Here is a 144,179-nt window from a genome sequence, read left to right on the forward strand (position 1 = left end):
CCATGGTTTAGTGTTTCGTTAGCTGAAACCTATGAAGAAAACTTGTATGTTGAAAGCATTTGTTGCTGAATACAGTATTTCATTCTAACACTAGCACTTAACAATATTGCCTGTTACTACTAAACTCCCTATGATTTGTCAGTTGTGGAAATACTGTCATAAATTGTTTATTATTTATAAACTATAGGTTTTAAAATTATATTTTTAAAAACAAAGATATTTTAGAAAGTGAAAGCAATGACCTGATAACAATTATTGTTTAGACTTAATATGTTGATCAATCCTATGAACTCTTTAGAACTGTCCATATTCCTGCAATGCTGTGTGAGCTACAATGTTATAATTTAACTCCTAATAACATATGAAAAGAGACTAGTTTTTAAAAAACTACAACAAAGAATGTCTTGGGTCATTACTTTATTGAAACAGCCAATATTCACAATCTTTCTCGGAAATAAATGAAGTTTTAGTAATAGTTGGCAACTCCTTTAAGTAGCGAGAACTTCAATCAGATGTTTCATTACCTACTGATCAATCATACACATTGGCTTCAAATAATTTTGGCCTTAAAAAATTTGATAAGAGTTTGACAATTCAGTTCTAAATAGCCATCCAAAAGATTATGGCATGAATTTTCCATTATTTTATAAAGCCAATTCTGCATTACCTTAAGGATGTTTACAAATTTAATAAAGCTTTGTCCAAATAACAAAAGGTGTTTCTTTGCCAATAAAGTTTTTTTTTTATTATTTACATTTATATCCCACCCTTCTCCGAAGACTCAGGGCGGCTTACATTGTGTAAGGCAATAGTCTCATTCTATTTGTATATTTTACAAAGTCAACTTATTGGCCCCCCCAACAATCTGGGTCCTCATTTTACCTACCTTATAAAGGATGGAAGGCTGAGTCAACCTTGGGCCTGGTGGGACTCGAGCCTGCAATAATTGCAAACAGCTGTGCTTTAATAACAGGCTATCTTACAGCCTGAGCCACCACGGCACTTTTTAGGGAAAGTGCATTTCCCTAAGGATGTTTACAAATTTAATGAAGCTTTGTCCAAATAACAAAAGGTGTTTCTTTGCCAGTAAAGTGTTAAGTGTCAGACACACAATTTTGGACCTTCACCTCTATAAGATTGTTGTGTAATATCCAATACTGATGTTTAGCAAGAAATACAGTATATATTTTTCTTGTTAAGCAAATGTGCAGTAGCAAAAATGCATAATGATTTGGATATAATCTTACAAAGACAGGATTATGAAAACTTACATGTGATCAAATGTCATTATTAGATTTGCAAACCAACTTCCTGATTTCACAGGAAGATTTGTTCTCTTATATACCTCAGTACTTGATTCAATGTTTTAATAAATAATTTGAGAACACACCATGAAATAGTAAATGCTTTGTCCAATAATCTATGAGAAGGCAGAAGAAAGGCTCCAAGAAACCTAATGTAACCTGGATTCCATCATCAGATCTCATGAGTTTTGAAAACTAGAGGAATATATGTCTATTTCACTAAATGATGGTATTTTCATTCCTTCATCTCAGTCTTAAAAAAGTAACAAACGTTTACGTAGAGAAAGCATTTCCATTTTGAGGATTAATTGCTTCCTCGGGTGAGTACAAGTTTGGGAGGAATGGGCCGTACTTGGCCTTTAAATGACATACAGACAGGGACATGCAGACCCTTCAACAGGAAGGCGAGTTCAGGAAAATAAATTTCCCTGTTAATAATTTAAACAAAATAGAAATGCTTATTCCTATTGATTTAAAAAAAAAAACCCAATTCCATTAAAACTTATACATCCGCGGCAACTTTTGGAAGGACTCTGGAATCCGCGAGATTTCTGATGATGTACCTTTGATTTGGGAGCCTGCCTTCATATCTGGCAGCAAGGAGACATTTATTCTGCTTGGAAGTGGGAAAGCTAGGATATTCCCAGGTCCGTTTGATTAATCTCGATAAATCGAAGCAGCGTCCAGTTTATTTGGGTCTTTTTTTATCAAGCCCCAGGAAATTCCCCTAAATCAGCAGCGCTTCTTCCTCCTGGGAGCTGCGTTGCGCACCGTCCTCGGAGTCCGGGGGGGGGAGGGGAAACGTTCTCTCCTTCCTTCCCTTTCCCTCTGCAGGCTATAGAACCCGGCGGCTTTCCTAGATCAGAAGTCTCCAACCTTGGCAACTTTAAGCCTGGCGGACTTCAACTCCCAGAATTCCCCAGCCAGCTTTGCTGGCTAGGGGATTCTGGGAGTTGAAGTCCGCCAGGCTTAAAGTTGCCAAGGTTGGAGACCTCTGTTCTAGGTCGTACAAGACTCCTCGGAACTCGATCCTTCGGTGAATCGAACGGAGAGTAAAGGCCGAAGATAGACGCCGCAGCGCGAAAGCGCTGTGTGACTACAGAAGTTTCTTTGCCCGGCCAAGTCACGTGGCCTTTCCCGGCCAATCCTGCCCACTTTTCTCCTCCCGATTCGCTCCATAGAACGTGGCGGCGACGCTGACGTCACCGGCACCAGCAGTGGAACGGGGAACCTCCCTGAGTGCGCCCTTCCTCCTCCTCCTCCTCTTCCCCCTCCCTCCGCCCCCCACCCACCGGGGTCTTTGCTCTCCGTCTGCTGGGTCCGAGGTCGCCCATGTTGTTTCGTTTCGGGGTAATTCTTCCCGCCCGTTTGGCTGAAGGCGGGACGGTGCTTTGCGTGTCGGGGTCACGGCCTGAGCTGGGTCAATGGGATCCCAAGCGCGCGCTGGTTATGAAGCCCAGCCGGCCGTTGGCTCCCTTGCCTGCTCAAGAACCAGTCTTGTGGCTCGGCGAGGTGGCGCTGCCCGGCGAGGAAGAAGCCGCGAGCACCTTTTGGTACAAATTCCTCAGGCGGCTCGAGACAGGAGACACCGTCTGGGAAGGTAACGCAAGCCTCGCGCGCTCCCAAGGGACACGGCCGCGAGCGCGCGCCCCCGCTTGCGAGGGTGGGGGGGGGGCTAGAATCGTGACCGCGACCGCGTCCCCGCGTTACCTTCTCTTGGACCTTTCCCGCTAAGAAAAAGAACGACAACCACCTTACGTACTGCTTTTTTTTCTTTTTGCAACAGGACAGGTGCCCAAGTAAGCGATGAACGGCCGTTCTCCTCCATTCCCAGCTCCTTTAGTGCAAGCTGACAAGAAAGGGTTTATGACAGTTCACCACGGCCGACTCACCGCAGCTAACTCTCCACCGCCAACTGGCCACGGCCAACCCGCTGCAGGACAACTTGCCACGGCCATCTCGCCACAGGACAAACACGCTGCGGGACAAGAGAGTTATCCAAGAAACGGAGGAATAGGAATCACGAAAGAAAGGATGCAAAAGGAGGGACAGAATGAAATGCGAATGGCAAACAGGAAAATATTTTATTTTATTTATTTTAAATAATTAAATAGAATTTTAAATTAACCCCTAGTGAATTGTCCTGTGGCGAATTGGCTGTGGTGAGTTGGCCCCAGCAAGTTGGCCTGTGGTTAAGTTGTCCCGTTCCCGACAAGAAATAGGCAAAGGTGAATTTGGGAGTTTGGAAGTGCGCGAAAGAGAAAGCTTGCAAAAGAGAAAAAGTCTACTTCTGTCTTTTGCACAGCTTCTCGGGGGGCACTGAAGTAGGAAAAATGGAGATGACGGTGCTGCCTAGAGAAAAAAAAACACAGCTGCTTTCCTTGCTACTCGTGGCCTCTTTGAAGAAGCTGGTGGTGAGGCCCAGAGAAGTTATAATAGGAAGAGTCGCTGCTACCCTGTATTGACAGGTAGCCCCAGATTTATTTATTTATTCATCACATTTATATAACCACCTATCTCACATACATGACATATGATGCTCTCAGAAGAGGCCCAGAGATATTATCAAGCAATAATCTGAGTAGTCACTGCTGTCCTGTACTGGCAGCTGGCCCCGAATGCCCCCAGAAGTTCCACAGCGAATGTATGAGAAGCTGTTGCTGTTTTCAAACCATGAGCAGGATGTTTTGTCTTCCATGATTATTTGTTCTGTACCCTGCCTTTCTTCCAGGAACCCATGGCGGTGGATAGATTCCCATATATGGTATACTTCCAAAACAGCCCGCTGGATAGGTTGGTTGAGAGGGAGTTATTAACCCATCTTCATCCAGTTACTTTCCGTGGCTGAAGTTGAAGTTAAACTTCTGTCTCTGTGACAAACATTTTTCACCCCATGCTTGATTACTTTTCCTTCTTTTCAGAAAAGTTGTACTTATATGAATATATCCCATATTCCTCTCTGCAATACAGTGGGAAGAACTGTTCATTACAACGTGCATGCTACAATGAATAGGAGCCAGCATGGATTTGTTGTAAACACACGATTCCACATTATGTTATTTCCTTCTTTGTTGAAGTTACTAGCATAGTAAATCTGGGGAATTCTGTAGAATTGTAATTAGACTCAGCAAAGCCTTGGATGAAGTGCTGATTATATTCCCTTTCACAAAATGCTAAATTATAAACTAGATGATAGACTCGCAGTTGGGTAAATAACCACACCAGTGAATGCTCATTAATGGCTCCAACTTGGGAGAGGATTGTACATAATGGAGGGCCAGACAACTCTGCGGTTCAACATTTTTTATCAATAGCTGGGTGGGGATGTTGAAGCAATATAGATAGTCCCTAATTTACATAATGGAGTCTGTCCATCATGATCATAAGTCGTGACTTATTTTATGAACACAATGTTACTATATATTTTTTTAATAAAGTTTTAATTCCATTTTCCAACAACATATTCAATGTACAGTCTCTTATTCAACATTAATCATTAACTTTCATTTGTTACTTATTCGGGCCTGCTCTGCTACCACTTCCTTCCTTAACACAACCTTTCCTCTTCCCTTCTCTACCTTCTTCTACCTTCTCCATCCTTCCTCTCTTTCACTTTTCTACTTCCTCTCCTTCCCCACTCCTCTCTTCCCCCCTTTCTAACCCTCTCTCTTTCCCCTTTCTTCCTCTCCTTTCCCGCTCTTCTACCTTTCTCTTTTCCTACCTACTTTCTTCCTTCACTCTCTCTACTCCTCTCTCCCTTTCCATTCCCTTCTGAAATGGCAGCTGAGCAGCCCCAATTTCATTTCAAATTATTCAAATTATTGCTATTTTTTAATTACATATCTTCAATCATTCCTGTACATTAATAATCCTTCATCTTCCCCCCCCTCCCCCCCCCTTCCCCTCCCTCCCCTCCCCCCCCAAGACTTCCCAGAACCAAGTACAGGGTATAAAGTTAACAATCATAAATTAAAATACAACATAAATCATAATCCTTAGTCACTCTTCACCCTTTGTATCATCAGCTTCTCTCCCAATTAAACATATAAACTAATATAATATAATTCCTAAATTCACTCATAAGATATTTGGTACCTTTTAGTCTGATTTTTATTTTGAATATAATCAATCCACATTCTCCATTCCGATACATATTTCTCTTGTGTATAGTCTTTCAAGTACACAGAGATTTTAGCCATCTCTGCCAAATTTGATACTTTAAGTGTCCATTCTTCAATTGTAGGCAAATCTTCTTTCTTCCAATATTGTGCAATCAAAAGTCTTGTGGCTGTTATTAGATTTAAAATCAATTTAGTCTCTATCACTGTACAGCCCATGATTATTCCCAGTAGAAACAACTGTGGAGTAAACTGAATCTTCTTTTTCAAAATATTCTGCACAACCCACCATACTTTAATCCAAAATGCTTTAACTTTTTTACAAGTCCACTATATATGATAATAAGTTGCGTCGTCACAATCACATCTCCAATATTTAGTTTGCATATTTGAATACATACATGCCAACTTTTTAGGATCCAAATGCCATCTATAAAACATCTTATAAAAATTTTCTCTCAAGCTTTGTGCTTGTGTAAATTTAACATTCCTCACCCAAATTTTTTCCCATGTTTCCAACATTATAGGTGGTTGTATATTTTGTGCCCATTTTATCATACAATCCTTAACTAATTCCGTTTCTGAATCTATTTCTACCAATACATTATACAACCTCTTAATATGCTGTTGTCCTTGATCTCTGATTTGTTTTACCAAATTATCCTCATTTTGCCTAATACCCATTTTCTGGTCTATTTTCCATCTAGCTTGCAACTGCCCATCCTGGAACTATGTATAGTTTGTCCCTTCTTTCCCCATTTTATGTCTAGATTTTAATTGTAATTCCCCCTTTTCCATAAAAAGAAGTTCTTTATAAGTAATCACCTCCATTTTTTGATATATATTTATATTCTCTATCATGTCTAGGGATTGCCCATATTGGTATCTTACCATCTAACTTATATTGATATTTCTTCCACACCCTCAACAATGCATTTCTGACTATATTACTTTTAAAAGTCTTATCAGCTTTCTTATCATATAATAAATAAGCATGCCATCCATATAACAACTCATAACCTTCTATATTCAAAATTCTTTCTTCTGTTAAGTTAAACCAATCACTAATTAGTGAAAGAACAACTGCTTCATAATACAATTTCAAATTAGGCATTTTTAAACCCCCTCTTTCATGTATATCTTGCATTATTTTTAACTTTATTCTCGTTTTTTTACCCATCCAAATAAAATTACTAATCCCTTTTTGCCATTCTTACAAATTTGCATCCTTTTTAAGCATCCTATTTAAGTATTTGAAACAAAAATAAAAACCTAGGCAAAACATTCATCTTTATGGCTGCTATTCTTCCCAACAAAGGCAATTGTATCTTTTTCCAGTTCTCCATTTCTTTCCGTACTTTCTGCCACATTACCTCATAATTATTTTTATATAATTTCTTATTCAAAGATGTAATATATACTCCTAAATATTTAACTTTCTTAACTATTTCATATCCAGTTACTCTTTCTAAATCTACTTTTTGATGTACATTAATATTTTTAGTTATCATCTTTGTCTTCTGTTGATTCACTTTAAAACCAGATACTTTACCATACTGATCAATTAACTTCTTTAAATATACAGCTGAACATATTGGTTGAGATAAGGTAACAACCAAGTCATCTGCAAACGCTCTTAATCTATATTCTTGATGATTAATTTTTATTCCCTTAAGTTGATTTGAGCCACATATTTTATTTAATAATACTTCTAATACAATTACTTCTAATTATAAGTAATAAGTAATTATATTATAATTACTTAAATTTATTATATTTTATATTATATTATATTATAATTACTTAAATTATAAGTAATAAGTAGAAATACTTCTAATACAATTGTGTTGTAAATGTTGTACCTTGATGAACGTATCTTTTCTTTTATGTACACTGAGAGCATATGCACCAAGACAAATTCCTTGTGTGTCCAATCACACTTGGCCAATAAAATTCTATTCTATATATTCTAAAGTCAAAATAAACAATAATGGCGACAAAGGACATCCTTGTCTCATCCCTTTCTCAATTCTAAAAGATTTTGTTAATCTACCATTAACTATTATTTGTGCTGTTTGCCTCTGATATATTGTTTTAATAGCTTGTATAAAATAACTTCCAAATTGCATTCTTTCTATTAGTTTAAATAAGAACTGCCACTTCAATCTATCAAAGGCCTTTTCAGCATCCAGAAAAAAGAGCCCTGGCTGTTTCTTTCTAAATATTCCACAATAAGTTTGTCTCATATTATTTCTCATTTGTCTCCCCCTAATAAATCCTGATTGATCATTATGAATTATTTGACTCATAACTGGCATTAATCTATTTGCTAATATCTTAGCAAAAATCTTATAATCAGTATTTAAAAGCGATATTGGGCTATAATTTTCCGGTTTATTACAGTCTTGATCTTCCTTTGGTATTAGCGAAATAAAAGATGTCCTCCACGAAGGAGGTACTTCTCCTCCAAATTGAATTCTATTAAACAATTCCTTAAGCGGTTCCACCATCTCATTTTGTAAATTTTTATAATAAACAGCCGTTAAGCCATCTGTTCCTGGTGCTTTATCCATTTTAAGCTGTTTAATTGCTAAAATTATTTCTTCTGAAGTTATAAATTGATTCAATTCCTCCCGTTGCTCTTCTGTAATTTCTTGAATACCTTGCTCTGTAAATATCTTTCTATATCTATATCTTTGATACAATCTCTAACATATAACTTTGTATAACTTTGTATAAAATTCTAAAAAGGCTTTTTTAATCAAATTTTGTTGATATTCATCTTTACCTCTATATTCTATCGTACCAATAGTACGTAGTTTCTGTTTCTTTTTTATTAAATAGGCTAACCACCTTTCAGGCTTATTAGCATTATTAAAGGTATTATACTTAACATATTGTAAATTGGTTGCGACTTGGTCTGCCATCATCATATTGAACTGCCCTCGTAATATATTTATTCTTTTATTTTTTTATCTCCTGGATTATTTGCCAGTAACTGCTCTTTCTTTTTAATTTCCTCCTCTAACTCCATTCTCTTCTTCTGCAATTTATTTCTATATTTAATATTCATATGTATTAAAACTCCCCTCATATAGGCCTTACTAGTGTCCCAAACCATCTCTATAGATGTACCGTTCTGCATATTCATAACAAAAAATTCTTTCATTTGTTTTTTACATTCTTTTACATTTTGCTCATATTTAAACAAATTTTCATTCAATCTCCATGATCTTCTAACTCCCTTTTCCTGATCCAATTCTATCCAAACCGGATTATGATCAGATAAAATTCTTGGGCATATCTTGGACTTCTTCACCCTAGAAAGCAAATCATTAGTAATTAAAAAGAAGTCAATCCTAGAAAATGATTGATGTCTAGTGTTACTATATTTTTTGTGGCAGTCATTGAACATAACAGTTCTTAAGCAAACCCATGGTTTGCTATGGATGCGGTTTTGCAGAAAACTGGAAGTAAATGCTGGGTTTTGGCAAAACCATTGTAAAACAAAGTCACATGACTGCAGGAAGCTGCAAACAGCCATAAATGCAATCCAGTTGCCAAGCACTGGAAGTTTGGTCACATGACAATTGGGGGGGTTACCTTCAGAACTTCAAATTCAGGCCATAGCTAGCCCCAAGTTAGCTCCGTTATAATTTGATTAGTCTCAAAGCAACTGGTAGTAAGTCAAGGGTTACTTTTTTAAAAAAAAGTCTGCAGATGGGCTAAAGCTGAGTGGGATTGCTAATACTTTGGATAAAAGAGATGATTTTAAAATATCTAGACAAGCTTGAGAAGTGAGCTGAGATGAATGGGATGGAATTTAGCAGGGGAGATTATAAAGTTCTGAACTTGGGCAGGAAAAATATGAGGCCCCAGTACAAATAGTCCTCGAGTTATGACCACAATTACATTCAAAATATCTGTTACTGAGCAAGGCAGTTATTAAGTGAACTTTGCCTCATTTTATGATCTTTCTCGCCACAGTTGTTATGTGAATCAGTGCCTGATTGTATGAGTTGTCAACCAACAGAATATGAAATATTCTTTTGCTATAGTCTCGATGCTGTGGTGGCTCTTGCAGCAATCAGAGATTGAGTTAGATCAACCCAGAGCTGATCTTCTTTGATAGTGTAGTGTTCAATAAACCCCTGCCAATTCACATTTCCCCGATCATTGTTCTAATCTTTTCTCACTGGCTGATACGACAGGTTGGACTAGTTCCCCACCCCATTGCCACTGAGAATGCAAAATAAGTGATAAGATGAATTCACTGTCTTTTCCATATGCAGCATCTAGAATGTATGAGTGAGTCGGCAGGGATGGCTGCATGTATAACACTAAATAGCACCATCTACTAAATTGATCTTGTCTGAATTTAAGCTAGGGATGGGGAGATAAGAAAAAAAATACATTCTCTAACTTAAGGCAATCTGTAGCCCTTGATCTAAATGTAAAAGTCCTGTTCAATCAATCATTTGAGACATCTGGTAAGATCACTATGTTCATGTCTCTGTCTGGGGAGGTTGACTCAGAAGAAAAGACTTGTACAATACATATTTTTGGGCAGATGTGCTGGGTCACTGCTAACAAGCACCATATCTTTCCATGGTTCACACTTAGTTTTCAAAGCTTTCCCCCATTAATATTAGAGAGAAAGATGCAGTTTTACAGTAGGATGGAGAAGATAGTTTCATCTGCATCATCTGGCTCTTTACTTTGCTTGGTATATTCACCTTTTTTCCCCCTGGCGAGTAAGTTGATAAACTGCAGAAGACAATACCTTGCTTCACCTCTTAAACCTTAAAAAAGGCCTAAAGCTGGGCACTGCTTCCTGGTAAGAAACATTGCTTCCCTTATCACACTCCTTGCAAGGTGAAAGTTGAGTGAAACAGCAAATCAATGGAATAGTTTCTTTCTTTTACTTTAATACCCTGCATAGTCTTTGTAGCTTTTCTAATAGCATACAGGGTGGGATAGCAAATCAACAAGTGTGCTTCACCTGCCCAAAAAGCATCAAAATCAATTTCCTTAATAAAAAAAATTGCTTGCTTGAGCCTTTTTTAAAAAAATTTGAATTTATATCCCACCCTTCTCCGAAGACTCAGGGTGGCTTACACTGTGTTAAGCAATAGTCTTCATCCATTTGTATATTATATACAAAGTCAACTTTATTGCCCCCAGCAATCTGGGTCCTCATTCTACCTACCTTATAAAGGATGGAAGGCTGAGTCAACCTTGGGCCTGGTGGGACTTGAACTTGCAGTAATTGCAAGCAGCTGTGTTAATAACAGACTTAGTCTGCTGAGCACCAGAGGCCCTTCAGAGCCTTCACCATTACTCCCCCCAATACACACATACAAAAGAGAGGCAATTGCTCTAGCAAGTCTAAAGGGGACTCATTTCCTTTTTTCCCCCTGGGTTTGCTAATTAGTCTGTTTGCTCTTTTCTAACCTGTGGGAGGAAGGGAATGTTGCCTCATATTCATGCCTGCAAAAATAGATTATAACAGTTGGGTTGGTCAGGGTGCTTCACTTGGAATTTTACTGCTAAAAGGAGATCCCTCAAAAAGTGAGCTTCCTAAATACAGATATATTTAAAGCTATGTACGTAGAAATAGGTATTTTGTGGTTCTGTCATTGTATCTTTCTTGAATGCCCCCCTGCCTATTTTCTATTTCTCTATTTTTTTTCTTCCCTTTCCTCAAATAAGCAGTCAGCAAATAAAATTAATGTCTCCTAAATCCACTAAGTGTCACTGTTGTACCAGAATTGAAAATCTCAGTTTCTCTACAGCATAGTGGGACTAGCACTTGATCATTTTTGTAGAACATTGAAATAGTGACTGGTGAAAGATAAAGATGCTTTTTCTTTTTCTTTTGCCTCTTTCAATTATGTATAAGAAATAAATGGAAGGAATGTATTTATAATCTGTTGTATTTTTATACTGCTGTAATTCCAAGCAGCTACCAGTGGAGTCGCAAGTTAAATTGATATATAAAACAGATAAAATTAAGAATTAAAACAGTGTAGTAAACATAGTCATGACCACATTATCCTCGATGCCTTATGGAATAATTTCCTGAAAGCCAGCAGCAAGGATCCCCCACCCTTAGTGCAGGTGCTGCAACCAAGAAACATTGCCTGTGAGACCCTACCCTCAAAATCAACAGAATTTGACAAGAGTATGAAGGAGAAGAGCAGCCCTAAAGCTGCCTGAAGGGAATTATAAATTAAAATCCCATTGCACTCAGAAATCTATTGGCAGTCAGTGAAATTACTCCAAAATAGGATTTAGATGATCATAGCAACTCTGCTTCACTGATACATGGGCTGCTGCTTTTTGAACCAATTTCTGGGTGGTGCTTCAAAGGCTCAACCCACCGACAATGTATTTGGATTGAAGATTGTTTTATGTATGTTTGTTTTTTTTAAATACAAAAAAATTACAAAAAAAAGGCAGCTCCATGGACAACAGGGAAGAGACGTTATCTTCCTCACTGCTACCAACTGGGATTGCCTGGTTTGGAAAGAATGGAACCACTGGGGCATAGTGCCTGCAATTCCCAATCCTTGCAGGAAGTCCAGGATAATACAATAGTCACTCCCTCCAAATGAGACCCTTGCAACAGTCATTGAACCAAATGTCCAGTGCCGTTCCTTAGTGTCATTTCTCACTGTTCTTACTGCCACAGTGGAGGCTTGAACGTGGGCTCCCACCTAATGTTCACTCATCTTCCTCTATTTGTGTTACAGGTATCTTCTACAGCTTCATCTTCTAGAAGTTCTCGTAAACCCAAAATTAGCCCATGAATAGAAAGCAATCATGAATTTCCAAATTCCAGATACCTAGCAGAATTGCTTACCAGTTAGGGAAAATCCTCAAGTGCCTTTTGAAACTTAGATTTGTTAGGTGCCTGGGACATACCATCCAAATAAGTCCATCCACCCCACACAAGGAGTGGCCAGTGAGAAATCTCATTTAGTCCAGGAATTACAGGTAGCCCTGGAAAAAATGTAGAAAATTGTGATCACATCACAGGATGTTGGAAATAAATGTGAGTTGGTTGCCAAGCACCCAAAATGCAAGCACATGACCATGAGATATATGTGCCACTCTGGAACTCTAGAACTAGGACGGAAGTATCTTTGGGGACGGGTGGGTTGCCATAACTTTGGTCACTAAGTAACTGATCATTAAGCAAGGAGTATCTATATGTGACAATCAAAAGAAACTTAGTCTAATGTCCCCCCCCCATACTCAGATCACACATCACAACTATTCCAAAGTAAGCTCAAGGTCTAGCATGCATCCATTTTTGTGTCTCAGGCTAAATATTACATTACTAACGGTCAAAGCAAATTGGTGATAGATAAGGGTCAATGGAATTCAAGGTGGGCTGGACTTAGATCTCTTGTGGGTGCGAAGGAACTCAAGACTAATAACATGTTTGACCCCTCTCTCAGGCTTAGCCTGGTCATCTCCTACAGATAGTCATGACAGTTATGAACTCCGGGTCCCTTCCTAGAACCTGTCCCTAAGTGCAAAGACTGAATTACCCCAGTACTAGTTACGGATTTTCTTTTTACAGTGACAAATAAGAAAACCAGAGTAAGTAGTTAAACTTTACTTTTTTTTTAGCTTCACAGGAAGGAAGGAATGTTCAATTACAAATGTCAGCAGTAGTTCAGACAAGCCACTCCAGCAGTATAAATAGCTTTAAGCATTATTCATTAGCTTTATTACAATATTCTAAAGCATACATATTTCTTTGTCATTAGACCATGGACTCGTACAGACTGTATAATATACATTTGAAAAGTCCCTTGAAATGCATACTAGCTGAGCTTACTTCTTCAAACTTGTTTAGAATCTGTTAATAGTGCTTCATAGAAGTGACAGATATTAGGAATTCATCTCTAAGGTTATCTAAATAGATTACAGAATATGGCTTCTCTGGTTTCACTCTGGCTCAATTTCTAAAGACCAATCATGTGAGAAGGAAATGTAATACTGTTGTCCATGTTCTAACTATAGCCTCTACAAAGTAACTGGGGGAATTCCAGCCAAGAAACCAGGTCCAGGAACTCAGGAAGAGCTGCTGTGAGGCAGCATGGTGGCTAGAATGCAAATAAGACTCCCAACTGTGGAGAGTGAGGCAAATCTCCTGATGTACTCTGGGATCCATTTAAGTTTGTGGAACTGGAGCAACTGGATAAGATCCTCTATAGTCTGAGCATTACCATTTGTCTATTTAATTCATTTCTGTCCTGGATCCTGCAGGTTGCTAGGTAAGGGGAAGGTGTAGAGATACCCACTTTAAAGGTATATGATCACTTCCCCCTGGTTTCCAACCATTGGTGGTATTCAGCCGGTTCGGACTGGGTCAGGCGAACTGGTAATGGCGACCTGCAGGTGGGCCTGCGCCTGTCCACCTGTCCCGGCACTATGTCGTCCTATTTAGCTACATTTTCTAAGCCGCGCACATGCGTGCAAGCCGCGCACACAAGCAAAGTGCATGAGCGAAAGGCTGGGTGCATGCACGAAAGGTGAGCGTGCACGTGCTCACATTTTTGGTGCGCGGCAAATCGGTGATAAAATAATGTGAAACTGACCTCTGTCTCCAACCTCTCCTTTAGGAGCAATGCTGTTGAGTAGGTGGTAGTCCATCATCTACTATGATGGAATGTAGTCTGGACCCCCAAGAGGCAGGGAATGCATACCGGAGGAACAAGAGATAACTCAGTTTGTGTGGAAGAGAGGGTCAGGATGGCTCTTCCCTAATAATTCTCACGGTATATACTTTATGTGGCTGGCAATTTGCTTTTGGATTCTGTATATAGGTGAGGAGCAATAAAGAAATCTGCTTTGAAGAACCACAATGGGTCTTTTCTTGGTTTTGGGAGCCTGACATCTATAGAGGGTTCTAGAAAATATAGATTATATATTTGAGGTGTGTTGGCCGAGGCAACTGGGTGGTGGTGAGCTGGTGGAGGTCAGCTGGTCACATCAAGATGGCCGTGGAGTATTGTACTTGCACCTTTGTTATTCTGGCTGCCTGCTGTCTATTTGGACTAAGATCCTTCACAATTCTCCTCTATACATTCCTGCTTTATTTTCTCCCTGTGTCCACTTCTTCTTCCCCATCTTTCCCCAGCCTCCTACTGCATCCAATAAAATCTTCTCTCCTCCAACCCTTTACCCACATTTGTCCCAAAGTGGTTGTTCTGAAGCCCTTTTCTACGGTCCTTTTTCTTTATTTCTCCTCCTTTAAACACACCTACGCACTTGCCATTTCTCTTGCAAAAGCTTTTTCAAATAGACACACTCTGGCACAATAGCCATTTTTCTTGCAAGGCTCTTCCAAATGGAAAAATGATCTCCTCCTCTCTCCTACAGCTGCATAATTTCAGTGGTCTGGCAGGCCTTTTCAATCTTTTGACAGTTCAAACCCAGTAGTATCTCCTTCAACATTTCAGTATTTATTTCATAACCTCAAAATCATATGTCACATTTGTCATAAAGATAGAAAAAAAAAGAGAGATCAGGGGTTCCTTGTATATAGCATGCAGACGGAAGGAGAACTGTACTTGTTGGCTTGTTAGAATTTAAGTAAAAACATTGCAGTCTGAACTTATAAATATGGTCTTTGGAGAAGGAAAATGAATGTATGGGCAGTATTAAGAAAGTTTGAGCTAGGTTCATAAAATTTAATCACATACAAAATACATATATTTATTTAGCATATGCCACATACCAAATATAAAAGTTCAACCAATAATTAATTGCCTAGTAACATATAAATAGCTAAATTTAACTTCAAGTATTTGTGTTGATTAAAAAGTTGAGGTTTTTTTTATATTTTATGTTTGTGTGTCACGTTTCTCTGATGAGCAGCTACTGTATATAAAGATGATAAAAAAAGATACTTACATAAGACTTCTTGGGTAATCAGAAACAAACTAGACTTTATATAGGTAGGTAGGTATATATACCCTGTTTTCCCCAAAATAAGACATCCCCTGAAAATAAGCCCAATTGGGCTTTTCAGGGTTCAGAAAAATATAAGACAAGGTCTTATTTTCGGGGAAACGGTAGGTGTGTTTGTGTGTGTGTGTGTGTGTGTATGTATCTATGATAAATACATATACATAATAGTACACATATTATATAATATACATATTATATAATATACATATATTATAAAATATATGTATATTTTATGTATGCAAAGAACATTGAAAAATTAAAATATTGCAAGTGCTATATGTACTAAAATCTTTAATTAACCAGTTTATTGATACAACTTGAAATCTGTCCCCATGATTACTTGCCCTACTCACAGGGACAAAAGTGCATGTGTGTATGTCCAAATCCAATGGACAGAACAAGTTGGGAGATTAAAGGTTCCCTGCTAAGGCTGCAGCTTACAATTTTTTTTAAAGATTGCATTTAAAATGATTAGGTGAAACAGTGTAAATCAAACACTTTGATTTATTCTTTAAAAGGACTATAAATTAGTTTGAAATCACATGTTATTGTATAATCACTGATATAGATGGAGTTCTTTCATCCCACATCAGAAGAGATATAGAGCAAGAAAGAAACAAAAGATTAACTCATAAAAAACAAAGAGCCATATTTTTTATAGAAAGATAAGATACACTGGGGTAATAGTATGGAAATGTATATGATCAATACAAGAATGTTCTTGGTGACTCTAAGAAAAAAAATATCTGACTATTTAAGAGGCTGAGAGGCAAGGCACACATACTGTTTGAGAGACAACTTAGTGATTATTTTCCAAACAGTAGCTAGACAAAAGAATGGGCAGGAAAAAAAAGGTAAAAGTGAAATTTGATTTGTTAAAATGAAAAATTAATCAAATTCATCTTAAGGTGCCCTCATGACGATTGCAATGTGCTGTATGTGGGGCTGTTGAGAAACTGCCTCTCTCCAATTGATACCTGAGAAACTGCTTATTTCCAATGGTTTTTACCCACTTCATATATTTGAGCAGACTGGGTGCACTCCAAGTCTCTTCTATGAAATGTTATCATCTTATGGCACCAAGGAAGCATGCCTTCAGTGCTGTGGCCCCACCTTCTGGAACAACATCTCTGCAGACATAGGGACAGTGTCCTCTCTGAGATTCCAGAAAGCCTCAAAACCTCACTCAGACCTGGGATTAATATACTGTGGATCTTCTGTTATAAGTCTTTCTTATTATGATGGTTATTTTAGTTCAGGTATGAAGTTTATGAATGATGCCCTAATCATATTGTCATATGTTTTTTAACTGTTTCTAACATTTTTAGGTTTTGTAAGCCATCTTGAGTTTATCAGAATGGGCAGCTATAATAAATCTAAATAAATGAATGTAATACCTTATGGATTTAAAATATTCCTTTTCTGTCACGTTAAATAATTCAGTTCAGTGGAAATGTTTGGAGGATTTCTAGCAGTGCACCAAGGTTTTCAAAAACTTCAACCGTTCCTGCTTTAAAGGTTGTCTATACCTATACTCAAATGGAAACATTATTGTCCAGCTTTTTCCAGCACAGCCTTGAATCTGCGATGAGATTTTAGCAATGTTTGCTGAGAAGTTCTGTTGCTGTGCTCCCAGTCGAAAAAGAGGGTGCCAGATTGGGTGCCCAAAATACTTTCATATGGGGACCTGCTTTTTGAGTACTATTTGGTATACTAAATAGTGTCACTAAAGATACCTTGTTGACACTGATTATACCCACTTGTTACAGATGCTGTCTTTGTCAGCTGAAAAGCTTCTGAGATTTAGAAACCCTCTCAAAACAGTGTTCATATAACCCAAAAGGATCTACTAGGTGGGGAGAGGAAGTTTTAAGGTCTCCTCTTATGTGAACGTAAGCACTTGCTTTTGCAAAGGCACCATTGGATTATAAAACTGATTAGCAATAGAGCAATGCTGCTTCACATCATCCATGCTTAATTTTTGTAATTCTTCATCATCACAAGATATGGTAATAGAGTTAAGTTAAATGCTATTAACTTAAATTAAAAAGAGAATTAGACAAGTTATATGGTGGATAGTTTTCTCAATGGAATTAGCTATGATGGATAAAGAGATGCCCTTAAAAATTTGCTATGGGATGATGATTTCCTGGGAGAATAACAGGAGCAGGCTGTGCCATATTATGTCTGATTTTCTGGGAGACATACCCATAAAGAATTGGCATAATTCATCAAGATAATACCTGTATTCTTAAACAACATTTTGGAACAAAATTTCGTGAAAAAAGATAACTCTGCAAACAAGACAGGTTTATTATCACCACTATCGCCTTTAACGATATTTAAAAGCTTTCCTCCCCTCCCTTTTTAGCATTTTCCCAGATCTTCAGAAATCTTCATTTCTGTGACTTAGAATTGCCTATATAAAACGTGTAATATGATTAAGAATACATTTTTCAAGATAGCAAATGGGAGCTACTTTTGGGCTCTTTAACCAGTATAAATCAATGAGGCTTAATGCTCTAAGCTTTAATCATCATAAAAAACACTCCACCACCATTGAAAGAACTGAAAAGCAGGGACCAAAGATCAACCATACCAACAAAGCAAATTTTCTTTTAAATGCTACATGTGAGTTGTATAAGTCAAGTAGATTGATTGTCAAGTGGTCTAAACTATCTGTATTTATATTCATAGTTCTTTACTAGCAACCACTATTCAGCCATGCTTCACTTGAAATAGACACCTTTCTAAGTAATTTGAAAGTGAATTCTCAGTCAAAGTTAGACAGGTATCTATCTATAAAAGACAAATATCAGTATAGAAGACAAATATTTTGAATAGCTAAAAATAATACAAGAAACGAAAATGGGTCCTTAGTTAGCATTGTATGTCCTTTCATTATTATAATATTAGATAAGAAAAAGGGGGACACAACAAAAAATCTTGGCCTGTATCATGGCTTTGCTTTAGTGGAAAATGTTTCTCTGCTATTAAATTGGGCATCTGATCATAGTCAGTTTCCCTTACTAACCATAGTACTTCATATCATCTCTTATTTCATTCTGGAGGGCTCCCTGTTCTATAGGAGCTTTTCAGAGGAGAAAGAAATTTGACTAGGTAAGACAAACATAGAACATAAAATTACAAGGGTCAAAGAGACATGAGAGATGTTCTAGTCCCCCTGCTCCAGGTAACAGACTTTATACCATCCTGGTCAAATGCTTGTCCAGGCTATTTTTAAAACCTCCAAGATTAAAGCACCCACAACTCCAGGAGGCAAGCCATTCCACTGATTAGTAATAAAAATAGCACTTAGACATACTGTCGGAGCATAAGACTCTCCAGAGTATAAGACATACATTAGTTTTTGGAGAGGAAAACAAGAAAAAAAAATCTGCCTCTTCCTACCAGCATCTGTCGTGTCCCACTCCTCCGCTGACGGCCGGGTCAGGGAAATCCGAATCAGGCGTGCCTCTGCAGCTCTGCCAAAGTCCTAGCAAAGTTCTCAAGGCAGGCAGGAGACCAGAAAGTGACTTCAGCAAGATATGTTAGACTTTGCCTGACTCAGAGAATGCCAGAAAGCAGATCCTTTATATAGGCCATGGGGTGTGGCTCCATGACTCAGCACTTATCCAGGCCTGCCCCTCCCTTCTGTCGCCGCCGCCTTTCAATTCTTCTGAAGCGAGGGTCACTCCAGTCGGCAGTTGTTGGTAATTGACCTCCCTCAGGCTCACATGCTGTGGGGGAGGGGGAGGGGTCTAGTTGCTCCGTTTGCCTGGGCATGGAGCCAGAGCTGGGGGCTGGAGGTGCTTCCTCCTCCTCAGCCTGTCTGGGCATGGAGCCAGGGCTGGGGCCGGGAGGCATACTAGGACATTCCTCAGCGTTTGGAAGCAGATAAGAAGGCCCCGGCTGCGGTGAGAGCGGGCAAGACACAACAGCATCCATCGGTATTCATCTGGCTAGCATCCTTGCAGCAAACCGCGAACAGCCTGGCCACTTTCAGCACGTTATTGCAGCCTGATTCAGCACTGATTGGTGGTTAGATCGGCCTCCCGGAATACCACCAATCAGCTGTTCCAGGCTGCGGGGACGCCTTTGCATGTCGCGTATTTGGCCTCTGCATCGTGTTTTCAGCCTTCTAGGCTGCCAGGATTGCCATAGCACATAGCTGCCTCCACGTGTTGTGTTTTTGGCATCTGCATGCCCCATTTTTAGCCTCTGCGTGTCGTGTTTTCAGCCTGTTCCAGACAGCTGCCACTGATCCCTGCCACCTGGAACCAGCCAAAAATGCAATGCGTGGAGGCCAAAAACAAGGCGTGCAGAGGCCAAAAGCACGATGCGCGGAGGCGGCGATGTGCTGTGGCGATCACTGCAGCCTGGAAGAGGTCTAAAACGAGGTGTGCAGAGGCTGAAAATGCAACACGTGGAGGACAAAAATGGCCGAAGGGTGGGGGCCGGCGGGTGGGTGGGGTTTTAGCAAGATTCACTGTATAAGACGCACCGACATTTCCACACACTTTTGGGGGGGGAAGTGTGTCTTATACTCCAAAAAATACGGTATATACTGCTTCACAGTGCTTTACAGCTCTCTCTAAACAGTTTACTGAGTCAGCATATTGTCCCCAACAATCTGGGTCCTCATTTTACTGACCACAGAAGGATTGAAGGCTGAGTTAACCTTGAGCCCCATCAGGATCGAATTCCAGGCTGTGAGCAGAGATTGTCTGTAATACTGCGTTCTAACCAATGCATCATCAGGGCTCCTTAATTGTTTTCACTGTCAGAAAATTTCTTCTTACTTCTAGATTAGATTTCTGTTTAACAAACCTCCATAAAAGCAAAGTTTCAAGTTGAACTTGTCTTTATGGCCATATACCAAAATAAGATTCTTTTCGGATTTACCAGTCTAGCCTACAGTCCTGGGATTTCCAAGTGGTCTCCCACCCAAGTATTAAATAGGTATGTCCCTGCTTGGCTTTTCAAAATAATGAAATGGTTGGCTGGGGAGGTTTGGGTCAGCAATGATTGTGAGAAGTAAGGGAAACCAGTATTGGGTTAGATGGGTTGACAAAGTTATAGCCTTCTCAGTAAGGCTAATCATAGGTTTAGCATGGAAAGAAGCTAAATACAATCAGTTCTCGTCATTCGCAGATTCCATATTTGCAAATTTACCAGCTTGCTAAAATTTATTTCTGATTATAAAACCAATACTCATGGAGCTTTCATGATCACCACGTGTTTACTGGACCCGTGCCCCTCCTGGCTGGTGCTGGCCACTCAGGAGGTGACACGAGGCTGGCTCCAGGCGATTACGAGTGCCTCCTTGTTGGAGGGAGTCTTTCCGGCCGCCTTGAAAGAGGCGGTGGTGAGGCCCCTCCTCAAGAAGCCCTCCCTGGACCCGGCTGTCTTAGGTAATTATCGTCCGGTCTCCAACCTTCGCTTCGCGGCGAAGGTTGTAGAGAGTATGGTGGCATATCAGTTTCCCCTGCACCTGGATGAAACTGTCTATCTAGACCCGTTCCAGTCTGGTTTCCGGCCCGGCTACAGCACGGAGACGGCTTTGGTCGCGTTGGTGGATGATCTCTGGAGGGCCAGGGATAGGGGTTGTTCCTCTGTCCTGGTCCTATTAGACCTCTCAGCGGCTTTCGATACCATCGACCATGGTATCCTGCTGCGCGGTTGGAGGATTGGGAGTGGGAGGCACCGTTTATCGGTGGTTCTCCTCCTATCTCTCCGACCGGTCGCAGACGGTGTTGACAGGGGCAGAGGTCGGCCCGGGCGCCTCACTTGTGGGGTGCCGCGGGGTCGATTCTCTCGCCCTTCTGTTCAACATCTATATGAAGCCGCTGGGTGAGATCATCAGTGGCTTGTGTGAGGTACCAGCTGTACGCTGATGACACCCAGCTGTACTTCTCCACACGGGCCACCCCAATGAAGCTATCGAAGTGCTGTCCCGGTGTTTGGAAGCCGTACGGGTCTGGATGGGGAGAAACAGGCTCAAGCTCAATCCTTCCAAGACAGAGTGGCTGTGGATGCTGAGTCCTCGGCTGACTGTTGGGGGCGAGTCACTGGCCCCGATGGAGAGGGTGCGCAATCTGGGCGTTCTCCTGGATGAACGGCTGTCTTTTGAAGATCATTTGACGGCCGTCTCCAGGAGAGCTTTCCACCAGGTTCGCCTGGTGCGCCAGTTGCGCCCCTTTCTAGACCGGGATGCCTTATGCACGGTCACTCACGCCCTCGTGACGTCTCGCCTGGATTATTGCAATGCTCTCTACATGGGGCTCCCCTTGAGGGGCATCCGGAGGCTCCAGTTAGTTCAGAATGCAGCTGCGCGGGTGATAGAGGGAGCCCCTCGTGGCTCCCGTGTTACACCTATCCTGCGCAGACTGCACTGGCTACCTGTGGCCTTCCGGGTGCGCTTCAAGGTGCTGGTGACAATCTTTAAAGCGCTCCATGGCATAGGGCCGGGCTATTTACGGGACCGCCTACTGCTACCAAATACCTCTCACCGACCCGTGCGCTCTCACAGAGAGGGACTCCTCAGGGTGCCGTCAGCTAGGCAGTGCCGTCTGGCGACACCCAGGGGAAGGGCCTTCTCTGTGGGGGCTCCCACCCTCTGGAACGAACTCCCTCCAGGACTTCGCCAACTTCCGGACCTCCGAACCTTTCGTCGCGAGCTTAAAACACACTTATTTATCTGCGCGGGACTGGATTAGATTTTAAAGTTATGGGTTTTAAGGGGTTTTTATTATTTATACTATTTTAAATTTGGGGCAATAGAATAAGTTTTTTAATTGTTTTTTAATCTGTATTTATATGTATTTTAACTGCTTGTGAACCGCTCTGAGTCCTTAGGGAGATAGGGCGGTATATAAATTTGAAAAATAAATAAATAAATAAATAAATAAATCATTCACGGACATGTAGAGCAGCAGAAATTTGAGTTGCCCATTGCAAACTTCCCCAACTGAGGGTTTGTTCAATGTATGCAACTTCATAGAATGTAACTACCATGAACAACAAGAACTTACTGTATTTTACTAAGTTTATTTGACTTATTTTACACCTGACTTTATAGAGGCAAATATTATCTCTGAAGAACTGTAAGGAAATTGAAAACTGGGTTATTCTGGGACCACTGTGATATCCCATTTAGGAGAACATCATGTTCTAAAATGTCTCCTTTCCTGGCAATTCTTTTTCCTTTGGAAATCCATAGAAATTCTGGTTGAATTGTCTGGACTTTGACCCAACTAGTGTTAATAAGATTTCCTAAGGGATACATGCAGAAATGTGTTAGTAGAGGTGGAATTTACATTAATGGGACAGAATGAAAAAGAAAAAGCCCTGAAGTAAAGTGGCAGAAAGAATGTCAACTGACAGAGAGTGAAAGCAAAATCCATTAAGACAGAAGAAAAATGAAGGAGATGTGGAATATGAAAATTATAAGGAAAGAGCTGCAGAATTGGCCCCATGTGTACTGTATAATGTGATAGAACAAATGGAAGCAAGGAAAAAGTGACAATAAATTACATTTAAGGAAAAGGTATATCAGAATGTAAGGAATTTTGTAAGGAATGTATGGAATGTACCAAAAATATAAGGAAGTGTATATCAGAAAAAAAGAGAGCGAACAATGCTTTAGCAGTTAAGCTAAGTTTGTCAACTGACAAACTGACAAACTGACAGCCTGGGTTCGAGACTTGAGTGCCGCATGACAGAGTGAGCTCCTGATTTTGCCCCAGGTTCTGTCCACCTAGCAGTTCAAAAGTATGCAAATGTGAGTAGATAAATAGGTACCACTGTGGCAGGAAAATAACAATGTTCCATGTTTCACCACACACTCTGCAATGTGATGTCATGTTGGTCACATGACCACTGAAATGTCTTTGCTGCCTCCCTCAGCTAAGAAACGGAGATAAGCCATTACCGCCTAGAGTCGGACATGACTGGATACCATTACCTAAAGGGGAAACCTTTACCTTTTATATAAAGTTGTGTTATATCCTTGACTTATTTTCTTTTGACTCCCAGCCCATCTACCACCAATTTTTGAGAACTTACATTCTTTTTCTATGATAGATTTTGGCTATGTTGGTTGAGCTTTTTGATCATATCTTTCTCTCTTGATATATTCATGTCTCTTTTTCTCTCCTACTAGCTACACATTGTTTGGAGAACCCTGTTTTAATCTGCTTTGCAATAAAGCCAGTGGCTCTTTTTTGATATACCAGTTTGATCATCTTTCTTACACTTCAGCTATGACTATATGAGCAGTCCTTAGGCACTAAGAAGAGTGCTATTTGCAAAGATTGATCTGTAAAGGCAGACTTTTGTGACTTCTTTGTTCTTCAACATGTTGCCGTGCAAGCAAATGACATAGAAGAATTTTTGAACATTAGTGGAATAACAATGAAGACTTTAAAAACCAATCTCAAATGTAATGTAACTTTTGAGGAAAACCATTATTTTGCTTTCCAATGTTCGCCACATTTACTTTTATTTTGATCTTTTTAGACATAGAAATAATTCCCTGTATTTGATATCCAGGCTGATATTGGATGTTTTGTTTCAGAAATGAAATACAGATTTTTTTTTAAAGACATGGTATGCACTGGGTATATTTTAGTTTGTAGATTAATTTAATAGAAAGCCACTTCAATAGCTGAAATAGCTGGAACTTAAAATATTTATTTTTACCATAAATATTTACAGAAAGTAAATATTTTGTGGTAAGCCACTTGTTAAGGAATTGTGTGACACAAGCTGGATATGCATCTACACAACAGACAAGAGAAAAAAACCCAATGAGAGATTATAATTTGTTGAGGGATGGGCATACAATAGCAAGAAAGGAGAACACATCTATTCAATTTATATTCATTTGATAAACATTTCAGAAAGATGCAACATTAATGTTTAAACCTGAAATTTGAATTACTTGCCTGTAATTATTGTATGCTACCTAGACTTGCGTTTTTCCCAAGTTGATCAGATAGATAGATAAATAGATAGATAGATAGATAGATAGATAGATAGATAGATAGATAGATAATAAACAAACAAACAAACAAACAAATAATATAAATTTAGTTTAGATAGTTATGTCAGAATTGCCATCAGAATCACTGGACTAATAGAAACAACTGGTTTTCCAGATTCTTAATAATGGTACTTTCCCTGCTTTTCTCTGCGTTCATGAACAGCTTGGTACTATACAGAATACCCCAATTACAAGATGCTCAAAATCACTCTGCTTATATATTTCCAAGTTGCAGTAAGGGGATCATACATTTTAAATCAAGCAAGCTTTGGTCAAAATAGTTTCCCAAATCTCTAGGGAACTGAAATGGCTTTAATGGCTTCCGCGATAGAATTTAGAGGTAAGTTTCTTTTTGATCTGTAAATGTAAAGCAAAATCTCTATTTGAGCAGAGGGGAAATTAGAAAACTTTTTTTCATCTCAATACATTTTTTCACGGCCAAGCCTAAGCATGATACTTGAAAAGGAGGAGATCTTTGTGCTACCAAGCTACAAGAGTCTGTAGAAAACAGAACACTCACCAAATTCAACTGCATGATCATTGACCTTTTGAGGCTGCTTGGAGATCTTAAGAGTAGACATGGGAATGACTTACTGCCCAGGATATATATCATTCCCCCTTTAAAAAAAAATCCCCTATCAGCAAAAATGAACAAAAAAAATTACCATCACTACGTCATTGGAAGGCCTCTTACGTTCTTCCAGCTGGCAGAAGAATAAATTATTGGCCCAATCCAGAGGAAATTGCTCATCTCTGAGGTGAAACAAAGAGATCAGTCACTAAATTTTGGAGTTTGAAAGGGAACCTCAAGGTAGGTCTTAGCTACATGACTGATTTAAAGTCATCTACCTAAGCATTATAATACAGGTGGTGTTTCAAGTAGTTTAATCGTACAAACCAGGAATTTTGACCAACAGTGACAAAACCCTCCAAACTATAGATTAGATTACAGTTCCAAAAGATTTATGGAAAAACATGTTGAAAGATTTTTTAAAAGGAAAGCCTAATGAGCCCAGGCTTAATTCCTAAGTGAACATTGGGTGAGAAATGTATTCTGCAGCAAAAGAGATTATTACTGTATCATAAATGTTTCATCTGAATTTATATTCTTTTAATGGTCCTAGATATCCTTTGGGAATCATAAAAAATGTAAAGGTTATATTGGATTTCAATATGATTCCAGTCTCTTTATTCTTTATCTGTCTTTGGGTTTGTAGGGCTAATTCTTGTACAGAATTGTGGTACAGCCTGTTTTAATTGACTTTGATATTACATACGCACAAATCTAGTGCGTATAGTGAAGGCTATGATTTTCCCAGTTGCAATGTATGGCTGTGAAAGTTGAACCATAAGAAAGGCTGAGCGCCAAAGAATTGAGGCCTTTGAACTCTGGTGCTGGAGAAGACTCCTGCGAGTCCCTTGGACTGCAAGGTGATCAAACCGGTCAGTCCTAGAAGAGATCAACCCTGACTGCTCCTTAGAAGGCCAGATCCTGAAGATGAAACTCAAATATTTTGGCCTAATGAGAAGGAAGGACTCACTGGAGAAGAGCCTAATGCTGAGAAAAATTGAGGGCAAAAGAAGAATGGGACGACAGAGAATGAGGTGGCTGCATGGGTTAGCTAAAGCAGCAGGCATGAGCTTAATCATAATAACAGAGTTGGAAGGGACCTTGGAGGTCTTCTAGTCCAACCCCCTGCCCAGGCAGGAAACCCTACACCAGGGGTCTACAAACTTGGCTCTTTTAAGACTTGTGGACTTCAACTCCCAGAGTTCCTCAGCCAGCAAAGGTTTGCGGACCCCTGCCCTACACCATTTCAGACAAATGGTTATCCAACATTTTCTTAAAAATTTCTAGTGTTGGAGCATTCACAACTTCTGCAGCCAAGTTGTTCCACTTATTAATTGTTCTGTCAGGAAATTTCTCCTTAGTTCTAAGTTGCTTCTTTCCTTGATTAGTTTCCACCCATTGCTTCTTGTTCTACCCTCAGGTGCTTTGAAGAACAGCCCGACTCCCTCTTTGTGGCAGCCCCTGAGATATTGGAACACTGCTATCATGTCTCCCCTAGTCCTTCTTTTCATTAAATTAGACATACCGAGTTCCTGCAACCGTTCTTCATATGTTTAGTCTCCAGTCCCCTAATCATCTTTGTTGCTCTTCTCTGCACTCTTTCTAGAGTCTCAACATCTTTTTTACATCGTGGAGACCAAAACTGAATGCAATATTCCAAGTGTGGCCTTACCAAGACATTATAAAGTGGTATTAACACTTCACGTGATCTTGAGTCTATCCCTCTGTTTATGCAGCCCAAAACTTTGTTGGCTTTTTTGGCATCTGCTGCACACTGCTGGTTCATATCTAAATGGTTGTCCACTAGGACTCCAAGATCCCTCTCACAAGTTACTACTGTTGAGTAAGGTACCACATATATGATACCTGTGCATTTTGTTTTTTTGGCCTAAATGTAGAACCTTACTTTTTTCACTGTTGAATGTCATTTTGGTAGATAGCACCCAATGTTCACATCTGTCAAGATCCTTCTGTATCTTGAGCCTATCTTCTGGAGTGTTGGCTATTCTTGCCAGCTTGGTGTCATCTGCAAATTTGATGAGTTCCCCATCTATCCCCTTGTCCAAGTCATTGATGAAGATGTTGAAGAGTACTGACAGGAAGGCTTGAGGAAAGTTGTCCATGGGGTCGCGATGGGTTGGGCACAACTTCGCAACTAACAGCAACAACACACAAATCTACCTTTCTGATATAATTAGTCATTTTTGCTACACTGCATCTTATTTTTTTGAATCTCAGCTAGTCTGCCTGGAAGTTATACAATATGATTTGTTAGATTTCTGAATTTAAAAACAGTAGCTTCAAATAAACTGTTCCAAATCATAGCATGCACTATTTTTCATACAGCAGATGGCACTGTGAATGCTCATAAGAAAGCAAGCAAGGAGAAAATTATGCCTGTTTACTGTGTTAAAAATTCTGGGACTGAGTTAGTACCTAATAGTTGCCAAAATGCAAGTTACTTTAATTCTGAGCATAATTTACCAGTTATCTGCTCTAAATAGTTCTTCCGGCAATGGTTTTAGAATAAGAAAAATAATATTAAAAATGAGATAAAACATTGGTATCAGTTTCTAAAACATGTATAATGAATAAGTTACGTAGAATGCAATTTTTAGCTTAAACAAAAAATTATAGTTAAAAGAGATTTTGTTTTGCATCTTCTAAAGAATGTTAGATATTTATATACAAATATCTATGGTTATCATTAAGTCTTAAACAGTTTTAAGCTGGTCTGTTGTGTGCAAACCTGAAAAAAATGGCCTGCCATATACTTTTAAAAAACGCTCACAGTGTTGTGATCTGCCAGCAGCCTGTGGAGCTGGCAGCAGAGTCGGACAGTGAGGAGGATGGGGAAGGACATGGGCTAGTCCTGGAGTCTGGGGAAGGTTCGGACGAGGGCTCTGCATCGGAACACAGATGGGGCCAGGGCCATCTGGGAGTTATGCGCAGACTCCAGAGCCTCCAGAGTTGTACATCAGAGAAGCAGAGGAACAGGAGGAGCCTGTTCCTAGTGCGCACATGTGCAGAGCTGCCAGAAGGCAAGAACAGTTAAAACAAAAGGGACGACTCGGGAGTAAGGCCTGGAGATAATTGGCCTCTCCCATGAAGCTTAAAAGAGGAGCAAAGGCATGTGGGCCCTTTGCAGGAAAGCAACGTTGTTAATTCTGTTCCCAGTCAGCATCTCTGTTTGATTCTGGACTCCATGTGGCTTTGCCAAGTAGATCTTTGGCAGCGTGTCAAGGGAGATAAAGGTTGGTGATTATCCCAAAGGACTTCTCCCGAAGGAATTTTTGCAGCTAACTGGGACTCAGCTGTGAATGAAAGTAATTCACAGCTGTTGCAATAAAAGAGGTTTTTGGGACTATTCATGTGTTTTAATGACTCAGGAAGCCATGGTCCCAACACACAGGATGCGAGGGGGTTTCTGCAAGGGGTGGGAAAATTCTGTTTTTCAAATATAATTTAATTAATGGTTTATGCTGAATTGTGGTGTGTATGTTTTCTTCTTGTTTTAGGTAATGGACCCCATCATGATCGAACCAGCGTTTATAACCCATGCAATTTAGTTGATGGAGTTTACTGCCTCCCAATAGGACACTGGATTGAAGTTTCTGGGCATACAGATGAAATGAAACATACAACTGATTTCTATTTTAATATTGCTGGACATCAAGCTATTCACTGCTCCAGGTAACAAAGAAATAAAAATGTACCGCAGGGTGAATTAGATTTTAACAGGTGTGCCTTAGATGGGGACTTACATAAAAATGTGCTGAACATGTGTAGTTTCCAGCATTTCCTGCCAGAGAGTTGTTCATATTATCGATATAAATCATTCTGCAATTTATATTCCAACTTTTCTTCCATTTTGGAGGAATGAAAAAAGAAAACTTCAGATCTCTTTCTGATTGTCGTTTGGTTCACTGGTGTCATCCCTCTCTGGGGGTATAGTGTTGTGGTCTACCAGCAGCCTATAGAGCTGGCAACGGAGACGGACAGCAATGAGGCTGAGGTGTGGCCAGGTCCATCGGGGAGTGAGGTGCGGACTCCAGAGCCTCCAGAGACTGATAGTAGTGAGGCAGAGGAACAGGAGGAGCCTGTTCCTAATGCACGCATGAGAAGAGCTGCCAGAAGGCAAGAGCAGCTCAAGCAAAGAGGACAACTGGGGAGTAGGGCCAAGAGATGATTGGCCCCTCCCATAAGGCTTAAAACAGACCAGCAATGGCATTTGGGCTTTGCCGGAAAACAACGTTGGTTGCTTCGTCTTCTTCGTCTACGTCTTGCATTTATTTTTGTATCTGTGACTTCTGAATGTTTGCCAAGAAAGGCCTTTGGCAGCTTGCCTAATTGGACCAAGGTTTACGATAGGACTGAGGAATTTGTGTTGGGAGGAATTTGCTTTAATTTAGTTGAACTACGCTGGGAATGAAGTAATTCTCAGCTGTTCAAATAAAAGTTTGTTTGTTTTTTCATTGACTGAGTTTCCTATTACCTACTTGGGCTTGGGTCACAACAGATATAAGACCCATTCATTCAGCCAGCCCACCCCTGGTGATCCACAGAACTAGAGTTTCCAGAGAAAGCTTGAGGTTTTCCTCAAGTATTGGTGAAAAGTTCAACCAAGACCTTAGTCGCTGCCTGAAATGGGCAGGTGGCTGGGGTCTTGGATTGCCTCTCCATGTGTGCTAATCTTAGGAAGCACCTTGGTTTACTGATGAGTTCTAGGAGGTAGCGTGCCAGAAGAAATGCTTGGAGTATTTTGGGTGAAGGTTCAGAGTGAGTTTGACTGAGCATAGGTAATTTGAATTCTGAGGCAGGTCCAGCTGAGATGCCTAGGGTCAGATCTTGCGGTGCAATCCGGGATGAGATTGAACCAGTGACTCCTGAGGAAGTGGACACAGTTATCGGGTTGGCCACCTATTTATTAGATCAACCACCCTTCTGGACTGCGAAAGTGGCCAAGGAAGTAACCTGGTTTTGGGTTGATACTGTGGTATCAATCTCTTTGGGCAGTACTGCTGCTCAAATGGCCATCCCTGGATGCAACACTGTTAAGTACCTGTAGTCCTGTCTCCAACCTTTTCCTTTTAGAGAAAGCTGTTCAAAAGATGGTTGGTCTGCAGTTGATGGTATTCTGGGACAGGAGTTGGGGATAGGGGGCACCTTTGGGGATAGCATACATTGTTCTTTGGTAGTTCTGTTCCTTTCTCTGGTTTCAATCAGTATTTGTTTTGGGGAAAGAGGTTGTATTCTAGGCCCTTCCATTTTGGGGTACTGCAGGGCTCAACTGTGTCCCTCCTTTTATTCATATAGCTACATGAAACTGCTGCATGAGGGCATCCACTGTTTTGGCATTTGGCATCCACAGTATGTTGATCAGTTATATGTTTCAACCCCAGGCCAGCCAGGAGAAACTGTTGAGATACTATCCCAGTGCCTGAAAACTATGATATACATGGAGGTTTGAATGGGGAGGATCTGTCTTTGACTCAGCCTACCAAGACTGAGTAGCTATGGTGGTTGGGGCCATCTAGATATGGAAATATTCAACCATTGGTCTTGATTGGGATGGCACTTCCCCATTTAAGGGTGGTACACAATCTGGAGTACTCCTAAACTCACAACTCCTTCTTGATGAGCAGGTAGCAGCTATAGTTAAGAGGGCCTTTTGCACAGCTTCATCTTCCTCAGTTGCATTCTTTCCTAGATTAGAAGGCCCTTCATTCAGTCAACTACTCTCTAATAATTTCATGACCTGATTGCTGCAATGCATTACATGGGCCCTTGAAGACCACTTGGAAATTTGAACTGCTCCAGAATGCAGTGGCATAGATAGTGATGGGCGCACTTTAGTGTGCCTGTGTGATACTTATGCTTCCTAAGCTGTAATGGTTACTAGTAACTTCCAGGTGCAATTCAGAGTAATGGTTATGACTTATTAAGCCTACATAATATAGGGCCTGATTAAGCGAAGGATCATATATCTCCTGTGGCATCAGCTGGACAGTTTTATCCAACGAAGTTGGCTCCAAATTTACCCAAAGATCTCGTGTGTGTGTTTTAGATCTCAGAGATAAATATTCTAGTGTCGTGTCCCACTCCCCCTCTGACGACCGGGTCTAGGAAGTCCGTATCAAGCGTGGCCACAAAGCCTCTGCAGCTTTGCCAAATTCCTTCCAGGTTTCTCAGGGCAGGCAGGAGTTCAAGTTGTGACTTCAGCAAACTAGATGAGACTTTGCTTGACTCAAGGTTGGAATGCCACAAGCAGGTCCTTTATATAGGCTGTGGGGTGTGGCTCCATGTGTGCTAATCTTAGGAAGCACCTTGGTTTACTGATGAGTTCTAGGAGGTAGCGTGCCAGAAGAAATGCTTGGAGTATTTTGGGTGAAGGTTCAGAGTGAGTTTGACTGAGCATAGGTAATTTGAATTCTGAGGCAGGTCCAGCTGAGATGCCTAGGGTCAGATCTTGCGGTGCAATCCGGGATGAGATTGAACCAGTGACTCCTGAGGAAGTGGACACAGTTATCGGGTTGGCCACCTATTTATTAGATCAACCACCCTTCTGGACTGCGAAAGTGGCCAAGGAAGTAACCTGGTTTTGGGTTGATACTGTGGTATCAATCTCTTTGGGCAGTACTGCTGCTCAAATGGCCATCCCTGGATGCAACACTGTTAAGTACCTGTAGTCCTGTCTCCAACCTTTTCCTTTTAGAGAAAGCTGTTCAAAAGATGGTTGGTCTGCAGTTGATGGTATTCTGGGACAGGAGTTGGGGATAGGGGGCACCTTTGGGGATAGCATACATTGTTCTTTGGTAGTTCTGTTCCTTTCTCTGGTTTCAATCAGTATTTGTTTTGGGGAAAAAGGTTGTATTCTAGGCCTTTCCATTTTGGGGTACTGCAGGGCTCAACTGTGTCCCTCCTTTTATTCATATAGCTACATGAAACTGCTGCATGAGGGCATCCACTGTTTTGGCATTTGACATCCACAGTATGTTGATCAGTTATATGTTTCAACCCCAGGCCAGCCAGGAGAAACTGTTGAGGTACTATCCCAGCGCCTGAAAACTATGATATACATGGAGGTTTGAATGGGGAGGATCTGTCTTTGACTCAGCCTACCAAGACTGAGTAGCTATGGTGGTTGGGGCCATCTAGATACGGAAATATTCAACCATTGGTCTTGATTGGGATGGCACTTCCCCATTTAAGGGTGGTACACAATCTGGAGTACTCCTAAACTCACAACTCCTTCTTGATGAGCAGGTAGCAGCTATAGTTAAGAGGGCCTTTTGCACAGCTTCATCTTCCTCAGTTGCATTCTTTCCTAGATTAGAAGGCCCTTCATTCAGTCAACTACTCTCTAATAATTTCATGACCTGATTGCTGCAATGCATTACATGGGCCCTTGAAGACCACTTGGAAATTTGAACTGCTCCAGAATGCAGTGGCATAGATAGTGATGGGCGCACTTTAGTGTGCCTGTGTGACACTTATGCTTCCTAAGCTGTAATGGTTACTAGTAACTTCCAGGTGCAATTCAGAGTAATGGTTATGACTTATTAAGCCTACATAATATAGGGCCTGATTAAGCGAAGGATCATATATCTCCTGTGGCATCAGCTGGACAGTTTTATCCAACGAAGTTGGCTCCAAATTTACCCAAAGATCTCGTGTGTGTGTTTTAGATCTCAGAGATAAATATTCTAGTGTCGTGTCCCACTCCCCCTCTGACGACCGGGTCTAGGAAGTCCGTATCAAGCGTGGCCACAAAGCCTCTGCAGCTTTGCCAAATTCCTTCCAGGTTTCTCAGGGCAGGCAGGAGTTCAAGTTGTGACTTCAGCAAACTAGATGAGACTTTGCTTGACTCAAGGTTGGAATGCCACAAGCAGGTCCTTTATATAGGCTGTGGGGTGTGGCTCCATGACTCAGCATTTATCCAGGCCTGCCCCTCACTTCCTTCTGCTGGCATTGCCTCTCAGATCTCCGGAAGCGAGGATCCTCCCACTGTGAATTCTCTTCAGCTGGATCTGCTGTCGGTAATTCTAGCACGTGGCTGGCTCCCTGCTCACATGCTGTAGGAGTGAGGTTTGTTTGTTCATTCCTGACATCCTGTCCGGGCATGGGGCCAGGGCCGGGGGCTGGAGGCATGACAGGCCGTTCATCTTCATTATCAGACTCTGAGTCTGATAACAGGTCCAGGTGTAGGTGGGAGGGGCCCAGCTGAGGAGAGGAGGGAGGACGAGGCACAACATCTAGTTTACCAATACTAAAAAAAATACAGAACTCCCTTAAGTTGAATCTTGATGACACAGATAGTTTTGGGCAACAAAATGAATGTTGTCACAACTGTTTTATTCAAAAGTGTGTTTTTTCAGCTTCCCACTCTTATAGCTCCTGGTGGTCTCCATCCAAGAACTAACGAAGACTGCTTAGTTCTTTTGGAACCAACCTAGACGAGCTCAATGCCATTGGAAAGATTAATAATTGGAAAAAGTCAGTATGAAAAACTGCCAGTAATTGACATACTTTTAACAGTACCTGACATTTTGTTGAATGGTTATCTGATTAAAAACCTCAGCAATTACCTTTAATCTTGAGCACTGTCTCCTTTACTAGCACTATCAAGCAATCCTCCTTTCTGTATTTCAAAATTAAAATATTGCTTTAGTGAACAAAGTCCTCAGCAGCTTTCTACAAATATCTGTAAGTAGAAGCTGATCTCCACATTCAGCTTCTTGACTAACAGCAATAATAGCATTGAATTCTAAAGCGAATTAAGAGAGAGACAAAGATATGAGATAAGAAATTCATTGTCAAGCCGAAAGAACCAAAACAAAAAAGTAGCCACAGGAAAAGAAAAAAAGCAGTGGGTCAGAAAGCCAGGCAGTAATAGATATCAGATTAAAAGAAGTTACAGCAACCCTTGAAAATAACAAAGTTTTGTTCTCAGAAAGTGATCTGTCATGCAGCAGAGGCAGCTTGCTGCCTTGTAACCCTGATGTGACTGAAGCTGGCTAATATGGAACAAATTAGATGGAGTAATGAGAAAAGTACCTGGGTTTGCTCTTTGTATATTGTGAACTGTAGCTGTCTGTCTTCTGTCTAGCTATCTAGTAAAACAGTAGGAAAAATTTATCTGCAACTAGTCCTCACTTAGTGACTGTCTTGTATAGCAACCATTCGCACTTAAGACAGTGATGAAAAAGTAACTTTGCAGCTCACCCTCATATTTATGACATTTGCAACAGGGCTGAGTTTCAAAACCCGTCGCTACTGGTTCGCTCGTGGGCGTGCGCTCGCTTGCGCGCACGTGTACCACTTTTACACACACAGAGAAGAGGGTGTGTGGAGACTTCCGCCACTGCTGCTACCAGTTCGTCCAATCCAGTATGAACCGGTAGCAACCCACCACTGACTTGCAAGTCTGTAAAGCAAAAGGAAGCTGAATAATACCATAATAAACACAGTCACAGTTTAACTTAGCCCTTGTTTTGCTTAATGACCAAGCTTGATCCCAATTACAGTCGCTAAACAAGGACTGTTTGTACTTATTATGGAAAGGGGGGAGAAAAATGCCTTTTTTAGGAAAGTTATTTTAATTTAGAATACCTCAGTGTAAATGTAGATGGCAGCATGTGAATGAAATTCAGTCAGTTTTACCAAAAAACTGTCACCTAGCCCAACATAGTCAGGTACCTGAAACTGAATGGCAGCAGCAACCAAAAACGGATCTTATTTTATCCCAAATGCACATGCAGAACTAAGTAATAGCTTTTTGGATGCAAATCTGGACAGCATGGGACTATTTATTCATTATTTATTTATTTATTATTCAAATTTTTATACCGCCCTATCTCCCGAAGGACTCAGGCCAGTTCACAGCCTTATAAAAACATAAGAATAAATACAAGTTAAAACAACATTTAAAAAACTTATTACATTAGGCCGAATTTAAAACTATCGTTAAAATAATACAAAAACCCCATTTAAAACTAACTTTAAAACTAAACTCTAGGCCAGCCCCGCACAAATAAATAGATGTGTCTTAAGCTCGCGGTGGAAGGTTCGAAGGTCAGGAAGTTGGCGAAGTCCTGGGGGAAGCTCGTTCCAGAAGGTGGGGGCCCCCACAGAGAAAGCCTTTCCTCTGGGTGTCGCCAGTGGGCACTGCCTGGTGGACGGCACCCTAAGGAGTCCCTCTCTGTGAGAGTGTACAGGTTGGTGGGAGGCAGTCGGTGGCAGTAGGCGGTCCCGTAAATAACCCGGCCCTATGCCATGGAGCACTTTAAAGATGGTAACCTAAACCTTGAAGCGCACCCGGAAGGCCACAGGTAGCCAGTGCAGTCTGCGCAGGAGTGGTGTCACATGGGAGCCACGAGGGGCTCCCTCTATCACCCGTGCAGCTGCATTCTGAACCAACTGAAGCCTCCCGATGCTCTTCAAGGGGAGCCCCATGTAGAGAGCATTGCAGTAATCCAAGCGAGATGTGACGAGTGCATGAGTGACCGTACATAGGGCACTCCAGTCTAGGAAGGTGCGCAACTGGCGAACCAGGCAGACCTGGTAAAAAGCCCTCCTGGAGACAGCCGTCAAATGATCTTCAAAGGACAGCCGTCCATCCAGGAGAACACCCAAGTTGCACACCCTTTCCATCGGGGCCAGTAATTCGCCCCCAACAGTCAGCCGCAGCTGCAACTGACTGTACCGGGGTGCCGGCATCCACAGCCACTCCGTCTTGGAGGGATTGAGTTTGAGCCTGTTTCTCTCCATCCAGACCTGTATGGCTTCCAGACACCAGGACAGCACTTCGATAGCTTCGTTGGGGTGGCCCGGGGTGGAAAAGTACAGCTGAGTATCATCAGCGTACAGATGGTACCTCACCCCAAAGCCACTGATGATCTCACCCAGCGGCTTCATATAAATGTTGAACAGGAGGGTGAGAGAATCGACCCCTGCGGCACCCCACAAGTGAGGTGCCTTGGGGACGACCTCTGCCCTCCCGTCAACACCGTCTGCGACCGATCAGAGAGATAGGAGGAGAACCACCGATAAACGGTGCCTCCCACTCCCAATCACTCCAATTGGTGCAGCAGGATACCATGGTCAAGATCCTCAGGGAATGGCCCAAGCTCCGTCAGGAACCTCTCTGGGTCCATCACAGGAGGTCGTCCTTGGCTTATGATCAGTCTGTTAGTGACCATTTTAAGTTACAGTGGACTCTGAAACAGGGATTTATGGCCTGGATTTAAAGTTCCAACATTTGTCCTCCTGCATGGTCAAGTAACAGGATTTTGGGTGCTTGGCAACTGGCCTCCATTTGCAGCTATTTACAAGATCCTGTGGTCACATGACTGATTTACAACATTTTTCCAGTTTCTGGCAAAAATTACCCTATAATGAACAATGGGTTCATTTAACAACCACTGTGTTCACTTAATGATCACTGGAGAAAAAAAAACAGATTATAAAATCAGGTGCAGTCACATGGTGACCCACTTTATAACTGTCACAACTTATGACCGAAGTTGAAGCCTCAATTACAGTCGTAAATTGAGGACTACCTGTATAAGTACATCAAATACAGTTCTGAAAATAAATACCAAACTTAATTGAAAATGCCAATTGAAAGTAGGCAGAGGTTTTTAAACTTATTTTTAAACTACCCTATAAAAAGTTTCATGCTTGAAGTGTATTGAGTTCTTCTTCTTAGTCTGAATCAAGCCTTTAAAAGGTGAAAATCTCTTCATTGAAAGTTATGGACTATAACCTATCAGAACGATCCATTGTGGGGTGGTAGATATATTTTTTAAAAAAGCTGAGAAAGAACGCCTGAGAGAGGACTAAAACCTGGTTTCTTCACTGTTGTTTTGAAATGTGTTATTTTATGCTTAAAACCCAGAGAGTCATAAATGATATTCTCGGGAGACTGGCTGTTTCATTTTCCAACTGCTTAGGAACTGTCATTTGCTCCTTCAACATAAGTTGGGGAATAAGAAGTAATTCCAATTAGAGAGCTGTAACAGCATGCTCAGAATATATCTTCCCTCTGTGTCTTTATGGGATTAACAATATGCTTTGTTTCAAACTTTTTTCCAACCCTTGACAACAAACTGAGAAATTATGAACTCATTCTGAGTGTTATTAAAAATTCCATTACCTGGTGATATGCAAGTAAATAAAAGCAGGAAATAACATACAAATTAATAGAAGAGCCCAGTACAGTATAAAACAGGATTCGTATCAGTAAGACTGCTGCCTGTGCACAAGGAGCAATTTATTTTTGTATGTGACTTTTGTTCCTTTTGAGAAGGTTCAGACTTGAGAAGGTTCAGACTTTTGCCTCAAGGTTGAACCATTTATTAATTCAGAGATGTCAGGATGAAGGAGGCAAACCAAATGCATTATGACAACCCAAGATCCACCTTGTCCAAATAAATTTTAACAACCCAAGACCTGCTTAACAGATATAATGCTCAAAGGCATATATACCTTTCATTTGAAAGTATCAAAGTAAAGGAGGAAAGTATTTTGGATAGCCCATTAAGGCTAAAAAACTATATCCACCAAAGATGCAGGCTTTATTTAATATCTAAGTCCTAGCCAAAAGCTTCAGCTGGTGCATATTCAGTGGTGGGATTCAGCCAGTTCTTACCACTTCGGGAGAACCGGTTGTTAACTTTCTGAGCAGTTTGGCAAACTGGTTGTAGGAAGAAATCATTAGGACAGAGAACCAGTTGTTAAATTATTTGAATCCCATCACTGTGCATATTCATCGATATTATATGAGAGTCATTAAAATTTCTGGTTGCCATTAATATCTACACTGAATTATTCATTCAAAAGATAGAGGAGGGGACTAACATACTTTGTTATCGTTGCTTTTTGTTCAGTTTGAATTAAGTTCAAGTGTAACATCAAGTTAAATGTTTAAAGAAAAATGTGAAGGCTAAGTCTCTGGAATGTGTTTTTTTATTTCAAAATTATAACATGGCACTATGAAAGGGCAAAATAACAACTTTTAACTGGAGTTTTGTGAATTGTATGATAGGAGCAGAAAGCCAATGCTATGCTCTATAGTTAAAATAATCACACAGTTATTACAATTGTTGCAGGTCCTACATTGGGAACAAAATTTTGAGGCCTGGTTCTTAATCTTACACAATAAAATTATTTACCATCCCCAATAATCATTGGGATAAAAGGTGATGAGTTAGAGAACAAAAATAATTGTGGTCTAACTCATCACATTGTGTAAATATGCCTTTTTTAAAAACAGTCTGACTACTGGCCCTAATTAAAATAGGTTCAATGACTTTCTAATAATCTATTATTGTTTCTAAAACAGGCAAGTGGGATGTCCCTTTTGAAGTTGGTTGAAAATTAGCTACTGATTTCACTTGTTCAAAACTCAAATGTTCATAAATATTAGGTCTGAAGACTAAAGAGGGGTTTGTGTGTGTTTCACTTTGATAAAGGCTTTGATGCTGATCAAGGCAGCCAGCCACCACACTTTTGAGAAGTGGAGCATCTTACTTTTTCCATGCTGAGGAACTATTTCCCTCCAGCAATTAGTGTCAAAAGTCACTTCACAAAGCAAAGCAATGGCGTTTCACCCCAATAGATCAATACAATTAAACACCACATGCAAATAGATGAGCTGAAATATGCAGCCGTCTTAAGATGCTTATAGATAATTTGCAGATTGACCCAGATGTAAGAATACAAATATCTGCAGCTTTAATATTTATGTGTTTATATACATGTGTTTATAAACATACATAAACAGTCTAAACATATTTGTGCTCTCTCTCTATATATGTGTGTATGTGTGTGTGTAGGTCTTTGGTTATTCGGGTTTTCTCCTGTGTGAAATTTTACGTGGGAGAATTTTACGCGGGAGAAAACCCGAATAACCAAACACCTACATACAAACACCCGCGAAAACCTCAGAAAACAAATATATATATATATATATATATATATATATATATATATATATATATATATATATATATATATATATATATATATATATATATATATATATATATATATATAGGTCTTTAGTTGTTCAGGTTTTCTCCGTGTAAAATTGGAAGTGTCTTGGCGGCGTTTCGAAGTCTCATTCGTCATCTTCAGGCTTCAGCTTCTTACTTCTGGGAGCAATGTGTGATCGCAGCTGTTTCTTCCTTTTAACTGCTAGTGGGGGTTTGAAGTGTTCAAACACCCACTAGCAGTTAAAAGGAAGAAACAGCTGCGATCACACATTGCTCCCAGAAGCACGAAGCTGAAGATGACGAATGAGACTTCGTCGAAACGTTGCCAAGACACTTCCAATTTTACACGGGAGAAAACCTGAACAACCAAAGACCTACATACAAACACCCGTGAAAACCTCAGAAAACATACATACATACATACATACATACATACATACATACATACATATATATATATATATCAGAGATATGCAGAAAATAACATTGACAAGAGACATGAATGAGTAATAAATAAGAGTGAAAATTAAGCCAAAATCATTTTGCCTACCATCCTACATACATTTACTTCCCAAGGAGATTCTTAAATAATTGTCTTTGGTGTTTTCATATTAAGAGATATAAGTTATATAAGGGGCAGATACTAAAAGCAAGGAGTTCTTTTGCCTCACTTTAGTGAGAACCTGGATGGCACCGACTAAAATCATTTATGGCAGAAGTAATGGCAGAAGTTTCTCTCTTGCCTCTGTGTAGACATCCAGTCTGTGCTCATGGAAGGATGCCAATCTAACTTTGCATAGAAATTACAAAAAAGGGTTCATATTAATCATGCAAGCAAGAGGGAGGGAGTTCACCCTTCCCAAGTTGTGTGATCAACCTCTTTTTTTTTTTTGTCACAACATTATATACAAGAACATATATTGAAAGGAAACAATAGGACACGAACGGTAGGCACTTTTGTGCACTTATGCACGCCCCTTATAGTCCTCTTAGGAATGGGGTGAGGTCAATGGTTTTTGGTTAAAGCTTTTGGGAGTTTGAGAAGAGACTACAGAGACAGGTAGTGTGTTCCAAGCATTAACAACTCTGTTACAAAAGTCATATTTTCTGCAATCAAGATTGAAGCGGTTAACATTAAGTTTGAATCTATTGTTTGCTCTTGTATTATTGCTTTTGAAGCTGAAGTAGTCTTTAACAGGAAGGACATTGCAATAGATGATTCTGTGTGTTAAACACAGGTCTTGTCAGAGTCGGCGGAGTTCTAAATTTTCTAATCCCAGGATTTCAAGTCTGGTGGAATAAGGTATTTTGTTGTTTACAGAGGAGTGGTGAACTCGTCTTGTAAAATATTTCTGGACTTGTTCAATTGTATTAATGTCAGAGATGTGGTGAGGGTTCCAGACAGATGAGCTGTATTCAAGAATGGGTATGGCAAATGTTTTGAATGCTCTGGTTAGTAGTGTAGAGTTTTTGGAAAAGAAACTATGCAGAATTAGGTTTACAACTCTTAGAGCCTTTTTTGCTATATAGTTGCAGTGGGCTTTGGCACTTAGATGATTTGATATGAAAACTCCAAGGTCCTCAACAGGGTGGGAGTCATCTGTAAGATAATGTCCATTAAGCTTGTACTTAGTGTTAGGGTTCTTTTTCCCAATATGTAAGACTGAGCATTTGCTGGTTGAGATTTGGAGTTGCCAAGTTTTAGACCAGTCGGATACAAAATCAAGGTCTTTTTGAAGGGTAGTAGTATTGTTGGTGGTGTTAAATAGTTTGACATCGTCAGCAAAGAGAACACAATAACTTGAGATATGGTCACAGAGATAATTTATGTATAGTCTGAAGAGCATTGGTCCAAGAACGCTGCCTTGAGGAACGCCACTTTTGACAGGGACAGGATTTGATAGAGCATTGCCAATTTTATCCACTTGTTGTCTGTTTGACAGGAAAGCAGTTATCCAATTGTGAAGAAGTCCAGAAATGCCATAGGATTTTAGTTTTAGGAGAAGTTTATCATGTACTACTGAGTCAAAAGCTTTGCAGAAGTCTATGTAGATTGCATCTATTGTTTTGCCTTGATCAAGATTAGTAGTCCATATGTTTTTGCAGTGGAGAAGTTGTAAGTTACATGATAATTTTTTTCTGAAACCAGATTGTTTATTAGAGAGTAGGTTGTTTGTTTCTAAGTGGAAGGTAATGGATTGGTTGATGATAGATTCCATTACTTTGCAGGTGACGCAGCATTACAGAGAGATTGGTCTGTAATTTTCAACTAGGCTGGGATCTCCTTTTTTGAAGATAGGGATGACTGTGGCTAAAGACAAAAGTTTGGGAAGGGAACCAGTCGTGAAAGCTTTATCAAAGATTATGCTTAGGGGTTCTGCTATATTAGTGGAAAGTTTTTTTAAGAAGTATGGACATAGTCCATCAGGCCCAATAGATAAAGATGGTTTCAGTTTGCGAAGAGCTTTTTCAACGTAATCTTCTGCGAAGTCTATATGAGTTAAGTCATTGTAATCATTGTTAGTACGATTGGGGAATGTCGGATATGTGCCATCACTGTTAACAAAGACTGAGCCAAAGAATGTGTTAAAGAAGTTTGCTTTAACTGTTTCATCGTTACATTCATTGCCATTAGATTCTTTTAGTGGTGGGATGGATCTTGATTCTTTAAGTTTATTGTTAACAAAATTATAAAAAGCACGATTGGAATTTGTGCGCAGAAGATCTTCTTTTTGCTTTGTGTGGTAAATGGTGCATTCAGTTTTTATTATTAAAATAAAATAAAATAAAATTATTGTATTTATATATTAACCTCTTCAGAGGACTCCAGGCTTCCTCAATTCCTCCCCCTCTATCGTTTTTATTTGGCTTGTTTCTCTTTGTTTTTGTTTTTCCCTTCCAAATTCAGGAATTTCCTTTCCTTTCCCCAGATGGAGTCCCCACCAAGGAGATTCATCATCAAGGAAAGTCAAAGGGAATGTTAGTCCCATATCAGTATGATCAAGCAGTAATTGCCAAAGACTAATGAACTAATCTTTAAGGACCAAGCAGTCCAATTGGCCATGGGCAACACGGTCATTAAACATTGAGAAACATATGTCCTTATGCTTCTCTCCTTGTCAAGTTGACTCTTGAACTAAAGGATCAAACTCAACAGCTTTGCAGCAGCCAGCCATATATCAGACATCAATGACTTAGCAGATCATTTCAGCAGGACAGCAACTTATATGGCATGAATAAAATCTCCAACTATTGTTAAATATCTCTTCAATATTTGGAGCTAACCAAATATAGATTTCTTTGCATCTTGGAATCATGCTTCAGTTACATCCCAGAGGTGGCAAGATCCAAGAGCCCAAGGAGATGTGTTCCTTCTCAACTGGAGGGTATTTCCTTTTTATGCATTTCCACTTATTTCACTAACAGAAAATATTGTTAATGTTGTAGATGGTCCATAAACAGGACTTCTTCACCTTTAGTGGTCAAAACACTCTTGGCTTTTCTCTCTATTATTTTGATATAGTCTAGTTTTTCTCAGCATTTTCTCTGCATCCATGCCAGTCCAGTTCTCAGTAGTTTTATTCATATTATTATATTCTCAGCGTCTTGAAGTTCTTTCTTGGAAAATTTTCATAGGGAGTATGAGCTAATACTTAAAAACAGTGTCATTGTCTGCTACAGCAAAGCATATTTCTGGGTATCTTAGATTTTTTTTTCAAAGTTTCTGTTATCAATTAGTCAATTAACTTTTACTGGCTCCTAATAGGCATTTCTAGGTGCTGGTTGTCACTTTTAAAACTGTACATGGGGCCAGGATGTCTTTTCCCATATATTTTCTGACCATTCCATTAGATCTACCAGAGTGAGCATTCAGAGTCACTTGAAGGGTTCCATCTCTGACATGGTGCCTCTTCCTAGAGATGGCCCTAACTCTAGTGATCTTTCAGAAGGCCGTAAAGATCTGGCTTTTGCTTCAGGCATTGCAGCTTAGATGCTAATTATAGAAGCTCTTTGTTTGCCATCCAGGGTTTGGATAGATACTGTAGATCAGGGGTGAAATCCAGCAGGTTCTGGAGAACTGGTAATGGAAATTTTGAGCAGTTCTGAGAACCGGCAAATACCACCTCTGGCTGGCCCCAGAGTGGGATGGGAATGGAGATTTTACAATATCCTTCCCCCAGGAGTGGGGAGGGAATGGGGATTTTGCAGTATCCTTCCCCTGGAGTGGGGTGGGAATGGAGATTTTGCAGTATCCTTCCCCTGCCACGACCATCAAGTCACACCCAGCAAGGCACACCAAGCCCACCAAGCCATGCCCACAGAACCAGTAGTAAAAAAAATTGGATTTCACCACTGCTGTAAATGGATGAATAACAGAAACTATCTTCCTTTCCTTTTTATCACTTGTATGGGCGTTATATGTTACTAGCTCTTCAGATACTACCACAGGGCAGATCTATGCAGTATATCTAAGCCTATTGGGATCCATGTTGTACAAGATCAGACTTTAGACGTGCAATCAAACTAGTTTTCTACAACTGTTTTACCCTCTAGGTGTGTTAGGATTACAATTATCTGATTTCTCAGCCACCTGGAAATTGTGGTAGATGTAGCCCTAATATTTCTAGACAATCAGGAAAGGTAGTAATAATGAGCCTGACAATCATGAAGTGTTTTGTGAAATTGAATCAGAACACTTAATGGGCAAGTACAGTGAACTATAAATCTTGTAAGTATAGTGGAGTTTAAATAGATAATAAAAATAGGAGTCAGTGCTGGATTTAAGAAGAGAATGCACAGGTACCAATAGAAGTAAAACCAGCACTATAAGTTAATGGCCAGTAAAGTAACTTAATTTTGGCAAGTATTTGCTTTAATCATAAGGAACAACCATAGAAAGCTGCATTATAAATAAACAAGTTAAAGTCATCTCTTCATTATAGATAAATAAATTTACTGAAATCTGCTCACAGAGGCTTGCTTTTACACGGCTTCTTGACTTTTTTTTTAGTTTTATTTTTATTTGTCACAACATTATATACAAGCACATACAATGAAAGAAAACAATAGGACACGAACGGTAGGCACTTTTGTGCACTTATGCACGCCCCTTATAGTCCTCTTAGGAATGGGGTCCTCTTAGGAATGAGGTCAATGGTAGACAGTTTTTGGTTAAAACTTTTGGGAGTTTGAGAAGAGACCACAGAGTCAGGTAGTGTATTCCAAGCATTAACAACTCTGTTACAAAAGTCATATTTTCTGCAATCAAGATTGAAGCGGTTAACATTAAGTTTGAATCTATTGTTTGCTCTTGTATTATTGCGATTGAAGCTGAATTGCTTGTGAAACTACAAGATGGTACAAGGCTGGTAATTTTCTAATGCTTCACAGTGCAAAATGGTGTCAGAACAGCAGTGACATTTTACAACCGCAGTCTTGTAATGTCTCCATAAGAAAAAAACTTTGTTCTAGTTTCATCTGCATTCAAAGTGATTTGTCAAATTTAATTAAGAATGTGCAGACTTGGGAAGGAAACCATCCATTCATTCATCCTATGCATTGATATTGTTAAAATAATTTAATGTCTTGTGACAGAATAGTAATTGTAAAAGTGCTTTTATAAAACCCCATGTTTTCTTAATATCTGTTTACTGCATTGAACATTTTCAGAACCAGCCTCAATTCCTTTGGTGTTGTTACATTGTGTCGAAAGTAAAGAAGATGATCTTGATGGAGATATGTATAATTCATTGCTAGGGTGTTGAGAAATGAAAAATATTTCATTTCCACAGCAAAGAGGTAATGTTTGTAAGCAACTCAGATAGACACCTCTTTCATAGGGCAAAGGAAGTAATAGCCGTTAGATTTATTTACTGCTTCACAGTGCTTTATAGCCCTCTCTAAGTGATTTACAGAGTTAGCATATTGCCTCCAACAATTTGGGTCCTTATTTTACCGAACTCGGAAGGATGGAAGGCTAAGTCAACTGGTCAGGATTGAACTCCTGGCTGCGGGCAGAGCTAGCCTACAATACTGCATTCTAACCACTATGCCACCACAGTTCTAATGAAGATAAGTCTTCATTGGAAAGTGTGTACTGTAATTTGTTCTCAGATCCCTCATCTGAGGATATTTAATTGAAGAGTCTTACATGTTACACTTCATGGCACCCAAGACTGAATGGTTATAGATTATTGTTTTGTCCTTCTTATCTCTTCAGGGTTGGCTTCCCTGTCCATTTTCCATTAGTATCATTGAACCATGGATAATGAATATTTTCAGCTAGATACAAAGTCTAAACAACATCATTCACAATCTTTTGTTCAGTCAATTTGGTCTTGTGTATGCTTGTTTTTTATGAGTCTATAGTGCCATCCAATTTACTCATTTAATGCTTTTCTTTCTCTTGTCTTTCTTCAAATATGTAAACTGAAAATTTAGGGTGAGAGTTTTAAGTTCTAGTAATTTTATGGAATCCTTGAACTTGATCACAGAAGAACTTCTTAAATAACACTGTTCAAGGAGCAGTATAAGATTTTTTTAAAAAAAAGTGTGATTCATTTATATTGTAGTTTCCCCTCCATTTCTGCAATATATACTAACTTTTAACATGAGTTTTAAAATTAAGGACCACATAACTTGTCATGTAAAATAGGATACAGAGCTATCCTTCTGAAGATTATTGTTTGCAACATTCCATAGGCACAGTATCAAAGAGAAACCTGGTCTTAGGAATTTTGTCGAAGTTAGAAATGCTTTATGATCAAAATCAGACTTATAGCATAATTGTCAAGCTTCGAAGCATGTGCATGCTGGTTTCATGATGTACTCAATAATTGTTGTGTCTTGCCCACCCTCAGAGCAGCCGGGGCCTTCTTATCTGCTCCCGAACACGGAGGAATGTATGCCTCCCGGCCCCAGTCCTGGCTCCATGCCCAGACAAACTGCAGAAGAAGGAGCACCTCCCGGCCCCAGCCCTGACTCCATGCCCAGGCAAACGGAGCAGCTAGACCCCTCCCCCTCCTCCACAGCATGTGAGCCTGAGGAGGGTTTATTACCAACAGCTGATTGGAGTGACCCTCGCATCAGAAGATTGAATAGGCGGAGGCAACAGAAGGAAGGGAGGGGCAGGCCTTAATGAGTGCTGAGTCATGGAGCCACACCCCATGGCCTATATAAAGGATCTGCTTTCTGGCAGTCTCTGAGTCAGGCAAAAGTCGAACTTATCTTGCTGAAGTTACTTACTGGTCTCCTGCCTGCTCTGAGGACTTTGCTAGGACTTTGGGCAGAGCTGCAGAGGCAAGCCTGATTTGGATTTCCCTGACCCGGCCGTCAGCGGAGGAGTGGGACACGACAATAATGTTGTTCTGCACATGTCGTATCTTGAATAACATTGTGTAATGAAATGACTTTGCTATCTAAGAGTTAACAGACTTGGAGCACAGGGATAAAAAGCCAAAAACTTCAAGGAAAGTAAAAATATAGTTATCCTCCCTTTTTTCCCTACAGTCTTTGATTACTATTGCATACAACATTATATACCAGGATAAAGGAAGACAATTCAGATTTGATATTCTTTTCTGCAACCCAACTGAGGAGTTGAAAAAGAAATTAAATCTACAATAATGAGTATGAATAATAAAACAAAACATATCCATGGCAAACCCAAAGAGCAATATTTTTAGGGGGATACATTTTTTTTGGGGGGGGAGGAAGAAAAGAGAAATGCAAACATATTAAACATAAATAGTAAACATTCCTATCCAAGCACATATTTGAAGTAATTGTTTATCAAACAAATAATTGGGTAATAAGTATTGATTAAACTTTAATCTTTACAATGTTCTTCATTATTCTTGAATTATTCATTTTTCAACCATCATGATTATCTGCACTTTTAAAGAATCAATTTTAATAAATGACGTAGTTTATTTTTTTCAGTATTCTGCAATAACAAAATTAGTGGCTAAACTATAAAAGCTGAATTAATTTTCTGTCCTAGTTTAGTTTATATGCTTTAGAAAGTATATAGTGAATCATCCTGAACATTCCCTGTAAGAGTTTCTTGGTGATTGACAAAAAGCATTGTCAGCCAAAGATAAGATGTGTATCAATTTATTTATATCTCTGGCAAAATTATCAAAAAGAGTTGCAATTCATATACCCTGTTTCCCTAAAAATAAGTCCTACCCCCAAAATAAGCCCTACTTAAGAGCCTGCACAGCCGCCCACCCATTCCATCTAGTTGCTTGCAGTGCTGCAGCCACATGGCGCAGTGGGGGTGTGTGGAGCCGCTCCATGTGCCCCACACTGGCTTACCTCAGGGCCCCCGCAGCCAGGCCATCCACACCCTCACACCTACCATGTGGCGACAGCACTGACAGCCATGTGCATCAGGAGCCCCCAGGGCTGCAGGCCCACTTCTGCTTGCTCGCAGCTGCAACAGAGCAGGAGGACAAGTGCTGACATAGATTTAAAAGTGCTTCTGTTTCGCCAGAAAGATTTCCAATGAAATTTAAGTTCAGTGCCCAATGTTTTTTTCAAGTTTATCAAAAGAACTGATTGCGCTTAATTAAATACATAATGTAACAATTAAAATAAGTTTTTCTTGTTTTCTTAAAATACATTAATGGTTTTGATTGATTCAATCCATATAAGTTATGGTAGAATGATTGTACTTCATTGATTTCATATCAGTTTAATATTTGGGTCTATTCCTTTTTTCAAAAAATATTCAGAAGTCACAGGATAGTGATGTACAATCCAATCTCTAATTCTATAAATTTGTCCATCTTCTTATAATAAATAAATTATTCTCACCTTGATCCCCTTCCTAACATGTCTCTAACTTTGAAAGTTGACATATCTTGTTGTGTTTCAGGCCAAATAAAATCATTTAAATACATTTGTGGTAATTAACTTTGTGATGTTAATCAATTTCTCTGTCTAGTCAAACCATCACTATCTTAGACACAGATGAAAGAGAGAATTACTTTATTCAGGAAGCTGAATTTCTGGAAAGAAATATAAGAAACCTGCAAGGCTCATATATCATATAAATGGCCCTCTAGTTAAAATTGCATCATCCAGTGTTTAGTATATTAGTTACCATTATGGGAAAACAAAACCATTACAGAGAGGCACATTTCTGGAAGACTTAAACCAACATCATTAAAATACAATTAAATGTGACAAGTCTTGTATCTATGAAAGAATGATAGAATTTGCTATCATAATATATTGTGACAGTCCTCACAAGAATGAGGTAATTTGACAAATACGTTACTCTCTGAGGATTTCTTAAGTCGATATTAAGAATATTGTCTTTTCAGTAAATGGCTAGAATGTGAATGATAATGCAATACAAGTGATTAATAACCTGTTTCATAATACCCAAACTAATTCACTGGCAGTCTAATTTAGAAGTCCAAATAACTGAACTAAGTATCAATAACCAGATTATTCAGCTAAATGTTTTTTGTAGCCAAATATTGGTCCATTACTTGATTTCTCTGTGCAAAATTTGACAGCAAATTTTTAATGTAAAATGTTATGTTTTGTGCCCAATAAGTAATAGTTGTAATGTATGAAAAATTATCTGGCCAGGTATGAAGTGGATTTCTTAGGATGCTAGAAAATGTTATCAGGAAATACATTTTTCTTTGTCCTTCATGAAAGCCTTGAATTTGGCTTGAGGGGGTTCGTTCTAGTCTGTACAAATAATTCTTCCCTTCTTTCCTTTCTTTCTTGAATTTCAAGTTCCTAGTGATATTTGGTAACTTTTTATTTAAACATGAATTATAGAAAATGACTACCGCTCAATTAATCATGTTACTGATTTAGATTAATCACTGAAGGCTTGTAGAATAGAATAGAACAACAGAACAGAATAGAATAGAATTTTTTATTGGCCAAGTGTGATTGGACACACAAGGAATTTGTCTTGGTGCATATGCTTTCAGTGTACATAAAAGAAAAGATACATTCATTGTAACATTCATTGGTTCAATATTTTTCTCTTTGAGCAGGATTTTGCCAAATCTGTGGTTAGGAAGTTGCCCTCGTCAAGTGGAACATGTGACTGTCAAACTTAAACATGAGTTGGGCATTACAGCTATAATGAACTTCCAGACTGAATGGGATGTGGTTCAGAATTCCTGGGGATGCAACCGCTATCCAGAACCAATGAGCCCAGAGGTTCTCATGAAGTTGTACAAAGAAGAAGGTCTTGCTTATGTCTGGATGCCAACACCAGACATGAGCACTGAAGGTAATATTCACGTTCCATCTCTAGGAAAGCATATCATCCATTCACTGATATAGTTGAATAATATAGATTTACAAATTTACTGTTAATCTTTGATGTTTGCATTATGGTACTCGTGGAGAATCCTAAGGATTTAACAAACAAATCTCATAAGAGTTCATTTTAAGCATAATAGCTAATTATGCGCTGTGTATTCTTAGACTATACTAAATATTCAGCAATATTTAAAAGAAATAACTTTTTTATGGTAAGAGATTAATAATATGATGGTGGTATTTGTAAGATAAGAAAACCGTGTTTACTCAGTAGGCTATAAATAATTTCTTTCAGTGCTACTAAAAGTGAATAGTTATTTAATTTATATATATAAATGTGGTGGAGCAACATGGTGACCTAGTGATAAAGATGCTCCCCTCCCACTCGGAAGGTTGAGAGTTCAATCCAAGTAGCAATAGATGTTTCTCTTTTAGGGTGCAAAGAGAAAATATCTGCCACAAACTCCATGTAGGTGTCAGGAAGGGCATCTGGCCAGTAAATCCTCAACTTCATCCAGGTGCCCTGACTCTACCCTGAATTAAGTAATTACAAACTCATAAAATATAAATATAAATAAATGTGGCAGCAGGATGGATCTCAAAAGTAAAATAATTTGTTTGAAACATATATTTTCTTTTTCTCAGGATATTGTCCATAAAATTTTCATATAATCACAATTAATTAAGTTCATTTAATTAAGGTCACTTTTGTGCATCTGAAATATGTATTCAAAATTGCATGCTGCAATAAATGTATTATGCTCCGAAGCACTATAAGATTCTGGGTATTTGTAAGGCAACCAATTAATAGGGTCATAACCACTCCTTATAAGTTTGTAAAATGCTGCATGATTAATCAATTTTACTGTATTTTCCTAAAACAGATTTTAAACTAGATCAATATTATTCTAATAATATTGTTACTCTAATAATTACTCATGTTTGTAATAATCCAGATAGCAGGATCAAGAAAGATGTTTATTTATCTATTACTTATTAGAATAGTTGTGCCTCACCTTGTTGAATTAAAACTAAAAAGAACAAAACAAAATTTAACTGACAGCCAATAATTAATAAGATCCCAATAAATGAGAGCAATAAAAATATTAAAAATCAGCAAAATAAATCCATAAAGAGCGCTCCAAAAGATAATCAGATGCCCAACTTGCCTTCTGAAAAAATATAGACTTTATCAAGCAGGAAACTTTCCCTGAAGAATTTTAACATTTAATGCTTCTGTTGGTCTTGTCAATCCTATTAAACCTATTGCTCATATCTCAACTGAGAAAGAAGAATTGGAGTACTCCTGACATGAAAATATTAAGATATAGAAAGCTTATACTGTATATGGCCAGTTTTTGAGTGGAGAGTAAGGGGGGAAATATTCCCTTTATGTTTGTTAAATGTTTATCATTTTGAATTAATTAGGCTAGTATGACCTTTAGACTGAGCATTTTTTCAACAAAACTTTATCTTCTGAAAGACATTCCTTCTCCTTGTGTTCAGTTGGCTTTATTAAAGCCATGTTTTTACAGCCACGTCTGATCATGTCTCAAATGAACTATGAAGAACATAGTTTCTGCTGAAACTGTTTCATTAGAAATAACAATACTCATTTGAAACTATATAAACAGAATTTGAGGTTTTATATTTTTCATCAATAGTTGCAATAGCAATTATTGCAATAGCAATAGCAAATAGCACATGGTGCTTTTAGTTCACCACACATTCCTACAGTATTCAAATTCCTCTTTGGGCCAGACTAGATGTTGGGCAAAATTAGAATTAATATTGTTATGTTTGCATTTAAAAATATTTGAAAAACAGACTTTAGAAGGTCCATTTAGTAGAACAATACGGGTGGGAGGCTAAACCTTTTCCTTGGTCAGCTTTTTATTTTGGCTTGGAATTGTTCCTATTGCTTGGGAGTGAGGTTTTAAGTTGAAAAAGAGTAACCACGAAAAAACATTAGGTGCTATACATTCCGTGCTTTTTCTTCGTGTGTGCAGCTTTTCCATTTAAAAAAATTGGGAAATTTATTTCACATGGCTGGTTATAATGTCTAGATTGTGCCTCTTTGGAAGAGATGGTCTAGACATATGAAAAATAGATAGATGATAGATAGATAGATAGATAGATAGATAGATAGATAGATAGATAGATAGATAGATAGATAGGGAGATGGCTAGCCCAGGGGAAAAGATGAAACAAAAATTATGCAAAGTAGAGGTGCTTCCTATAAAACTTGCAAAGGTCATTCTGATCCTGTCCATTAACATAATACATTATTTTCAACCTTGCCAGGCGTAATCATTTTTCCTAGTCCATCATCTGCTTGCATCACATGGCAAAAATATATAGCCTTCTGCTTCAAGGGAGCAGTCATTTTACTTCTTCAAAGACCAATCGATTGGTAATTCTTTTCGCAACCTTGGCATTTTAAGTAACTATTTTCAGATCCATAATTCTGGCATTATTAGCATAGTCAAAAACGTGCTTTAATTGAGTAAAGATAAAAACTCATTCATTTAGCTCACTCTGATGAAGTCTCCATCTTATATTAGCAATGTGATCTCATGTCTCTCTGCTTTTTCTGAAATTTGCCTATTCATTTATTATCTCTGTTTCCATATATGACTCTATTCCGCTTTGTTAAGATTTTAAAGCAGTGGGGGAATTCATTTTTTTTTACTACCAGTTCTGTGGGCATGGCTTGGTGGGCTTGGTGCGCCTTGCTGGGTGTGGCTTGATGGTCATGGCAGGGGAAGGATACTGCAAAATCTCCATTCCCACCCCACTCCAGGGGAAGGATACTGCAACATCCCCATTCCCTCCCCACTCCTGGGGGAAGGATATTGTAAAATCTCCATTCCCATCCCACTCTGGGGCCAGCCAGAGGTGGTATTTGCCAGTTCTCAGAACTACTCAAAATTTCCACTACCGGTTCTCCGAACTGCTCAAAATTTCCGCTACCAGTTCTCCAGAACCTGCTGAATAGCGCCCCTGTTTTAAAGTAAAACTTTCATTCTTGAAGAATTAATTCAGTGGATCAGTAATATGAACTTTCCTCTGCATCTTTCTTGTTCTATATAGATGTGCACACTAGTCTTGTGCACATCATGTTTTCTATAAGTATTGACCTACAGTAAAAATTTTACTAATCTTTCATTTTTCTTTTCTTGTTAATTTTTCTATATTTGATGTTTTTCCAGTTGCTTCTTGTTTGATGTTGAAAATCTGCATTCAATCAGTTTTAAATTCTTCTTATTAATCAAAGCCTTTGTCTTCTGTCTTTCCTTGGTTATGGTGAAAGGCAGGTCTGAAAGTCACTTGAATTCCTTTTTTAAATTTTGGGGAATATTTTTATCTGCTTTGTTTTTTATGTGATGTGTCTTACTTCTTTCCATAGCCATATCCATTGCCTTCAAATCCTGTGTGAAAGGCAGATATAAATCCAGTACATCAAAATGAATATTGCTTTCAGACTATACTATATATCCCCCAGCTGCCAGCCTATCTACCAGTATATCCTTTATTTCTTTGCAAAGCTTATTCTGTATTCTGGACACCAAAATTCATTCTGCACTCAGAAGTGTTGTAGCTATTTGGATTTTATTTATCTATCTTCAGTTTCCATTAAGTAACTTGATTGTGACATTGTCCATCTGATGATATTCCTTCATAAAGCTTGTATTTATGATGGTGGGAGCACTTTTTGGCAAAAACGAACAAATAATTTTCTCTGTAAAATTCTGTTAACTTTTTTTTCCTATTCTGATGCATTTTCCAATTCAAATCCTCTTAATTCCAGATATCTCTTTTTCTCCAGCTTTGTCCATCCAATCAGCCCATTAGTGGATTACATTCTTTCTGTCATCTTCTTTATCACTTCCTATATTTTTCCATCTAATGTCTATCCTTGCCATTATATTCGTATTAGGAGCATAGAACTTATTTAATACTGATATTCATTGAATAGTCACTGATTCTAATAGATATGGTAAATATATGGTCTTTATTGCTTCATAGGCAACAATATACTTAACACTGTACTTTTGGAGAATTATTGCCACTCCAACTGTTTTGCATATTCTCTTGCTCTGAATATCACATAAATATCTGTTTTAAAATAACCCATTCTGGTCCACTTAAACATATTCCTAAATATACTGCATGTAGTATGCTAACATGCCTGGTTTAATATTTTTAGGATTCCTTGATTCATGCATTTAAAATTCCATATTCTATTTTTTTTTAATTTTGCTTTGGAAAAATCTCTTCTTTTTCAACACTGATATCATCAATGACCAGATTTCCATGTAGCTTTGTTCTGGACATTTTATCACCTCCCAATCGTAGTTCATCATTTTTCCTTAATAGTTAAGGGGAAGTTTTCTGGTCTAGGGAGGAATCTCAGCATCTGATATCTAACTTGTCTAAATGTTTGTACAAATACAATGCAACAAGATAAAAGTATCTTGCTATCACCTTCTTTTTTTGGATTTTGGAGTTCTTATCCTAATCTGATTGGTTTTCATTATACCTGTACAGCCCCACTTTCCATCTCCTTCAGTGTGGATTAGTCTTTTTTCCACTACTTCCCTGTTGATGTTGTTCCAGCCAGCATTAAGCTTGAGTTAGACTCTTGCGGATGTAGGTATTGACGCATACCAGAGGTGGTATTCAGCAGGTTCTGACCAGTTCTGGAGAACCGGTAGCAGAAATTTTGAATAGTTCAGAGAACTGGTAAATAGCTAAACTGGTAAGTGAGCTAAAAACACACTTATTTATTCAAGCGGGACTGGCATAATAGTTTTACTATTTTAAATTGGGTTTTTTATTGTTTTAGGGTTTTTTTAAATTTTAAATTTTAATGTCGGCCTTTTTTCTGTAATTTGCTTTGTTTTAAATTCTGGTTTTAATTGTATATATATTGAGTTTTATTCTTGGCTGTACACTGCCCTGAGTCCTTCGGGAGAAGGGCGGTATAAAAATCTAATAAATAAATAAATAAATAAATAAATAAATAAATAAATAAATAAATAAATAAATAAATAAATAAATAAATAAATAAATAAATATCACCTCTGACTGGCCTTGCCCCCCATCTATTCTCTGCCGCCCGAGTCCCAGCTGATAGGAAGGAAATGGGGATTTTGCAGTATCCTTCCCCTGGAGTCGGGTGGGAATGGAGATTTTACAGTAGCCTTCCTCTGCCACGCCTACCACACCACACCATGCCCACCAAGCCATGCCCACAGAACCGGTAGTAAAAAAAAATTAATCCCACCACTGACGCAAACCTACACTGCAAAGGGGTTGATGGGTAAGTTGCAGGTGGTTGTAGAAGGGCTGACATACACACCTCCCACACCTCCCCTGCATGCTGATTGGCTGATCTGACTTTTGGGAAGTTTTCTGTGCTTTGTTGTTTTATCGCCCCCTAGCTAGAACATTAACATTCACAGAAGTATAAATGCAATAGCTAGGTAACCATCTCCAAATGACAGACGGATACATTCCCTGATATGCAGTGACACAGAAGTCTAATTCCTGCCTAATCCTATCAGGAGGATGCACTTCCACCAGCATATGCTCCCAAGGTCATTGTTGTTACTGAACTTTCCTTAGAGGCATAATACTCTGGGATGAAAGTAGAATACATCTTTATTTAAAGCACTGAACACTGAATAGTCCTATTCTGTGTTCCTTGAGGAGTAGGGAATCAGTGACATTGTGACCCCTCACCTCAGTCTGCTTCCTTATGGGTTAATGTATTCATGTTAGGCTTAGGACCGGGATATCTACGAGACCGCCTTCTGCCGCTGATTGCCTCCCAATGACCAGTGCGCTCCCACAGAGCGGGCCTCCTCAGGGTGCCATCGACCAAACAATGTAGGTTGGTGACCCCCGGGGGAGGGCCTTCTCTGTGGCAGCACCAGCCCTGTGGAACGAGCTTCCTCCGGGATTACGACAACTCCCCGGCCTCGGGGCCTTCAGATGTGAACCGAAGACCTTATTATTCCAGCGAGCTGGACTAGCCTAACAATTATTTTAGTGAAATTTTAAATGGGTTTTAAATCAGTTTTTACCGTTTTAGTGATTTGGCCATCAAATATTTGGTTTTAATTGTTTTCATATTGTTATTGATTATATTGTTGTATTTAATATGGCTGTGAACCGCCCTGAGTCCTGTGGGAGATGGTGCGGTATAGAAGTTTAAATAATAATAATAATAATAATAATAATAATAATAATAATAATAATAATAATAATAATAATAATTCACTGAGGAAAGAAGAGAGGTCAACTTTACTCGGTCTTGCACCTCAACATAATCAACACTTACAGAGTATTTACCTTTTGTAAGAGGCTTCAGTAGTTAAAATTTGAGCAGAGTTCCATTTTTTTGGGGGGGGGAACCTGCTTGTATTTTGGTATGATTTAAACATGGCCTTTAGTTGCAGCAGTCGTTTTTCAGTAAGATAGCATGTGAATGTGAGACCTCACCTCTTGCAAAATCAGAAGAAATATAAGCATTGAATATGCTCCAGTCTTCTTCACATTCTTATTATCAGACTTCAGACATTTGCCAAGGGACACTCTCTAGTTAGGCTTGCCATTTCATTTATGTCCTCTTGCTTATTCTGTACCTCTATTTCCTTTCTCTTGCTGGCGGAGGTCTTGAATTTTTACATTTTTATTAGCGAATGTGATTCTTTTATTAAAAAAACGGGCTCTGCCAAAGAACGCAAGCGACAAAAGAGTTGTAGTTGAGGAAATATATTGCATTTTATTTAGGATTATGCCTGGAACAGAATTGCTTTGTTTTGGAACAATGTATGTGAATTAAAAAAATATGCACATCATGTATATTGAATTATTTTCTCTTGCCTCACGCACATTGATGCACTTTTACATTTTCTCTGCTGAACTGAACCCCATCTGCTTAATCCATAGTTGCTAAAATGGAACCTTTTGCTTATAAATCAGATAAAAGACATCTGATTTTGTAGCAACCTCATTCTTCCCTCCTTTCCAGGCTTGCCATAAGAAAATGCCCTGTATATATTAGATTAGATTCTATAAATTCTCCATACTTGAAAGGTAAAATAAATTCATGTTCTCCAAGGCTCTTATTCCTGAATTCTTGACTATATATAAAAGGTAAAGGGTAAAGGTTCCCCTCGCACATATGTGCTAGTTGTTCCTGACTCTAGGGGGCGGTGCTCATCTCCATTTCAAAGCCGAAGAGCCAGCACTGTCCGAAGAATCTCTGTGGTCATGTGGCTGGCATGAGTAAATGCCAAAGGCGCACTGAACACTGTTACCTTCCCACCAAAGGTGGTCCCTATTTTTCTACTTGCATTGCTTTCAAACTGCTAGATTGGCAGAAGCTGGGACAAGTAATGGGAGCTCACCCCATTACGCGGCATTAGGGATTCGAACCGCTGAACTGCTAACCTTTCAATTGACAAGCTCAGGGTCTTATCCACTGAGTAGTCTGTGACAATTTGGTTTCTGCAAAGGGCTCTTATTATTGTCTTAGGGAAGCCCACTTCAGATTTTGAAATCCAAAATGATTTCTCCTACCTGCAATTCCAGACCATGATTTATAAGCAATGAAATGCTACGTTTTTTGGTGAAAAGCTTAAGATGAGAAAGACATAAAAATAGAAGAATGCTGTGATGCATTTTTAACTTACTCTAATTCACTAATTTACAAAATATGCAAAGAACAGCAAATCAAATTGAATTATTGGCTAATCTGCAGGCTGCTAATAGAAAACAACAACAACACCTCTAAGCACTATATCTATATTTATCAGTTGATATGCTTCTTAGATTATTAAAATATAGGTTTTTTTACAACATGCTGGAGAGGTGGGACATTGCCTTGGTAACCTCACAGATATCATCCAATTAGCATTATGGATAATGGGTAGAATAGATTAATTACTGAAATTACTCCTAAATTCAGCCTTTCTGAAATATTACACTTATTATCAGTCTGAAATCTATACTCCTTTCATTAGCTCACCACACCATAGTTACTATGATAGAACAGCCCGTTACTGTATTAATTCATTACCTAGTACTCTTTTTTCTGTTTTTCTTAGTTCTTGTGTCCCAAAGCAGTTCTCTTTCCCTGTCTCTCACACAGACAAGAGGGATAGGTAAATGAATCCTGTCATCAACCTTATAAATTGAAAAGGACAAGTTACACAAGAGAAGGGGGAAAAAACCAGCTTTTGCAAGGTCAAAACAAACTGCTAATGCTGTTAGCAAGTATTTCTATCTAATACTGGCAAGTCTTCCCTTGGCGATTTTTTTGCTCCACTAGTTCAGGATTCTTATTTATTTGGCTGATAGGAAGGACCAGAATGTCCTTTCCTCTTGTTTCCGCAATGTCAGGATAACTAGCAATTGGGTTGGGGCTTTGAGGCAGGAAGAGCAGAACAAGCTCCTGCTAGCTATTTTTTGTGACATGTTAGTCCCTCTCTTACAATCATATGTCAGCCTTCCAGGCAAATGTAATGGTATGTGGGAATGATCTTGGGAGATGGGGAAGATTTGCAGCCAGGACAATGGTTGAATAAATGGCAGCTTAGCCTGCCGAAGTAATGTGGGCCCGGGACTCAGATGGGACTCTTTTTGGTTCCATGCAAAGGCAATGGGAGAGAAATGTACTTTCAGACTTCCAAGATTCTATTAATGTAACCTTACAATAAAGCAGGGGTGTCAAACTCAAGGACTGGGGGGCAGATCCGGCCCATGGGGTGTTTAGATCCGGCCCAGGGGCTACCCTGAAACAGCAAAGGACTGGCCCATGGTGCCTCTGCCAGTGAAAATGGAGCTGACCTCGCAAGCTCCCATTTTCACTGGCAGAGGGTTGCAGGAAGCCGTCACAGCCGAAAACAGAGCTTGGGAGTCCGTTTTTGCTGGCAGAGTGCTTGGGCCACCACAGGCACCCCTAACATGAATGACGTTGAGCTAGCCACGCCCATCCTGGCCACACCCATCCTGGCCCCTCAAGGTCAAACAAAACCCTGATGCCGCCCTCAATGAAATCGAGTTTGACACTCCTGCAAATAAAGTAAAGCTAGTTCTTCTGAGTGTGTTTCTTCTCTGGATTATCTTGCAAGGCTAACATCAATCTTGCAAGTCTGAAAGTTCATCTTTCTTCTATCACCTTTAAAACCAAAGAATCTAGGGAGGATCCCTTGGAACGAACTTCCCCTCGGACTTCGACAATTACCTGACCTTAGGACCTTTCGCTGCAAACTTAAAACTTATTTATTTCGTATGGCTGGACTAGCCTGATTTTTATCTTTATTTGATGGGTTTTTAAAGTTTTGTGATTTTATGGGGGAGTATGTTATTTTAACATTTGGGCATTTAAATTAGTTTTTTAAGGGATGTTTTTAATTATTGTGTGTATTTGTATTTTATCTGCCTGTTCACCGCCCTGAGTCCTTCGGGAGAAGGGCGGTATACAAATTAAAATATTATTATTATTATTATTATTATTATTATTATTATTATTATTATTATTATTATTATTATTATTATTATTATTATTATTATTATTATTATTATTCTGAGGCATATGCCACGCTTACATTCCTGCTGGAGGCTAGGCTGCCTCTTATCCAAGTATTGCCCTGGCTGCAGTTCTTCTCCCTGTCTCCCAAGGTCAGTCCCATCTATCAATACATATTATGACAATAGTATTACACAATACAAATGACTATAAAGCCTATGAATATTTAATACCTTTTGTGGATTCAGCCATTATAATAATGATGTGAACGTTAATTATGCCACAGAACTTGATATGAAGTTAGAAAGTGCATACTGTATCACTTGAAATGGGGAAAACAGAATTCACAATCGTTGAAATGCATTTCTTATGTACATCAGACAATTTAAAAAAAAAAAAAACCCAAGATAATAAGAACTTCAACCATGTGCCATAAGTCATATATACATTGTTTAAAACAAACTCCACAATTTTCTCACCTCCCTCTATTACATGGAAGATAATGTGGGAGTTGATCATGGTTAATTTAGCATTTCGGGATTTGCATTAAGCACACAGAGTGTCTAATTTATAACTGAACAGGAAAAAAGCATTCTCTGTGCATAGTCTTGATAATGAATAAATGCGTTAACGCATTAGCAAAATTTTTTAATTCATATATCTAAAATATATCCAATCAGCATATATTTGCAAGCAGAATTATCTTTTGAAAATGGTGGGCTGGTCATATCACTTTTGTTAAAGTAAACAAGCACTTGAGATTTGTTGGAATTATTTAGCATTAATATTATTTTTATTTGATTCTTTTGCAACAAAGGTAGCAATCCACAGATGATATGCTGCTTCCAGATTTTTTACAATGTGTCATCCATCATTAGAGATTTTGCAAGAAATAACAAGAATATGTGAATGCAAAAATATCTGTGATTTATACATTTATTTAATCACATTTATATCTTGCCTGTCCTCTAAAGGTAAAAGTTACTGTATGTAGGAGTATCTTCACCTAGCCATTGCTCATCACTCTAACCTCTTCCACCTAGAAGTTATTCACTTTTGCTTTGTTTGGTTCACAACATATTTTTCAGCTATAAAACAGGATTATCTAACACACTTATTTAATTAAACACACTTATTTAATTGCGCAGGACTGAGCTAGATTTTAAATTTATGGGTTTTAAATTGGGTCTTATTTCTATATTTTTAATTTTTGGGGCTTTTAGAATAAGTTTTTTAATTGTTTTTATATTGTATTTATGTGTTTATGTGTTTTTTAAGTGCCTGTAAACCGCCCTGAGTCCTTCGGGAGATAGGGCGGTATATAAATACGATCAAATAAATAAATAAATAATAAATAAATAAATAAATAACAGTAAAAAGGGATCTAGTCCTGTTTTAAAATGTTAAGATGGCTAAAAGAAATTTAAATGCATTCATATTTGAATCCATAGATCAAATTGTTTCCCAGAGAAACTGCAAACCTTTTTATTACAGATTTTGTGTAGATATCTTTGGTGTAGTGCTAAGGCAACAAGGCTCGAAACCAGGAGGCTGTGAGTTCCAGTAGGCACTAAGTCAGGTGAGAGACCGTGGGACAGTCACTCTCTTTCAGCCCTAGAAAGAAGACATATCATTTTTGAAAACTTGCCAAGAAAACTGCAGGGACTTGTCCAGGCACTTGCCAGGAGTCAAGACTGAGTCAAAGGTAGCAAAAATCAGCAGATATTTATGTAGATATTTGGAGTACTTCTACACGGCTATTCTTCCACTTGGAGCCATTTCATTTAGGATTGCTTGTTGCTTGATTAATTTTCTTTCTGCAAATCATGCTTTCCGGAACAGAATCAGACCTTTTGCATGGCCTTGTTGCTCACAATCTTTTTCTGTTTGGCTTAGGAGGGATTCATAGAAAATAAAGATGGTCTGAAGTTGGAGGCCACTGTGTTGCTTGAAATGCCTGGGTACTCAAAAAATGAAAGAAAAAATAAAAATTTATTGCCTAATAAGAATACTGGATAATCCAAGAGCGAGTTGGGGGAGAGCATGCATTTGACAGTGATCTTGTTTCTAATCCTAGGAAGAGTCCAGATGCTGCCTCAGGCTGTCCATCTCCTGCACGGACTTCTGGAGAATGGGCACACTGTCTATGTTCACTGTAACGCAGGTGTTGGTAGGTCCACCGCTGCAATTTGTGGCTGGTTAAAATATGTACTGGGATGGAATTTGAGAAAAGTGCAGTACTTTGTAGCCTCCAGAAGAGCAGCCATCTACATTGATGAAGAAGCACTGGTCCGTGCCGAGGAGGATTTCTTCCAGAAATTTGGGCCGCTACGTTCCTCATTCAAGCCATAGTAGCAGCAGCAGCAGAAGAAGAAATTGCTAGCAGCATAGTCAGCGTCAGACTTCTCAGAAATCATGACCTTAACTCAGTGGTGGGTTTCAATTTCTTTTACTACCAGTTCTGTGGACGTGGCTTGGTGGGCGTGGCAGGGGAAGGATACTGTAAAATCTCTATTCTCACCCACTTCAGGGGAAGGTTACTGCAAAATCCCCATTTCCTCTCGAATAGCTGGGAGGCAGAGAATAAATAGGGGCAGGGCCAGTCAGAATTTTTACTACCGGTTCTCCGAACTACTCAAAATTTCCGCTACCGGTTCTCCAGAACTGGTCAGAACCTGCTGAAACCCAGCTCTGCCTTAACTCCAAAAATGCTACCATTGCCTGAGGAAATAGTAAGATGAAAACGTGAGTGAATGTGCATGTAGCAGTCAGGATACATAATTATTATGTAGCAGTTTTAGAGAAGGAGAATTCACATTGATTGATATTTGAGAGGGGGACTAATTCTAATTTGCCCACCCATGCATGCCTCAGCACTTGGCATAGCCTGAGTTAGATAGCTAAGTACGGTCAGGCCCTCGTAGTACTTTGATGAAAGACCTGTGGGGAATATGGTCAAAAGGTGGTAGCCCACCATTTCCATACTGTTGCCAAGAAAACGACAAGGACTGCCTGAAGTCAAGTTCATGTTACTGGCTTTCCCAAGCATTATTGTTATTTTTTTAACAGAGCTGGACATATGCAAACACAACTCTGGGAGCTAGACCAGAAAGGAAACTGCAGGTTTAGTCCCTATGCATGGATTATCTGGTTATGGCTAAGCGCATGAAACTTGGTAAACCTCGTAGCCCAGACAGCAGATTTCATAGAGATATGCAATGCCTCCAATGCAGATTTTAGAATCTAGATTTGTTATAAGCCTTAGCTTGGCTAACCTTTGGAAGCTGGGCGTGATAGGAGTTGTAGCACAACAGTTGTGTAAAAGAAAAGAAGCAACCCTGTCATACTTCACAGCGTGGGAGGAGAGCTATGATAATCCAAAAATCAGAAGGGTTTTGGTATTACATTTTCCATTTAACAAATTTTATTCAAAGGTATAGGTTTGGCAAATTGAATTATATTTTACATTTGTTATTAGGGAACTTGTAATCTGTCTTACATGTATCCTCTATCTGCATACTTAACCTGTCTTCCCTTCCTTCCCTCCTCTGACCTCACCCCCAATTTAAATCCTGCATCAGATTAGCCTTTCTGTGCCTTTGATGAAGTGAGCTGCAACTCATGAGAGCTTATGCCCTTTTATAAAATTTATTTGTCAGAAAACTCCTCCTAATTGTATGCTTCACAGTAGAAGCTGTCACTAAAATAATAAATCATAAATGTTTTTTTCTCATATATCCACATGCACAGGTTTGATATATATATCCACATGCACAGGTGCCCTATAGGCCTAACCAAAGACCTTGGTTTATCGCTTAGGTCAAGTTTTGTTCTGGTTGCTTGAAGTTAGACTTATCCAGGCAGCCCTTCCCAAATGTCTATCTACTGTAGTTAGTCAGTATATGTTGCTTCTTAATTTTGGTATTTTCCAAGCTGCCAGAATTTAGTCATATACTAAAGTAGGTTATTGGATGGAGAATCTTCAATACTTTAATGTTAAAGGTGTTGGTGTCAGTACAGTAAACTATTGTAATCCAGGTGACAAATTAAGTATGTGCAGGATCAAAGGCTATAATGGTTTAAAAAGATGATTATTAATCAATGTGAATTAAATGGAAAATAGTTCAACTCGGACAAGAATATCTATGTGCATTGTGCAACGATCTTGATAAATTTGTGAAATTTCAACTGGAATAATTGCTAGTTGCTACCATTACATCTGGAAGACTGCTTAGTTGCCCAAAATCACCTTACACAGAAGATGTCATAAAAATTTAATAAATAAATAGTGCAGCTGGGAGGAAAATCCAGAAGCATCACATGGTTTAATGTATGATAGCTTGTAGAAGGACAATTCTTCCATATAAATATTTTTTGTTTATTAACTATCCATGCATTGATTTGTTTAAAAATATGTATTTTATTCTTTATTTTTTGTAAAAGTCATCTTGTATGCAAAAATAGCACTGAATATGTTTTTAGCTGCATATTTGACTTTATTTCTGAATTTGGATGTTGAATGTGCAATTAAATATTTGAAACACACAATATTGACAATGAACAAATTCTTCTGTTGGACGTCAAAATCTGTACGAGAATGACTTGCAGATCTTATGCCGTATTTGAATTATAATAATTTAAGTAAGGGATAACATAAATAAGGGATTAAAAGTATTTGCTGATAAAATGTTCTTGATAATGAATGGAGAATAATTTTGACAATATGAAGGCTCCATGTGGTCTATTCAGTTTAATTAGGTTTGTGTGTCACAGGACAAATTATAAGGCCAAATGAAAGCCAATTTATGCTAACCTGTAGCAAATTCACAACACAGAAACTTCATCTATAAGTTTCTATGAATCCAACTTAACTGTTCTGTCATCTCTTCACAATTGCTAGCATATATTTAGTCACTGTATAAAAATGAAAACAATCCTGAAGAGGACACAAGATTGACTGATATCAGCGGGATCTGAATGTGACACATTGTATCTGAATTCATATACATATATTAATATGACTATTCATATTCCAGACACATATTAAAAGTGGCTGGGTTTTTTTTAATGTCTGAATAACAGGATTGGAGAAGATTAACCATTAAATGAATTTAGCAAGAGACATGCAAATAATAACAGTATATATTCTATCAAGCCAATTATCAACAAAAAGTGATTGTTTCAAAATATTTATAAAATATTTAACTTTTCCCCAGTGCATAATTACACAATAGCCTGGAATTTAGTACTTTATCTATTAAAAATCCAATTTAAAAGAAGTTAATCTGTCGGATAGATCATTAATGATCACCATACAAAATCCGATTATATTATTTAACTAAAAGGATGAATACATTTATATATCATCTCGTCAATCCAAAGATGCTAATACATGTTTGGAAGGAAAATTCTCTTAAATTGAGGAGCCATTAGATAAACTACAAATATACGGAGGAGGCTGGCATATCCATTCAAAGAGGTTTGTCAAAAGTAGTAATTACAACCCAAATTTTAAATGAAGAACTTTGTGAAGTCAAACAATTCAAAAAGCCAGAATCATCATTTTCATCATAGCAGCAGCAGCAGTAACATGATCTATATTTGGAAAATGATGGAATTCAGATAGAATAGCCCTCCAGTTGAAAGATAATCAATTGGGATAGAGATGGTGGCTAGTGAAATCTAAAAAATATGTAAATATTTAGAACCAATTGTTCAGAAGTTGTTGAATGCTGACTAAATGTGTTATAAATAAAAAAATTACAAGAGTTACAAGTTAATTTACTAGTTGATGTGTATAAACTTCTGGAGCGTTTCGGTAAGTTCTGTTACTTGCTGACCACAAGAATCTTGCAAAGAAGTACAGTATGTTAACCTCTATTTTTTTTCAGTTAACTGTACTTTTGAAGTGCATAAAATAGATTTTGCCTGAGCTACTTTCTATATGATACTACATATTGAGATCATATCTCTGGAGAAAAACGGAGCCAGATCACATATATGGCCTCATTGTAGTTTAATATTATTCTAACTACTGTGCTATTCAGTTTAATATTATTCTAAGTGACTAATACTATTTCTGTTGCTCCCCTCTGGGAGGGGTTTTCAAAGTATTTCTAGTAGGACTACCTGATTCTATAATAGCTTCGTTCCCTATGCCATCAGTCTGGTAAACTCACAAGATTTGTTTTTCTCACCATGTACATATATACATCCAAACTAGACTGTGTTGTTTCTCTGTGTCATATAATATATGTGGGTATATGCATAATTCTGTATTTATTTATTGTTATGTTTATATAGTGTATATTGGAGGTGGTGTCCCTTTGAGGCCGGTATGCAACCAAATTTCATTTTAATGTATGCCAATAAGTGTACATTCAAAGTGACAATAAAGTTTCTGTTCTCTCTCACTCCAAGCCAGAACAAGCTTGGAAGCGGCATGGAGCTGTCAAATTATATCAGGTTGCCTCATAATATGTATACAGGTAGTCCTCGGCTTACAACCATTCGTTTAGTGACTGTTCAAAGTTACAGTGGCACTGAAAAAAGTGACCTATGGCCGTTTTCACGCTTAACGACTGTCGCAGCATCCCCATGGTCACATGATCAAAATTCCGATGCTTGGCAACTGGTTCACATTTGTGACAGTTGCAGTGTCTCAGGGTCATGTGATCACCTTTTGCGACCTGATAAACAAAGTCAATGGGGAAGACAGATTCACTTAACAACTGTGGCAAGAAAGATCATGCAGTGGGGCAAAACTCACTTAGCAACTGTACCAGTAACAGAAATTTTGGGGTCAGTTGTGGTCGTAAGTCGAGGACTATCTGTACATGCATACACAATTTGTATGGAAAGATATTTTGTGCAACAACATTACCACATTAATTTAGCATATAATTTAGCAGGACATGTAACGTGCTTGGAAGCCACCACCCACCCGGCCCCCCAAAAGAAACCTTTATGTAGAAATAATCACTGCTCTATGAGGAAAAATCAAGACCTAATTCTAATGGCCAAGAAGTCAACACTGATGGGAGCTTCATTAACTACATTCACTGGGAGCCTACAATCAGATTCTTTCACACAAAACAATTGTGCAGAATTATGCCTTAATCGTTTGCTTCAACTGTCAGCTTTTACTAGACACAATTGGGGAGGGAGGGTGAAAAAAAATGAGCCATTTAATACTTCCCTAGTATTATAGGGTTGCAGTGGTTTTGATGTAGCAGTTAATCAACGGAACACACAATCCTGATCAGTATTTCAGTTCCTTCCACTTGTGTTCATGTGTATATATGCTAGCGGTGTTGTGGCTCCAGCCCCCCCCCCGGGCCTGGCTCCCTGCCAGAGAGTGACTCAGAGAGTGAGGGGGAAGGGCCATCAGGGCTCCCTTCTGCAGGGCTGGCTTCCCTGGCTCAGCTCCAGGAGCCAGAGGCAGGCCAGGTGGAAGAGGTGTATCCGTCTCCTGTATCTCCCCCCGCCCAGGAAACGCTTCCAGACCCAGCTGAGGACAATCAGTCCTGGTTAGATCCCAGGTTTCGTAGACAAGAGAGGCGGGAACAACAGAAGCAGGGGTGGGGCAGGCCTCAAAAGTGCTGAGTCACAGAGCCACACCCCACAGGGTATGAAAGCAGGAGGGGCTGCTAGACTGCTTTGTGACGAACAAATCAAACTGCCTAGAGAGAACTTGAGCTGAAGTGCTGTTTATTCCTGATTTCCTGGTTGACACGCCGGCATCAAGAAAGATAACAGAAAAACCTTGGCAGACACTCGCTGGGTTGCTGCCAGAGCTGATAGCTGCTGTGGACTCAATTGCCGGCTAATTGAGTCATTTCTCGTGCCTCCCGGACTGCAGTGGGGGGACAGAACAAGCGGGCAGTTCTGTGCATGACACGTGTCAGTGGTGTTGCCATGGTTTCAGGAAGAATGGCTGTCATCACTTGTATATTTTCAAATTTGCCAGACTGTTCCATTTTTTCACTGAAAGCTCTTTGGATCCTAAGATTTCTTGACATTACTTTGGAACTTATATTTCTTGACATGATTTGGGTGCTAGGAAAGGACTACCACTGCATTCCCTGCCAGAGAAAAAAGGTAAAAATAATGAAAACATAATTTTAAGAAAATTGACTGGCAGAAGAGTTTGGAAGTAGAACAGATGAGTTTTCAAGAAAAAAAAATTGCAGGAAAAGAGCACGCATAGAAGTTAAAAAGAACTTGAGTAGTTGGAGGAAAAACAAGATGATTTCAGACAGCTTAAAGGATTCATGCAGAGCTGTAAACTGCAGGAGAGCAGTTTTGACTGGAACTAAGAAATGGAAAATGATGTTTTGGAGCATGGTTTTTGCTTCCTGGCGAGTGGGCATAGTGACTGGCAGAAGACTGGCTAATTCAACCATACATATGGGAAGAATAAATTCCATCCATTGAAAGTTAAGAAGGGAATGTTCATTAAAAATGGAAATAGCATTGAAATCTTTGCATGGTTGTTGCACGGAAAGAACAAGAAAAACAAAGCATGTTATATAATCAAAATTGCATCTGATTGTTATTCATGAGCTCAGTCATTTATTCAGGTTAAAATTATTTATAGGAGAAAGTTTAGGGTGTTTTCTACATCTGATTTTTCTTAAAAAAAATGTCCAAAACACAATGATGGCAGAACTCTGGTCTCTTCAATTTAAACTATACCAAAGGGGGAGGGGGGAAGGTACAGGAGAACAGACTGGATATCTTCAGTGGAGCATACTTGTCCAGGAGTTCCAGGAAACCCTTCAAAAGCCTCTTTTTAAAAAATAAAATAAAAAATAAAAACATCTATGTTCTCTTGTCTTGGAACTTCTCAGATAATGTGAGGCACAATCCTTGAAGTCCTTCCATATCTGATTCACTGAAGACAAATTCTACAGAAGAATTCTCAGAAGACTTTCCTGAGAGAAGAAAGCAAATGCATCGTGTTAAACTTACAACTGTTGGTTCCAGATATTCAAGTCAGAACTTAGAAACCTATCAAAATCGGGCTGATCATGAGAGCAAAGAGAACTTAAAATGTCCTGTGGCCTATGGCTATTCATTAGTGCTATGGTGCAGGATGCTGGCTGCTAACATTTGCTGAGGCAACCTTGGGTTTGCAAATCTCCCAAGTGTGTACGGCTGGCATTTCTGTCCTGTTATATGGGAACATGGTTCACTTTAATGCTGCCTCCCTTCCTGCATCAGTCTGACTGATCCCTGCTTACATCATCAATCAATGAATCAATGACCCAGTCAATCAGAATAGAGCTGAACGGGACCTTGGAGGTCTTCTAGTCCAATCCCTTCTCAAGCAGGAGATCCCATACCATTTCATACAAGTGGTTGTCCGGTCTTTTATTTAAAGCCTCCAGTGATGAAGCACCTACATTTTCTGAAGGTAAGCTGTTCCACTGATTAATTGTCCTCACTATTAGAAAGTTTCTCCTTAATTCCAGGTTGCTTCTCTCCTTGATTAGTTTCCATCCATTGTTTCCTGTCTTGCCTTTTGGTGATTCGGAAAATAAGCTGACCCCTTCTTTCTTTTTGTGGCAGCCCCTCAAATATAGATCAGTTAGTTCAGCTAATCTGCTCTGTTTTCCAGGAAACCATTCAAAAGTCTCTTTTTTTTAAAAAAAAAAATCTATGTTCTCTTGTCCCATTAGATAAATAAAATTGGCTTGTTTTCACTGGAGCAGATCTTTAATTCTTATCCCCCGATTAATTTGGGGGAATTTAAGGACTCTGTGGAGAGAGAAGACAAGAGAGGGGAAGGGAGAGGAGAGGACTTGGAAAGGCATTGGAAATCTTCTGGTCCAACCCCTTGCTCAGGCAGGAAACTCTATACCATTTCAAACAAATGGTTGTCCAATCTCTTCTTAAAAACTTCCAGTGTTGGAGTATTTACAACTTCTGGAGGCAATTTGTTCCACTGATTAATTGTTCTAACTGTCTGGAAATTTCTCCTTAGCTCTAGGTTGCTTCTCCCCTTGATTAGTTTCCATCCATTGCTTCTTGTCCTGCCCTTAAGTGCTTTGGAGAATAGCTTGACTCCCTCTTCTTTGTGGCAGCCCCTGAGATATTGAAATACTGCTGTCATGCCACTCCTAGTCCTTTCAATTAAACTAGAGTTGACCTAGGATGAAACTGGAGGAACTGAGGTCCAATTCAGATCTCATATTTCTGATCCAACAACTATTGTTGTTTAATCATAGAATATCATCACCACTCCTCTTTCCCTCTTTAGTCTTAAGGTCAGTATACTATCTGAAAATCAACTGGACAAATCTCAAATGCAGAGGATCTAGTCTGATCTTGGTGAAACAGTCCAGATTTTATTCTTATCTACATCATGAAAGAGTAGGGATGTGCTTACAAGTGAACAAGTATTCAAAAGAATCGGTCTCCAGCTAAAAGCTTCCAATCCAATAGCCTTCAGCAATTCAGCACTCAGGATCACAGGCAGAAAATGGCTGGAAGGTAAGCTTGGAACCAAATTTTCTATGCTCTTCCCCCTGGCTGTTTCTTCATCATGCCTTAACTACTCATAATTGCAACAATTCCGTACTCACTCACCAGCCTTGAAACTTCTTTTCCACACCACTCCAGTCCAGTCTCCATTTCTAATTTTCTTCCTTCTTCCTCTCTCTAGTCGGGGCTATTATATGGACTGACTTTGCTGAGGCACCTCAAGCCAAAGAAGCTGTATGTTTACTTTTACTTAAGTGGGGGGGCAATAATGCCCTTCTTTGTGGGTGGGCTGCACTTCCAACCTCTCTTCTAGTCCTTTCCTTAGTCAGAAATGAGCTTTTGAGCCTCTGAACTCTGTACAGTGTCCTTTTCTTCCAGCCAAGCTGTGCAACCAAGCCATTATGGTCTTCTCTTTAGAAAGACAGCCATCTAGTTTCATAAAGCTCTTTAAAGGGATGGTTCCAATAAATCTTCATCAAAGTGAACATCGTTCACCCTTGAAAAGTTGCATAGCCCTAATATAGAAACACACTCACGCACGCGCGCGCGCACACACACACACACACACACACACACGGATGTAGTTAATTAAATGAACACTAACGAGTTGACATAAAAAGTGATTATTGAACTGTGGCCATGTAATTTCCCAGCTAGATTAGAGACAATTGATGTAACAATAGGATTTAGATGAGCAAAACAGCTTTAACGGGGATTAAGCAGTTGAAATGCAAGAGGCAGAATTGTATATGTGTGGCATAAACAAAATGAAACCATATAAGTACACAATGTTTGTGACTAATAATCTTAAAACAATGAGGAAGAAGAGTATAAGTAAAACAGGTAAAGTGAATTCAAATGTATTTGCATTATATTTAAGGACATAGAATTCATCTATATTACAAGATTAGGGAAAAATGTCACACTTAGAGGAAGATAATATTGCCAAGGAATGTTTAATAGATGAAGGAAGTTCAAACAAAACCAGACTAAAAATTCCTTTCGTTCATTTATGATTCACTTTTCTTCCAGAAGCTCTGGAATTATCTATATGAACCAATCACATTTTACCTTTCTTAACCCAGTAATTTCAGTCCTCATGTTTTTAAAGGAGGACAATTTTTTTTCCACTTTTTCAGATATTCTGGAGATCCAGCTAAGTATAACTAACCATGGATGGCCAGATTTGAGTGGCATACATCTTTCTATTTATATGCCCTGCCAAATAACTTGTGACTTTGTGATATTTATTTTGCAGCTTTCTATTTGACACCCGCGCTTCAAGGAAAACCGGAAAGATTGTTAGAAGACACATGTTAGATAAACAATTCTGTGGCCAAAGGTATGCTGAGAGTAATGAATGTCCCTAGCTTGAATATCATGCAGTTGCCCTAAGTGAGCAGGTCTACCAATTTGAAAGGGGGAAAGGAAATGGATGGGGATGAAGAAGGTTTTTTTAAAAAATCACAGTTTCAATTAATGCAGTGTTCACACATCTCACTTTCTGACATTTAAAGTAAACAGATGTCTTTTTGACCAAAAGAACCCGCTGTGGCGGTAAGATAAAGCAAATATCTTGACAATGAGGTGGGATTGTGAAGGAGTGGGGTATGTTTCTTTCTACTGAAAAAATCACTTTTGTGCAGACTCTCAGTTTTTGCCTTTTTAGTTCTAAAGGTGATGTGTATTTTTTTAAGCTGCCTTGAGGAAAAAAACCATTTGTCTTCCTCCTCTCTTTCCCATGGTGAAAGATGGAAGGACTGCAATATTTTTCGGTGTTGGCTTTTCAGGCAAAAAAAAAAAAAAAGTTGGTTCTTACCATTACCATCACAGTTAGCACATATCTATTTTCCACGTTCAGTGGGTGCATACAGTATGTAAGCCTGATCTTTTAAGAAATTCCTAAGAAACAATTTAGGACTCAGTCTAAATCATCTCCCGCTTCCATTTCCTCACTAAGGTTTCATTGCATCTTATAGCCTCACCCAACTGTCTCTGCAGTGTATTGGAGCCTATCTCCATTACTGCTATATTGACACGACAATGTTGGATGATAGTAGAAGATGTTATAAATCACTAATGTGGAACTGGTTTTTAATTTGTCACTGGGAAAACAGCAGAAGCGGGGAGCCGAGCAGAAGAATGGGACAAATATGCAATTACTTTAGTGACATGTGTTTCGGCTTGATTACAAGCCAAGTTGCAGCAGGGTAGCCTTCTCCAATGAATGCTCTGAAACTATTTTAAATTATAACAACCATCAATCCTTGACTGAAGATGTGGTGCATTTAATCTGAAGGGTATCAAGCTGGAGAAGATTGTATCAGATGTAGAATCCAGAGAGAAAAATGAAAATGTTTCTAAACTAAAGAAATTTCCTGAATGAGGATTTGAAATGGGTAAGAACAGTGACATAGGTAAGAATATTGAAATAGGTAAGAATATTAGTCAGTGTTCTGAGAGCTGATGGGAAGCGTCAAAGTGGCAAGGAGAAGAGGAAAGTCTTGTAAAGCATGTTATAGGGAGTTGATGACAGAGGAACTGGAGAAGAAAGAAGATACAGTGGCCATCACCAAATAACAAGATAGATGAAGTTATGAAGGTTTACTTTTCAGATCAACAAATGTTATTTCACATAGCAGCTAGGTCCAACTGTAAACTTATCATGATCACATTAAATCTGTCCTGCCACTTTTGTTTTAGTTTCCTGCATGGACATTTGTCTTCACTGTTAGTGGTAGGAGATGAAGGCAACAATATGGCGTGCTGCTCATAGAATGTAGGTAATTTCCCCTTATTTTTCCTGTTATTGGTGTAATGCCCAGCTATTGCTTCACTGTATCATTGCTGATGTGGTCAAGAAGGGAAGTGCCTAATGACCACTGAAGCATGTGCATCTCTATGGCATTTAAAGGACACTCAGTACTTTTGGTGGCCAGCACTCAGAGCAGGGCTTCCGGATCGGACTGGATCGCGCGATCCGGTAGCGATGGTGGCTGCTGGTTTGGAGGACCGGTAGCAAAAATCCCTGGTCCCGCCCCCCTGCCTCTGCTGAGCCGCACATCTACAGAGGTTGTTTTTTTTTACTTTTAAAAGCTGGTTTTGCTTCAGCCAAAACAGGCCTTTAAAAGTAAAAAAAAAGCCTTTGAGGATCCCGCCCCTCAGCTGAGATCGGCAGAGACTGTAAACTTAAAAAAAAAAATTTCAAGTCTCCTCTGGCGATCTCACCTGAGTTCCTCATCAGCAGAACCTTACTTGTACTCTTACTTGTAGAAAACATGTTTTCTACAAGTAAGAGTAGAGATTCTAAGACACTTACCTGATTACTGATGAATGCATGGCTCTCTTTCCAGCCCAAAAGCAGTTTCAGTTTCAGCCAGACAGAATCAATCGCTTAGCTAATCTATTTCCTCGGTGATCAACTGGCTGGCTTTGCTGGCTGAGGAACTCTGGGATTTGAAGTCCACAATAAAATAAAATAAAATATAATAATGAAATAAAATATTTGTGCAGCTTTCTGAGAATTGGTGTGTTTCTGTAGTGTTTCACTCTAACTACACAAACACACAAAATCTCAGAAAGCTGTATGTGGCTTTGTGTGTGTGTGTGTGTGTGTGTGTGAGTGAGTTGTGTGTGTGTAAAGTGTGAAAGTTCATTTTTGAGCTTTTTGTGGCTGTGTGAAGTGTGAAGTGCAGCTGCTTTTACATTGTGTGTGAGTCTGTTGTGTTGTGTTGTGTGTGTATAAAGTGTGAAAGCTGGTTTTTGGTACCTCTTATTGTTTTTTTTTATACTTTGTTATTTATTTTTATTATTTATTGTTATTGGCCATGCCCACCCAGTCATCTGACCACCAAGCCATGCCCACCAATTAAGCCACGCCCACAGAACCAGTAGGGAAAAATTTTAGATTTCACCCCTGACTCAGAGCCATTCAGTGCTAGTAGGCAGACGATCATTCCATACACTTTTGGTTTTAGTTGGATTTAGTTGGATGCTCTTATTGTACAGCATTCCAGTGACCTCCTCCTACTTCAGCCATGTTCCATTAACCCTCAAAAAGTACTTTGTCATTATTGCTGCAGTCACTTTGCAGATGGGATCCTAATAACAGGAAGAGTTTGGCTTTGTTTATGAAGATTATAACAACATGCCAGAGAACTCTTTGATGATTAAAATGTTCATCTACACACCCACATTTTCTTTCATTACTGTGGGATTCAATCTGAGTCGGTCTACACCAGGGGTATCCAAATGTGGCAACTTCAAGACTTGTGGACTTCAACTCCCAGAATTCCTCAGCCAGCAAAGCTTAAAGTTGCCACGTTTGGACACTCCTGATCTACACATTCCGGTAGAGAGGAGTTCCCTGAGAATGGATTCCAGCATGAGTCCAGAAGTTTCTAAGACTAAACCTCTGATCCTGGCAACCAGCCAGACTGGATCCAGCAACATCATTCTGGGACATGTATATTTGCCTTCATTCTTTCATTAATAAAATAAAAATGTAATAACCCCAAAGAGATATTTTATTACTATTTCTTCAATACTTTACTCTCATATTGACTGTTCCTAATGTATTTGATTACGTGTTTTTTTTCTCTGTTCAATATTCTCTTGCTCTGCTTTCATTGAATACTTGGTTCCATTAAAGGGGTTGCTTGTCACAATAAGAAACAGGAATATATATAATGCTCTTCCCAGAAACACTGGAGATTGAGATAATATTACTGCATCATCTGCCTACACCAACATTCCAAGATGTCTGCCAGTTTGGGTAGATGATAAACTAGGTTATCTGGGTGAGGAATTGATCAGCTAATATATAAATTAAACAACAGCCTCTGATAAAGAAGTGGGAATTTGTGAACTGCCATTCTGAAAAGGAGATTCCAGAAGATCCCATGTAATGAGCCCCTTTGTTGCAGCAACTCATCAGCTATTAAAATATACTTTCTAATCCTACCACAAATTGGAATACAAACTTATTATATGTTTATTAAGATCACGTATAGTTACGACCAGTGGTGGAATCTAAATTTCTTTCCTACTGATTCTGTGGGTGTGGCTTGGTGGGCATGGCTTGATGGTGGTGGGTCATGTGACTGGATGGGCATGGCTATGTGATTGGGGGATCAAAAGACATAAACTCACTAACAATGTCCTGCTGGAGCAGGGTTGGACTAGATGACCTCCAGGTCCCTTCCAGCCTTGGATTATCCTCTGAAGCTGTGTCTAGTGCCAGGTTTGTAGTCCTTCCTTCCTCTCCTTTTTCCTCCCTCCCTCTTTCTTTCTTTCTTTCTTTCTTTCTTTCTTTCTTTCTTTCTTTCTTTCTTTCTTTCTCTCTCTCTCTCTCAAACAAACAAACAAACCCCCCACCCCTCAATTTTTTGCCTACACCTCCCATTTTGCCTAGCAAGCTTTCTTTTAAAAGTAAAAAAAAAAAGCAGCCTCTGATGATCAGGCATCTCAGCTGGGATCATCAGAGCCTTGTTTTATCCCTTTAAAAGCACCTCTTTTAAAAGCAACCTCTTTAAAAGCTGAAGAGGTTGTTAAAAAATGCTTTTAAAAGTAAAAAAAAGGCTCTGACGATTGCGTGGCTCAGCTGAGCATGGGGGGGGGCAGGAATTTTTGCTACCAGTTCTCCGAACCACCCGCCACCATTGCTACCGGATCAGTCAATCCAGTCCGAACCGGGAGCATTTCACCCCTGGTTATAACTTATAACTTTATTAACTATGAGGTACCTTAGCTACCTCACAGCTGATCAGAATAACGTACTCCCTTTTATTATCACCAAATTCTACTTCATAGTGGCAACACAAATTAGGACCTTACTTGACCAAAATAATACTTTATTTTGGTCAAGTAAGGTCCTAATTTGTGTTGCCACTATGCCATTGATTTTGATCTTGGTTCCTGAAGTGTTTGTTTATTTTCAGATGGAGATTTTTTTAAAAAGAGTATGAAACATTTTCCCTCCTCAGCTTCTCAAGCAGATTTGTCTTGCTTCAAAAAAAAAAAAAAAATCTAAGAAACCTTCAACAATTAAAATTGGCTGAAAAACCCACCTTTCATACTTACTGCAGGTAAGGAGATATGGTGAACATTCTTATTAAATGAGGTTGACAGTTTCTCATCTTCATCCAATTCAGGCATCCAAAGAGATACCTGTTTGGTTGACACCTCTGACAACTTTTAAGGACAGTAGTTTTTAGTATCCAGTTTGATTATTGTGCTTCAGGCAATGTCTTTGTAGAACATCAGGCTGGGGAAACCTACTTCAAACTGAGGATCTGACTCAAAGGCCAACTTGACATAACTCCTGATAAGTAGCTAGATGATTTGGTGCTGAATTGAAGATAGGGAAGACAAAAAGCAATGCAGTGTAACCCCTAGAGTATCAGAAATTATGTTGATATTGGCAGACAGCAGATTTGCTAACTACCTAACACTAGCCAAGAGTTGCACTGAATACTTGTTCTCTTCTAAGCCCAGTTCAAGAATCTATTAAGAAATTATAAAACCATGATGGGGTTGGAGCTTAAGTTTTTTTGGGGGGGCGGGGTGGGGGGGAGAAATGCTTCTCCCTCTACCTGCCTATGCTTTAATCTCAAGACAGATGACAGTCTGATCTCATTCATACTGAACCAAAGAATGTGTTGAAGAGGTTGGCAATAGAATAGAATAGAATAGAATAGAATAGAATAGAATAGAATAGAATAGAATAGAATAGAATAGAATAGAATAGAATAGTTGAAAGGGACTTTGGGGGTCTTCTAGTCCAACCCCCTGCCTAGGGAGGAAACCCTACACCACTTCAGACAAATAGTTATCCAACATCTTCTTAAAAACTTCCAGTGTTGGAGCATTCACAACTTCTGGAAGCAAGTTGTTCCACTGATTAATTGTTCTGTCAGGAAATTTCTCCTTAGTTCTAAGTTGCTTCTCTCCTTGATTAGTTTCCACCCATTGCTTCTTGTCCTACCCTCAGGTGCTACTAGTTAAGTTCAGTAAATGGCAACACAACTGTATTCTCCATGGTTAATCGAGAATATGGATAAATATGGAAGATTCTGCCTTTCCTATAAGGAGCCAATTTTGTCACTATTTCAACAACTATGTAGGCGGACCAAACTGTTTCATCAGGTAATGAGATATGCTAAAGTCATTTCTGAGAACATCCATGATCAATCTCATTAAATTTCAACTGCAACAAACCTCCTACCCATCATTATGATAAGCCCGTGTGGTTTAATTATCATCACTATGAGGCACAATTACATAAGGCTTCAATTAATTTCTATTATTTGTTAACAGCTTCTGAATTAATTGGGTCGGCAAGGCTGTACAATGAGTAAATAACTTTACAAGTATTATGTACTATTTGATACACAAATCTGGCACATTTTGGCCAGATCCTCATGTACGATTTTAAAGTATAAATTTGTGCTAGGTCTGTGTTTATCCACAAAATATCTAAAAGAATAATAAAAGGAAATAGATTAAATTCTTAGTTCTAATTATAAAAATATGTAAATATGGCACTGAACAATGACATTTCGACATGTTACCATAGATCTCAGATTTTTCATCCATTTGAGAAGCAACCTAGCATTTAAGGGGAAAGGCGATGTTTTAAATTATTCAAAATACCACATTAAACTTGTAGAGAGCAATTTAATAAGTACCAACAGCAAGATATTCAGATTCATTTTCACTATGAAAATTTGCATGAAATTTGCATTGACACTAAAATGGGAAAAGGCAATGGGTGAATATATAACATTGGTTATTTTTTTTTCCAGAGTTAAGATTCTAAATATGCTTTGACTGCCATCATGGAGAAAGTTAATCACGACAAAAGCTGCCTGTTTGATGAGACTTACTTCTAAGAACACATGATAGGATTATAGTATCAATCTCACTAAAGTTAATTCATGAGGTAACTTAATGATCTGAATGTAGGTAATGTGAGTAGAAAATCTCTCTTAAAACAGAAATATAACAGTTTCTCTAGCAAGAGAGGCACTAGGTTCAGGTAATAAAAGTCAGTTAATGTCAAAGAAGCATGTTACTTCCCTCATCAAATGTAAAACGGTTTTTTAATTAATTTTATAATGGTTTGTGAGATGGGCAGCTGTAGAAATTGAATAAATAAATAAATAAATAAAATAAAAAACAGTCTCCATAAAACAGTGGAAAAATTACTGCCCATAGTTCTGTTTTACTAATTGTTGCAGAAGAGTCCCATAAATAAATCTGGAAAAGGTCTTGAGCCCAGGTTTGCAGAAGCCTTTGGACCAAGAAAGCCAAATTCTTTGCTCATATAATGTATCACAAGCTCTCAGCGTTTTCACCAGCCACAGCTTTCAAGTCCATGATTAAAAACATGATTAAAAACATGATGAAGCAGTCTTTAAAGGCGGCGGTATTATTCACTCTGAAAGATTATCTTTGCTTTTCAGTTTTGGACACTGATATTCCTTAGGAAGCATAACCCATGTGTGATATTTTCATCTTTTTCCATTCAACCTGGTACAATATAGTATAGTACTATATAGTACAGTATAGTTCAAACTGAAAATTAAAGACATTTTGACATTAAATAGGCATTGATTAAACATTGTGAAACATTAAAAAACAACATTTTAAAGGCACAACTAAGAGTTGATTCATGTTTTTATTACAAACCACAAGCTCCTGAATTAACAGTATAATTCTACCATTGGAGTTCTTCTATTAGTTGAAGATCAAATTAATACTCCCTTGGATAAGCACACCATGCAATGAAAAGCTACCTCACTGTAGTCAGAATCTTCTATTAGTGGAGCACCACTAGTTTTTTTTTTTTTTGTTTACATTTATACCCCGCCCTTCTCCGAAGACTCATGGCGGCTTACAATGTATAAGGCAATAGTCTCATTCTATTTGTATATTTTTTTACAAAGTCAACTTATTGCCCCCCCAACAATCTGGGTCCTCATTTTACCTACCTTATAAAGGGTGGAAGGCTGAGTCAACCTTGGGCCGGGCTCGAACCTGCAGTAATTGCAGGCTCTGTGTTTTTAATAACAGGAATGTCCTGGTTCTAGCTGGACAATGAACCCGAGAGCCTCTTCATGTAAAACATGTATTTTAAAAAACTCAGGAGGAAGTAATCATGAGTTTCTATGGAGATTCTCAGTCATCCAGGTCATGATTGTCCCAAAGGTGCTTTTCCAAGATGCAACTGGGCTTTCTAGTTTTTCTCTGAAGACATTTCACTTCTCATCCAAGAAGCTCCAAGAGGCAACTGGACTTTCTGGTTTTTCTTTGAAGACATTTTGCTTCTCATCCAAGAAGCTTCTTCAGCTCAGAGCTGAAGTGGCTCAACTTGTTTCCAAGAAATCTTCGGGCACTTCAAAAGAACTTTAATCTCCTGCTGCATATGTTCAGAACTTAGTGGTGTGCTTTTAAATACTCATTTTGTCAGAAGTTCATACTTTGTCAGAGTATGAAACCTCTCTCTTTCTTTTCCCCATTTTCCCCATGGTTAAATCCAAAAAGTCTTGGTTTGCCTATAAACTTTTCAGTAGACAGCTTTAAAGAACATGTCGTTTGCCAGAACTACAGATGAACCCCCGAAGATCACACCCACCAAGTCAATGCTTCATTCATGTTGAATTGAAAGGGCACCAGTCCAGTCAAATTTATGAATTGGCTGCATATTTCTCTATAGCTATTCAGTATGCACTGATTGGTGAGACCTTAATAAATTGCAAATCCTATTCTAGCATGCGGTTAAAGCAAATGGCTTTTACCTCCAAGGTTTGTTATTAGCCTTGGCTTATATCCAGGCTCTAATGTGGTGAATATCCTTATGTGCTTAACTGTGGCATTTTTGCCATTCTTTAAATGGCATAAAACTTACAATTTGTCAGCATTGGTTTTTCATAGGAGCAGATTACCTTGAAGGATTTACTTACTTAACAGTAAATCCTACTGAACTTAGCAGGCTTCGCTTCTATGTGTATATGTATTGTAGCGTTACATGACTGCAATGTTGTGCACAGTTATCCTGGAGAAAATCTCTTTGAATTCAATGGGATTTACCTCTTACGTATGGATAGGATCAAGTTGGAAACATGCAGCTCAATTTCTATAACAACATCACTTCCAGAATGAACATTTTATCATTCTTCGTATTTGTAGTGTCTCTTTGTGCTTTTTTTGGGGGGGTGGGGAGGAGCGGGAGGGTGCCATGAGTCAGTGTTGACTCCTTGACTAATCCCTGCAGTTTTCTGGGAAAGATTTAAGAAGTAATTTTACTTTTTTTATGTATTAGATTTGTATCCCACCTTTATTATTTTACAAACAGCTCAATATGGCAAACATATATACAACATACCTTCCTCCTCCTATTTTCCCCACAACAGCCATCCTCTCTGGGGCAGGGATCTCCAAACTTGGCAACTTTAAGACTTGTGGACTTCAACTCCCAGAATTCTTCAGCCAGCTTTGCCAAGGTTGGAGACCCCCTGCTCTGAGGTGAGTTTGGCTGAGAGAGAATGAATGGCCCAAGGTGGGACCAGAACTCACAATCCTCTGGTTTCTAGGCCAGCATCTTAACCATTACACCAAACTGCCTTTCAGTTTGCCCTTGCCTTCTTTCTAGGGCTGAGAGAGGGTGACCTAGTGTCCAAGGTGGGACTAGAACTCACTTTCACCCACTTTCTAGCCTTGTACCTTAACTGCTAAATCTATGTGATATATCCTTGCTTAAAAAAAAATAGGTACCACCACAATGATTTTCGTTTCCTTCTCTGCCTTCACTTATAGAATTATGTTTCATGAAAAGTCTGGCCTTACGTGTCAATCTTGGAAACACAATTTGTTCTTTTTAATCTCCCGACTATTTTCAGTCAAGTGAAAGAGGTCTGCTGATGTAGATCTAATCATACCTCCCGAAAAGAATGAGGAATTCAGTGAAGGGTTCTGGATCTTTTTGACTAGTTCAGAGAAAGGTCAGTCTAGACAAATGTGTATTTATGCATCTGTGTACTGCAAAGACATGACACCTCTGAGCTACTATTCCATGAACTTACCTGGAATAAGTTTAACCCGACCTAGTGAGATTTGTTTCTGAGCGATACAGTTAATGGCTGAACCTTTCCTAAAATACAAAGAAAAAGAAGAAAGGCTGAAACGCTATGAGAACTACAAGAAAAACAACCCACAAAAAACGAAGGAGGATAAATAGCTTTGGTTCATAGCAATTGGCAACATTTTTCAAGAAAAATGCTTCACTGAGGAAAGTGGCTTTTATTTTTCAGACTGAAAACATATGGAGGTAGCAAACAAGACAGGTAATAGAATAATAACATTTTAAAGCATCTCAGAGGTTAGCACAACCCTCTATTGAGTTCAGGATCTACTAAATTATTTCGGACAGATGGCTACCCAGAATCCATTTGAAGCTCTCCAGTGAAGGAAAACATCCCATTTCATAGGGCAATATCCCAGTAGGTCAAGGGGAACCATGGCCCTTTTATGATTACTGGATTTCAATTTCCAGAATTCCTGAGCCAGCCATGACATGCTGGCTCAGGAATTTTGGGAATTGAAGTCCACAAGTCGTAAAGGGGCCATTGTTCCCCACCTCTGAACTAGGTTCTAGCTGTTACCATTAGAAAATTCCTTCCAATATCTAACCCCAGTTAACTTCCCTATAATTTCTAGCCATTAATTCTAGGCCTGGGGGCAATGGAGAACAAATATACTCCCTTCTCTATATGGCAACTTTTTAAATATCTGAAAATTGCAGTAGCCCTTAAAAAGTGGTTAATGCCAGAGATTCTCTCTATAGGATTTGTTGTGGTGATGTCTGTATGTCTCCTGAGAATGGATGGGATCTTTCCCATAGTTGAGAATTAAATGAAGACTTCTGTGATCATTGTGTTTGGGTGATATTTGTCTTGATTCAGGCTGGCACTAACCATGGGATCTGCCAAAGGAGTAGGTTTCAAATAAAGGGAAGCCAAAGAAGGATTGTCATTGCAGAGCATGTGCTGCCCATCATCAAGACCGTTTACTCCCAGTGCATGATGGTACCCATATGGTACCCATCACCAAGATTGTTTATTCCTAGGGCATGATGGGCTTTTCTATGGGCTTACCTGGGTACATTATATGCAGTCTTCAGCATCATGTCCTTGCCTAGAACACTGAACAAAACAAATAGCTACCAGCAAAGAGAATTTATTGCCACAACAGTAGCTCTTCCTAAGAAGTCCTCTTGAAGCCATTGCCCTTGACAATGGTGGAAGGGTCAAATGTCAACGCTGACTGAAATTACTCTAGGAAACAGCCTTCAAATCATGTCATTATTTTGTTTCCTTCCTGAGGCAAGGAATCAAAAGCAACACTTTATTGTAATGATGTTGAATGCCAAAGAGAAATATAGTTGTTCCTGAAACATAATATAGGCCTCAGAAGAAAATTATACCCCCAGTCTACTAGCCCTAGTCACAATCCATGTGGTGAATAGTGCAGGTGCTGCTACAACAATGTATGAAAAAAGCAAAATATTGAAACAAATATATAGCCACTAGTAATAGGGATATTATACTGCTGTGTAGCATTGGAGCATATCAACAGATTCCTTTTTTAACTGCAAGTCCTATGGGGAAGGGAAGAGAAGAAAGGAAGGGAAGAAAGGAAGGGAAGGGAAGGGAAGAAGACTTTTAGCTGTGGTCATAAATCAAAGGAACAAATTGCACTAAAATGTTAATGCCTTCCTGGAACAGAAAATTAATGATTCTGAGAGAGGCAAATCTGAATGGCTATAACTCTTTTAAATACCTCCAAGAGCTGCAAACAACCCGATGTAAATGAATAATAACAAACTAAGCATAACCACCATTAGCTATAATGACAGAAGCTCCTCTTTCAGATATTAGCCTTTGCAGGCTGTTACAAATTTGCAGGAACAAAGCATCATCTTGTAAACAAAACAAAGAACTTGGGGAAAATGATTTTGTGACTTTTTGGTGAACAATTATTTGGCATCTTCAGTTAATTAAGAGAACAATAATAAAGAGTACAGTACATGGTCTTTTAGATCACACTCACACCCCAAGGGTGAAATGCTCCCAGATTGGACCAGATCGCACGATCTGGTAGCGATTGTGACCGGTAGTTCGGTGATCTGGTAGCGATGGCGGAGCAAAGCTCCACCCACCAACTCGGTGTCATTATTTCCTGGTTTTACCAGGAAGTAATCTGTTTTTTACCTTCTGCTCATGCGCAGAAGGTTTTGCGCGTGCGCAGGTCTGCGCGTGCATGTGACATGCACAGCGTGTGCACTTCCAAACCAGTAAGGAAGGTAAGTAGATACCCTGTCACACCCCCACACATGCTATGAAAAGTTTAAAAAATAATTTTAAACAACACTGCTATGAAAACAATTTCAGTTTATCCATTTTGAAGAAATGTTCACATTTACCAAATCAGCCACATTTCCTGCATTTTTTCCTTTGATCTTGATATTCATCCCCCACTCCCCAAAATTGAGTTCCAACGTTACTGTAAATTATTCTAGCACGAGAATTCACAAGCCAGTTATTCCAAGTTGCCCCAACAAAAAGCAGACTGTTTCAGATTTAATGGTCTGGATAACTGCTTATATCAACTTTATGAGTCTGATTCCATATCATTTTAATGTATTATTTAAATATTAAGATTTAAGTTAATATGAATAAATTCTTACTCTTGATCATTCTTTTAAGGTCAATTATTCCAGGCTATAGAGTTACATAGAACATAGAGGCATAGGGCTGGAAGAGACTTTTGTTGTTGTTGTTAGCTGCAAAGTTGTGTCTGACCCTTCGCGACCCCATGGAGTTTTCATGGCAAAGATACTGGAGTGGATTGCCATTTCCTTCTTCAGTGGATCATGTTTTGTCAGAACTTTCTGCTATGACCTGTCCGTCTTGGGTGTCCCTGCACGGCATAGCTCATAGCTTCGTTGAGCTACACAAGCCCCTTCGCCACGACAAGGCAGTAATCCATGAAGGGGGAAGAGACTTTCGTGGTCTTCTCTTCCAACAGCCTGCTCAAGGCAGGAGCCTAATACCATCCCAGTCAAGAGGTTGTCCACTCTATTTTTTAAAAACCTCCAGTGGTGGAATTCCAGAAAGCAAAGTATTCCATTGATTAATTGCTCTCACTGTCAAGAAATTTCTTCTGACTTCTAGGTTGGATCTGTTTTTAGCAAGCTTGGTTGGAATCAATAATAGAAACACCTAAAAGAGGGCAAATTACAAAATCAATGGAAAATTCCAATTTATTTATTTCAGACAGGAAATCAAAGGTGTCAGAGCAAAACTCAATGACCTGTGAAGACATTTCTGCTCACCAATTGGCCTTTTCCCTTGTCTCCTCATCCCTACAATTATTGGAGACCTTCTTCCCAAATATCTTAAGATACCTCACCATTTGGACCTCATTTTAGGAAAATATAAGGAGAATTTGCAGAGGTTTGCTTCAGTTCAAATTTCCTGGGAGATGATACCCACTTTTGTCCCCACTTCATGCTACCTAGAAACAGAATCTGAGCAATCAGGATGTGCTTTGGTCTCTTTCCCATTTTTAAAATCCATCTTCAGATTTTCAAAGCAAAAGAAAAGGAAGCCACATCCACCTGAGTTCCCTTCCTGATGCTCTATCAGTCACTGCTGTTGTGTTCCACTAGGAGGAAGGTGTGGGAAGCACAGTACAACACCTCATCAATAGTCGAGACACTAACAGACTTGAGCTGCATGAACGCTTCACGGTGAAGCAGATGGTCTGTCAGAGGAGTCTTATTGTCCTTGTCTTGCCAATAATTTCTCTATGATTTTGACATGGGCTTGCCACTGCATATCCTGGACAGCCTTTGAAATCCAGGATGGGTAGCTCAAAAGGAAGTTTAGCATCTTGCATCCTGAGGTGTTTTTGTTGTGGTTGTTGTTTTTGAAATACAGTGCATTTAAAGGTTGATATCAAAGCAACCACTCTTTCCAGCAAATTGGATAGTTTTCAGAAGCGACTGTTGCAAAAAATTCACTTGAAATAAAAGAACATGAATTCCAAAAGGTGCTCACTTTCAGGCTATCTGCTAAAACAAAAACTGTAACTAGAAAAGGCATACAAAACACCATAGTTGTGATCTAAGCACGGGGGTAGGGGGGTAGGCTCAGTTTAGATTTAGAAGTCAATTACACTTCCACTTTGGTATTGTTGCATTAATATATATAAGCATTTGCAGACTTTCAGATATGATTTTCCTTCCAATTTATTTTTGAGTGCAAAACTGATGTAAAACGTTTTTAAGCTTTAAATGCTTTATTTACTTCAATTGGAAAGATTTGCCTGAATGTGAGAATTTGAATGTTGTTCACCAAATGATAGTAGCATTTGAAAACAAATCAACCAGGAATGAATATATGGATCTTCCTAAGATATATTCTTGTGGAATAATTTCATATATATACATGCAATGAATCAGCATTGACATGTAAGTTTATCCTGAAATGCTATGCAGAGCACTATAAAACTTCAAGGACAATAATTTATATTTTAAGGCACCACAATGAGTCTTAATGAGCCCCTTTTGGGGGAGGTGGGTAGTTTAGAAATATGATAGATAACTAGATAGCTAGATAACTAGATAGATAGATAGATAGATAGATAGATAGATAGATAGATAGATAGATAGATAGATAGATAGATAGATATGGATGGATGGATGGATGGATGGATGAGATCCACCATTGCATTTCACAAATGTAGTGTGCCACCTAGAAAATACTTCACTCTCTTTTAAAACAAGCTCTGGATTACGCAGAGTCTGATAGCAAGCATGAACAGATTTCTCAACAGATTAATAGATGAAGGAAGTGTTCCTCAAGAAAGAAAATATGAGCCTTTGTCCCCTCATTTTATATCAAATGTATTCTTGATGCATAGTAAAAAAAAAGAAATACATATAGGCATCATGGGACTGTTTTTGATCATACAAATGTAGGATACAAATAATAATAATAATAGTGATTTGTGCCATCACATCAATTATACCATTTTTGGAATTTTGTGATTTTGTGATCACGTGACTGGGAGGATATAGCTTTTATCAGGATTGTGAAAGTGGCATTGCAATGGCTCTCTTTGCTCCTTTGGGACACGCAATGTAGCAACGCAAGCAGATAGAATAGGGCAGGGGTCTCCAACTTTGTTGGCTGAGGGATTCTGGGAGTTGAAGTCCACAAGTCTTAAAGTTGCCAAGGTTGAAGACCCCTGGAATAGGGCAAAGCTTGTACAACAATGCTGTGTTGTTGCTGACATCAGTCACCAGGTCCTGGCCATCATCATGTGTAGAGCAGGCTGGAATGAAGAAGTTGCTAACATTCTAAGCTGCTGTTCTACTGGCCTTCTCCATAGAGATGTCCCTGAGGGATTTTTTTTTCTTCATAGTCCCAAATGAATTCAGTCCATTTTTAAACTCTAGCTTATCTTTGGCTAGTTGTTTCTATAACAACACATTTGGTCTTTTTTTTCTTTTTTTTGAGACCTACCTATTCAGCTGATGTCCTGGAGAAAATTCAAACTGTGTAGCTTCTAAGAATTAACATTAACCTGCTCGGTCATCCTCATCATTGTCCTCCTCCTCATCATCACGGTCATACTTATTCTCGTCGTCATCTTCATCACTGTCCTCATGCATCATCCTCTTTATCATCTTTAGATTGATGGACAGCAGAGAGCTGGACAAAGAGACAATTTCAAGGCCCCTTTACCCATTTTTCCCCCAACACTAATTTAATTTGGAAAGAATAAAGCCCCAAAATAACAGCAAATTGTCACACAGTGGCTCAACTCCAACTTAATGAGTCCCAGTGGAACATGATGAAGTTTCCTGCCTGCCTCTTCTTCTGCGAAATGCTTCTGGGTGTAATGGTTTGTACGCCAGGAAGGAGTAAAGGCTGGTTCTGCGGAGCATGAAATGTGCAATCAGAAATGCATAAATGATAATAACCCATCTTAATCTATATTTTGAGGGGAAAGTATTCCATTCTGGCCTGAATTGCACATTTTTTAAACCAAGTTTTCTAAAAATAAAAAATAATAAATATGCATAGTTCTTCTAGTCTTTCCTTCTTGTTTTTTCTTCTTCTGTTAGAAAAAATGGGTACTACTGCCCAATACCTTTGAAATAAAGCTAGGTCTACAGGGGTTTATTTATTGCAACGCAGGTAAGATTTGGTATGTGCCCCCGGGACCATATCATAATGCATATTTTGAAATGGAAAAATTAATCTCACAGGAAAAAGGTGTACCTATTTACATTTAAACAGGCATTACCCTTCTGTAAGAAAGGGAAGTTTTTTCGTTTCTTTTTTAATTGGAACTTAGAACTTGCAAAACTTTTCTAAAATAAGAAACATTTTAAAAAACTATGGTGTTGGAAAAAAGTGAAACTCATGGTTTAAGCTTCATGCCTAAGTAGGAATGTGAGGGCACAAAAGAACTGCAGTAATAATTAGTTACGGAGTAGAGAAGGAAATGCAATTTTTTCTGAGAAGATTTTTTTAAAGTATAAAAAATATCATTAAATACTGAACTACATTGTCCTTGAACATAGTTATCACGGTGATCTCTACTCTCTGCTGTAAAGGGAAAACCTTTCATACAACTTCTCTCATTTTGTTACTTTCCAGCTACAGGTGGACTTTGTTTAGCAATCACTCATTTAGTGACTGTCTGAACTTGCAACAGCACTGAATGACTTATGATTGGTCCTCAAAGTTCTGGTCATCACAGCATCCTTGTAGGATCCTTACGATCCCACCTCTTGGCACCCAGCTCATGATTAAAACGTTGCATTGCGGTCACACAATGGCCATTTGTGCTATGTATCTAATTTTGGAGGGAAAATTGAGCGGGAAAAAGCTCAATGATTATTGGCTAGCATCCATGCCAAGAGACTATACAAGGAGAGCTGTTCCACTGTAATTTTGTTGGAGTCTCACTGTACAATAAAGAGCTGTTGTTCACATAGACCTGTCTCCTGTCTCCTCACTTGCCCAACTGAACAATTTGCAACCTTCACTGACAGCTTCCCACAAACCAAGTCAATGGGGAACCTGGCAGGAGGTCACAAGTTGTGAAACACAGTGTCTTTGCTCACATCCTGGACATAAACTGTTTCAACCCCTACCCTCAAAACGACGCTATAGAGCACTGCACACCAGAACAACTAGACACAAGAACAGTTTTTCCCCGAAGGCCATCACTCTGCTAAACAAATAATTCCATCAACACTGTCAGACTATTTACTGAATCTGCACTATTATTAATCTTCTCATAGTTCCCATCACCAATCTCTTTCCACTTATGACTGTATGACTATAACTTGTTGCTGGCAATCCTTATGATTTATATTGATATATTGACCATCAATTGTGTTGTAAATGTCATACCTTGATGAACGTATCTTTTCTTTTATGTACACTGAGAGCATATGCACCAAGACAAATTCCTTGTGTGTCCAATCACACTTGGCCAATAAATTCTATTCTATAAATTCTATTCTAATGACTTGTTTAATGATGGCAGCCAGGCAGTGCCAGAACTGCAGTTTCTCGGTGACATGGTCATGTGAAATTGCACTTTATGTCCGCATCATATAGTGATGGAAATTCTGGACCCAACTGCCATTGTTAAACAAAGACTACTTGCATATTGGAATTGTATGGCTGAAATGTCAGTGCATCATTGCCATTTTCTTTTTTTATACCAAGCTGTATCTAAGCCAAAGATATTAAGGAATATTGAAATTCATAGAGGGAAAGAATGACTAGCCTTAAGGCTCTATAGATTTACTATACACTAATTTTAAATACTTAAAATTGCCGTTTGTCTTTTAATAACCTAACATCTAGTACGACATTATGATGCCATGTTCCAGTCGTGATAGATTAGCAGTTCAAATATTTAATCGGTTGCCCCAAGGGTTGCTTTAACTAAATGTTTAACTTCAATTAAGACACAGGCAGGAAAAAAACAGGAAATCATTTGTTTTCAGGGCTTCCCATATACCAAGACCAATTAAAGGCTGCAAAATCAGGGAGCAACTAGAAGGGGTTTTTTTATTTCACTTTGACTGTATTCTCTACCACAGGGGTGTCAAATCTGATTTCATTGAGGGCCGCATCAGGGTTGTGTTTGACCTCGGAGGGCTGGGTGGGCGCGGCCAGCTTGTCGTCACTCGTGTCAGGGGCGCCTCTGGTGGCCTGACTGCTCTGCCAGCAAAAACGTGCTCCAAATCTCCATTTCCGGCTGGGATGATGGCCTCTTGCAACCTTCTGCCAGCAAAAACAGAGCTTGGGAGGGCCATTTTTGCTGGCTGAGGCACTGTGGGCTGGTCCTTTGCTGTTTCCAGGGCAGCCCCATGGGCCAGATCTAAGCACCCTATGGGCTGGATCCGATCTGCGGGCCTTGAGTTTGACACCCCTGCCAGTGGTGGGTTTCAAAAATTTTTACTAACAGTTCTGTGTTTGTGACTTGATGGGCATGGCATGGCTTGGTGGGTGTGGCCTGGTGGGTGTGGCAGGGGGAGGATACCGTAAGGCTACCCATTTCCTCCCAATCAACTGGGACTCGGGAGGCAGAGAATAAATGGGGGCGGGGCCAGTCAGAATTGTTACTACCAGTTCTCCAAACTACTCAAAATTTCCACTACCGGTTCTCCAGAACTGGTCAGAAACCCACCTCTGACCCCTGCTCTACCATAAACCTAGAGTATATTTAGCAAAAAGAAAGAAAAGGAAGGAAGGAAGGAAGGAAGGAAGGAAGGAAGGAAGGAAGGAAGGAAGGAAGGAGGGAAGGAAGGAAGACAGGAAGGAGGGAAGGAAGACAGGAAAGAGGGAGGGAGGGAGGGAGGAAAGGAAGGAAGGAAGTCTAGTAAATGATCTCTGATTCATCTTCAGAAAAGTATGTTTAGTTCTCTGTTCTCCTTTTTTTCTGCTCAGAGATGCATTTTCTCACCATTCTTGATGAAATGAAACACATTATCAAGGTCCTGACCTTCCAGAATCATTTAAAGAGGAGTGTCAGTACTCCAATGGTGATTGTGTGGCTGCCACTGACCCTTGCTATTTCTTTATCCCATTAGCTGCCTTGATGTCAGAACACATCAAAGAAGAAACAGCAGAAACCTCTCTCTCTCATTCATGTGCGCAACCAAGCTGACATGTTTATCCTGAATGGTAGTCTGAGTTTATTAGTAGACGACACAAGAATGACAGTCCTTTGTCTGGTGAATTTATTTTCAAGAATTGGGAACAGTTTGGATGTTATTCACTCTTGTATTAGGAAGCTCCATGATTGATAGTGCGGTCATAGGTAGGAGAAGATGTGAGAGGGAGGCACCAATGTTGAGATGGATAACATCTTGGTCTCTATAATGATTGCAATTGCTTAAAAAAAATAAAGAGAAGGGACATCACTCCAGAGATGGCAGTTATACTAAATCCCATTGCCAGTTTATATACAGGTAGTCTTCGACTTCTGACCATCATTGAGCCCAAAATATCTATTGCTAAGTGAACCAATTGTTAAGTGAGTCTTGTCCCATTTTACGACCTTTCTTGCCATAGTTGTTAAATGAATCACTGCAGTTGTTAAGTTAGTAACATGGTTGTTAAGTGGATCTGGCTTCCCCAATGATTTTGCTTGTCAGAAAGTCGCAAAAGGTGATCCAATGACCCCTGGGAAACTGCAACCCTGTCATAAATATGAGTCAGTTGCCAAGTGACTAAATTTTGATCCCATGACCATGGGGCTGTTGCAAAGGTTGTAAGTTGGAAAAACGATCATAAGCCCGTTTTTTCAGTGCTGTTGTAACTTCAAATGGTCACTAAATGAATTATTGTAAGTTGAGAACTAGCTGTATAGTGAGTGTGTGGGGTCCACGAACTCTTCTTGGTCTCAAAAACAGCAGTGGCCCCTGCATGGAGACGTGGCAAGTGTTATTCAAAACTATGATCTTCCTTCAGTCTTATTTAAGATGGTTCCATCACTCTGCCAAGTAAGAACAGCTGAAGAATCCTTTCAACACACCTTGAAAAAGCTCCGTCTGTTTAGAGTTACACTTGAGGTAATTATTCTTAAGAGACACACAAGCAAAAGGCCTGCTCTGATACTTATATTCATTTTTACAACCAAACCACAACCAAAAAAAGAGCCATGGTGGCACAGTGGTTAGAATGCAGTATTTTGCCCACTGCCAGGAGTTCGATCCTGGTCAGCATAAGGTTGACTCAGCCTTACATATTTCCGAGGTCGGTAAAATGAAAACCCAGATTGTTGGGGACAATATGCTGACTCTGTAAACTGCTTAGAGGGCTGTAAAGCCCTGTGAAGCAGTATATAAGTCTAAGTGCTATTGCTATTGCTGATGGTCCCTTGACTTATGTTGGTCTTTTTACTGCAATGAGCCCAGAAAAGAGATTAGTGCAGGCCAGGGGTGAAATGCTCCTGGTTTGGACCAGATCGCGCGATCTGGTAGCGATGGGAGCGGGTAGTTTGGAGAACTGGTAGCAAAAATCCCTGCCCACCCCCCACTGCCCACGTCTCGCTGTTCTTCTTCTCTGTCCCTGAAGCACTCGGTGGTGATATAGCTGCAAACGGCCTTAAATGACTGCCGTGGCACTTCAAAGAGCCACATTACAGCTGATCAGCACTGTAGGCAGTTAGTAGACCGGTGCCTCTATTTTTAAAGAAGGTAGACCGGTGCCTGCCAAAAAAAGGCACTTGGTAGACCGGTGCCTCTCAGTAAAAGGCAATTGGTAGACCGGGGCCTCTATTTTTAAAGAAGGTAGACTGGTGCTGTCAGGCTGCCTCTGATTATATCTAGGAAAGAATACACCTTGACTTCATTTGAAAATAAAGAAAAGTACTTTTACTAGGTACATCTTGATAGCAGCAGTATTAAGTTGAATCTGAGACAAAATATGGCTAACAATCTATATCCCCCCTATTTCTCCCTCCTCTTCCCCAAGAGGTCATCAGGTCTGGTCCAATGCCAGCTCCTTCCTGGGGTCCCGTGGTAATCTTCTTCCGCAGGTCTCTGGCTGTCAATCATATCAGGAATGCAATGTCCGTTAGAGTTCGCGCTCAAACATTCCTGTTGAATTCAAAACATTAATCCCCCCTCCCCCCTTAATTATGTCAGACCGACACTCTTAAAGGGCCCTCTCTGCTTAACTTGAATCCAAGAGCTATTTACATTAGAAATAAAATCCCATGCTATCTAACAACTGAATATAAGGAGTACAAAGAGATATGAAGATTGGAGTGGAGGCTGACAGGTGCCTCCCAAGTTTTGTATACTTTGTTATTTTTATTATTTATTATTATTGATCATGCCCATTCAGACACTTGACACCAAGCCACACCCACCAATTAAGCCACGCCCACAGAACCAGTAGGGGAAAATTTTAGATTTCACCCGTGGTGCAGGCTATACAGTTCCCGCCTCCTAAGTAGAACTAAATACGTAAACTCATTTATTTTCGGATAAAAATGGTGGGAAAATTGATCTTCTCCTTTATAATCGTTATTTTGTTTAAATCAGCAAATCTTTTTAAATACCTCTATCCAACATCTGGTATAAGAAAAAATAGCTCTATAGCTGATTGACCCTGAGGTGCCTCTACCAAGCAAATGTTAAGTAATAAAAGGATTGTTTTTGGTTTTTTGCAGTGGGCAGAATGCTCCATCTACATCAATGTTTGCTTCGCAGGTAGCAAATAACAGCATCTACCTGATCAATTATAATAAGATCTTTGGTTCAGGGAGCTGAATAATATGGTAACTGTCAGTAGGCATGGGACACAGCATTGATTTTTCTTTTGTTTCACTTAGTTTAATTGGGTTATTTCCTTATCACTTCCTTTGCTTTGTCTCCTGGGTGTAAATTTGTCTGCCATCATTTGAATAACTCAATATTTTTTACTTTGGTGATATAAACACGTTGCTTACTGGACCTAATCTGGATCAGTCACTTTTGTCTTCCAAGCTTTTGGACTCTTGCTGGAGCCCATCTTCAGGAAACTTCTCTTATCCTGGGACATGTATATTCGCCTTCATTTATGTTGCTTACTCTTCCCACTCCCCTCAACAGGTACTTCAGACAACCATGACACACTGAGAGAGAAAACACACTTATTCATCTGCGCAGGACTGGATTAGATTTTAAATTTATACTGGTTTTTTAATGCGTTTTATTATTTATATTGTTTTTAATAATTCGGCAGTAGAATAAGTTTTTTAATTGTATCTTAGTTTGTATTTATATGTATTTTTTACTCGCCTGTGAACCGCCCTGAGTCCCTAGGGAGATAGGGCGGTATATAAATGTGATAAAATAAATAAATAAATAAATAAATAAATAAATAAATGGTGTTTTTAAACAGTTCAGTTTTCTATTTATTTTATTCATTTTATTTATTTATTTATTTATTTATTTTGTCAGACACAACAATATATATATAAGTATAAGCATGAAATAACCACACAAAATGAATACAACCAAAGGGAACATTAGGACAGGGACGGTAGGCACGCTGGTGCTCTTATGCACGCCCCTTACAGACCTCTTAGGAACGGGGTGAGGTCAATAGTAGACAGTCTTTAGATAGGATACCAGAAGCCACGAAGAAATCCCTAAATGTTAAAGATGTGAGTGTGTTGCAAATTAAACCCCCAAACTTTGGAATCTCTCTGCTTTTAAGGAATTGCAGTTGTACCAGGTAAGGGTGTTTGCTGAAAGAATTATTCTCAACAATTGAGAAATTGATATTAGTCCCAATTGATATGAAGGATTGGCTTTCAGAAATCGATTTTGGAAAAGGCAATCTTTTTAACTAATCAGAAAATGAAACAATATATTTTTCTTTGATGTTAGATGTCACAATACTTTACAATAGAGCAATATTTTTAGAGTTTTAAAATCCTTTTCTATTACACACTGTAAACCCTGTGATTTTTATGTTGTATGTGTATGTCAGTAGTGAAAAGTCAGATCCAGTTAATTAAACCAAACCAAACCAACATTTAAAGCTGAGCATAGTGATGAGGGAAAATATTACTATTTTGTGGTCCAGAGGCTTTCCAGAAGAAAACAATTCCATATTGTCATCAAGAAAACTTACATGGACACATTCTTGAAGTTGCCAAACATTGACCAATTATTACTTCCTTCCCATCAAACAAACCTTCCAAGGGAAGCTTGTGATTATGATCACAGCATAGAAAGAGAGGAGTAAACATCATTTCCCAAGTACCAGAGTCTTAATCTTGATCAGGGCTACCACTACCATCATTGCTGTCAGATCTCTCATGTTTATTTCATTGTTATCCTGCCTGCCATGAATGAATGAATGAATGAATGATTGAATGAATGAATGAATGAATGAATGAATGTAATTCATTTCAGAACATGCACAGTAATACAGTAATAACTGAAAACCAAAAACTGTCTACTATTGACCTCACCCCATTCCTAAGAGGACTGTAAGGGGCATGCATTTATTTATTTATTTATTTATTTATTTTGTCACAACATCATACAAAAAGATTATATAGTATATACACATATAAGCATATATAGGAAGAAGAAAAGAAAAACAATAGGATAGGAACGGTAGGCACGTTTGTGCGCTTATGCACGCCCCTTATGGTCCTCTTAGGAATGGGGTGAGGTCAATAGTAGAAAGTTTTTGGTTAAAGCTTTTAGGATTATGGGAAGAGACCACAGAGTCAGGTAAAGTATTCCAAGCACTGATGATTCTGTTGCAGAACTCATATTTTCTGCAATCTAGATTAAAGCGGTTTACATTAAGTTTAAATCTATTGGTTGCCCTTGTATTATTGCAATTAAAGCTGAAGTAGTCTTTGACAGGAAGGAATTACAATAGATGATTCTGTGAGTTAAACTTAGGTCTTGTCGAAGGCGACGGAGTTCCAAGTTTTCTGTGCATAAGAGCACAAGCGTGCCTACCGTTCCTGTCCTAATGTTTCCTTTCATTATATCCAATTAATATAGTTATTACATGCTTATGCTTATATATATACTTATATATTGTATAGTTATTTCATGCTTATGCTTATATATACTGTTGTGACAAATAAATAAATAAAATAAAATAAAAAGTTTTCCTTCTTGAGCAGTGTTTCCTAAATTCTTTGAATTTAAATTCTCCCTTTTCCCAGTCTCAAATAATGTCATTAGTTTCACAAAACAAAACAAAACAAAACAAAGCAAAACAAAACACACACACACACACACACACACACACACACACAAAACAGGCTTTTGTTTTACAGAAATGTCTTGGCAACAACAATCCCAAACTAGATCTTTGGCGCTCAAAGAAACAAATATAAATTGCTCCATTACCAGTCAGCACTGAGGTTAGAAAGGTTTTCATTTTAGCCAAAATGCGCTTAGTCACTATCATCAAACAACTCTGCGGTTGTTTCCAGTTAAATAAGGAAAGCTCTAGAGCAGGCCACAAAAATAGAACTGATAGAACACACTTTCTGTTTTCATTCTACATTTCACACTTCTTCCTCCCATGGCAGCACATGGAATGTTAGTCCCTCCAACTGTGTCCTTAGCACACTGACACTCACAACATCATTTTTAGCTTTTTTATTTTATTTCTAAGCAGTTTACCAGAAACTCATGAAGTAAAGGGTCCCAGATTTGTGGCAGCTCAGGGGTCTGATAAAAATGGCTGTATGGGACAGTTAGCCATACATTTCCACAGCAAAAGGATAAATGCCCTTGAAGAGCAACTAATGGATCAGTCACATTGTGTAAATATGGTCCTCACATTTGTCATTAAATACAAGAAGTCCACTTAAAATGTGCAACCCCCTTTTCACATTTCTTATCAGGCTGCCTAAGAATCCAAGTCTACCCAGCTTTGATATGCAACTTATCTCTCGACTCTGACATGCTTCTGAGTTGAATTATTGTGCGAAAAGACAAAACTATTCTAAGTGCTTTCTCTTCCATTAAACAACCATCACAATGCCAGAACTCTAATTTATTGTTTATGTGTATCTGCTCCTTTCTACCCTTATGCCTTTTATTGCTGCTTAATATAAGACATTTTTCAAGTGATGTCTTCCTACAACTTATCTCTATGCCAGCAGAAACTCCCCAACTAAAAATCATATGAACTGCAACAGCTTGCAGCTTGCGACAATTAACCAAGATAGGTCGATGTAACTGGGGCACAGAAGTAGCTTTAGTATGTAACTTTGTTTTATTAGACCACAAGATAGGTACAGCTTAGCATAAAATGATCATGGTTGCAGGTATAGACATCATTTCAGCTTTGATGATTATAATCAAAATCAAAATGGTGAATATATTTGTTGAAATGTCTGCTCTTGTCAGGTGCAAAGAATCAGGACCATCTGTTAAGTATGAAGATTTATTGGTCATGCCCAGGGGTGGGTTCTACTTACCTTTACTACCAGTTTGCATCGTGCCCGTGTGCAGTTTTGATGACGTTTGGGTCAGTGGGCGGAGCTGCCCGCCAGTTTTACTACCGGTTCTATAGAACCGGTCCAAACCGGGGGCAACCCACCACTGATCATGCCTATACACAAGGGTCAATTAATAATCCACAGTAAATTAGTTAATTAATTGCCTGCACTTTACGAATTAATGAATTTGGGGGAGGGGCTGGACTTGGATCACTTGTGGCAACTTAACAACTCTGGTCTGATTACACTCTTAACTCTACCGCTTGGCTCTGCCTCTTCTATCATCTCTCTCTCTTATCCAGGAGTTATTTGCTGATGGCAAATCCCTATTTTCCCTTACTTGGCTAATTAGTTAGGAGCGCTTACGGAGTTGTGGGACCCATCCAGATAGTTTTCTTCATTATACTACAAAATAGTTTGTCCTCGTTTCTTTCAGGACAGTTCCTCAACTTCCCAGTCTAGCCACACATTAGTATTCTTTAGTAGCCTTCCATCAATATATTAACCAGGCATCATTCTGCTTCCTTTCCAAAACCAGCCAAGGTCCAAGAGATTTTGCCACTTATTAAACCTCAATTCCCCCCCACAGCCCTTCAGAGTATTGACTGTCCTCTCTTTATTAGGACATAGACAGTTTAAACCTTTTATGTTGCTTTGAACTTGTTGAAATGACCAAAGCAATTACACATTTTTTAAAGTTAGATTAGAGATCTGAATCATGGATATAGATTGTTGAGCCAAAGGCAGTATTCAGTTACTCTATATGCACTTATGGAACAGGTAACATAAGTTGCTTTGACAAAAGGTTTACCACTATAAAGGTAATGGAATTCGCTTTATTGAGGCAAAGAGGCAAAGACCTTTACCTTGATGAAGCACTATGCATTGCCTTGAAGCAGTGGTGAAATTCAATTTTTTTACTACTGGTTCTGTGGGCGTGGCTTGGTGGGCCTGGTGTGGCTTGGTAGGCATGGCAGAGGAAGGATACTACAAAATCTCCATTCCCACCCCACTCCAGGGGAAGGATGCTGCAAAATCCCCATTCCCTCCCCACTCCTAGGGGAAGGATATTGCAGAATCTCCATTCCCGCCCACTCTGGGACCAGCCAGAGGTGATATTTGCCAGTTTTCCGAACTATACAAAATTTCCGCTACTGGTTCTCTGAACTGTTCAAAATTTCTGCAGAACCTGTCAGAACCTGCTGGATTTCATCACTGCCTTGAAGCCTCCCCATTTTTTCTTACCTCTTTTGATTTATAAACAACGGAGCATGAAAAGAAGAGTTTTCAAGTTTTTTCAGGGATGGGGAATCCCTGTTGACTAGTAGTCTTCATTGATCATTCAATGGCTCTTGCAAAAGCCAGAAGAGACTTCTACAAAATATACAGGTAGTCAGTGGTGGGATTCAGCCAGTTTGCACCACTTCGGGAGAACCGGTTGTTAACTTTCGGAGCAGTTTGGTGAACTGGTTGTTTGAAGAAATCATTAGGGCAGAGAACTGGTTGTTAAATTATTTGAATCCCACCACTGCAGGTAGTCCACAACTTACAACCACAAGTGAACCTGGAATTAGGGTCATAAATCTTGGGGTTCATAACTGAGGCACCCACCTTGATGACCACAATCCTGGCTTTGCCCATTGTAGTTTTTAAACAATCACATGGGTCTTTAAGCAGAGCATGAAGTTATTCAGAGCATGAGATGACTCAGGCGGTTGGGGAGGTCAGGTGGTGCTTCGAGATCTTCACATTGGCAGAGTCCCTGACATCCTTTGGAAAGGTCAATGTACCAGCAGGTTAGCTGCCTCACCTGCTGGTACAGGTTAGTTAGACAGGGCATATGTGTTGATAGTGTGGATCTTGTTTTTCCCCTGAGCTGTCTCTTCTGGAGCTGGTAGTTGGAAGTTGCTATCATTGACTCATCATGGTTCCCATATGGCTGTGGAATACAAAATATATGTAACTGGGCAGTGGTAGGATTCAAATTTTTTTACTACTGGTTCTGTGGGCATGGCTTAGTGAATGTGACTTGGTGGGCATGGCAGGGGAAGGATACTGTAACATCTCCATTCCCACCCCACTCCAGGGGAAGGTTACTGCAAAATCCCCATTTCCTCCCGATCAGCTGGGACTTGGAGGCAGAAAATAGATGGGGGCGGGGCCAGTCAGAGGTGGTCTTTACCGGTTCTCTGAACTACTCAAAATTTCCACTACCAGTTCTCCAGAACTGGTCAGAACCTGCTGAATGCATCTCTATAACTGGGTTGTATGATTGCTATGTGGCACCTTAGTAGTTCCACCCTCATAAATATTAACTACCTTCTCTTTCTTTGTTACCATCTGATCATACTTCTCCAGTCCTAACACTATTCCAATGCTATCACTGTCATTCATCTTTCCCAATTGGATTAGTGAGACGATGTCTCATCATATAATAATTATATATAATTTTTTTTTTAAAAAAAAGCAAGATAGAAAAGTAACACAAACTAATATAAAGAAGGAAAAGAAAAGAGATAAATAAAAAAATTGAATCTTGCTAAAAGACGGGGGGAAAAGTAAAAGAAAAATAGAAAACAAAAAAGATGCAAAGAAGTAGCTTCCAATCTTCTTTACAGCAGTTGTAAATATAATCGCAAATTTATCACTTACTCTATGGTTACAACATTCTTTCTATAATCTATCCTGTCCAATCATCAAAACCATAAATCATACGTTAATTTTTTTATGTTGCAAGCAAAAAAATCCATAAGGAGTTCCCAGTCATAGATATTGTCTTTTCTCTGATCAAAGAAATCAATTTAGCAACCTCAGCAAGTTTCATCATCGTCGCTAACCATTGCTCCATTGTCAGCAGTTCCGAATCATTTCATCTTTGTGCGTACAATAATCTTGCTGCAGCTATCATGTACAAAAACAAAGTTCCATTAATCTCAAAAGAAAAATCTGAGATCTCATTTGTATAGTAATCTTTAAGATCCCCTGAATCACTGTGTGTATTCGAATCCAGAATTTTCTAGGTTGTTTTTTTTTTACACGTCCACCAAACATAATAAAATGTGCCTTCCTGTTCACATTTCCAACATGAATTTAGAGTGTCTTAATGTATTCTATACAATTTCTCTCGTGATATACCTTTTTCACGTTTTTAAAGAGAAGATAAAAACTAATACAAATTAATGTAAGGTGAGAAAAAGAAAGAAAAGAAAAGAAAAAATGATACAAAAGAATTCCTTCTGTTTTTCTGTACACCAATTATATGTGCAATGATAAATTTGCCTCTTGCTTTACGATTTAATATCTCTTCTTTCTATAATCCATTCTGTCTATTCAATTAAAACCATAAATCGTCAGTTCATATTTTTTGTGTTTCACACAAAAATCCATCCAGGGTTTCTAGTGAGCAATAAATGTAACAATTGTATTTTCTCTGATCAAAGAAACCAATTTAGCTATCTCAGCAAATTCTAACATTTTCACCAACCATTCCTTCATTGTGGGTAATACCCAATTTTTCCATCTTTGTGCATACAATAATCTCATTGCAGTTATCTTATATAAAAAAAATAAAGTTCTATGGCTTTACCTCTCCAGATGCCAGTTATCTATCTTCTTGACTTCTTTTTTCATCTCATATTTCATTTTTGCAAGTATTTCATCCATTCATTTTTAAAAGCTGTCAATTTAGTATCAAGTGATTCAACTAACTTGCTGCCCAGTTGCTCAGACTTTTTGTGGAGAAAATTTGATTTAATTCCTCTCTCTGCAAGTTGCTCTCACGACCTTCTCCTCCCCTCCATTTTTGCCACTTTTCTTATGGTTGCATTACAATATTAAAATCCAAAATTGAAAGTGTCTCAAATAAAGGCAAGAGAAAAGCCAGCCTTCCCCCTTTTCTTCATATCAGTTTAAATACTTTAATCTCAAGTTGCACTCCATAATTACATTGAGCATCATAGTCAACATCTCCATAGTTACAGTCAGTGTACTAGTCTGGTTTATATTATCTTTATCTTTTGTCTGTACTCTTTAATAATAAACGAAAAACATTCCCACCAAGCTCCTATTCATTTGTCTAATTTAATTCCAACTTCTTCCAAAGCACTATCACCAAAATATCTCTCCTTTATCCATTTTAGACTTCTTTTTTGCATCAACTCCTTGTTTCTCTTTTTTGCCAAAACTTTTAAAAGTGTTTAAGATCTTGTTTCCTTTATTCCTTTCTAATCTAGGGGGAGGGGGAAGTAACTCACCAAGTAGAATTTTACTATCCTGCTACTTAGGAAAAACCTTTCTTTAGCTGTAAAGTTGTTATATCAAAAACTGGTTAAGAAAAAAGGCCACGTGAACCTTGGGTTCATATAGGATACATTACTGGCTGAGAACTTGGTTGAAATCCTTTGAGTCCCAACTACTGAGCCAAGTACAAAAAACTTAATTCCTGCAGTCTATTCACCAGGAACAGCTGCCCAGAGTGCAAGTAAGCAATTTCATGATTTCTCCTTTTTCTGAAGGGACTTGGATGCTTAGGAATTCTTCGTCTGGCTGCTGATCTAGCTGCAATGCCATCCAATGCTGGATGGGGAAAAACAGGCTTCGATTCAACCCTTCCAAGACTGAGTGGCTGTGGATGCTGGCATCCCGGTACAGCCAGCTGATTCCATCGCTGACTGTAGGGGGTGAGTCATTGGCCCCCATGGAAAGGGTCCTCAATCTAGGCGTCCTCCTGGATGTACGGCTGTCTTTAAAATAGCATATGACGGCCATCGCCAGGGGAGCTTTTTATCAGGTTTGCCTGATACGCCAGTTTCGTCCCTTCTTAGAACGGGATTCCCTATGCACAGTCACTCATGCCCTTGTCACTTCCCGCCTGGACTACTGCATGGGGCTCCCCTTGAAGAGCACCCGGAAGCTCCAACTGGTCCAGAATGCGGCTGCACGGGTGATAGAGGGGGCAACTCGAGGCTCCCATGTAACACCTCTCCTGCGCAAGCTGCACTGGCTTCCGGTGGTCTTCCGGGTGCAATTCAAGGTGCTGGTTACCACCTTTAAAACGCTCCATGGCATAGGACCGGGTTATTTACGGGACCGCCTGCTGCTACCAATTGCCTCCCATCGACCAGAGCGCTCCCATAGGGAGGGTCTCCTCAGGGTGCCGTTGGTCAGACAATGTTGACTGGTGACCCCCAGGGGGAGGGCCTTCTCCATGGGGGCCCCTGCCCTCTGGAACGAGCTACCTCCAGGGATACGTAAACTCCCTGACCTCCGGACCTTCCGACGCGAGCTGAAGACATTTTTGTTCCATCGCGCAGGGCTGGCCTAATAGTTTTAATGGTGGTTTTCTATTAGAGTTTTAGTTCTTCTTAGCCAAATTGAATTAGTTTTTTAAAAATGTTTTTAATTTTTGTGATTGTTGTTTTATTTGGCTGAAAACTGCCCTGAGTCCTTCGGGAGAAGGGCGGTATATAAATTAAAATAATAAATAAATAAATAAAATAAATAAATCCCCACTCCTTCAGATACATCTAATTCACTATGAATCCTTACCACAAGTCCAAGACCTGGGATTTTTCCTCCCTTAAGCTTTGGGTCAGGGAGCAATACATCCCATTTCCCAGCATTTTGTCTATAATACATTTCAGGAGCTGGGGATTGCAATGTTTTTTTCTGCTGTTTTTTACTGAGTTATTGTACTTTTCTAATGAGTGTTCCATTCTGAGTCATGTGTCACATGGGAGGAATAAAACTAAATTAAAAGGAAAAGAAAATACTGCATAGAACATTACTGGAATTTTGAAAATTAGAATCAAAAATAGTTTTTAGTGTCTGTTCTTGAAAAGCTTCATCTCTCCCCCACCTTGCTCTTCAATATTTTCAGTTTCTTTAAATAAACCTCTGAGACCTTCAGACAGCACATTACAATATGAAGAATACTTCTTTTTCTAATAGCTCACATCATGGAGAAGCCACAGGCAAGCAGGCATAAATTGTACAGTGTGTTCCTTCCTTTCTATCAGGCTTATTATTCGTTGTTGTTGTTTTTAAGTTTTAAAAATAATGTTGCAGAAAAACTCTGCCTGCTGCTAATAATAATTGCTTGGAGAAAATGATTATATCCCCACAGCCAAAAATAAAGTCTTGTCCAGTTAATAGAAGCAAAACCTCAACATGCGTGAAAAATTCTTACCAGGATAAAAATTGTATAAATGTGTCTTATTATTAAAAAAAAAAAACCTCTTACAGGATAAAACAAAAATTCTTACCAGAGAATAAAACAATTTTGTGTGCATGTGCAGATGTGTTTGTCGAGAGAGAGAGAGAGAGAGAGAGAGAGAGAGAGAGAGAGAGAGAGAGAGAGAGAGAGAGAGAGAGAGCGCAATTAAATTAAGAGAAGAAGGACATTACAGAAAAAAAGAGAGCAAGAACTACCAATCCACCCAGACTCTTCATCCTTGACATTTTAAAAGGCACCTTGAAAGCTCAACATATAAGGCATACCTTTAAAAAGCTCAGCAAAAATGCCGCAATATGCTAGGGAAGTCTTTTTGTGTGTACTCTGTGTGTGCCCATATTTATTTATTTATTTATTTATTTATTTATTTATTTATTTATTTATTTAGTCACAACAATATATGTAGGTATCATACAAAAAGATTACATAGTATATGTCCTCCTGACGTTGAGTTTCAGGGATGAGCATGTTTTAGAACAGGGATGTTAAACTCAATTTCATTGAGGTCTGTACCAGGGTTGTGTTTGACCTCGGGGAGTCAGGTGGGCATTGGTCAGGGTGGGTGTAGCCAGCTTGATGTCACTTGTGTCAGAGGTGCCTGTGGCAGCCCAAGCACTCTGCCAGCGAAAACGGAGCTCGGGGAAGCACCGTGGGTCGGTCCTTTGCTTCCAAGGTGAAACCGTCCTTTGCTTTCCAGGGCTGCCTTGCAGGCCAAATCTAAGCACCCTATGGGCCAGTGGTGGGATTCAGCCAGTTCGCACCACTTCGGGAGAACCGGTTGTTAACTTTCTGAGCAGTTTGGCAAACTGATTGTTGGAAGAAATCATTAGGGCAGAGAACCGGTTGTTAAATTACTTGAATCCCACCACTGCTATGGGCCGGATCCAGCCTGCAGGCCTTGTGTCTCACACCCCTGTTTTGGAAATATTAGTGGATGAACGTTTGTGACAAGATCACTTTCATGGCTATAATTACACCTCCTTCAAGGAATTTGTGGGGAACACATTATACTTAAATAATAAGCAATTAATTGCCATCTGGTCTGGATTCAATTCATGGATTCTTAATAGATTTAAAGTGAAGTTACAAAATTTATTTCAATGTTTAGCACTGTGGGCAGGGCTTCCCCATGTCAAAGTTCAGACTATTAATAACCTTTCTATTAATAGAAGGCTTCAGGCTTGGAACTCTACTTCAAATCAAACCTTATTCTTTGCATTTTATGTATTAAAAAAGCAATCCAAGCCATTATTTGTGCCCTAACTGTATATACCTTGAGCCTTGAGTTCCTAGGGGCTAGATCAGTGGTAGTCAACCTGGTCCCTACTGCTTACTAATGGGCGTTCCAGCTTTCATGATGGGCAGTAGGGGTTTTGTCCAATACTGAAGCACTTTCCTTTTTTTAAATGTAATTGGTTTTTTTAAAAAAATTCATAGCATTATTTAAAAACATTTTCATTAGGTTTTCATAAAATTCCACGTGACAATTTAAATTTCTGAAAATATGCTATTTGTATCGCCCGTGCATAAGTTTAGTTCACGTTATGTAAGTGAAACTAAATGGTGTTATAGTGCAATCGCAAACAAAAGAGCCTCGTCCCAGAATAGCTCGCGCATCTCCCCCCACACCATCCAGCTGTAACAGACAAGCAGAGCTAGTAGCCAGCGCCCCCCCAAACCCAATCTACGATGCACGAGAGGCATGCGCAGATGACGATACATGGTGCATTACTGTGGAACTGGTGGGTGGTTAGAAAATTTTACTCTAACAGAGATACAAAAGTGGGCGGTAGGTATAAAAAGGTTGACTACCCCTGGGCTAGATGAAATGTAGATGCGATGTAACTGCCATAAAACAATTAATTGTCAGCTCACCTCTGTTCTCACCCTTTCCAGATCACCCCTCAAATTTTAATTCACTCCTTTTCCTTGGGAAATATCAGAGAACACAGTTATTTGAAAGAAATGAAATGTATTAAACAAAGCCCACCTGGTTCAAGCTAGCATCCTTCATACACAAGTTTTTCATACTTTAATCTATTTATTTCAGAACATGTCCCTTAGTAATTGGAACACAAATAAATCAATAAGTATATGGGATCCCATTGAATTACTTAATTACAAAAAGAATGTGGGTTGCAATGAATGTTTTTGGGAAACTGGAACTCGATCCATTTCTTCTTTTGATTCTGCAATGGCAGAGAGAGAACAAACAGGTGGAAGCCATTATCTTTGCTGGAGAAATTTATTTAGCATATCCATGATGGTTGTCAAGAATTAATGCATACCGTTGGTAAAATAAAAAAAAAGTTGATTGAATTGGAAGGATTATTTTTATCTGCCTCCCTCCTATTATTGTACTAAGTTTTATCCCTTAATTTTTCATTCTAAATAGTGAATTCCTTTATTGCCAATGTCAGTGGGCTATAGAAAAACGTTTTGGCATAAGTTTTCTTCAGACTCTAAGAATAGATGTTGATAGCTTAATCTGGGAGAGAAGGGTTTTATTAGTACCACATATTCTGCCTATCTTATTTTTATGTTGATACTTAGTTTGCTGGAAGCATGTGTGACTTTGGGAAGATGGCTCTGCAAATAATATTAATCAGTACTTCCACTTGTTTAAAACAATTATCCAGATTGCAATATGTAAGAAATAACATAATCAAAGCACTTCTGGAGCCTATACAATTAATCCTGTGACTCATTTAAATAATGAGGTTTAGAGTTAAGTAGATAATACTAATTTAAGTAGATAAAACACATCTAATTACTATTAGATTCTTTAGATTAGGATTAGGCATGTTGAATTCTTTGAATACACGTTTCCCCATTTAAGATGCTGGTTGGGAGAATAAGAGTTCAACATGCCTCAAGCAGCATCTTAAATGGGGAAAAATGTATTCAATAACATATAGAAGATGACATTTACTCAGTGATTGCCCCTGGTTTGGACCAGTTCGCAAGAACTGGTAGTAAAACCAGTGGGAGGCTCTGCCCACTGACCCCAATGTCATCAGGAAGCTTCTGCATGCATGGCCCCATTGTGAACAGGTAGTAAAGTTAAGTAGAACCCAGCCCTGCATTTACTGATCCATATTCTAATAATCTGCAAAATGTACTGCTGTGCAATGTGTTGGGAAGGATCTTTTAAGAGAGTTTCAAAGCATTTATTAGTATAAATAGCAGACACTAAGGTTAGCACAGGTTTTGCTCACATTATGCCAGGGGTGTCAAACTCGATTTCTTTGAGGGCTGACCTGGCGGGGGCATGGCCAGGGTGGCTGTGGCCAGCTTGACATCACTTGTGTCGGGGGTGCCTGTGACGGCCCAAGCGTTCTGCCAAGTTGCAATACGTCACGTGACAACAACATGTATTTGCAAGGTTGACACCCACGAATGGTGCAGCACACATCATTTGGAATTGATGAGATTGATGTGAATTACATGGTTGCATGGTTGTGTGATGACATCATGACGTGGATAACATTAATGTAATTGTTAATGTAACTGCCATCATTGTTTTTTCTTGAATTGAAGAGAGATGATAGATTGGAAACGTGATATTATTTCAGATGATGAAGAATTACTTTCAGAAATGCATGATCAGTTTTGAAAAAAGCAGTAGTTTCTACTAATCAAAGGAGGCACCGCTGTGTCTTACTATAGCAGAGATTTCATCATATTTTGCAAAAAAAACCCTGTATTGATTATATTATAGTAGTAAATGTATTAGTAAACTAGTGACTATTGATACACATACATACATATATTTATAGGCATATGCGCATGCACATTCCTCCTGCCTCTCTCTCTCTCTCTGTGTGTGTGTGTGTGTGTGTGTCTGCACATAAAATGAATATTTTTGTTGTAATTTCACACATACACAAATCTCTGTCATCCATCCATCTATCTATCTATCTATCTATCTATCTATCTATCTATCTATCTATCTATCTATCTATCTATCTATCTATCTCTATCTATCTATCATTATCATCTCTGTCTTCTATATGACTGTGTGTGTGTAGTTTGTGTGTGTGTACACGTGTCTGTGTGTATGTCTTCCTTTTTTCTATTTCATAGTCTGTTTGGAGCTGTTTTGTTTTTCTATTATTATTTTTTTTGGTTTCTATCACTTTTCCTCTTTTTCATCAATTGTGTGGTGTATTTATTGTACTTCGGTGACTTGTCATTTTGTGTGTGTGATTTCTTAATAAAATTTGGGGAAGGACAAAGAACTGAAGGCAAAAATTGTAGAGGATGAGCGACCGTCTGTCTCCTATGCCCTCCGTATGATGTTAGCATCACTCCCCTTTGAGTGCCAGGCAGTAATATTTTTCTGTGCAGCTCGGCATTTCAAATCTAATATGAATTTAATGATTAAGCTACTGCTTTCCTTTTGGCTGATGAGTTTTATTGTACTATGCCCCACTCTGCGATCTATTCTGATAAAGGTGCTGTTTCAAAATGTTTTACACGTATAAAATAAGTCAATTAATTTTGTGCATATAGCAGCTCTTTATAAATCTAAAATGGCTGCTGATTCCCAAGGACAATGAAATGCAAAGACTCAAATCATTATTTTTGCCCCATAGTTTCCATCAAGTTAACCGGCTGTGCTGTACAGAACCTTCCTTTGGTCTGATAGAAAATCAAAGGAGAACAAATGATGGTTTTCGGTGAAGGTCCCTCTTTGTATTGTGCATTCACCTCTCTGATGGATTGCCAGCTTCTCCAACTGCCTTACCTCAAATAAGATCATTTTTCAGACCAGGAAAAGCAGGCAGCCAGGGAGTCTGCAGAACAGAGAAATCACTAAGAAAAAGAAACAGTGGCATCATCATCCAGAAATTCTTAAGACTCAAGTATAATCATACATCCCAGGAAATGCAAAACAAATGATAAAGCACTCCAAGAATGAGGTACAGTGCTAAGGGAGAAAAAAACACCCAAGGCATTTCAGGAAAGCATATTACTACTATGAACCTCAGCTGGTAGAAACCCTCTATTGACTTTGGATGCTTGTAGAAGCTAAGCATAGATGTCCCAGGCTTATAATTAAACTAGGAAGTAAAAAAGAAATCCTAGAAGACAACAGTATCAAATCACTTATGTAACATTATCAAACAAATTGTGCTGATGGAGTACTGTTGCCAAGAGTTGAGCTCAGCAAAACTTTGCCTTTCTTATCTTGGAACAAATCGTTCATAGATTGTCAGCATCTTTACTGTTGATGCTATTATTACAATGCCATATTTATAATGTAGATTATGCAACTATATTACAAGATATCCAAATATGTCACATGTATTGTGTTACCTTTAATGAATGGGGTGGTGGTCTAGAGGTGGCGCTATCGCCTCACAATCAGGAGGTTGTGAGTTTGATCTTAGGTAACGGCTGATATTTCTCTCTCTGGGTGCAAAGAGAAAATATCTGCTGTGAACTCCACATAGGCATCGGGAAGGGCATCCGGTTAGTAAACACTCAACTCCACGTAATCAACCCAACTCCATCCCCATGCAAGGGATTACAGGATCATTAAAAATGTGTTATGCTTAATAGCTAAATTTGTGGTCTTAATACACAAATGTAATGGTCTCCTGAAAAAATAGTAACCTCAAAGCAGGCCAACCAAGATCTGACAGATGTGATGGGGAGCGGATTATACCATGAAATGACAGAGAAAGAGAGATCCAGTTTCTTTCCATCTTCCTTGCAGAGTCCACTTCACCACTAGACAGTCATTGTTTGAGCTGAGTTTCCTGTTAAAGTTTCTGACTTTGTTGTGATTGAAAGGACCAGGCTTCTGTGCTACTCAAAGCAGAATAGCCTTAGAAAACAGTGCCCAGAGACTGGAAGGAATTAGCAGGCCCAGAGCTGCTAAAAGTAGCTAATAAAATATCAGCCTGATTCTACCCCACAAGATTCATTTGATTGTGACTCCATTAAAATAGTTGCAGAAGTACATCGGATCATATTCAAAGTAAATCTGCCACTGCTTGTTGGCTGTATAAGGTAGAAAATACTACTTTAACTCTAGAATACAGTAGCCAAACAGTAGTGAAATCCATTTTTTTTTACTACTGGTTCTGTGGTTGGTGGGCGTGGCAGGGGAAGGATACTGCAAAATCTCCATTCCCACCCCACTCCAGGGGAAGGATACTGTAAAATCTCCATTCCCACCCCACTCTGGGACCAGCCAGAGATGGCATTTGCCAGTACTCCAAAGTACTCAAAAGTTCTGCTACTGGTTCTCCAGAACATGTCAGAACCTGCTGGATTACACCCCTGGATTGGGACAATGTCACAGACACACAGAAGAAAAATAGATTGCCATGGTCAGGTGCACATGAAAAACAACAACATCATTCTAATTCCTTAACTGCAGCAGACTGGCTTCACATATGAACAGCAGAGGTGGTATGAAAGTGTCTTTCTGATCTTCTTTGTAGATTTGGTTGTAACATTGCCTACTATTTTTATCTTTTGCTTATTGCTTTTTCATATTTGATTACTTGGTTTTCTGTAGTCCCTCCATTTCTTAAGGAAATGCTGCCTTTTGCAGACAGCTGGACTTAATAGTTTATCAAATATCTTCCTTCAACTTCTTCCCGGCCTTCTAGCCTGCATATGAAAAATAGTTCAGATTATCAGTCCTGGTTGGGATCTTTCTGTGGGCACCTCGGTGGTGTAGGGGGAAAATGGAATCTGTTAGTCTAAAAGTCTTGGATTTTAAGCATGACAGTGATTTTGAGAAGAAAAATATCTCCCCAAGCTTAATGACATATAAACTTAAATTTATAAACATACCCAGAGCAGGAAATAAAACAATTTAGTTTGGCTTTTTCCAAAATGATGAAATGACAGAATAATTCAAGCTTTTTCTAATTTAAGTAAGTCACATTCTTACCTCATAATAAGAAAACATAAAGGAAAGGATATTAAACATTCAAGAAGGTGAAATTTTATTAATGGACAATGTGAGTATTCGGAAATCCTTCTACTTTTTTTTACTCACATTTGTATAAAAGGCAGGAAGTTTCCCTGGAAATAATTGATGAATATTTGAAAGAACAGAATTTACCAAAAATTTTCACAATCCCAGAAAAAAATTCTGAATATCTCTATAATAACCGTTAAAAAAGCAGAAGCTATCCAAAAGATTAAAATAGAATTGGATTTATGTACTAATAATGAATACGTTATTGCTAAAATGTATAAACAACTATTGAAAAATAAATATATAAGATGAATGTGGCAAAGATAATATGATTAAATTTTCAAAGACTTTGAAAATAGCATAATGCTTGATAATATGAGATTATGTGAAGTAAAGGACTAAAATTTACATTGAATTATAATATAAAAGACACCTTTTATTCATGATGAATCATTGGTATTTAGCACATGATAAATTGTCAAAGTAAAGGTAAAGGTTCTCCTTGCATATATGTGCTAGTTGTTCCTGACTCTTGGGGATGGTGCTCATCTCCATTTCAAAGCCGAAGAGCCATCACTGTCCATGGTCATGTGGCTGGCATGAATAAACACCAAAGGTGCATGGAATGCTGTTACCTTTCTACCAAAGTTGGTCCCTATTTTTCTACTTGCATTTTTTACAGTGCTTTTGAACTGCTAGATTGGCAGAAGCTGGGGCAAGTAACGGGAGCTCACCCCGGTACACAGCACTAGGGATTCGAACCGCTGAACTGCCAACCTTTCGATTGACAAGCTCAGTGTCTTAGCCACTGAGCCTCTGTGTCCCACCCAAAGATGCATAAGGGGTGTCAAATGTAAGTTGGAAATGTAAGCAATTTGAAGGTACATTTTATGAGCTTTGATGGGCATATAAGAAAGCTGAGAAATACTGGGATTAAACATGTATTTTAGTTCAGAAAATTCTCAAATTGAATGTATAATTGAAACCACAAATTTTTCTTCTAGGTTTGATGAACAAGGAAATTGAAAAAAAAGAAATAGGGAAAAAATGGGGGGAAAATACATAACAGCAAGTCTTCTTATGGTTCAGAGATAGAAAGACACACAGAGACAGTGGAAGAAAGGATGGTGAAGTTAGTAGCGTTGGCATAGATAGTGAAATTGTCTGATTTTAAAAAAAAATTTTTTAGCTTTGTTTCTACTTGGAGACCTCTTTTGGACTTTTTGCTTGAAATTGAAAGAAATGAAACTTAGGATTTGATGAGCAGAACTGTTTATGACTGTTGGTTTATTCTAGTTTAAAGGGTGTTCACGCTTGCTTTTGTAACAAAGAAAGTCTACTTTCTTTAGAAAGTTACTCCTTCCAATAGTGTTTTTCACTTCTTGACTCCACTCCCAATTTTGATTTCTCCCCTGCCTGCCCTTTTCCCATACCAGTGTTTTCTCTTTCTTCTTTTGTATTTTGAAATTCAATAAAGTTTTGGTGAGAAAGAAATAGTGGCATGACAGATAGGACAAGGGAGCAATGAGAATGAAGATCAGTTTGCTACTGCTTCATATTTTCAAGAGTTCTCATTCATATCACAAGGCAGATGCAGGGAGGAAATAAAAGGGAAAAAAATGAACACTGTGTAACATCGTGGTTTGGTTTAAGATGCTACACAATTCTTAAGAGGCTGCACACACACACACACACACACACACACACACACACACACACACACACACACTTATTAACTTTAAACAAATAGCATGAAGAAAAGTTGCAATGAATAGAGTTGAACCTGTCAGCTGCAAAGCTGTTCCCATGGCTGCAGTTGCTATTTTTCTAACGACTAGTAGTGTCAGTGTCAATGTATAGAGAGTATATAAAAAATGCATTATAATAAAATACTGGGGGGAAGCCATGATCATAACTTTTAAGCAGCAGACCAGGTGTTGTCCAGATGTTCAGTTCTTCAACTCCTAACAAAGACAAGCATCATTGCCAATCGCATGAAACTGTAGGAATCATAGTCTAAAATGTTGCACAGCCCCAAGATCCCTTGGGGTTTGATTGTGCTAGAAGAGGCCTTGTCTGATTTATGAGCATCTTCAAAAATTGTAAATCTATCGCTACTACATTGTGAGAAAAGCAACAGTTTTTATATTATACTTTTAAACTTATCTATATTATCAGGTACCCTAATATTTGAAGATTTTTTAAAAAAAGAGCCAGTGTGTCCATTCTATCAGTTTAATCTATCCTTTCCTAACTCTATATTTTCTTGGTACACTGGGATTACAACCCCCAAATTCACAATTGCTCAAACAGGAAGAGCATTTGGGATTTGTAATCCAAAAACATCAGGAAGTTCTGGAAAAATAGACTGAGGAAACTGACTTAAAACTTTACACAAGGCAGATATTTTAATGGTCTTATTCTGAATTTAGTTTTAAACATTTCTTTTCTTGGAATGCAGTTCTTGGAATGAAATTAATACTGAAGAGAATTTGAAAATCTTATTGTAGCATTATTAAATGAGTGTTTATTCACAAACAAAGAAATGCTTTGTTTTGTAGTGTATTGCAGGGATTTGCCACCATGTTATTTTGTAGTACACCCAAATTCAGCTCTCCAGTTGGAAATTAAGAATGGGAGACACGTGATAATAATATTGCTGAGAGATAGTTTGAGTGCATGAAAACAGAATGATAGAAAGGTGGGAATAAAATAAAGGAGAATATTTGTAGCTCAGGGTTGACCTGAAGGGTCCTTGGTGCTCTCTGAACTTGCTTGTTTTATTTATTTATTTTATTTATTTATTTTATTTTGTCACAACAATATATGTAGGTATCATACAAAAAGATTATATAGCATATAAACACATATATGAGTAAATATTTTCTTGCAGATGTTTCATTACCCTAAATAGGTAACACCATCAGTGCTAGTAAGAAGTCCAGTTTGCTGTCAGTTTATATTCTAGTGCAGGGATGTCAAACTCAATCATGTTGTGGGCTGGATCATGATGTATTGCAATGTCTTTTGCATTTGTGCAGCAGGGGTGGGCGTGGCCTGCACGGGCAGTATCCAGCTCATGGGCCACCAGTTTGACAGGCCTGTTCTGGTGACTTTCCTGTCAGTGTTGGTGAAGGTGGTCTTTGATTGAGTTGTTTGCTCTTGTCTTCTTTGGCAGTTTCTTAACTGGGATGTTGCTTACTTGATTGTTGATCTGATGTTAACTTTGGAGTTCATCTACGCTGATCTGGGTGCTGAGTGCTGGTGGAGAGATGCTTGTGTCTTTTTGTTCCATTTTGGGATGGGTGATAATCTCTTTTGCATAGCTATAGATGTTGTTAATGTCTCCATATGTGTCCATTGATTTGTTAGAGTGCCAGGCATCTAGAAATTCCCTGACGTTTTTGGACTTGACTTGGTCTAGAATGGTCACATTTTCCCAATTGAAATTATGGTTAAATCTGTCCATGTGTTATGAAATCAAATAATTTTCATCTTGTTTTCTGACTGCTAGTTGGTGTTCATGGATGCCTTCTGCCAGAAGAATGTATAATACATATTTTGCAACAATATCCATCAAGCTTGGAATGCACTAAATAGGCACCCTTAAATATTTTGATACAAACTGACCCAATGTCATCTTGATCGTTTTACATATTTGTCCAATGTTGGATCATAAGCTACCTTGCAACAGAAACATGAGGAAATCTTATTTACCTGTCCTGACCTGGTGCAGAAGAATGAAGCCATGCTCATAGCCACCTTGCTGTAATGTTCTCTTGGCAATGATATTTTGTATATCGGACTGCCCTGCTCAGATCATTCGCTAAGATAATTTCCTTTTTTACTTTCCCCAATCAGTCCTCTCAACCCTTCTTCCTCAAAAAAATTGATCAAACTCTTCAGTTGTTTATTCTATCACTGCTATCGGTAAATCAAAGTACTAACGCTGCTAGCTGAAGTTTATTCTCTTTTCAGTTATTTGATTTCCTGGAATATCTTCCCCTGACCTTCACAGCCAAAGCCGAACTGTTTTTACTCTGCCTCCACTTTTACTGAGGCACCTGCACTCTCTTGGATCTTCCCCTTCAAAATTATGGGACAGTAACAAGTACACCTCTTGCCTCTCTTAAATCTTCCAGCATTGAACTTCTGAAAAGTCCAGTTATGTTGAACAATCAATAAGAGTAGACATAAAAGCAAAAACTCGATTACTTGGGGTGGGGGAGGGAAATTGACTTGCGGCAACCCATATTTCTGTGACTGAGCAACAGAACAGATACCTGATTTTTTTATTATTATTATAAATGCTTAGGTGGGAAATATTTCTTAATCCCACAGAATTTAATTGCCGCTATGTTTTGAATTGATGCATCACTCAATGTATTGTGTAAATTATTCTACTACAAGAAGCCCTGAAAAATGAGTTGTCAGTATCTGGGAGATGTGTTTGCATACTAGAACACCTACCTCTGCATAAAATTTTAATATGACAGGTGTCCCAACCTGCCAGATGCTTATGACCACAAATTAATATTCTCTGTCTAATACAAAAATGGAGGTGTCATAAGGGCATTCTATTTCTCATTCTGTTGCAAATTTTAATACCAATTTTTATTCTCTTTAGGAATATTTAATTTTTATTCTCTTTGGAAAATGGACAACAAGTCTATTATTTTCTGTCCTAGCATACAGGAACATTAAATATTTGGCAGAATTTTAAACTTTCTCTTGGTATAATTTGGACAGTCTAATATTTTAACTAATTTGGAGATGGGTTGCATGAATTATTTTCTAGATTGATAAAACTCTTTAATTTTCTGTCTTAATACTATAGTAGATGACATACAATATTGATTGATTTTTGCAAGTGTTTATATATTTCTTCATTATAAGGCTCTAGGTGGTTTACAAATGGAAAACATGTAATAAAAGCAACTCAATTTCTCTAAATCATGTAAATTAAAACCACCATAAATCTGAATATAAATTTACAGAAATCAATCATCCAAAATTCAATAGAAAAAGGCAGTCCAACAGATCCAATCTACTTAATGTCCAAATGTCTGATGAAACAATTTGTTTTGATCAACCTATTGAGGACCAACAGTGTGGAAGCATTTTATCACTCACTAATGATAGAGCAACCACAGAATAGGTCTGCATTTGAATTTCTGCCTCGCTTACTTCTTATAAGGTGGGACTACGCATCTTTTCCCAGATAGACCACACAATAATGGCAGACTTTATCAAGAAAAGATGATCCCAAAGCTAATGAAGCTAAGCCACGGCAGAGTGCATTGCAATACTGTGAGCTCATGACATTAGGATCTCCCTCTTCAAGAAAGGCTGCAACATGCACAGAAGCTAAAAAACTGATCAAAAGTTTCCCTAGTCATGAACCTACCAATCAAGCAAGCTCAATAAATCCAGGGCCTCAAGCTGAAGGCATGTTCCTTTAAGTGGATTGTGACCCTCATCTATAGTCAATTATAGATTATAGATTGGAGCCTGCTTAAGCACAAATTGTTCGGTCTTGTCAATATTCCATTGTAGCTTATTTTGTCCTCACACTTAAAACATCCAACCAGGACTCCCATTCCATTTAAGCTGAGTTAGAAATACATAAATCAGTGTCATCTGCATAGTGATGATGCTTCATGATGAACTAATGTGAGTGGAAAATATTTACAAATATGTCATATTATTGAGCTTTTAAATCTTAAATGACACACTTGTGAGTTCCCCAAAAATGAGAAAAATAAAGACACCAACTATATGTATCAGCAGTGAGGACATGCACAAAATGTAGCTTTTAGGAGTGTCCAGCAACTCTTACTTCATGATCAGTGCTGTCGTTCTATGGTATCCAATCATGTATGACTTGCAACATTAACAGATATTGTTATGTTATGTTAACATTAACAGAGTGCAGAGAAGAGCAACAAAGATGATTAGGGACTGGAGGCTAAAACATATGATGAACGGTTGCAGGAACTGGGTATGTCTAGTTTAATGAAAAGAAAGAACAGGGGTGACATGATAGCGCTGTTCTAGTATCTCAGGGGCTGCCACAAAAAAGAGGGAATCAAGCTATTCTCCAAAGCACCTGAGGGTAGGACAAGAAATAATGGGTAGAAACTAAATGACGTGTCCAGAAATATTTTACAAGAAGAGTTCTCCACTCCTCTGATTACAACAAAATACCTTATGCCACCAGACTTGAAATCCTGGGTTTAGAAAATTTAGAACTCCGACGCCTTCGACATGACCTGAGCTTAACTCATAGAATCATTTGTTACAACGTCCTTCCTGTTGAAGACTACTTCAGTTTCAATCACAACAATACACGAGCACACAATAGATTTAAGCTTAATGTGAACCGCTCCAATCTTGATTGCAGAAAATATGACTTCAGAAACAGAGTTGTTAATGCCTGGAATGCACTACCAGACTCTGTGGTCTCTTCCCAAAATCCCCAAAGCTTTAACCAAAAACTATCTACTATTGACCTCACCCCAGTCCTAAGAGGTCTGTAAGGAGCATGCATAAGAGCACCAACGTGCCTACCATTCCTGTCCTAATGTTCCCTTTGATTTTATACAATTTCATATAGTTATTACATACTTATGGTTATATATATGCTTATATATCGTATAGTTATTTCATGCTTATGCTTATATATAATGTTTTGACAAATAAAATAAATAAAAAATAAATAAAAAATAAATAATCAAGGAAAAAAGAACCTAAAACTAAGGAGAAATTTCCTGACAGTTAGAACAATTAATCAGTGGAACAACTTGTCTCCAGAAGTTGTGAATGCTCCAACACTGAAAATTTTTAAGAAGATGTTCGATAACTGTCTGAAGTGGTGTAAGGTTTCCTGCCTAGGCAGGGGTTGGATTAGAAGACCTTCTAGGTCCCTTCCAACTTTGTTATTCTGTTCTGTTCTGTTGCAATCCTTAACTAGCTGGTAGAATAGAATAGAATTTTTATTGGCCAAGTGTGATTGGACACACAAGGAATTTGCTTTCAGTGTACATAAAAGAAAAGATACGTTCATCAAGGTACAACATTTACAACACAATTGATGGTCAATATATCAATATAAATCATAAGGATTGCCAGCAACAAGTTATAGTCATACAGTCATAAATGGAAAGAGATTGGTGATGGGAACTATGAGAAGATTAATAGTAGTGTAGATTCAATAAATAGTTTGACAGTGTTGATGGAATTATTTGTTTAGCAGAGTGATGGCCTTCAGGAAAAAACTGTTCTTGTGTCTAATTGTTCTGGTGTGCAGTGCTCTATAGCGTCGTTTTGAGGATATACATGTGAGATATACATGTGAGGAGTGTTATGTAGTTATGGAATAGATGGGTTATTGTTTCAAGATCATAAAGGAGAACTACATCCAGTAGTTTATTTTTCTAGAACACTTACAGATGCAGAAATGAAAAAAAGAAGATTGCAACAGGGTAGATATATGAATGACTTTCAAAATATCTTTTTGGATTGGATCCTTTTCTGGTAATACAGATCAAAATCCCTTGGTTCCTTAAAATGGAAACATTTGGGAGCAGCTAGAACATAATGGAAAGCATTCCATCGTTTAAATAAAAAGGGTGGAATGTAAGGAAATAGATATACTGAAATACTAGAGATAGTAGAAACTTGTTATTTGTTTCCTGCAACATGTATATATGTATGATATATGATGTCTTTATGTAGCTGCATGCTGTAAATATTTGTTTCCTGTGACACAGACATATATATTATGCAGTTATAACACAAACATTCCACATTGACTAACTTCCTGGGCTGTTATTGGGGTCTGTTATCTGGCATCTGTCAAACTAAATGTTCCAACTTTTTGACCAGAGCCTTATCTCCCCCCCACCACATGTATCAGATTGGATATGCTCAATTTGTGTTGAGTTCCATTCCCTTCACACCAAGGTGTCAAGTGGTCAATTGTGAGAACATAGGAAAGAGGTAATGATGCTCATTAAGAGACTCTACCCTGTTCCAAATTCTAGTGGATACACAAATCAAAGATGCCGGAATTGGAGGTTTATGACGTTCCTAAACAATATAAAAGGGGTTCTTCCCTGCATGTATCTTGTATAAGTTTGGAACAGCTAACCATTTAAGCTTGATCAAGATTAAATGCTGTGTTATTTAAAAAAAAATAGAAAAATGCCAGATGAAGAACTATAAAATTCATGTTCACTTCTAGCAAACCTGCTTTTCAAAAGAAATAGTTTGTCTTGACATCCTCTAAAGCTATATGATTTATGCTCGGGGCCTTTCGCCTTTTGCATTTAACTGTAGTATAGACATGACTGAGATTGCTTTCATACTGCCCATAGCAAAGTCAGATTTATTTACTTATTTTATTAAATTTATTATATCCACCCATTCCAACAGACTCTGTGCAGCTTTAAAAATCCAATACAAAGATAAAACAAATGAAAATAGACAAAACAAAACTGCCTGGACTGAAAACAGCCATTTAATACGGCACAACAGCCTCTTCCCCCAAATATTAATCCCAGCCAAAACCAAGTTTTTAGACTTCTCAGAACTTCAGGTGAGTAGATGCATTCCCTTTCTCTGGTGTAAAGCTGTTCCAGATGGTGGAAGTCATGACAGAGGAAACCTACTTCCTAAACATTAGTGAGGAAGCATCAAACCTGAGCCACCCAATAAGTCAAGAGATCCTGGCACAATCTTTCCCCTCCTGTCAAGATCAACTGGGACTGACCACTGAGGAAGGAAAAGATCCACCACAACATAAAGTGTCCCCTTCCCAACTCCCACAGCTGGTTCAGAACAATACTGATGGTATTTAAAGCCACTGAGAAATCAAAGAGCACAAGTATGGATGTGCTTCCTCATCTCACCAAAGGTCTTCGGTAAGCATGACCCATATTGTTCCCTTACTTTCCACAAAGCCTGAAGCTATACTGAGACAGGTTCTGATGGCCCATTTCCTCCAAGATCATCTGTAACGATGTCTGACCATCTTCTTCACAACCTTCCTAACAAAGGGACTTATTGGAACCTGGTGAATAATTGTCCAAAACAGAGAGGTCCAGCAATGGCCTTTTCAGGAAGGCATCTATCACTGCTTCTGTTCTGACCCAGCTCTGCGAATATAACAAACCCTCTGTACTTAATCACCAATTTCTTTATTAGGAGCGCCAGCAGCCCTGGCAAAAAGTGTCTCTCTCACAGCAGGCTAACAAGTCCGTCCATCCAGGAGATGAATAGTTGTCTGCCACACCTATTCATCTGCACCCCCTGCCTTTTATCCCCAGAGCTAGGGTCGGGCTTTGCTAGCAGTGGTGGCTCTTCCATAAAGTGACCAGATTTCAGTGATGGCAAAGCGGGACACCATTGACTGGGGGGGAGGGCTGAAGGAAGAAGAGTGGCTGAAGGAGGAGGAGCGGCTGCTGCACTGCTTCTCGGTTCTTCCAGGCAAGCTCGGCTCTCCTCTCAGATCTCGGCTCTTCCAGGCACCTTCTCGGCTCTTCCAGGCAGCCTCCGGCAGGCAAAGTCAAGCGGCGTCTCTCCTCCCACCTTCAGACACAGACTCCATTCACTCCCATTCTGAAAATGGGCGGTGGCAACGCAAGAGGAGGAGGAGGAGGAGGCGGGCGGAGGAGAGACGCTGTTTGACGTCTGTAACACCCACTCCCCCGCCTCCTCCTCCTCCTCTTGCGTTGCCACCTCCCATTTTCAGAATGAGAGTGAATGGAGTCTGCGTCTGAAGGCGGGATTTAAAAAAAAAACTTGTTAAAAAAATCGGGACTTTTTTGAAATGCCGCGGGACGTGGGACAAATTATTAAAAAGCGGGACTGTCCCGCCAAAAGCGGGACGTCTGGTCACCTTACTCTTCCATCCCAAGGATCGGAGCACAGATTTCCACTGCTCTCCTCTCCTCCTCTTCTACACATCCGGGCATCAGGCACTGGACCTAGCTGTTCCTCCTCTTCCTCATCAGCCACTTCCAGACCTGGGGGCTGTTGACTCTCCATCTGAGGGCTGATGGACGGCCCAGGCAGTGCCCCCCCTCTCTCTCTGACAGCTCCATTCCCTCTTCCCCCTCAGAGCTCTCAGATTGCCTTGATGCTGATCCTGACTCCCATGCCTCCTCCTCATCTGATTCAGCTGCTGGAGGGGCTGGTGACCAAGAGGCCACAACAGTTTCCTTCAAGGCTGGAGAGATCACCCCTTTCCCCAAAGAGAAGATACCACCAAATCCATCCTTTAGTCACCTCCCAGGCCACATTAACAGTTCAGTAGGGCCAAAACCTAAGATAAAGTAACTGAGTTTACATGTTTGAAACCTGGGAGCCCCGGAATCAAACTCATCCTAGATAACCTGACAAGACTCATCACTCACCTGGTGGGTACCTCACTTGCACCTGCTCAGGGCCAGAGTCCAACTCTGAGTGAATCTGACATTTTTTTCTATCAATTAGTGTGATTATTCTTTGCTGTGGCCTGGAGATACTTTTGAGGCCCAGCCCTCACAACAGGGAATGGACATTTTATCTGGCACGATGTGAGAGAGCTAACAAAATTTGAATATAAATTCACCCAAAGTTAGAAAGGATTTCAAAGATTAACACTGTGAAGAAATCAGAATCCTTTTTCCGTCGGGGCTTACAATGAATTAGAAAGGACTCATGGTAGATTGATTTGGTATATGGTAACTGCAGCAGGATTATTGTATGTACAATGATGGAAGAATAATGAAATCTCACAGTGGAGAAATTGACTGTGAAAATGTCAGAATTTGCAGACATGGCAACACCAGTTAGGTCAGAGCAAAAAGCAACAAGTTTTTTGTTTGTTTTTTGAAAGAATGGAAAGTTTTTTGGGCATTCATGGCTTATCTTGGTCCTTGCACAAACTGCCTGCTTCATTTTGCCCGGTAATAGGGAAGGAGCTGATGCTACATTGGTGCCCAAGACAAGTGCAACAGATAAGATGTATTTTTAATCTAATTATTGTATATTTGTTGGAATCACGTCAGTCAGGTGTGGTTAAAGTCTGCCTTTGTGTATGTGTGAGAAAAAGACAGAAAGAGAAAATAAAAACCTTGTTACAATATCTTTGCTTTCTGGTAGCAAATGAATAGAATAGAATAGAATAGAATAGAAGAGAATAGAAGAGTTGGAAGGGACCTTGGAGATCTTCTAGTCCAACCCCCTGCTCAGGCAGGAAACCCTATACTATTTCAAATAACAATAACAATAACAATAACAACAACAGAGTTGGAAGGGACCTTGGAGGCCTTCTAGTCCAACCCCCTGCCCAGGAAGGAAACCCTACACCATCTCAGACAGATGGCTATCCAACATTTTCTTAAAAATTTCCAGTGTTGGAGCATTCACAACTTCTGCAGGCAAGTCGTTCCACTTATTAATTGTTCTAACTGTCAGGAAATTTCTCCTTAGTTCTAAGTTGCTTCTTTCCTTGATCAGTTTCCACCCATTGTTTCTTGTTCTACCGTCAGGTGCTTTGGAGAACAGCCCAACTCCCACTTCTCTGTGGCAGCCCCTGAGATATTGGAACACTGCTATCATGTCTCCCCTAGTCCTTCTTTTCATTAAACTAGACACCCAGTTCCTGCAATCGTTCTTCATATGTTTTAGCCTCCAGTCCCCTAATCATCTTTGTTGCTGTTCTCTGCGCTCTTTCTAGAGTCTCAACATCTTTTTTACATCGCGGTGACCAAAACTGAATGCAATATTCCAAGTGTGGCCTTAACAAAGCATTATAAAGTGGCACTGACACTTCACGTGATCTTGATTCTATCCCTCTGTTTATGCAGCCCAGAATTGGCTTTTTTGGCTTTTTTGGCAGCTGCTGCACACTGCTGGCTCATATCTAAATGGTTGTCCACTAGGACTCCAAGATCCCTCTCACAGGTACTACTATTGAGCAAGGTACCACATATACGGTACTGGTGCATTTTGTTTTTTTGGCCTAAATGTAGAACCTTACTTTTTTCACTGTTGAATTTCATTTTGTTAGATAGCGCCCAATGTTCAAGTCTGTCAAGATCTTTCTGTATCTTGAGCCTATCTTTTGGAGTGTTGGCTATTCCTGCCAGCTTGGTGTCATCTGCAAATTTGATGAGTTCCCCATCTATCCCCTCGTCCAAGTCACTGATGGAGATGTTGAAGAGTATTGGGCCTAAAACAGAGCCTTGGGGTACTCCACTGCACACTTCCCTCCATGTGGATGTAGTTCCGTTGAGGACTACACGTTGAGTGCGGTTGGTCAGCCAGTTACGAATGCATCTGATGGTGGTGCTGTCTAACCCACATTTTTCTACTTTATCTAGTAGTAGGTTATGGTCTACTTTATCAAATGCTTTACTGAAGTCCAAGTAAATTATATCGACAGCATTCCTCTGGTCTACTAATTTTGTCATTTTATCAAAGAATGCAATAAGATTAGTCTGGCATGATCTGTTTTTGACAAACCCATGTTGGCTTTTGGTTATTACTTTGTTTGCTTCTAGGTGTTCGGTGATTCGTTGCTTGATTATCTTTTTCCAGAATCTTCCCCGGTATTGAGGTCAGGCTGATAGGTCTGTAGTTTCCTGGATCTGTTTTTCCCCCCGCTTTTTTGAAGATGGGAACTACATCAGCTCTTTTCCAGTCCTCTGGCAACTCCCCTGTGCTCCAGAATCTTTGAAAGATATAGTTCAGTGGTTCTGAGATCTCTCTGCCAGTTCCTTCAGAACCCTGGGGTGTAATCCATCCGGTCCTGGTGATTTGAACTCATCTAGGGTAGACAGGTATTCACTTACTATTTTCTTCCCTATTTTAACTTCTGTTCCTAATCTGTTTTTTGTGGTGCTGTTTTTGATAGGTTGGATTGTTTTTCCTTTTGTGTAAAGACAGATGCAAAATATGAGTTAAGTAGATCTGCTTTCTCCCTGTTGCCTGTCATCTTCTTGCCACTTTCTCCCAGCAATCGGCCAATTGTTTCCTTGACTTTTATCTTGTTTTTAACATGTTGGAAGAAGCTTTTTTTGTTATTTTTTACTTTTGTCGCTAGCCTTTGTTCATTGTGAGCCTTAGCTTTCCTCACTTCATCTTTACAGGCTCGGCCTATTTGCTGATATTCTGCCTTAGTTATTTGCCCCTCTTTCCACTTTTTATATTTGTCCTTTTTGTCTTTCAATTTGTCAGATAGTTCTTTATGCATCCATGCTGGTTTCTTTTGAGATCTATTATTTTTCTTCTTCATTGGTATTGTGCTAGACTGGGCTTTTATAATCTCACTTTTCAAAATTTCCCAAGCTTCTTGAGTTGTTTTCCCCTTGAGGATTCTTATCCATGGAATCCTTCTCAAGCTCTCTCTAAGTTTATTGAAATTAGCTCTCTTAAAGTCCAAGACTCTAGTTTGACTTTGTTCTACTACTTGTGTTTGCTTAATGTTGAATTCCAATATTGCGTGGTCACTTGCCCCCAAGGTTCCTGTAGCTTCTACACCTTCTATCATTTCATCTCTGTTAGTGAGAATTAAGTCCAGTAAGGCTGATCCCCTTGTTGTCCAATATCTTCTTTAAAACTTCCAGTGTTGGAGCATTTACAAGTTCTGGTAATAAGTTGTTCTACTGGTTAATTGATCTAACTGTCAGGAAATTTCTCGTTAGTTCTAGGTTGCTTCTCTCCTTGATTAGTTTCCACCCATTGTTTCTTGTCCTGCCTTCAGGTGCTTTGGAGAACAGCCTGACTCCCTCTTCTTTGTGGCAACCCCTGAGACATTGGAACACTGCTACCATGTCTCCCCTAGTCCTTCTTTTCATTAAAATAGACATACACAGTTTCTGCAACCGTTCTTTACATATTTTAGCCTCCAGTCCCCAAATCATCTTGGTTGCTCTTCTCTGCAACATATGACCGCTATAATTTCAGTGTAAACCTATTGCAGGGTTACGGGCTCTTTAACAATCCGCTGAAAACAATATCATGATATTGTTCTATCCCCTCAGAAACCTTTTTCAGTTTCCCTTCCTAAATAGATAACCTTTTAAATTTTTCTTGTTTAAAAAATGCATGAACCATTTTAATCACACATACAAAAAAGAGAGTTGTTTGAGATTCTAACCTTTCTTTTTGTGAAATTCGGGCCTTCTGGAGATGATCTCTGGGTAAATGCCATTCTGATTCTATTAAGGTTAATTTTCAGACAGACAGCAAAGGGCATGGTGAGAGTGGAAAGTAATTATAGAGAACAGGGCACATCTGCTTTTCAATGCCTCTTCAAAGTCACCAGAAGCAACACCCAAATGAGTTAATTCTGTGCTCCAGCTTCCTGTCAATGGACTGGAGGCTGTTACAGCGATATATGTCAGCCTTGAAGTCAATGATCTGTGAGCAAGGAGAAATTAACACTTAAACTGTAAATATTCTGAAAAAAAATAATCCTGAAAATTATGGTCACGGATGCTTACATACATCCTTATTAAACGTATTTTTTTCAACACCCATAGCACTGAAAAATTGAAAAGAAAGTTTTAGAACTTCTAAAAAAAGTCAGAAACCCAAGAAAAGACATGCTTAGAACCAATATTAATCTAGAAACAACTAAGTCTGTTGACCTGTATAGTTTTTCATTTTATCTACTACTGATTTTTTTTTGGTATTATTTGTTTTGGCATCCGATATAGCATTCATAAGATGTTTCACAGTAACAGAGTTGGAAGGGACCTTGGAGGTCATCTAGTCCAACCCCCTGCTCACGCAGGAGACCTGTACTAGGGATTCGAACCGCTGAACTGCCGACCTTTCTGATCGACAGGCTCAGTGTCTTAGCCACTGAGCCACCTAGTCAGGCATGTCTAATGTAGACTCGATGAATAAACAGTGCTTTGTAATACAAACAAGCTCATTTTATCATAAGCAAATACATTTTGGTGGATTTTTTTAGTTGAGTGCAGGTAAACTTGCAACTATTCATTTGGTGACCATTCAAAGTTACAACAACACTGAAAAAGGTGGCGTGACTGTTTTTCACATGGCCATTGCAGCATCCCCATGGTGACATGATCAAAATTCAGACACTGGACAATTGACTCATATTTATGACGGCTGCAGTGTCCCAGGGGGCGGGGGTGTCATATGGATTACCTTTTGTGATTTTCTGACAAGCACAGTCAATGGGGAAGCCAGATTCACTGAACAACCATGTCACTAACTTAATAACTGCAGTGATTTACTTAACAACTGTGGCAAGAAAGGTCATAAAATGGGGACAAACTCATTTAACAACTGTCTGGCTCAGCAACAGAAATGTTGAGCTCAATTATTGTCATAAGACGAGGACTTATGTACCCTTCTCTTTCATAGCGAGGGGCAGAAGAAAGAGCCTTGCTGTAGAAAAACAACTCAAAACCTAGTAACAAGAATGAGGAGAATTAAGCCCGTTAGGAAATATTGTATTAGCATATCAGCACAGCATTGAAGAACCCTGGCAATAGAACAGAGTGAAAAGGCTGTCCAATATATCTTCAGGAGAAAGTTTCCAGGTGTTTTGAACTCAGATTTCGGATTGTTGCTTAATTAATGCAGGTGATAGGTGGGTAGGAAAGTGAGGCTAAAGGGGGACCAATCCAATAAAAAAAAAATGCTGCATTTCCAAACTGGAAGATAAATGTGCTCATCTGCAATGTTCAGAAACATTGGTTAGCCCAGGGGTGTCAAACTCATGTCATCAGGTTGCTGCCACGTGACGTATCATGACTCCCCCCCTTTGCTAAAACCAGGGTGCGCATGGCCAGCACATGCATCCAGCCCACAGGCTGCGAGTTTGACACTCCAGGGTTAGCCATTTTCAAAAGCATCAGTCTTTGGCCAATATAAATCAGGGATATGCAATGTAGTGACTACGTTCTCCAATATATCCCCACACATATATCCCTTGGTGCACAGGTAGTGCCCCTACACCCACCATGATTCCTGCTCCTTCTCCTACTCCTGCTCTTCTCTCTCCTCCTCCTCCTCCTCCCTCTCCTCCTCCTAATTATACATGATAAAAGAGCATCTCACAGTGACAGAGTGAAATTGCTATGCCAGGAAAACGAATGCTAATTTCCTCTTGCTTTCTTATTATGATTGCTAACTATAGTATCTTTCTTCAAAAGCATTTTAGACACTTGAGTTGAAGCTTGTCTTAACCTAAGTTCAAATTAATGCAACCGGATCTACGAAACCAGACAGCTCCTGGCACAGACATGTTAAATATATTTCACCAGCTAACAGTGACTGACAAGAACTACAGTTTTCTGAACACTTCTCAGCTATTTTCCACCCAGCTAACAAGCAACGTTGAAATAAAATGTGATTCTCAAATCTCATCGAGCTGCTAGATTCTAGGGATAAGGAAATGTGATACTGCATGCTATATCACCTAACTAGCATTACATGTACAAGTAATTCTCCACTTACAACAGTTTAGTGACGGTTCAAAGTTACAACAGCACTGAAAAAAGTGACTTAGGACCATTTTTCATACAACTGTTGCAGCATCCCCATTGTCACATGACCAAAATGTAGAGGCTTGGCAACTGACTCATATTTATGATGGTTTCAGTGTCCGTGGGTCATGTGATCACCTTTTGCAATTTTTTTGACAAGCAAACTCAATGGGGAAGACAGATTCACTTAACAACGGTGTTACTAATTTAACAACTGCAGTGATTCACTTAACAACTATGACAAGAAAGGCCATACAATGGAGGGGGGGAAATCACTTAACAATTGTCTGGCTTAGCAACAGAAATTTTGGGTTTGATTGTTGTCACAACTATCTGTAATCTTATTTCTTGGAACCTTTCCTAGGAACTTTTCCTAGATAGAGACAGCCCTTTCCAGGGGCATGTTCAAAAAGACTGGAGGGAGGGAGGCGAGAAGGGGAGAATGTTGGGCTAAGATAGCCCTTGCCCTGATCCAGTAAGGCTATTATAGTTTTCTTACAAACCAACTCAAATAAGCATTATATGATATACTCATAATAGATATGAGCCAGCAGTGTGCAGTAGTTGCTAAAAAAGCCAACACAGTTCTGGGCTGCATAAACAGAGGGATAGAATCAAGATCACGTGAAGTGTTAGTGCCACTTTGTAATGCCTTGGTAAGGCCACACTTGGAATACTGCATTCAGTTTTGGTCGCCACGATGTAAAAAAGATGCTGAGACTCCAGAAAGAGTGCAGAGAAGAGCAACCAAGATGATTAGGGGACTGGAGGCTAAAACATATGAAGAACAGTTGCAGGAACTGGGTATGTCTAGTTTAATAAAAAGAAGGACTAGGGGAGACATGATAGCAGTGTTCCAATATCTCAGGAGTTGCCACAAAGGGCCTCTGTGGCTCAGACTGGTAAGACAGTCTGTTATTAACAGCAGCTGCTTGCAATTACTGCAGGTTCAAGCCCCACCAGGCCCAAGGTTGACTCAGCCTTCCATCCTTTATAAGGTAGGTAAAATGAGGACCCAGATTATTGGGGGCAATAAGTTGACTTTGTATATAATATACAAATGGATAAAGACTATTGCTTGACATAGTGTAAGCCACCCTGAGTCTCCGGAGAAGGGCGGGATATAAATGCAAATAAAAAATAAAAAAGCACCTGAGGGTAGAACAAGAAGCAATGGGTGGAAACTGATCAAGGAAAGAAGCAACTTAGAACTAAGGAGAAATTTCCTGACAATTAGAACAATTAATAAGTGGAACAACTTGCCTGCAGAAGTTGTGAATGCTCCAACACTGGAAATATTTAAGAAAATGTTGGATAACCATCTGACTGAGATGGTGCAGGGTTTCCTGCCTGGGCAGGGGGTTGGACTAGAAGACCTCCAAGGTCCCTTCCAACTCTGTTGTTATATTATTATATTATATTATATTATATTATATTATATTATATTTTATTATATTATATTATATTATATTATATTATATTATATTATATTATATTATATTATATTATATTATATTATATTATATTATATTATATTATATTATATTAGATTATATTATATTATATACAGGTCCACCAGCACCAACGAAGACACTTCGTTATTGTCTTCCCAATATTGTTGGCGTCTCCATTGTAGCCTTGTTTATTCTAATCAATTAAGAATTCAGCTTTTGTTAAAACCCTGCCTACCTATCTGCCCCGATAATAAGGCACATGAAATGAATTGAGTAACCGCAATCTCAATTGTGCTGCATAACTTCCTTTAAGGTAAAAGGTTTGTGGCACAAAATTAGCCCAATTCATTTAGCAAGAGTTGTACTTCAGTTGTTTCCTAATTTGTTCCCTCGAAATAGCTTCTGTCTCCTTTCTTTCATAGGAGAATTATATTTCCCCTTTCTCCTATATCGTTCAAGCAAGAACATCTGTTCCCATTTTCTATTGCTTGTTTTCCTTTTTGGTCACCACAGGAATCAGCCTTTTGCTCTTTTCACAATGAAGATGCACCTAATTTTATGGTAACTGCTAACAGAGAAATAGATAACCTGAGCTGAGACTTGGCAATTAGGCCTTGTTGTAACATACAAGCTTTTTTAAAAAAAGGAAAGATAAACTCTGGAGCATGCAGATATATTTTTTTTGCTAATTGGATATTAATTAAAGGATTGCATAAATAAATGTTTACATTTTAATAAAAATGTCGTCTAACTCTCAAGATGGTATATAGGAAACTAATTCAACACTGAAAAACACAATATAAATTCTACATAACGCAACATCAAAACACTGAAGCCAACATCTCACAAAAGAGATGACTCAAAAAGACCTTCATTTTCAAAATAATGTCAAGTCCCAATAAAATCCACCAATGTAGCATTTAAATGTCTCCAGCTCAGACTCTGCCTTTTTGGAAACAAATTCTGAAACATGGTCCAGCTATTCCTTCCATCTCTGCAAGCTTTCCTGAACATTTTATCCATACGCAATTTCAATTGTGTAGCAAAATAGGACCTGCCGCAGCCTGAAGTATCGTCATTACATAAAAATGATGGCCACTGTGATTAGGTGGCACTAAAATTTGGGTTCGTATCAGTGTTAAGTTGCTTGAATCATAGCATTAGCTGCTAGGGCACGGAATTGCCAAGAGGTTGATTGTAATCTTAATGCCTGTACAATGATCTCTGTGGTTGAGATGTGTTTGACTGAGGTCTTAACACATTAGAGGTAACCTTCAAGGGAAGCAAGAGTATTGTGTGCCAGCAAGAGGGCTACTTATTAATTATATTAATAGAATTTAAAAAATGATAATCCAGGGACCATCACTGGTAAAACTGCAGCTAAATCAGTTAGGTGGATCTGATTTCTTGTTAGAATTGGAAACTTTGCTGTCTTTTAGGTCAGGGGTCTCCAACCTTGGTAACTTTAAGACTTGTGGACTTCAACTCCCAGAGTTGCTCAGCCAGCAAAGTCCACAAGTCTTAAAGTTGCCAACGTTGGAGACCCCTGTTTTAGGTGATCACATAGTATAAAAACCACTAGCACATGGTTTTTGATGTTTAGGGGTATTTTGAAGAAATATTGCTACTAATATTCTTCCTTTGCTCTTCCTTCCTTTTCTCTCATAAACCTGATTGGACATACGCCACATCTCTGCTACACTGGTCAGGTGTGAGTGGTTGCATTTGGAAAGATTTTATAGCAAGATGCCAGAAAAATATTAATATCCAAATTGACTCTGACAATTATGGAAGAACAGATGCAGAGTCATATTGAGCAGAGCATTGAAAAATTATGGATTTCAAATTAAAGATGTCTGAGAAATTTTGATATATCTTCGTGTGGAAAATATGTTCAGTAACATATAAAATATGAACATCCATATGGATCATTTGTTGGCAGATTATTATGAAAATACACATTAACAGAATTAAGAATCAACAAATACAAAAATCAAATGAAATGAAAATTACACCAGCTGGCATCTTCCTATTTGAAATTCACTTATTAACTAGAAGCCTTCTTCCTTCTAAGATATATATTCTGATATAAATATTTCTGCTTAAAATGCATACTCAAATATATCAAAACAAGTGGCATACTGTACTAAAATAAACTTGTTTCCCTCCTGAAATTATTTATTTTATTATGTTTTGTTTTATTATTTTATTATGCTAAATTAAGCACTAAAAGAAAAATGCAAAAACATGCAACAGCATCAAAGGATCAAAATAATCACAAAAGTGACATTCGGGCAATTGTTAAATAATAATAAAAAGAGGGGAGTAGAAGTTGTATTATAAATCAAGCAATTTCAAAAATGTGAGTCATATTGCTCAAAAAATTCATTCCTTGCCCCTTTGTCAGAAAAAGACTAATTCATCAGTTTATCACTGCCAATCAAATGTAAATTTCCTCTTCCAGGGTATATTGTAATGATTTTATCCTGATTTCCCATATTCATGAAATAGTCTTGTGCTTTTGAGCGATTCCAAATATTGCAGATTTAACCAAAAAGATGATAATGTGATTCATCCAAACTCACATTAACAATTATGTTACTAAAGTGCAACCAGAGGTGGTATTCAGCAGGTTCTGACCAGTTCTGGAGAACTGGTAGTGGACTCCACCCCATTTCTAAGAGGTCTGTAAGGGGTGTGCATTAGTGCACCCGCGTGCTTACCATCTCTGTCCTAATATTTCTTTTTTACTTACTCTTTTTATGTATCCAAATTATGTTTATACGTTTACCTGTTATCTTATATATGATTGACAAATAAATAAAATAAAATAAAAATGTTGAGTAGTTCAGGGAACCGGTAAATACCACCTCTGATTGGCCCCACCCCCATCTATTCTTTGCCTCCCAGGTCACAGCTGATCAAGAGGAAATGGGGATTTTGCAGTAACCTTCCCCTGCAGTGGGTAGGGAAGGGAGATTTTACAATGTCCTTCCCCTGCCATCCCCACCAAGTCATGCCATACCCACCAAGCCATGCCCACAGAACCGGTAGTAAAAAAATTTGAATCCCACCACTGAGTGCAACTATAACAGGACAAGACCAAACCATGTGGGTTAATGTTCTAACTTCTGAGTTACATCTCTAACAGCAGGGCAGTTACATTTAACCTTATTGGATATTGTCTGAAGCACCCAGTATTCATGAAGCATTGTTGTTGTGGTTTTTGTAATATAACCTCCTTTTAAGATATCAACTTTAATTGATAAGATCCAACCAAAAATAAGACAGTCAATAAAAATAAGACAAATGTTATTCCCATTATTTAAAAGGTCAGTAAATACCAATATAAATTTCTTCAGCTTTTTAAAACTTTCTATAAAGAAAACTTAGTAGCTTAGAAGAATATAATTCCGCTAAAATCTCTAACTACTGTCAAACTTTTTACTAAATCTGCACTACTATTAATCTTCTCATTGTTCCCATCACCAATCTCTTTCCACTTATGACTGTACGACTGTTACTTTGTTGCTGGCAATCCTTATGATTTTTATTGATATATTGACCATCATTTGTGTTATAAATGTTGTACCTTGATGAACGTATCTTTTCTTTTATGTACACTGAGAGCATATGCACCAAGACAAATTCCTTGTGTGTCCAATCACACTTGGCCAATAAAAAATTCTATTCTATTCTATTCTATTCAGAAGCTGCAATTTCATTTGGATCAAATAAACAAGCTACCAAATATTTATTATACTACAGGTGGTCTTTGATTTATGACAACAAATGAGCCCAAAATTTCTGTTTTTAAGTGACACATCTGTTAAGTGACTTTTGCCCCATTTTATGACTTTTCTTGCCACAATTGTTAAGGGGAACATTGCAGCTGATAAGTTAGTAACTCGGTTAACTGAATCTGGCTTCCCCATTGACTTGCAAAAGGTGATCACATGACATCAGGACACAGCAATAGTCATAAATATGAACCAATTGCCAAGCATCTGAATTTTGATTACATGATGATGGGGCTGCTGCAAAGGTCATAACTTTGAAAAATGATCATAAGTCACATTTTTCAGTGCCGTTGTAACTTTGAATAGTCACTAAATGAACTGTTGTAAATTGAGGACTACCTGTACTTGCTCAGATATCTAAAATGAACATCTTTTGACAGCACAGACTGTCAACCTGAAGCTGGTCTGACCAAGGCCATTTTGAAGCTTCAGTGTTGCCAGACTGGAGCTGAGGGATAGGGAGAGGGGGAATATATAACTTCAGTAACAGAGTTGTTAATGCTTGGAATACACTACCAGACTCTGTGGTCTCTTCCCAAAATCCCCAAAGCTTCAACCAAAAACTGTCTACTATTGACCTCATCCCATTCCTAAGAGGTCTGTAAGGGCGTGCATAAGAGCACAAGCGTGCCTACTGTTCCTGTCCTAATGTTGCCTTTGATTGTATACAATTTCATATAGTTATTATATACTCATACTTTTATATATGCTTATATATTGTATAGTTATTTCATGCTCATGCTTATATATACTGTGTGACAAAAATAAATAAATAAATAAAAATAAATAGAGATAGTTGGGGTTTTTATAAGCAAAACAAAATACTTTCTCCTGGGAACCAAGGACATTCCCACAGGTGGTCGGAGAAAGGTGAAGTTACCAGGCAACCAGACAGCACCTTGATTGGACCATACGACTGATTGTTTGGGGAAGGGAAAAAAGTTTTACATTTAATTAGGTGAAAACCGTGGGAACATTCAGAATCGGTTTTTACCAGCCTGTGCCAACATGATATAGCCAATAAAACTATTCTTTGAGGAATCTACCTGCCTCGGAGTTCTGTTTGTTATGGATGTATTACTTGGAACCCTGACACAAACTTTTCTGAGTGCCGTTGGGACCAAAGCTTAGGAATGTAGTTTCTCTTTTGGGAATCAAGCTGACACAACCTCTAAGCAGCAGGAAGATAGTTAAAAGAAATAGAAGAAAACAGAACCATATCTCAAGACTCTTATCTTTTTTTCTGTTCCTTCTGCTACATCAGCTACTATTTTCTTAAACATTAATTCTGTTGTTTCAGCTAAAATGTAATCCTTATATTTTAGTCACATCCCACTTCTCCATCAAGGAATTCAGGGTTCCCAAAATTTGTTCCCTGAGGATCTCCAACCACTATTGACTAGAACTGCTTAACGTCTTGCAAGTTAAGGTCTACTTCATGAAATTTACAATTCAAAGTGGAAATGTTCACTCCAGTTTCTCATAGCTTATCTATGCGACAAAAGTGGAATGGATCTGTCAATATCCTTCTTTTTAAACTCCAAATTAATTGGTGAAAGGCATTGTTTCATTAAGATTCACTGTGCATTCACCTCCACGTCCAAGCTATTGTTAGTTATTATTAAGTAGCTCCGGGAAGGAGAAATAGTGTAAGTATTCAGTATAAGTATAGAAACAAGTTCCTTGCAGTCTCATTTCCCCATTCACATTTTCTAAAACTAGTTTGAAATAATAATGCTTTTAGAATATATATTGATATCAGATCATGGATTTCCCAAAGCTCTGCGCATTGCAAAGCTCTCGCGTATCCAGATGGGCTCGCAAAGGCCTCCACAGTGCAGATGGTCCTGCTCTGCCTGTCAGTATCTTTGCAGTCAGATTTTTGGAGGGGTGAGTGAGCTGCTATGCCTGAATGGGCTTCTCTTATTGGCAATTGGGCTGTGAAAAGAAATGTAACCTTGAAGTCACCACAGAGATCTGTCCTACTTTTTAGGAGTTCATTTCCTAAATGGGCACACCATGCTCCAGCAGATGTCCCCAAACCTGATACTTTCCAGAAATGGTGGGGGCTACAGTTTTTATTTACTTTTTTTTTCCAACAGGAAGTGCACTTTATAGATCATATAGATGCCATTTGTCTGAAATGGTGTCGAGTTTTCTGCCTGGGTAGGGGGTTGGACTAGAAGACCTCCAAGGTCCCTTCCAACTCTGTTATTATGTTAGATCAGGGGTGTCAAACTCAAGGCCCGGGGGCTGGATCTGGCCAACGGGGTGCTTAGATCCGAGGGGCCACTCTGGTATCAGCAAAGGACTGGCAAGCGGTGTCTCTGCCAGCAAAAATGGAGCTCAAGAGAGTCACATGCAGCCATCCAGAGCTCCATTTTCACTGGCAAAGGGTTCCAGGAGGCTGTCACAGCCAAAAACAGAGCTCGGGAGCCCGTTTTCTCTGGCAGAGCACTTGGGCCACCATAGGCACCCCTGACACGAATGATGTTGAGCTGGCCACTCCCACCCCAGGCCCCTGTGGTCAAATACAACCCTGATGTGGCCCTCAATGAAATCGAGTTTGACACCCCTGTGGTCAATAGATGATCTAAAACTGACTATTCAGCAGAGCTAGGTAGAGAATGGTTGCTTGAGGTTAGAAGGCCTTTGGTGAGTGAGGAAATCTGCTCACAAAACCTGACTGGCAACTGTTTTCTATTGCTGCAGTTGGAGCTTTTCCAGCCACCCCCACCCTTGACACTTCAAGGACTGATGCTGAGACTATCTGCATGCAAAGCATGAACTCGGCTACTAAACTTCACCCTCACCCTCATTATTCCAGGGTCAGGAACAAACAGTTCCTAGGGGGTATGCTTTTATGAATTTTAGACACTTTGTTTTAAAATGAAGGGCAGATTATTCTTCACCCAATCAGGGAGTTAGAGAAGATAAGTACCTTAAGACTAAGGTGCCCAGGTTGGGAATACTGTTCTAGAATTTTTATGACTAACAGTTGCCTATTACGGTAAAATCTTTTTCTTCAAGGAGCATTCAATAAGCAATATTCAGACCAGTGTTCAGCTTTCCAGGATTTTTTTTTGTTTTTTTGGTCAATGTAAAGAATAGCTGTATTTTTAAGCTTGCCTTCTGCAGCCTGATGTCCTTCAGTTGCCAGACACATCTAGAGGACACTAGATTCAAGAAAGCTATTTTTGGACAAGTCACCGAAGCCCAAACCGGACAAGAACATATTTTTAAACTGTGTGATGGGGAGCATTACTTAAAATAACATTATAAAGGACATCAAATAGCTCTGAATTACTGTTTGGGGCCTGGAGACCTGGAGAGCCACAATAGGTGGGACATTGATGCAATTATCAGATATTATGTCAAGTAATAATATATATAATATATAAGGGCTGGGAAGTGGCTCAACAGGCTAATGAAGCCTGTTATTAACACACAGCTGCCTGCAATTACAATTACTGCAGGCTCGAGTCCCACCAGGCCCAAGGTTGACTCAGCCTTCCATCCTTTATAAGGTAGGTAAAATGAGGACCCAGATTGTTGGGGGGGCAATACAAGTTGACTTTGTATATAATATACAAATGGATGAGACTATTGCCTTACACAATGTAAGCCGTCCTGAGTCTTCAGAGAAGGGCGGGATATAAATTCAAATAATAAAAAAAAAAGTTTATTTTCCATTACTTGTTTCCTGAGTATTCAGGATATGTTCAAATCCTTTCCTTTCCTTTCCTTTCCTTTCCTTTCCTTTCCTTTCCTTTCCTTTCCTTTCCTTTCCTTTCCTTTCCTCTCCTCTCCTCTCCTCTCCTCTCCTTTCCTCTGGTCAACTTTAAGGCTTTTCCTGATTTATAGAGTTTTCCCAGCTAAAACCAGCTAAACATCATGTTGTTGTTCTTTAGAAATTGTGGTTGGAAAGTGCTCCAGAGTTTTGGAAATGCAAAAAAAAAAAAAGATATAAGGGGCTGCATATATCCTGGCAATTCTCACTACATTCAGCAAAGGGCCATTCCTTGCAACAGACCACCTGTTGCCTACTACCTGTCTACCATCATTTGCACATCCTGTCAAAACGAGTACTTGATTTACTTCCTAGTCACAGCTCATGGCACTTACCTATTTTTTTTTATATTTGGTCCTCATTTTTTAGCAGAAGAATCTAAAGACAGGCACTGATAAATGCTCCCTGTACTCACTTTAGCTAGCTTTATATCCCAGTCACCTGATTTACTCCAAGTCAATAACAGGCATATCCCTCTAAAATTCCTCTCCTCCCCCCACCCCTGAAATTTAGCCACTTTCTCCTATTTGGAGGAAGTATTATGGACCCCAAGGAACATATTTTATTTCTTATCTCCCCAAGAATGTACAAGGGTTCTCTCCACTCCAGTAACATCTCTAGCCACACACTCATGGCCCTCTCAGAAAGGAGGAGGAGAAAAGTATGTCCTGTATTTTTAAGCCTGCCTTCTGCAGCCTGTTGTCCTTCGGTTCCCAGACACATCTAGAACAGGGGCCTCCAACTTTGGCAACTGTAAGCCAGTGGTGAGTTCTAACTGGTTTTACCACCGGTTCACTTCGTGCATGCGCTTTGCGCGCTGAACTTGCATCTCACTCAAGTGCATTTACAGCTGAGGCATGGCAATCCACTCTGCCATGCCTTACAGCTGGGCTAAAAACAAAGGAATAAAGGTATGTATAGTGCGGGGGCGGGCAGGAGGGCCCAACTGACGGATGGAGTGAACCAGTTCGCTCACACATCAAGAGTTCCACTACCAGGTCTCCCAAACCAGGGAGAACGGGTAGCAACCCAACACTGCTGTAAGCCTGGTGAACTTCAACTCTCAGAATTCCCCAGCCAACTGGGGAATTCCCCTGTCCCCTGATCTAGAGGACACTAGATTCAAGAAAGCTAAAAGTAATCCACCCTGCTGTAAGAAAACCTTGGATTAATCAGACGCAAACAGCTGCTCATTTATAAGGGTTCTCTTTTAAGCATGGCATTTATATCCCTCATGAAGATTTGTGCTGGGAGGGATTATAGGATTATTGGTGCAGCTTTGCTTCTAAGTTAACGTGCAAGAACAAAGGGCTTGATACAACTGTTGAGGCAAAGAAACAGTAAAAAGCTGAAAAGAGAAATTACCTGTCTCAAGTTCTGACTTCTAATGTTAGTAGTTCTATCTGAGGAGATAATTTCTTGTGGCCCACAGTTTCTTGCAGTCTGATAATGAGGTAGAACAGCAATAACAGGCAACTGAACACTTTCCAGATATTTTGCACCAACATTTACAATCCTTCTTCACCAGAAGAAATCCAACCTGATTGGAGACCACTACTAAGAGGAGAGCTGGGATAAATAATCACGTGATCTTCATGAGTGGGCTAAATATGAAATTAAAGGCCTTAAAGAGTAAGACTGTTTCCCAGTTCCCATCAAATTCAATTACAACTCAAGTTAAACTGCCAAGTCAAGAAATATGAAAAACTAGACCAAATCAGACCATTGGGCCATCTTGCCTATTATATCTCACATTGAGGACTGGCAACAACACTCAGTGGTTGCCAACTGCCAACAATGGTTGCCAACTGAACATTGTCTATCTGGATTTAGGAATGTCAGAATTGGAACCTGGACCGTTCATAAACAAAATGTGTGCTGTATCTATGGCCCTTTGGTCAAGGCATTGGACAATGTTCAAAGAAACTATAATAGATTTTCTTTGATTTTCAAATGCATTTTGAGAAATAGGATAAAGTCATTGAGAACATATGCACAAAAGACAGATTCCTTGTGTGTCCAATCATACTTGGCCAATAAAAAGTTCTATTCTATTCTATTCTATTCTATTCTATTCTATTCTATTCTATTCTATTCATTGCAAATAATTTGGAACATTCATCTAATCTGAGGCATTTGATTCTCATATCGGATCATTCCAAGAGCTGGAACAAATAGCACTCCCCCTCCCTCTCTCTCTTGCTTTGAATGTAGTTGATGTGACATAATTCAGCTTTTCTCTACTTTTATTTCCTGAGGATAGGAATAAACTATATATTTGCCTAGGCTTAAGAAGGTAGCATAGGCTGTTTTGCTTTGACTAGCCTTTGATGAGTTTTTCATAGGGGATTATTTTGTTTTTGTTTTCTTATAAGATCACCAAAACAGATGAATCACAAAACTTTTAATAACTTCACAGGTACGATAGAAATCAGATCAATGTAGTCTATTAGCCAGTGATTAATTCTATCCAAATTCTGCCTGGAAAAAAAAATCCAAATAGCTTCTGTCTTGTTTACTAGCTTATTTAATTGTTGCTCAAATAATAAATATATTGTCCAAGCTGGCTGTTTAAAGACTGCTGTGATTATATGAAATAAATCTGCCTCATGGTGGGTCATGGTGGGTCTCATGGTGGGTCTATAAAAAGCAGGATTGCTGACCATTAACACATTATTAGTTGAATGGCCCTCTGCTTTTGAACACTTCCAAACATGGGTTACTAAACAGAGAGATTAGGGAGAACCAGTATATTTCCCAGCAGCAAATATCAATTGACGAACCAGTTTTCAATTGAAAGTCATTGGGACAGGAATGAATTGAGCTATCTCATCTACACACCCATTATCTGCTCAGCAGCAATATGGTCTAGGACAGCGGTCACCAACTGCTGGTCCATGAACCACTGGTGATCTGTGAGAATATTTTGGTGGTCCGCAGAAAAATTATTTGCATTTTTTATATTGCACTAAATCAGGGGTCCTCAAACTACAGCCCCTGGGCCAGATACGTGCAATGAATGTTTGTGTTGCTGCAGAGAGTCTCCCCCTTCAGGGCCTTTTTGTGTGGGTTAGAGGGGGGCAGAAATTCTGATTTGGGGTCTGCTTTAGCCTCCTGGTGTGGGGCTTTGGGCGAAGGCTGGAGGGAAGTGCTCTGGTGGTGAAGAGCCAGAGGACCTTGTTCCAGTGGGACAGCATCATGGCCTGGAACTGGCTGGCCATCTCAGCCCACTGAGCCTCTAGGCACTGGTACCTGGCCTTGCACTCCTGCAGGTCTTCCCTCTGCTTGGAAAGCCTATGCTCGTAGTCCTGAGTGAGGTGCTTCTTCTGAACCTCCTTCTTGGTCAGATCCAATCTGAATTGAGCCAGCTGTTTTGCCAACTCTTTCTCATGGTGGCTGCAACAACTGCTTCCTGTTGGGGCCCTAAGGAACCTGGGAAGATAGGCGAGGAGTGGCTGGGAGGGGAGGGGCAAGTAGAGGTTGTCGAGGCACCCCTTGATGTGAGTGACATCGAGTTTGCCATGCCCACCCAGCTCATCATTAGGTAGATCATATTAGTGGTCCCTGAGGTCCGAAAGATTGGTGACCCCTGGTCTAGGATGCCTCATATGAAAGAAATCTAGTAGCATGACATGATTCATGTTGTAGTATAGGAAAAATCACTGTCTCATCAAATCAGGTGATTTGGTGGGCCTCTGGTGGCGCAACAGGCTAATGCAGCCTATTATTAACAGCAACTGCTTGCAATATTGCAGGTTCAAGTCCCACCAGGCCCAAGGTTGACTCAGCCTTCCATCCTTTATAAGGTAGGTAAAATGAGGACCCAGATTGTTGGGGGGGCAATAAGTTGACTTTGTATATAGTATACAAATGGATGAAGACTATTGCTTGACATAGTGTAAGCCGCCCTGAGTCTTCGGAGAAGGGCGGGATATAAATGCAAAAAAAAAAAAAATTGATTGTGACACATAGCCTTAAAAGTTCACTTGTAAATCAATCCAAATTTGCAGATTCCAAAATGAATGAAAGCAGGCTATTCTACTATTGCCAGTATAAACAGCGAGTGACAACAAAACTAGACCTATAAGGTAGGTCATCGTGCTGTATAGACGGTGAGTCTATACAGACGGTAAATGCAGCTGTAGTCTTAGTATGCTTTATCTGTAAAACCCTGTTCAAAAGAAGGAGTATCAAAATCATGCTTGGGCTGTGAATTTAAAGACAGCATCTATGATAAGAAACTTTTGGCAAACAACCTGGGGCTCCCTTGCTGAACAAGAACAAAGTTTTTATATGTAGAAGAATCTACTTCCTTTGATCTTATGCTTTTCTATTAAAAAAATTGTCTTCTTTTTCCTCTTCATTAAACACACAGTGGAGAGTGAGAGAACCATTCTATTCAATTAAACACCTTTTCCCCACTGAGTGTTACACAGTTTAAAGGATTTCCTTCCTTCAATTTCTTGAGGATGTGATAAGCCAAAGATGAGGCTGGATAACTTTCTTGACAGTGTTCACTGTTCATTTCTGCCTCGACTTTTAACACAATTTTCTTCCATCAGCAGTTGCTTTATTAAAAAGGCCTATTGGGTTTGTCTATAAAAGTCCTTTGTAAAAATGTCACATGCCGATGAATTATTAGGGCTATTTTGGTTTGACTTTGTGACATTCTATTTCTTTCTCTGTTCACTGTCCTCAGTTCTGAGTATACGACCTATAATAAATTGAACGGAGGGAAATGACCTTTTTTGTCATTGCTTCCTTTCATAACATTTTCCCCCAGCATTAAGTTAACAAAGTTACATACAGATAGTCCTTGACTTGCAATTATAATTGGGATCAGATGTTCCATTGCTAAGTGATGCAACCATGAAGCACAATATCATGTGCCTGCATTGCTTAATGACAGCAATCCCGGCATCCCCTGTTGCCATCATTAACTAAGAATTATAATCTGTTAAGCAAATAAGCATTCCAATCAAAGCCATTTGAGGCTCAGTTCTTCCTCTTCAGTTCCCACCATCTGCCTATCCCCCCTCCCCCATCTCTGTCCTTTTGGGGCAACAAGCAGTCCCATAACTGTGTGGCTCTGAGACTACTTGCCACGCTGCAGGTCAGAGGCTTCTTGGCATGCTATGGCTGTGGGGCTGCAGGAAACCTCTGAGTTCAGCATAGCACAAGGCCCTTTGCAGCGCATAGCCCAGCCTCAGCCAACAATAGCAGCACACCACCCAGCAGCCACCCCAGGAAGCCCCAGTAATGCAATGCAAAACCACAGCCCAGCACTGTGGCACAAAATCATTGCCTAGCACTGTGGCACAAAATCACTCTCTCAGAAAATCTTAGCACTGACCCACAAAGCTACAGAACAGCAACCCAGCACAACACCACCAACCCAGAATGGCCTAGAGGTGGAGCTCTTGCCTCACAATCAGGAGGTTGTGAGTTTGGTCCTAGATAGAGGCCAGATGTAGGGTCTCCTGCTTGAGCAGGGGGTTGGACTAGATGACCTGCAAGGTCCCTTCCAACTCTGTTACTCTGTTAGAATGCCCCAGCTGACCAGCAAGCCACCTCAATGCCCTGTACTCTGCTGCCTTCCCTCTGCCACCAGCTGATTTTCATGATCTTCTTGCTCCCACTGACAGTGAGGCCTCACCCTGGCTCTTCATAAGACCATGTGAAGCCATCTCTCCCCAAGTTTCCTGTGGAAACTGCTTTGCACAACCAGGGAAAGAAAGCCTTGCATGACCAGAAGCTGCCTCACAAAGGGCTAGGGTGGGCATTCTCAGTTGGCAGCCAAAGCAAGAAGACAACAAAAGTCAGCTAGGGTGAGAAGGCTACAGAGAGCAGAGGGCCCAAAAGGCATAGATGGGGGGAGAAAGGTGAGTCAGGGAAAGTTGAAGCACCCCTGTGGTTGTAAATGCAGGCAGGCTGCCAAGTATACAAATTTTGATCACATGACCATGGCATTGGTCATAAGTTCCTTTATTCAGCACCACTATAATGTCAAATGTTTCCTGAACAAATGGTCATAAGTTGAGGACTACCTATATACACATTGCCAAATTGCAGAAAATGATTTTTTAAAAAAAATTAAGTTCTATCTATATCTATAACCAGTTGTGGGATTCAGCCAGTTCGCACCACATCGGGAGAACCAGTTAACTTTCTGAGCAGTTTGGTGAACTGGTTGTTGGAAGAAATCATTAGGGCAGAGAACCGATTGTTAAATTATTTGAATTCCACCCCTGTCTATATCTATATCATCTATATCTATATCTAATCATCGCTCCCTCCCTCCCTGTCCCTCCCTCTCTCTCTCTCTCATCTATCTATCTATCTATCTATCTATCTATCTATCTATCTATCTATCTATCTATCTATCTATCTATCTATCTATCTCTACCTATCTATCTATCTATCTATCTATCTATCTATCTATCTATCTATCATCTATATATCCACTTTACTATTCTTGCATTGCTGGTATCAAATGATCCAATGGTAAATGTTTGTTTCTGAGTTGTTTTAGGGAGAAGGAAGGTGTAGGGTGGAGGGAGGAGAGGATGTAGATAAGAGAAGGAGAGGAAGGTTTGGATAGTAAAAGAAGGTAGAAGAGGGGAGTGTTAAAAAGGGGGGTGGTGACTGGGCAAGCCCGACTAAATGTATATAACTGTACATTGAATGAATTGTTTGACATGATTGTAAAAATAAAACTTTTTTACTAAAAAAAAAAAAAAAAGCTTCATTCTACAATTTCCCCACTTAACTTACTTAAACCAACTTTTGCTCTTGAAGCTATTTTTCCTTTAAAGCAGGGGGGTCAAATTGGCGGCCCAAGGGCCAGATACGTAACACACAGGCCATGCCCACCCCAGCTCCATGAATGGGAAAAAAAAGTCACGAAATGTCATGTGATGGCAATGTGGTGCTACGAGTTTGACACCTGTGCTGTAAGGCAATTTATATAGAGTTAAAATTGCAAACAAATAGCTCTTGTTGATATTTGTCTTCTCATGGACCATCAGCAGTCAGATATTATTTTTTTCTGGGTATTTCACCCTCTCACATCATGTTCTTTTATGAACAGTGGTCTTTCTTATGTTAAGAGTTTATAACTTATTTCCATAATGATGGTGTTTACGAAGAAAATCTTCTTTTTCTCCTTTTCATAACTCCCAACTGAGGTTGGATGAAAAATGAAATATTGAACAGGAGATTTATGGGGGCTTCTACAGAACCATGAATGGTCTTAGATAGGAAGAACTCCTAGGTAGTCACATGACTTCTTAGGCTGATGTTAGCTGATCTTATCCCCAGAGCAACTGTGACTACAAAAACAAGTGCTGTCAAGGAAGTAAACCAAATGTGCTAAGTGTATGTTTATATTGGGGTAAATATTTTTGGCCCACAGCTGCCATCATCTTTTATCATCAGTCATACTGGCTACAACTGATTGAAGTTGAAATTCAGTGATATCTGAACAAGTGACACCTATGTGGATTATTCAATTCACTGTTGTCTTCCTTGAGTCTCACTTCCATCTAACTAAGTCATAGAAGTCTTCTCTTTTATAACTATTGTTTCTTCAATAAATAGTGATTCCTTGCAACAAACCATACACTATGCTATCTGTATTTATACCTCTTAAATTCCTGTGCCCATTTCCCCATCTTTAGTAAATATCCTAGCAAAGCAGACAAATTCATCTCCTTGCTCTAACTTTTCCCCAATTTATGTATAACTTGCAATCAATCACTCCATTTTTCTTATCAGGCACAATTATCTTGCTCTTTCATTTATTAGTTCTCAGATCCACATTGCAATGCACAGTCTATCTAACATTTCCTGCAAAGCATTCAGATTTCAGCCAACGACACAGCATCGCCCGCATACAAAAATACATGAACATTCCGATCCAAAGCAATATACCTCTAGCATTATCAAAAGCATTCCATCCATACACGTTTATCCTTAAATACATGCCCTCCAAGGAACATTGCATATCCTTGATTATTCCTCTGCTAGGAGTTAAATAATATTTTTCTTGGAGATTAAGATTTGTATCGTTATCTCTTCAAGATAAACAATCACTCCCAAGCTATCCCTAAAATATTCCTTCCAGCGTTTCTTCATTGCAGCCTCATTCCAGATTACTTAATCCTTTTTATTATTTGAATTAAATATACATATACATATACATATACATATACATATACATATACATATACATATACATATACATATACATATACATATACATACACACACACACACACACACATGGTGTGTTCTTTGCCAGTTTTACCCTTAATTGTTCTTTGTTTGCTGAGTGCAGCCTTTCTCTCCCTACATATAATACAGTGCCTTTCTCTTTGTGTTTTTCAGCATTTATTCTCTTACACACATTTTTTTCCCTTATCCCATCTTCTTTTATTTCATTGTTTTAGCAAGCAATTTTTTCATTAACATGACTGGATGACACTCTGAAACATAATCAATTTCACTCTGTTCTAAGCAGCTTTCTATCCGCTTTTCTTACCTTTCCTTTCTTTTCATTCCGTGGAGGAATTAATTTATTTTCTACTAAAAGTGCTTTTTCAAGAGGCAACTGGACTTTCTGGTTTTTCTTTGAAGGCTATTTTCTACTACTATTTCACATTTGGACTCGTTCTTCCTTTTCCTGCATTCATTCTATTTTCACCCTAGTTTTTTTCTCTTCTTTCCTTTTCCTCCACATCCAGTAACTATTGTTGTGCTACCAAGAAATTGTCAGTCTCCCATTTGGAATCCCACTTCATCCTTGAATTCATCCATTGCATTTGTCAGGAATCTTTTTCATCAAAAATAATAGCTTATATTGTGCTTTGCAGTGTGTATATTGAATGGTCTTATGTTTAAATAACTTATTTTTTTATAAGAAGATGCTAATCAATTGCTATTCTTTCATTGTTAGTTCTTATTTCTGCCCATCAGTTCATGTCTCCTAAGATATATTTTTTTCCCCAATCACCATATTTCAGTATGGTGTAAACTTTCCCCAAAAGTCCTATCTGATTCTTCCATTATGTCTATTGGAGCAGCATGCAACTGTTATCAATCTCTTGATTTTTTTTCTTTCAGACCTACACACAATAATCTCACTAATTCATTTTTTTGGACATAACATTTTAGCAATTTCATTCAGAATAACATTTATACCTTTACTTTCATGCTTCTATTCAACAGTTTAGCTCAGGGGTGAAATCCAGCAGGTTCTGACAGGTTCTGGAGAACCAGTAGTGGAAATTTTGAGTAGTTCAGAGAACTGGCAAATGCCACCTCTGGCTGGCCTCAGAGTGGGGTGGGAATGGAGATTTTGCAATATCCTTCCCCTGCCACACCCACCAAGCCACGCCCACAGAACCAATAGGGAAAAAATTTAGATTTCACCCCTGGTTTAGCTCTACCAGATCAGATCATCTTTAGTCACATCTATTATAATACAATGTCTTCTT

At 39.1% G+C, this 144,179-nt stretch overlaps 1 protein-coding gene across 3 annotated transcripts; it reads left to right on the plus strand.

Annotated features, from left to right (window-relative positions):
- Nucleotides 1-2,488: 2,488 nt before the first annotated feature.
- EPM2A (EPM2A glucan phosphatase, laforin) lies at nt 2,489-64,778 on the plus strand. Of its 3 annotated transcripts, none has more exons than XM_058170166.1 (5): nt 2,769-2,904; nt 3,091-3,772; nt 28,548-28,722; nt 49,055-49,296; nt 60,950-64,778. In XM_058170166.1, exons 3-5 carry the CDS (start codon nt 28,661-28,663, stop codon nt 61,222-61,224), a joined length of 579 nt encoding a protein of 192 aa, XP_058026149.1. In that variant the 5' UTR covers nt 2,769-2,904; nt 3,091-3,772; nt 28,548-28,660; the 3' UTR covers nt 61,225-64,778. The 3 variants fall into 3 exon arrangements, with proteins under 3 accessions (XP_058026141.1, XP_058026149.1, XP_058026157.1); XM_058170174.1 differs by having other exon boundaries at nt 3,091-3,532; XM_058170158.1 differs by lacking the exon at nt 3,091-3,772 and having other exon boundaries at nt 2,489-2,904; nt 60,950-64,776.
- The last annotated feature ends 79,401 nt before the right edge of the window (nt 64,779-144,179 follow it).

The sequence above is a fragment of the Ahaetulla prasina genome, chromosome 1, assembly GCF_028640845.1.
Source record: "Ahaetulla prasina isolate Xishuangbanna chromosome 1, ASM2864084v1, whole genome shotgun sequence".
Taxonomy (NCBI): domain Eukaryota; kingdom Metazoa; phylum Chordata; class Lepidosauria; order Squamata; family Colubridae; genus Ahaetulla; species Ahaetulla prasina.

Coding starts and splice junctions, on each gene's coding strand:
- EPM2A (XM_058170158.1), top strand. CDS start 2,637: ATGTTGTTTCGTTTCGGGGTAATTCTTCCCGCCCGTTTGGCTGAAGGC. Junction 2,905..28,547: donor AGGAGACACCGTCTGGGAAG/GTAACGCAAGCC, acceptor TTCTTGTTTTAG/GTAATGGACCCCATCATGAT. Junction 49,297..60,949: donor ACCAGACATGAGCACTGAAG/GTAATATTCACG, acceptor TTCTAATCCTAG/GAAGAGTCCAGATGCTGCCT.